General features: G+C 46.9%; 1 protein-coding gene and 1 long non-coding RNA gene across 8 annotated transcripts; both read right to left on the reverse strand.

The window, feature by feature from the left end:
• Positions 1 to 29,030: 29,030 nt before the first annotated feature.
• asl (argininosuccinate lyase) lies at positions 29,031 to 79,086 on the reverse strand. Of its 5 annotated transcripts, none has more exons than XM_085964491.1 (17): positions 78,989 to 79,086; positions 63,889 to 63,995; positions 59,884 to 60,078; positions 58,315 to 58,398; positions 50,794 to 50,850; positions 48,884 to 48,981; positions 47,699 to 47,776; positions 46,206 to 46,283; positions 44,185 to 44,237; positions 42,203 to 42,265; positions 38,400 to 38,514; positions 35,968 to 36,052; positions 34,892 to 34,951; positions 33,438 to 33,521; positions 31,973 to 32,053; positions 30,338 to 30,444; positions 29,031 to 29,498 (listed from the first exon to the last, which is right to left on the reverse strand). In XM_085964491.1, the coding sequence occupies exons 1-17, from the start codon at positions 79,071 to 79,073 to the stop codon at positions 29,351 to 29,353; spliced, it is 1,578 nt and encodes a 525-aa protein (XP_085820617.1). In that variant the 5' UTR covers positions 79,074 to 79,086; the 3' UTR covers positions 29,031 to 29,350. The 5 variants fall into 5 exon arrangements, with proteins under 5 accessions (XP_085820617.1, XP_085820618.1, XP_085820621.1 ...); XM_085964492.1 differs by lacking the exon at positions 78,989 to 79,086 and adding an exon at positions 64,114 to 64,221; XM_085964495.1 differs by lacking the exon at positions 78,989 to 79,086 and adding an exon at positions 64,114 to 64,198 and having other exon boundaries at positions 63,889 to 63,991.
• Positions 79,087 to 104,630: 25,544 nt separating this feature from the next.
• LOC147102200 (uncharacterized) lies at positions 104,631 to 134,452 on the reverse strand. Of its 3 annotated transcripts, XR_015073233.1 has the most exons (5): positions 132,873 to 134,452; positions 129,159 to 129,217; positions 125,864 to 126,038; positions 124,148 to 124,475; positions 104,632 to 106,185 (listed from the first exon to the last, which is right to left on the reverse strand). It is a non-coding gene; the product is annotated as an uncharacterized LOC147102200 (long non-coding RNA). The 3 variants fall into 3 exon arrangements; XR_015073231.1 differs by having other exon boundaries at positions 104,631 to 106,185; positions 124,148 to 126,038; XR_015073232.1 differs by lacking the exon at positions 132,873 to 134,452 and adding an exon at positions 130,882 to 132,862 and having other exon boundaries at positions 104,631 to 106,185; positions 124,148 to 126,038.
• Positions 134,453 to 144,179: the final 9,727 nt, after the last annotated feature.

Genomic DNA, 144,179 nt, shown 5'->3' on the forward strand with positions numbered 1-144,179 from the left:
CAGGCCAGTCAGTTTAACTTCGGTAGTGGGGAAACTTTTAGAAACGATAATCAGGGACAAAATTAACAGTCACTTGGACAAGTGTAGATTAATTAAGGAAAGCCAGCATGGATTTATTAAAGACAAATCGTGTTTAACTAACTTGATCGAGTTTTTTGATGACGTAACAGAGAGGGCTGATGAGGGCAATGCCATTGACGTCGTGTACATGGATTTCCAAAAGGCATTTGATAAAGTACCACATAATAGGCTTGCCAACAAAGTTGAAGAGCATGGAATAAAAGGGACAGTGGCAGCATGGATACGAAATTGGCTAAGTGACAGGAAACAGAGAGTAGTGATGAACAGTTGTTTTTTGGACTGGAGGAAGGTATACAGTGGTGTTCCTCAGGGGTCGCTACTGGGACCACTGCTTTTCTTAATATATATTAATGACTTGGACGTGGGTGTACAGGGCACAATTTCAAAATTTGCAGATGACACAAAACTTGGAAGTATAGTGAACAGTGAGAAGGATAGTGATAGGCTGGTGAAATGGGCGGAAATGTGGCAGATGAAATTTAACGCAGAACGCAGAAAAGTGCGAAGTAATAGATTTTGGTAGGAAGAACAAGGAGAGGCAATATAAACTAAAGGGTACAATCCCAAAGGGGGTGCATAAACAGAGCGACCTGGGGGTATATGTGCACAAATCGTTGAAGGTGGCAGGGCAGGTTGAGAAAGTGGTTAAAAAAGCATACGGGATCCTGGGCTTCATAAATAGAGGCAAAGGGCTGGATTTTGTTAATGGGGACGTGATGGAGGCAGGACTCCCACTTTTTGGGTTGTAGTCCCGCCTCCATCGATTTGTGGCCAACCCACGCTATTTTCCCTTGATTGACCTTGTTGAGCCTGTTAACAGGCAGTTAATTGGCACTAATCCCCTTCCCGCCTCGGGGAGGTGGCTCCCAGCACAGGCCGGGTACCCGCCTCCTGGAAAATGGGCATGGAGGCGGGTTGGGGGCGGGAAGGGTTCGTACCCACTGATTCTGCAATTTTCACCCCACTCCCGCCTCCACGGGGCTTGGAAATTCAAGCCCATAGAGTACAAAAGCAAGGAAGTTATGATGAACCTTTATAAAACACTGGTTCGGCCTCAACTGGAATATTGTGTCCAATTCTGGGCACCGCACTTTAGGAAGGATGTGAAGGCCTTAGAGAGGGTGTAGAAAAGACTTACGAGAATAGTTCCAGTAATGAGGGACTTCAGTTACGTGGCTAAGACTAGAGAAGCTGGGGTTGTTCTCTTTAGAGCAGAGAAAGTTGAGAGGAGATTTGATAGATATTCAAAATCATGAAGGGTCTAGAAAGAGTAGCGAGAAACTGTTCCCATTGGCAGAAGGGTTGAGAACCAAAGGACACAGATTAAGGTGATTAGTAAAAGAACCAATGGTGACATGAGGAAAAACTTTTTTACGCAGCGAGTGGTTAGGATCTGGAATGCACTGCCTGAGAGGGTGGTGGAGGCAGATTCAATCGTGGTTTTCAAAAAGGAGTTGGATAAGTACCTGAAGGAAAAAAAAGTTGCTGGGCTACGGGGAAAGGGCGAGGGAGTGGGACTAGCAGAAGTGCTCTTGCAGAGAGCTGGCACAGGCTCGATGGGCTGAATGGCCTCCTTCTGGCTTGTAAACATATATAATCCAGCCCATATTTTCCTTCTTTAAGAATAAAAATTAAAGTTTCAACTCATTTAACCACCATTCACGGGCATTAGGAACACAGGGCTAGATTTTCAGTATAGGCAGTTTTGGGGCGCTAACCTTAGCGCCCGCCCGAAGTTAGCGCCCGCCCCAAAGTAGCGCCCCGTTGCCGGAAATTCAGTGGCTTCGCCCTAAGAGGTTGGTGGAGCGCTAAAAGAGGCGTTCCACTACTATCTTTAGGCGCTAAGCCGGCGGTCCAGAGGGATAGCGCCCAGGCGGGGCGCAGCGCGGGTGCGGTCATTTTTTGATTGACAGCAGACCCCGTGGCGCCGACCAGCTCTTAAAGGGGGAAGGGACGAATTGGTCTGCTGCCACGCCCTGCACACTGCAGCCTTGCAAAGAGGCCTCAACACTGCTGCTCAGCCCCAGGGAGTCATGGCAACGCCAGAGAAGGCCCGTCAGCGTGCCCTGCGCTTCTCAGAGGGTGATCTGGACATAATGGTCACAGCTCTGGAGGTGAGGCGCAAGATCTTGTTCCCAGAGAGTGGGAGGAATCCAACCCACCACGACTACACCAAAGCCTGGAAGCAGATCGCCCAGAGGGTGACGTTCACCGGCGATGCCCCCAGGACCCACAAACAATGTCGTAAAAAATACAACGACCTGACCAGGATTGTCAGGGTGAGTACCCTTTCCAGTCTCCTCCTCATTCTTGCATGTACACCTGACATGATGGGCAAAGGGAGCTGAAAGTCCTATTGGCCAGCCCTCAGCCAGCAGCATTGGGACAGTCATGAGCATCAATTGGCCATTCGGCACTCTACACTCTGGCCAAGCTATTCCACCATGGGAGGCAGTGCACACTACATCAGGGCTTCACTCTGTCCAAGCTATTCCACCATGGGAGGCAGTGCACACTACATCAGGGCTTCACTCTGGCCAAGCTATTCCACCATGGGAGGCAGTGCACACTACATCAGGGCTTCACTCTGGCCAAGCTATTCCACCATGGGAGGCAGTGCACACTACATCAGGGCTTCACTCTGGCCAAGCTATTCCACCATGGGAGGCAGTGCACACTACATCAGGGCTTCACTCTGGCCAAGCTATTCCACCATGGGAGGCAGTGCACACTACATCAGGGCTACACTGCGCACTTACAGCCCGTCCTTTCTCTTGCAGGCTAAAGTAGCCTTTAATCGCCAGGCCCGTGCCAGGGGTGGCCGCGCCAAGCTGCAGAAGCTCACTCGGCTGGAGGAGCGCGTGTGTGTGCTCATGGGAGCCCGTGTGATCGTCCCCACAGCGTGCGGAGTAGCCGACCCTCCACTGCCCGGCAATGGTAAGGACCTCGCCTTTTGGCCCTCTCGCGTCGCACTGGCCCATCCGAGCTACCTCCTTTGCCACTGTCCCACCAATGCGCTGAATGCCACCAGTCCTAACTCCCTCGCTGACGCCGTCTCCTCACTCTGAAGCTACTCTTGTGCATTCCTGCTTTCAGCTGGTGACGACCAGGACCCTGAAGCTGCCAGCGACAGCACCTCCGAGCAGGAGGAGGAGGAGGAGCAAGCCGGTCCATCGGGGGAACAGTCACGTCCCGCAGGAGAGGAGGAAATGCTTGACACCTCCTCACTGGACGAGTGCCTGGAGGAACTGTCGCAGGGCAATGCAGCTTCTGGGACCAGTGGCGTCCAGCCACCCAGGAGCTGTGCGCGTGGCCCATGGCCTTCCCCCCAAAGGGGGGAAGGATCAGAGGGGAGTGCTGCTGATCGGCACACTCGCCACCACCAACGTGGCAAGGGTCCCCTAGTTCGGCCCCCTCCTCCCCAGCGGGAGAGTCGCGACTCCAGTCCGGACACCTTCACCTCGGAGGAGGTGCGGAAGCTGGATAAGATGGCCGAGGATTCGGACCGGCGCCACACGGAGCTCATGAGCATGGTGGGGCGCATGCCTGAGGCCATCGAGTCGCTGGCGACCAGTGTGCGCGAGTTCAGGGCAGCAACTGCCGCGAGTGGCCGCATGCTGACTGATGCCGTCAAGAGCCTGGCGGATGTGATGCGGGCGCACACCAGGACAACAGGGGCACTCACTGCTGCCACACGCGCTGTCTCAGGCAGGCATCGCCAGGGCAGCCGCCGCGCTGGACCATCCCAGCAAGCCGCCCCTCGGCTGATTGTTGCGGATCCTGCAGTGCGGGCCCGGCCGAGTGCCACCGCGCCACAGCACCAGCCAGCGCATCCCAGACGCCAGCTGGCCCACATTGCGCCATCCGTCGCCGCCATTCCCCCACTGGGGCGTCAAGGGCAAGCGGCTGCAGCTGATGGTGGCCAGGCTCAGGTGCGCCACTCAGCAGACGGCCCCTCGAGGCCCAAACGCCGTGTAGGCCGCCCCCCAGCGGCATCTGGCGGAAGGGCATCTGAGCCTCAGGCGCCTTCCCCCAGCCTCGCAGCAGCCACTGGGCAGAGCTTGCGAAGGAGCAGCAGGCCGGGCAGGGGAGGCAAAAGGCTGGGCAAGGTCTCGCCCTCGCGGGCCACTCAGTAGAGGGTGTGGCCAGCTTTCCTTTTATATGGCGGTGGCCATCTTTATTTTGCCCATGGTTGTGTTGTTGGAGGGCTTATGTTTTGCGTTAGGCCGACGTTGAGGCCCGGTTTGAAGAAATGTGGAGTGACTCCTCCCCAGTTTGTGGGAGTGAGTCGTTTGTTGGGCTTTTTGTGGGGCCCGTTTATTGTTTTTGGGGATTCATGTGGGAAGGGCTTTTCATTTTTGTGTAATAAATAATTATCTTTATTCATGCAGTCTCCATGGTTGTTCTTCTTAGTGTTTGTTGGCTTCGCCGGCTGAGGGCTTGCGGAGCGGCTGCATTCATCTTCCCTCATGGCCCCTGGCCATTCCCTGACAGGGGGCTTAGAAGTACCGTGTAATAATGTGGCGTCGTGCGGCCCTTGGCCCTGGTCGCTCCCTCCTGGGAACGTACTCCTGCTCCTCCTCCTCCTCCTCCTCATGCTCCTCCTGCTCCTCCTCCTGAGGTGCTGGTCCAACGTCAGGTGGCAGTGCCTGAGTCCTGCGGATAGCCAGGTTGTGTAGCATGCAGCAAACCACCACAAATTGGGAGACCCGGTCCGGCGAATACTGGAGAGCTCCTCCGGAGCGATCAAGGCAGCGGAACCGCTGCTTGAGGACCCTAATAGTTAGCTCGATGATGTTGCGGGTGGTTTGAGGGCTCTCGTTGTAGGCCTCTTCAGCAGCGGTCCTGGGCGCGCGGAGCGGGGTCATGAGCCAGGTGCACAAAGGATAGCCTTTGTCCCCGAGTAACCATCCTCTTGGGGGAGGCTGTGCCTGGAACATGTCATGCACGGTACTCTGCCGCAGGATAAAGGCATCGTGGCTGCTGCCTGGGAAGCTGGCATTGACTGCCATGATGCGCTGCTTGTGGTCACACACCAGCTGCACATTCAGAGAATGGTAGCCCTTCCTGTTGCGATACTGCTCGCCATGCTCCAGAGGGGCCCGCAAAGCCACATGCGTACAGTCAATGGCGCCCTGCACCAAGGGGAATTCCCCGAGTCTGGAAAATCCCAATGCGCGCTGATGTTGGCTCTCCAGGGCCATGGGGAAGGAGATGAATTGGCTTCTCCTTCTGAACAGTGCTTCGGTCACCTGGCGGATGCAGCGATGCGCGCCGTCCTGGGAGATGTTTGCTATGTCCCCAGCAGCGTATTGGAAGGAGCCGGTGGCATAGAAGTTCAATGCCACCGTCACCTTCACTTCCACCGACAGAGACGTCCTGCACCTGAGCTTTGGCCGCAGATCTCGGCGAAGCAGGTGGCAGATCTCTGCAATCACCTCCTTTCGGAATCGGAGCCTTTTAACACATCGCGCGGCACTCATGTTTAGGTAGGAGCGCTGCTGGCGGTATAGCCTGACTGGGTAAGGCCTACGTGGCCGACGCCTGTAGCCCCCTCTGCCTCTAGCCAGGGCTGCCCCTCTCACAATGCGTCTGCGAGCCCTACGGACATGGAGCTGCAGCTCCGCGTTGGCACCCCATGCAACCCCCATCAAATCCTGGCAAACACTCAAATTTCCAAAAGGCCACTTGCAGCGCTCTGGCCTGAGTCCAAAAATACCTGAGCTCTTGCTGCTTGAAACCAGTTAGCTATCCTCCTTGTTGTGTCTCCAGAAATGCGTTGCACAAGAGTGTTTTCTGAAAAAAGGCTGGCCTTTATACTGGAGTGCACGTCCCCTTTAATTTGCGCCCCCCGGGGCCCGCGCTGGTTGTGTTGCGTTCCTTTTTCCAAACGCTCCGGTCGCCAGCCGCACAATGGGGCGGTCCGACTGAAGTTTGGAATCAGTGCGGCCAAAGGGCGTTGCACGAGGATGTGACGTCATTTTCTGCGCGCGCATCCGGGCGGGCGCTAAACTTTGCGCCGGCGCTAACGGGCAACTTAATTTGGGGCGGGGTGCAAACTGCGCTGCGCACGGGCGCTACATGCATAGCGCCCGAAAATCACTTCTCTTAAGGCGCTAACTGCTGGCGCTAGCAACTGAAAATCTAGCCCAATATGTTTAAGAAGCTGTAATCAGGGAACATTTAAAATTTTTTATGTGACTTACTCCATAAAAATGCATTCAAAGAAACAGAAAATACAGTGCAGGTCTCAATCAGGATAACTTTTTTAAAAACGCTCAAAAGATTGCATTGAACACCAGCAGGTATGGAGGCGGGACTGCCGGGAAAGTTGCAGAATTTGGGGGCAGGTAGCAAACCCGCCCCCATCCCACCTCATTGCCCTCTTGCCAGGAGGCGGGAAGCCGTCCTGCCCTGGGTCCCGTCTCCTTGGAGGCGGGAAGGGATTAAAGCCTATTAACTGCCTGTTAACAGGCAGAAAATAGGATTATCGTCATTTTTCGTCCTGAAGTGCGGGCTTCCCAACCTGGGGGAACCCCGCCAGGGTGTAGGAGGCGAATAGGAGATCTGCGGGGGTCGGAGGGGTCAGAAAGTGCGATGTAGAGGTGAGTGATGGGTGCAAGTGTGGAGTGGTAAGTATGTGAGGTGAGTTTAAAGTGTTAGAAAATGTTAACTTACCTTTGTTTCTACCTACAGCCTTCAGCCGCTGTGGAGCCGGAGTCCCCGACATCTCCATTGTAGAGATCACAGACTGGCTGTTGCATCCTCTGATCCAGCAGCCAGGTGATTTCTGCAAAGTAGAAAGGTTTGATGAGTCCTGAACACAAGGGCTCATCAAACTACATAGAATGTCAGTGTTTGACAGCTTCACAGAGCTGTCAAACGATGACATTTCTTCTTTCAAAAGTTCTTGACAGATGACACGTCATACGTTGACATGCTCTGTCACTGACTTCCCCCTAATTGGCCTGCTGAGCCCGCTGGGCGGGCTTAACAAGGTCAATCAGGGTAAACTCCCGCTGGTTGGCCAGAAGCTGATGGAGGCAGGACTGAAACCTGGCAAGCAGCAGTCCCGCCTCCAAAAGCTTCCCATTCAGAAAATCTAGCTCATGGTGTGAATTTAGCTCTTTCCTTGGGCCTCGATTGTTTACTGTGATTTACGCCCAGTTTACATTCGGGCATATTCTAATGAAATTTTCAGGAAATTTGAGTGTAACTTGACATCGGCAGAATGTAAGAATTTTCGAGTCTAACGTCCGGGTTGCGCCCACGGAGGAAACTCCAGGCCATGGACTCCCATTAGATTCTCTGCAGCTTATCTGGACTCTGCACATCCTAGATGTAAAGTTGAGAGTGACGGTGACAATGGTTATTTTTTGGGCAAGCTATGAGGTACATGTTCAAATGACTGTTGTGCACTGGATATTTCAAGAACTTATGTGATTATGGCCCGTATTTTCCGATGCCTACGCGCTGTGTACACACCCGTAGGGACATCGGAAATATCGGTTTCAGGCATGCGGAGCGCATGCGCTGAAAACCAGCATTTCTGATCTGTCAAGAATGCTCTTGACAGATTGGACACCTGCCCGGGAGAAGGGCCTCTGCGGGTGGAGAGTTCCGCTTTCTGCAGAACCTCCGCCCGCTGAAAACACTTAGAAATCTTATGCCTGGTAAAAGCATAAGGCCTGCTTTTACCAGCATAAGTGTTGAAAAAAACTAAAAAAAAAAAAATGTTTTACTTTTAAAGAAGTTACGTTTATTTTTAGCCCCGTAAAAAACTTCAATTATTTTTTCAAAAAATTACATTTTTGTCTAAAATATTTAATTTAATGCCATTTTAACTCATTTTAAAAACGTGATTTTTTAAAATGTATTTAATGTTTTGATGTGTTTTTGGGGTGATCTCTATTCATACTTTTGACTGGTCTATCTGTCAAAAGTATGAAGGGAGATTCCCTTTTCCTATTGGCTGGCCTGGCCCATTTGATCCTAGGGACACTTGTGAACCGCATGCGCCTCTGGGATACGTGGGCCCTGCACATTTCGACTGTGGAGAGGCCCAGGATCGGAAGTGTCCGGACCTTGGGAGTCCTCAGGTAAGGGCGTAGATTTTTTTCCAATAGGAGGCCGCCGCACGCAGGAAGCCTCCTATCGGAAATTACGGGCCTATGTCATCTAGTCGGGCCTGCTTTAGGACTCTAACTGAATGATTGGCTGGTTGTGCAAATATGTCTATTGGCTTGGTCCTGATCATCTTCTGCCACTGGTTGCTGCTGTCCGTCTGATATACCTATCAATTCGTCCAATAAAAAGTGACGAGTTAGGAACGTAACTAAAGGTTTTTATTGACTAAATAACAGAGCCCACCCTCGTGGGTGATCGGGTCCAACAAGGAGGAATACCAGCCAGTCGACTACCTTTATACCTGGGCAGGTAGGTGGAGCCATGGGCGGAGTCGGAGGTGGTCAGCCCAGGTATAACAGCGCGACAAGAGGCGACCTCGTATAGTGATACAACAGTGAGAACAGTGATAACAGTAAAACAGTGATAACTATAGTGTAACGATAGTGAACGATAAAAGTGGTTTACCACACCGTCTTCTCCTGTCTGTCCCACAGCAAGGCCTCTCTTTGCAGGATGAAGCTGTGTTGCTACGTGCTTTCCATGGGGAAATAGATGATTTAAGTGGCCTGAGCCAGCAAAGCATTTGCGACCTGCATAACTGTACACTGCAGGTGAGGAGACTTTTAGCAGACAATTCCTGTTGGTGATTGGGAGAACTTAGTGGCATCAAAATTCAAGGAAGTGTATAACTTTACAGCCATCTCCAGAACAGTCCTTGTGATAGAAGTGGTTTCCAGGTCTCAGTTTCAGTTACAAGTTTCTTGGGGAATCATAGGGCTAGATTTTCCCAGCCCTGAGGAGGCGAGACTGCTGGGAAAATCCAAAAAAATGGGAGCGGGTCCCAAACCCGCTGCCAACCCGCCTCCAAGCAATTTTCCCTGGAGTCGGGTCCCCGATTTGCGCAGGGACCCGACTCCTAGCAGCAGGAAGAGAATTATAGCCACTTAACTGCCTGTTAACAGGTAAGTGAGGCGTGCTGTGGGTCTGTTGTCATGTTGGTGTATAGGTGACAGCTGCAGAAGTGGTGTGAAGGATGCAGTGAGACACTGGTTAGTATCAGAGGTAAGGAAATGTTGGGAAAGTCATTTTTAATGTGTTTAGATTTATCTATAGGTGACAAGCTTTGAAGTGTTTCTGTGGCCTCACCTCAATGGGAGAAGTGATAGATCGCTTCTGTACCCTCACCTGCAGCTGCCATCTGTTTAATCCTAAGGAGAGAGTCGCTGGAGAGCCTGGGTGCAAGGGCTCACCTTTGTACAGTGATTGTCAGTGTTTGACAGCATCTCAATGCTGTCAAACTGTCAAATCATCTGTCAAAAAGTTATGGTTCATGTGCCTTTAAGAAAACTGGCAGATGAAGCATCATCCACTGACGTCATCTGACACCAGCTTTCCCTTCATTGGCCAGCAAGCCCGCAGGGCGGGCTTAACAAGACAAATCAGGGGGAAATAGCATATCTGCGTCGGACATCGCTGGGGGCAGGACTAGAACCCAGAAGCCAGCAGTCCCGCCCCCAATGCGTCTCGGTAAGTAAAATCCAGCCCATAATTTCCACATTCAGATTTCTGGGTACATAGCCCATGGAATAAAAGGGACAGTGGCAGCATGGATACAAAATTGGTACAGAAAAGATTTACGAGAATGGTTCCAGGGATGAGGGATTCAAGTTACGTGGATAGACTTACGTTGCTGATCATCTTCCAACATTCGATGGAATCTGGAACAGTACCCATGGATTGGAGGGTAGCTAATGTTACCCCACTATTCAAAAAAGGTGGTAGGGAGAAAACGGGGAATTACAGACCGGTAAGCCTGACATCAGCAGTGGGGAAAATGCTACAGTCCATTATAAAGGATGTAATAGCTGAGCACTTGGAAAACAGTGACAGGGTTGGACAAAGTCAACATGGATTTACAAAAGGTAAATAGTGCTTGACTAATCTACTGGAATTTTTTGAGGATGTAACTGGTAAAATAGATAAGGGGGAACCAGTGGATGTGGTATATTTGGACTTTCAGAAGGCTTTCGATAAGGTCCCGCATAAGAGGTTAGCGTGTAAAGTTAAGGCACATGGGATTGGGGGCAAGGTATTGACTTGGATAGAGAACTGGTTGGCAGACAGAAAGCAAAGAGTTGTAATAAATGGCTCTTTTTCCGAGTGGCAGGCAGGGATCGGTCCTTGGACCCCAGCTATTCACAATATATATTAATGATCTAGACAAGGGAACTAGATGTAATTTCTCCAAATTTGCAGATGACACAAAGCTAGGTGGGCGTGTGTGCTGTGCTGTGAGGAGGATGCCGAGAAACTCCAGGATGATTTGGACAGGTTGGGTGATTGGGCAGAAGCATGACAGATGCAATATAACATGGATAAATGTGAGGTTATCCACTTTGGTGGCAAAAACAGGAAGGCAGATTGTTATCTGAATGGCAATAGATTGGGAGAAGGGGAAGTGCAACGAGACCTGGGTGTCCTTGTGCACCAGTCGCTGAAGGTAAGCATGCAGGTGCAGCAGGCGGTTAAGAAGGCAAATGGTATGTTGGCCTTCGTAGTGAGAGGCTTTGAGTACAGGAACAAGGATGTCTTGCTGCAGTTGTACAGGGCCTTGGTGAGACCACATCTTGAGTATTGTGTGCAGTTTTGGTCGCCTTATCTGAGGAAGGATGTTCTTGCCATGGAAGGAGTTCAGCAAAGATTCACTAGGCTGATACCTGGGATGGCAGGAATGACGTATGAGGAGAGATTGGATCGATTGGGCTTATACTCGCTGGAGTTTAGAAGAATGAGAGGGGATCTCATTGAAACTTATAAAATTCTGACAGGACTGGACAGACTAGATGCAGGAAGAATGTTCCCGATGGTCGGGGAGTCCAGAACCAGGGGTCACAGTCTAAGGATAAAGGGTAAGCCATTTAGGACAGAAATGAGGAGGAATTTCTTCACCCAGAGAGTGGTGAACCTGTGGAATTCTCTACCACAGAAGGCAGTAGAGACCAATTCATTAAATATATTCAAGAAGGAGTTGGATATATTTCTTAAGGCTAAAGGGATCAAGGGGTATGGGGAGAAAGCCGGGACCGGGTACTGAATTTGGACGATCAGCCATGATCTCACTGAATGGCGGAGCAGGCTCGAGGGGCCGAATGGCCTACTCCTGCTCCTATCTTCTATGTTTCTATGTTCTCCTTAGAGCAGAGAAGGTTGAAAGGAGATTTGATAGAGGTTTTCAAAATCATGAGGTATCTAGACAGAGTAGAGAGAAACTGTTCCCATTAGCAAAAGGGTCGAGAACCAGACGACACAGATTTAAGGTGATTAGCAAAAGAGCCAAAGGCAACAGGAGGAAAAACTATTTTACGCAGCGAGTGGTTAGGATCTGGAATGCACTGCCTGAAAGTATGGTGGAAGCAGACTCAATCGTGGCTTTCAAAAAGGAATTGGATAAGTACCTGAAGGAAAACATTTTGCAGGGCTACGGGGGAAGGGCAGGGGAGACGGACTAGCTGAAGTGCTCTTGCAGAGAGCTGGCATGGGCTCGAAGGGTTGAATGGCCTCCTTCTGTGCTGTAACCATTCTATGATTCTATTCTATGATTCTCTATCTAGGTATAATTGTTGCACAATCATAGGTGACAGCATAGGGTGGGGTCTAGTGATCTCCCAAGTTGCTGACGTACCTGTCTGGCATAACTCCTCTGATCTTTCTGTTCCTGCAGAACCTGTAGCTGCAAAAGGATAACATTCTCATTTATTTACTATATAGAAGCATACAATGAACTATTCCCGGTAAAACTGGCACAGACAGTAGATGAGGTCTTGCACTTATGCAGCTGTTGGTAGGTTCCTTTCCTGCCGAACAGCAAAGCACATAACCTGTACAGGCAAAAAACTAAACAGCAAAGAAGCACTGAAATCCGTGGAACCAAGCCAAAGTCAGGCCCGCGGGGTGGGGCGGGGGTTGGGCACTGAGCAGCTGGCAGTGGGCCTGAAGATTTTTGTTGGGCCAGGAGAATTCTTACTAAATAACAACAGAAAATGCTGGAAAAAATGCTGGAAAAACTCAGCAGGCCAGGCATCATCCGTGGAGAGAGAAATAGAGTCAACGTTTCGGGTCGAAACCCTTCTATAGAACTGAGAAAAAAAGGCAGGAAATGAAAAGATTAAAAGGCAGTTTGGGGGCTGGTAAATGGGGGACAGGATGAAAGAAGAGACATTAAGAGATATTCAAGGTGAGACGAGATAGTAATAGGACAGGTAAAGAAACAGACAATGGCTCTAGATGAAGTGTGAAATGCGCTGGCAGAGTGAGAGACAGCTGTCATGTGGGAGAGAGAAAAAAAAAGGGAAAAGGCACAAACCAAAAGTGTGGATAAAAAATATAAAAATATAATAGGGGCCGAGGTTATGATCTGAAATTGTTGAACTCGATATTGAGTCCGGAAGGCTGTAAAGAGCCTAATCGGAAGATGAGGTGCTGTTCCTTGAGTTTACGCTGAGCTTCCGTGGAACAATGCAAGAGGCCGCAGGCGGTGAGGTCTGAGTGGGAATGGAGCAGTGAATTGAAATGACAGGCGACCGGAAGCTCGGGGTCACCCTTACGGACTGAACGGAGGTGTTCCGCAAAGCGGTCACCCAATCTGCGTTTGGTCTCCCCAATGTAGAGGAGACCACATTGTGAGCAGCGAATACTATATACTAGATTGCAAGAAGTAAAAGTAAATCGCTGTTTCACCTGGAAGGGGTGTTTGGGGCCCTGGACAGTGGGAAGTGGGGAGGTATATGGGCAGGTGTTGTATCTCCTGCGCTTGCACAGGAAGGTGCCGGGCGAAGGGGAAGGGGTGCTGGGGGTGATAGAGGGATGGACTAGGGTGTCTCGGAGGGAGTGGTCCCTATGGAATGCTGAAAGGGGAGGGGAAGATGCATTTGGTGGTGGGATCACGTTGGAGGTGGCAGAAATGGCGGAGGATGATCCGTTGAATGTGGAGGCTGGTGGAATTCTTACTCCTGGCCCTGCATAAATCTTATTTTAAAACCCCACAACCAACTGGTTGGGAAGCATGCAGTTCACACCTATGCTGCAACGTCTTTCTATGCTCTTGCAAACTTGAGGCTTTTAAAACCTGTGCTTGGCTTCTCCTAACATCTGATGTACTTTGGCTTTTTTCAAATTTGGTGAGATTACTTCCGTTGTCCCTTCTTCTAGGTTATTCAATAAAAAGGCACTTGGTCTTTCATTTTGGAATTGAGAGAGATGTGCAAAGGACTAATATGAATTTGTCTTAAATTGGAAAATAGCAAATACGCTAACAATATCAGATAAGGGTTTGATGGTCCTGTTGTGGCTTGTTGATCAATTTGCTAATTACAAAGATTTCAAAAGTAAGTACAACTTATAAAGGCAATTGAATACTTTAAACCATAACAACTTAGAATGATGACAGCCCATAGAATACTTTTAACATCCAGGGGTAGCGTTTCCGCTTGCTTGCGCCAGTACTATCAGCACAATCCGAGCGGAATGGGCCGAACCAGCGCAAAAAGATCAGGGAATTTTAAAGGTGAGTTACACCCAACACCACTTATGTTCGTGTTTTCTGCGATCTTTTACATTGGTTTAAGATTCAATTCGCCGGATCAGGCCTCGCCCACAAAAGTGGCCACGCCCCCAGGTTAATATTGTGATATTCCACCAATTGCGCTGGTTCGGGAAGGCTCTCCAAAGTGCGCTCATTTTCTTGGCCGCACAGGCACTTTCTCCACATCAAAATATATTTAATTTACTAAGAAACTGACTAGTGTACACAAATGAAACTAGTAAACGGTTTACTAAAGTTTTTTAAAGTAATTTTCACTTATTAAAAATGCTTATTTTTTTGTGATAAATCCATTTTCAGTGGTATTAACAAAAGTGGACCAGGTTACCACTCTTAAATAAATCAATGAATACTTTTTAATGGAAAGAGAAAAAAAACAAAAACGATTACGCTGCCCGATTGTGCTGGTTCACGGAAGTTTTACGCTTGTGATTATGCAAATGATTTTAATCGGAAACTTGAACTGTAACCTACCCAGCACAATTTTGAGTGCATTTTGGGCGCAATTTCAAAGCAGAAACTCTACCCCACAAAGTTGAAATGAAAGAGCTACAGTTCAAAACTGAGTTCTTATAATCTTCATTTTTCTGGTGCTATAAAAACATACACTAAAACACTTTGACCAAGAAATTTCCCTTTTATACTTTGGTTTCTGTTGTAATATTAGGTGGGTACTTGCAATGTGTAGCTCAACCCTGATAAGTTAGGAAAAGGGCTTGTGATTTGTAACTTGCCAAACATTTTGCAGTGTGAGATAACCCAAATTAGTAACCATGTAGAGGTCACCAAAAGCCTTGCATTACTTTATATTGCACAGCTGCTTTCCATAGAGTTAAATATTTATTTAAATTTAAATTTGATAGTGTTTTGTAATATTTAAGTACTTGCGCAAACTAGGAAGATTAGAATTGAAAGAATAAACAGACAGTCCTTGACATGATTAGTCTTAACGTCCAACTTTTATTATGGGTCAACATTGTTTCTGGGTCAGTACGTTTGCAGTGTAGTTGCCAAAAGTGTTCAACTACGCCATTGGCATTCAAGAAACATGCTCAACAGGAAGACACAGTTTAATAAATGCAGTTCCCATTTTTAACTGAGGAACATCTCCATCTTGGATATTCCAGTTTACCGTGAGCCCAATACCTATCTTTTGTGTAGGTTGCCAGCCTGTGCAAAGTTATTTTGCAGCCGATGCATTTCAATGCTAATTTAAATTAAAGCAGGCAGTTAAACTGTATAATATCTCAACAATGTGAAAAGCATTATGCTTATCGTCATAGCATCTCTGACACACAGCAAACCCCTGTAGGTCCAAGTAGACATTTACAAATCCAAGTGTTAATGTTGCACGCTGATGTTCTGAAATAACGAGTATTTTGCAACGTCAAATATGATACAGTAAGTGCTTATTTTGAACTTAATCAGAAATAAATTGCTATACCACGGGGTATGGCAGCATAGTGGTAATGTCACTGGGCTAGTAATCCAGAGGCCTGGACTAATGACCCAGAGACGCGAGTTCAAATCCCACCATGGCAGCTGGGGAATTTATAATTCAATTAAATAAATCTGGAATGAAAAGCTAGTATTAGTAATGGTGACCATGAAACTACCGGATTGTTGTAAAAACCCATCTGGTTCACTAATGTCCTGTTAATTAATAGGGAAGGAAATCTGTCATCCTTACCCGGTCTGGCCTATATGTGACTCCAGACCCACAGCAATGTGGTTGACTCTTAACTGCTCTCTGAAATGGCCTAACAAGCCATTCAGTTGCTACAAAGACTGCAGCGGTTCACCACCACCTTCTCAAGGGCAGTTAGGGATGGGCAATAAATGCTGGCCATGCCAGCGACACCCACGTCCTGTGAACGAATAAAAAAATAACCTTTCTCCGTGCACTCTTATAATGGTCAGTCCTTTGAAATGTCACCAAGAAGCTTCTGCTTTGTACCAGAGAAGGTGCCTATCCTTGAATGAACACAATTAAACCATACTGCAGATTAATTACGTGATTCACAAAGCTGGAAGAAAAAGGCTCAACTAACATCAACCATGGCTTGTTTACCTCAATCAATTTATACAGTGATTGCATTCATTAATGGAAACACCCTCAGCAAAGTGTGTTTATCTGTAATAGATTAACAAACTAATAGTGATGCCTTGGGACAAAAATGTTTTGAAACCCTATCAATTAAACTGAGCAATAGAACAAGATTTGATTGATTAAAAAATCAAAAAATACATATATACTTTGTAATATCACTGTACAGTTGTCACACAGTGCTTACAGAAAAAATACATTGGCCCAGAAATTCGAGTCGGGGGCTTCCCGCGGGTGCAAGCCTCCGACCAACATTTACCTTGCGCGCCGGCCGTTGAGCTGTGGGCCCGCGTGGGGTTCCGATCCTGGGCCTGCTCCAGCTGCCGGTGCGCAGTGCATGCGTATCCCAGGGGCACAGTTAGTTCGATGCATCCCCTGGGATCACGTGGGCCATGGAGAGCCAATGGGAGCAGGGAAATGCCTATTCATAAAATTGACAGGAAGAGCTGTCAAAATTATAAATACTATAAGCCCCAAAAATCACGAAAACTTCAAATAATGTTTTTTTTAAATCACATTTTTAAAATAACTATAAATTATATAAAATAACTATTTTAAACAATAATTTAAATTTTTGAAAAAATTAATTACATTTTCTAACAGGTCTAAAAATAAACTTATCTTTCTTTAAAGTATTTAAAAATAATAAACCTGTGGGAAAAATGTTTTAATTTTAATTAATTCACCACTTACCTTGTTAAAAGCAGGCCTTGTGCCTGCTTTTTATATGTGTAACTGATGGAGGCTTACCCTCCCGGAAAAACCTGGAAAAAAAACGTAAGTTCGATGCGCACGCGCTGCCTCTCTGGTGCACACGTTCCACCTGTCAACCCCTTCTTTCAAGGGAACGGAAGTTCCAGTTTCCCGCACATGCGCAGTGCATGCACGAAACTGGCACTTCCATTGGGCCTACCCGAATTTCTGGGCCATTAGCACTGCGAACAGTATGCTAATTGGGAGTCAATATACCCTGGTAATAGTCCTTAGGGTTTGTCTGGTTCACTGAAATGTTGAGACTAGCTTGTCGGCTACGAGTTCATGCATTTCAGTGTGAGTATTTTACTTACTTCATTCATAACTTTTAAAACTAACATAATTTTCCATAAATGTCTATTTTTCCTAAATTGAGTGACTGGCTTGACGGCTGTAAGCTCATTCATTTGAGTGTGTGAATTGTCAGTGGGAGATGGGTCACATCCAGTTTGCCAGCAGGATTAGGGCTGGGTTGGACTAGCAACCAGAATTAAATTGGGTTGAAGCTACCAACAGGAGTTGGATCAGGCCAGTCAACAAGTGGGGGAGAAACTGCATGTGGCGGGTGCAGAACAGGGCCAAAAGGCACCGATTTCATGATGGAGTCTCCTGCACTGCAAATTGGGTCAGACGATCTTTCAAGCACCGCAGGCGGCCGTCTAAAACGGGCATTAGGACCTTTACGCATGTAAATTGGACGGCGCGGAGAGGCGCAGTCATCGGGCCTGCTCCACTGAGGATGTCAGTATTCGCTGTGGCTAAGCACCTTTGCCGACAGGAAGAGATGTATTCCAGGGTTTTATTGGCAAGGCCATGGCAAAAATGATTGGAACATGGAGAAGGATAGACAGACAGAGAGGTTGATGGGAAATTAAGGCTCGCTTAGCATTGGCTTATGAGGCAAATAGCTTGGTGTTTAAATTAGTATTTCCTTACAGCTAGAATAGTCATTAGTTTCAAGGTTTCCATTAACTGTTGAATAAATAAAGTTTGTAGGAAGCTAAAAACAAAGATAAGCAAAGTCTCTGTCTAATTGATAGAGCTAGGCACAATAGTGCACCATCATAATAATCCATAGATAATGTGTGTGTAATCTTGCTAGCAAGTTAATTGAACAAAAGACATTGGCCTAGAAATTGGGTATAGCCCCGCTTGGGGCATTAGAATTGGCGGAGCGCAAATTTTATAGCCAGACGCAACTTATCGACACCTCGTGCGATATTGGGTTGCAGCGCCACAAAGGTGATTGAGGCGCGAGTTCAGGTGTTACACGGGGCACCTAAGGCGCTAACATGCCAGTGCAACCCAATATCGGGGCGTCCAGCCGCAGCGCAGGTGCTCTCAATTACCCATGACCACGAGACTTCCAGGCGCCGGCCAGCTCTTAAAGGGGTGGGTCAGGCAGCTCCAGCATCCACAGTCTGCACCTTGTAGGCCTGCAAATCGGCGCAAGCCCTTCTCTGGCGCAAAAAACTTGGAGCATATGGAGAGGGTGAGGCAGAGAGCAGAGTGCTTCAGGCAGAGAGCAGCGTGCTTCACCAATGAGTCTCTGGAGGAATTGGTGGCCACAGCGGAGCGCCGGCGAGATGTCCTCTACCCCGACAATGGCAGGAGGCCTAATCATAAGGACTACCGACGAGCTTGGAGGGATGTTTCTCAGAGGGTCAACTCCAGCAGCATGGCGACCAGGAGCCCTGTGCAGTGCAGGAAGAAATTCAACGACCTCACTCGGGTCGTGAGGGTGAGTGGAGTTAATGTAAACTTATGCATCCCTCCATTAGCACCTGACTTTATGGCTACAGGGTGCACTATGCCCCACTGGTCATCTGTCAGCAAGCACCCATGGCCCTTTCTGGTCACACACATGCAAATTTGACTCAGGGCATCATGTAAGGGCTGGTCCACCATGGGGGGCATGAGATGATAACCCAGGGCATCATGTAAGGGCTGTTCCACCATGGGGGGCATGAGATGATAACCCAGGGCATCATGTAAGGGCTGTTCCACCATGGGGGGCATGAGATGATAACCCAGGGCATCATGTAAGGGCTGTTCCACCATGGGGGGCATGAGATCATAATTCAGGGCATCATGTAACATCACTTCCCGTCCTTTGCCCTGCAGGCCAAGCTGGCGAGAAACCGCAAGGAGCAGCTTCGCACCGGAGGAGGCCGTCCTCAATTGGAGCCTCTGACGGATCTCGAGGAGAGAGTCCACCAGATTGTGGGAGGACGCCTGAGTGGTCCTGTCACCACTGCAGCTGCCGACCCCATTGTCCACAGCGATGGTAAGGTTCTCACCATTTACAGCTGTCACCTTCCAGTTGTTTCCCCCGCCAGCATGCCTTCTCAATGTGGAGCCATGTCATAGCATTGCCACACTGTTGCATCCCTTGCTGCCAAACTGTCCTTTTGCTAAAGCCACTCTTCAACCTCCCTGCTTTCAGATGCTGCATCACCAGCTCAGGAGCCGGCCCCTCAAGCTGCCAGTGCCAGTGCCTCCGGAGGCGACGACCAGGAGGAAGCCGGACCATCCGTGCCAGCCTCAGGGGAGCCACCGCATCTGGAGACTGGGGATAGTAGTTCCCTTGAGGGGAGGGGGGGGTGCTCTGATGAGGAGCCAGTTGCAGGAACCAGCGGCCTGCAGCAACGCGCGGGGGGTAGGGACGCTCGGGGGCCGTCTCCCCGGAGGGCGAGGCAGGCCACCATGACTGCTGCACAGAGTGCAGAGGAGGTGCGTAGCCTTGCTGAGATGAGCACCCAGGCCCGGCTCAGGCACACTGAGCTGATGGCTGCAGTGCGGAGGATGCCTGAGTCGATCGACACACTGGCAAAGAGTGTGCTGGACTTTGGGGCAGCAATGGAAAGGACTGTCCAGGGCTTCGGCCCAGCAATGGAAAGGACTGTCCAGGGCTTCGGCCCAGCAATGGAAAGGTCTGTCCAGGGCTTCGAACCAGCAATGGAAAGGTCTGTCCAGGGCTTGTCCGAGGCAGTGGAAAAGTCTGTCCAGGCCTTGTCCGAGGCAGTGGAAAGGTCTGTCCATGGCTTTTCCCAAGCACTGGCACCTGCCACGCAGGTCCTCACTGCTGCCACGCAGTCACTTGCTGGCCTCGTCCACATGCAAATTGAGGCCACGCGAACACGCTCTGCTGCCACCCTAGCTGCATCAGGCAGGATCACCCCAGGCCCTTGCAGCACCACAGCAGGCCATGAATCTGTGGAGCAATCGATTGTGGCGTATGATCCTGTGCGGCCCCATCAGAGTGCTAGTGTTTCGGCCGACCACGGTGCAGGTGTCCTCTCTCTGCATGTGAGCAGTCCTGATGCCACCGCTGGCACGTCAGCAGAGCAGCTGCCACCACCTGCGCGGCAGACTGCTAGCAGACATGCCCAGTTGGAGCAGCCTGCTTGCGGGACCTCCAAGCCCAGAGGTCGTCCAGGCCGTCCCTCAGGGGCTTCAGCGCTTCCAAACACTCAGCAGGCATCCCCCAGCCTTGACGCAGCCACTGGGGTCCAATTACGGAGCAGCTGCAGGGAGGGAAGGGGCCGACCTCGTAAGAGGAGTCGGTCTCCATCAAGGGGTCACCAGTAGAGGGAGGTGCTAAGACGTCTCTTTTTCCGGATTTAAGGCCGTCCACACCTGCTGTGTTTGTTTGTTATGGTTTGGTTAGTTTCGCCGGGTTGCCAGACAGTTATCTGTTAGTTTGTTAGTTATGATTTCTGTTACCATTACGTTGTCATGCTGGAAGGAAGCACTTGTTTGAAAATAAAGAAAACTTTTTATTTACAATTGAGCTGTACACTATTTACAATCATCGAGGCCTTCATAGGCTTACAGCGAACCGGAGGGCGCTGTTCGAATCACAGCCACCATTCCGTCCGAGGGGCCTAGACCCGAGTCCTTATGAGCCTCTGACGAACGGCCCTTCCAGTTTCTGGAGCCCTCCCATCTTCCTTCTCCTCCTCCTCCTCCTGATCCTCCTTGCCCGCATGCTCCTCCTCCTCCTCGTCTGCCTGCTCTGCTGGACCTTGAGTGTCGGCTGGCATTGGCTGGGTACGTCGAATGGCCAGGTTGTGGAGCATGCAGCAGACAACAACGATGCGCGCCACATGCTCCGGCGAGTACTGTAGGGCGACACCCGAATGGTCTAGACAACGGAAACGCTGCTTCAGCACACCAATTGTGTGCTCCACAGTGTTCCTGGTGGCCTGATGGCTGTTGTTGTAATGCTCTTCTGCCGGGGTGCTGGGAAAACGGAGCGGGGTCATGAGCCATGGGCAGAGAGGATAGCCCTTGTCGCCCAGAAGCCAGCCTCGTGGGTGAGCCGGGGCCTCAAAAAGGTCAGCCACTGAGGTCTGCCGCATGGCTGCTGCCAGGGAATTGTGCGTTCACCGCCATGATCATCTGCCGGTGATCACAGACCAGCTGCACATTAAGGGAGTGGAACCCCTTTCAGTTACGGAACTCCTCCGGATTCTGTAATGGCACCCGCAAAGCCACGTGTGTGCAATCAATGGCCCCCTGCACCATGGGGAAGTCCGCAATAGCCGCAATAGCCGCGAAGCCCTGGGCGCGCTCCCCCTGCTTCTCCAGGGACACAGGGAAGGTGATTAATTCGCACCTCCTTTTGTAGAGGGCAGCTGTCACTTGCCAGATGCAGCAATGCACCGCAAATTGAGAGATATTTGATATGTCCCCAGCTGCTGCCTGAAACGATCCGCTGACGTAAAAGTTGAGCGCAACAGTGACTTTCACGGCCACCGACAGAGAGGTCCTGCACCGTATCCACGGCTGCAGATCCCCAGCAAGCAGGTGGCACAGCTCAGTGACAACATCCTTACCAAATCTGAACCTTCGCAGACATTGCTCCTCCGACATGGTAAGGTAGAAGACCTGCTGCCTGAAAACCCTGGCAGCGTATGGTCGGATTTGGCGACGTCCATTGGCCCTCCTCCTTCTGGCCAATCCCGGCCCTCTCTCCCTCCATCTCTGTGCCCTTGCCAGTTGTTCAGCCAGGATGACGTTCCCCTCCAAAGCAGCTCCCATTATTCTGGCCGACGAGTAAGACGCAGTCAGCTTTCTGGATCCAACTGTTCTGGACAGGGCTGAAGGTCCCAAGGCTCCTCTGGCTCAATAAGAACAAGTCTGTGTAACTGAAGGTCTGCAACTCTCTCCAGCAGCGAGCAGTATGGCCAGGCCAAATGGCTGCCGGTTTTATACTAGTGCTGTCCCCTTTAAAGAGTGCCCCCCGAGTCCGAGAAGGATCTGGTAACGTTCCATCCAACTGTCACTAATAGCGCCAGGCGGAACGGAGGGGGGCGCCACCGAATTTCTGGTACGGGGCGCCAAAAAGGCGTTGCACAATGAAATGACGTCATTATCTGGCTGCGCCCGCAAGCGGGCGCAAAGACTTAGCACCAGCGCTAACAGGCTACTCAATATGGCAGGATGCGCTAGGATCACTGCGCACGTCCGAAAATTGGGTAACGCCCCAAATCTCGGGCTCTTTAGGCGCTAATCACTGGCACAAACAACCGAATTTCTAGGCCATTTGGCCTAGAAATTGGGTATAGCCCCGCTTGAGGCGTTAGAAATGGCGCTGCGCAAAGTTTATAGCCAGACTAAACTTATCGCCGCCTGCCGCGATATTGGGTTGCATCGCCCCCCAAAGGGGATTGAGGCGCGAATTCAGACATTGCACGGGCCTCCTAAGGTGCAAAACTTCCGGCGCTATCCAATATCGGCGCGGACGGGCGCAGCGCAGGTGATCTCAATTACCGACAACCACGAGACCTCCAGGCGCCGGCCGGCTCTTAAAGGGGTGGGTCAGTCAGCCTCAGCTTCCACACCCATCGGCCTGTAGGCCTCAGAATCAGTGCAGGCCCTTCTCTGGCGCAAAAAACTTGGTCAAGATGGAGAAGGTGAGACAGAGAGCAGAGCGCTTCAGCACTGAGGCTCTGGAGCAGTTGGTGTCCGCAGTGGAGCGCCGTCGAGATGTTCTCTATCCTGACAATGGCAGGAGGCCGAATCAAAAGGAGTACCACCGAGCTTGGAGGGATGTTTGTCAGAGGGTCAACTCCAGCAGCATGGCGACCAGGAGCCCTGTTCAGTGCAGGAAGAAATTCAATGACCTCACTCGGGTCGTTAGGGTGAGTGTTGTTTATGCAAACTTCTGATTCCCTCCATCTGCACCTGATTCGCGCACCCTATAGCCATGATGCCCCAATGGCCATCTGTCAGCAAGCACCCATGGCCCTTTCTGGGCACACACATGCACATTTGACTCAAGGCATCATGTAAGGGCTCTTGCACCATGGGGGGCATGAGATGATCACTCAGGGCATCATGTAACAGAACTTCCCCTCCTTTCCCCTGCAGTCCAAGCTGGCGATGATCCGCAAGGGCCAGCTTCGAACCGGTGGCGGACCTCCACAAGTGGTCACTCTCACAGATCTCGAGGAGAGAGTGCACCAGATTCTTGGAGGACGTCTGAGTGGTCCTGTTACCACTGCAGCTGCCGACCCCATTGTCGACAGTGAGGGTAAGGCTCTCACCTTTTTCAGCTGTCTCCTTCCACTTGATCCCCCCGCCAGCATGCTTTCTCAGTGTGCAGCCATGTCAGAGCCTTGCCGCAATCTGGCATGCCTTGCCGCCAACCTGTCCTTTTGCTAAAGCCACTCTTCGACCTCCCTGCTTTCAGATGCTGCATCACCAACTTGGGATCTGCGCCCTGAAGCTGCCAGTGCCAGTGCCTCCGGAGGCGAGGATCAGGAGGAAGCCGGAGCATCCGTTCCAGCCTCAGGGGAGCCTACACATCTGCAGACTGGGGATAGTAGTTCCCTGGAGGGGAGCAGGGCGGGGCTCTGATGATGAGCCAGTTGCCGGAACAAGCGGCCTGCAGCAACGCGAGGGGGGTAGGCAAGTTCGGCCTCCGGCTCCCCGGAGGGCAAGGCAGGGAACGATGACTGCTGCACAGAGTGCAAAGGAGGTGCGTAGCCTGGCTGAAATGAGCACCCAGGCCCGGCTCAGGCACACTGAGCTGATGGCTGCAGTGGGGAGGATGCCTCAGTCGATAGAAACACTGGCAAAGAGTGTGCTGGACTTTGGAGCAGCAATGGAGAGGACTGTCCAGGGCTTCGGGGCAGCAATGGAGAGGACTGTCCAGGGCTTCGGGGCAGCAATGGAGAGGACTGTCCAGGGCTTCGAGGCTGCTATGGAAAGGACTGTTCAGAGCTTCGGACAATCCCTGGAAAGGTCTGTCCAGGGCTTGTCCGAGGCAGTGGAACGGACTGCTCCGGCCTTGTCCGAAGCAATGGAAAGAACTGTCCAGGGCTTCTCCGAAGCACTGGCACCTGCCACACAGGTCCTCACTGCTGCCACGCAGTTACTTGCTGGCCTCGTCCACACCCAGATTGAGGCAACGCGAACTCTCACTGCAGCCACCCTATCTGCATCAGCTAGGATCACCCCGGGCCCTTCCAGTACCATACGAGGCCAGGAATCAGTGGAGCAGTCGATTGTGGCGGATGAGCCGAACCGGTCCCCTCAGAGAGCCAGTGTGTCGTCCGACCATGGTGCAGGTGTCCTCTCTCGGCAGGTGACCATTGCTCATGTCACCGCTGGAACGTCTGCAGTGCAGCTGCCACCACCTGCAGGGCACACTGCTTCCAGCCATGCTCAGATCAAGCAGCCAGCCTCCGCACCCTCCAAGACCAGAGGTCGTCCAGGCCGTCCCTCAGGGGCTTCTGCGCTTCCACACAGTCAGCAGGCGTCCCCCAGCCTTGACCCCGCCACTGGGATTCAATTATGTAGGAGCAGCAGGGAGGGAAGGGGCCGACCGCGAAAGAGAAGTCGTTCTCCATCAAGGGGCCAGCAGTAGAGGGAGGTGCTGAGACGTTTCTTTGGCCAAATTCAAGGACTCCCTCACCTGTTGTGATTGTTGGAAATGGTTTGTTTAGTTTTGCGGCTTTGCCGAAGAGTTAACTGTTATTTTGTTAGTTATGGTTTCTGTTGACATGACGTTGTTACGCTGGAAGGAAGGACTTTTTTGACAATAAAGAAGTTTTAATTTGCAATGGTACACGTTACTATTTACAGTCATGCTGGCCTTCAGGGGCTTTGAAAGATCCGAAGTGCGCAGGACGAATGACACCCATCATTCCGTCAGAGGGGCCTCGAACCGAGTCCTGATGAGCCTCTGACGGACGGCCCTTCCACTTTCAGGAGCCCTCCCATCTTCCTCCTCCTCCTCCTCGTCCGCCTGCTCGTCCTCCTCCTCCTCCTCCTCGTCCGCCTGCTCTGCTGGACCTTGAGGGACAGCTGGCATTGGCTGGGTGTGTCGAATGGCCAAGTTGTGGAGCATGCAGCAGACGACAACGATGTGACCCACTTGCTCCGGCAAGTACTGCAGGGCTCCCCCCCGAATGGTCTAGACAGCGGAAACGCTGTTTGAGCACACCAATAGTGTGCTCCACAATGTTCCTGGTCGCCTGATGGCTGCTGTTGTACAGCTCTTCTGCTGGGGTGGTGGCCAAACGGAGTGGTGTCATGAGCCATGGGCAGAGAGGATAGCCCTTGTCCCCAAGAAACCAGCCTCGTGGGTGAGCCGGCCCCTCAAAAAGGTCACAAACTGAGGTCTGCCGCAGGATGAACGCATCATGGCTGCTCCCTGGGAATTGGGCGTTGACTGCCATGATCATTTGGCGGTGGTCACAGACCAGCTGCACATTGAGGGAGTGGAACCCCTTGCGGTTGCGGAAGTCCTCAGGATTCAGTAATGGCGCCCGCAAAGCCACGTGTGTGCAATCAATCGCCCCCTGCACCATGGGGAAGTTCGCAATAGCAGCGAAGCCCTGCGCGCGCTCCGCCTGCTTCTCCAGGGTCAGAGGGAAGGTGATGAATTGACGCCTTCTTCTATAAAGGGCAGCTGTCACTTGCCGGATGCAACAATGCACTGCAAACTGAGAGATATTCACAATGTCCCCAGTGGCTGACTGAAAGGATCCGCTGGCATAGAAATTGAGGGCAACAGTCACTTTGACGGCCACCGACAGAGAGGTCCTGCACCGTAGACGCGGCTGCAGATCCTCAGCAAGCAGGTGGCACAGCTCAGTTACAACCTCCTTACCGAATCGGAGCCTTCGAACACACTGCTCCTCTGACATGGCAAGGTATGACACCTGCTGCCTGAATACCCTCGCAGCGTACCCTCGGATTGGCCGACCTCCATTGCCCCTCCTCCTTCTGGCCAATCCCGGCCCTCTCTCCCGCCATCTCTGTGCCCCTTCAAAGTGTCCGGCCATGAGGACGTGGCCCTCTAAAGCAGCTCCCATTCCGATGCCAGTCGGGCAAAACGCTGTTAGGTGCAGCGCTCCAACTGCTCCGGACAAGTCTGAAGGTCCCAAGTATTCTAAGGCTAAATCCAAAAAAATCTGCTCAACAGTAGCTCACCAACTCTCTCCAACAACGATCACAATGAACAGGCCAAGTGGCTGCAGCTTTTATACTAGAGCTGTCCCCTTTAAATAGCGCCTCCCAACTCCGAGAAGGGCCTGGTAACGTTCCATCGAACTGTCACTAATAGCGCTAGGCGGAAAGGTTCCGGGCGCCACCGAATATCCGGTCAGGGGCGCCTAAAAGATGTTGCACACTGAAATGACATCATGATCTGCCTGCGCACACGGGCGCGCGCTAACAGTTAGCGCAGGCGTTAAATGTATAGTCAATATGGGAGTTGTCGCTATCTTCATTGCGCCCGCCCGAACATTGGGTAACGCCCCACATTTCGGACTCATTAGGCGCTAATCGCCGGCGCTAACAACCGAATTTCTAGGCCTTTGTGTTTTAAAGTTTAGTACAATGTTTGGCTGCATGCTTACATCTATTGTACTCTGTCAATGTACTCTGCTTGTAAATTGCTTTACATGCTGAAGGAAGAAATAAAAGTATTGAACCTGAAGCAACGACTATTTGCATTACTTCTCATGTACAGAAACAACGTGGGTCTCTTTACCAACATCATTTTGCTTCATTTTTTCTAATGATGTGATGTATTATTAGTATGGATATGTGAATGTTGATATTGCTACGTTTGTTCTTAGATGAGGGAACATCTCAGTTGCAAAGTGTTTCAAACATCTTAATCTGTTCCCAGGAAGAGAATCTTTGGGAGATTTGAGCTCAAGACTGCCATAGCAACATAGTGAGCTATTAGAAGAGAGGTATACATACTATGGAAAGGACCCCTGGACACTGAAGCTCCAATGCAAGTGCCCTGCTGGACTGCACTTCCAATGACGTGGCTCGGCATGGCGGCAGGCAGTGGGCTCCTCTCCAGTCATCACCAAGCCTTGCAAGGTGTTTTGCAAACTCTTCAATGACTGCATATATGTGCCTTCTTTTTAAATGCAGGCATCCTGTGGTTCAAAGCTGTGGCCTGTGCACCTGAGGAAGGACATGAACTAACCCACCAGCGAGCAAGTTGCTGCTCCTCCATTGCCAAACACCACATGTTCCTGCTTGCTCATGTTCTGTGATTCACCTCGTGCTTTCTACTCAAAACTATTTAAATCCCCTGACGTGGATGCATCTGTGAATAGTGGAGTCAGCGATGTATGGTGTTGTCAAGCTGTACACACTCCTTCTATCTTCTTTGTCTTGGTGAGTGGCCCCTTGAAAGACGCTCAAGAAATTGAAATTTCTCCCCCATTCTATGCTGCTTCTATCTGCAAGCACAGAAGCTGCTTTGAGGAGTACATACAGTGATGGCCAGGTGCCCATCCTACATCAAAGCAGGTGTATAAATGAACATGCTTTCTTGGAAGATTCCTTTCTGGGACATCTTCATGGATGCAAGTGCAACCAGAGCTCCAGTTTAAAGCTGTAGGTAAAAAGTGTACTCAGCTGCAGTAGGAATATACATTAGCATCTATGAAAGAGCTGGAAAGTGGTTTGCTTTGCCTGCATCCACAGTCAAGTTGTAACAAGTTGATCCCAACCTTTTTTGAAGATGGAAGGTTGTGCTACGAGCTTTGCGTCCACACCTGCCATACACCATGACCCTGTCGGACCTCTTGAAGTTGACCCCGATTTAAAATTGATGATGAACCCCTGGTTTGGATTGGCCTTCCTATTGGAAGTTCACTCAATGGAGGTTGCGTAATTGTTCCCGCCCCTTTACTTGGACCACAATCTTCTCTCGGGTGGGCAGACAACCTGCTTTTAGGATTCTGTCGATGCTGCTCTGAAATTGGCCACAAGGAGGTGCATGAGAGATAGCGGGTGAGGTGACGGTGACTCCAATTTCCCTTCCCTCACTGGTGGAAAGTGCCTGTTGGCACCACTATTCCCAGCCAGAATGGAGATGATGGGGTAATTCCCCCTTCAATCATGTCTGGAGACCACACTGCTGTAACTGACTAGGGTTGATTTTACACACAATTTGTATCCAGTCACTGCATTTTACTGGAGAAATCACCCTGCTTTTATTGGGAGATGTTACTGTAGTTTTGGCAGTATTTTCTCCTAGAGACACCTTTTGTTGTGTAAATAGACTTCCTTTGGTTTGCTGAGTAAAATAGATTGATCATAAGTCCCACCCCACCTCCAGCTCATTGGCCGATACAGTGGTGTCAATCGACACTGGCTGTCTCCCTATAGAATCTAGGTCGCGATCCGAGATTAGGCATCATGCCTGTTGTGGGCACAAATTCGCATCATACCACTCTGTGAAGTCTATATAGTTGACCTTTTTGAACAGATCAAATGGGAATGGACCTACCTTTGTCCTTTAAATGTATTCACTGCAGAACTGAACTATGTTAAAAAATACAAAAGCTTTTTTTTTTGTTTGCTGCAGGCATTTTCCATTGCTTTGTGTTACATCCTGGTCATCCTGTCACTAGTATTCTAGCATTTTAACAACAGAGAGAGGTATGCCTTCAGCACATGTGAGGAAAGGGTGTTCAGCTCAGCAGTGATGTGTCGAGGTGGGTGGTCATAGGAAAAGTAAAACTTTGAAATAAGGAAAAAACTGTTCTGAAATTTCTGTGTCAAGTAAACACAGGTGGATTCCTGGAGGACATGACTTCAGTTGTGTAGAACAGAACAGCCTGTGTGGAGGTGCCCAGGAATGCTTCAGTTTGCCAGCAGCTATTATATCTCTGACCCATCCTGGCTGTTGCAAAAATTATCCTTCAACCGGAACAGGGTGGTTTTAACAGCAGCTCCCGTGAGAGTCAGGAAGCAGTTCTCTAATATAAATAAATAGGCTACTAAATGCCCCAGTTTGAGATTTTTTCCCCCACTCCTGAAGAGATTAAAATAAGAGTGAATGTACGTACAGCAGTGAAATCAGCCTCAGACTGCATTCCATCAAGATTTATTTTGCTTAAATTTTCTCTTGTAGACCAGTTGTGAATTACAGCTAGATACAGTACCATAGGAACATCTTTACAAAGGGCAACCTTTTACAATTTAAATATAGATTCAAGTTCCATTTACTGCCGATCATTGCTCAACTTAACACCATCACTGTGGCAACTTGCTAGCCAGATTTTGTCTTAATCCAAAAACCGTTGATATTTAGTAGAATCCCCCCCGATAGAAAATTCTTCCTATGGTTAACGAGTCAACAAATCTTGCGTACTTCCAATGCAAGTCACTTGGGTTTTCGATCTATCTGCTTAAGTGCTCTGTCTTTTTTTTAGCCATGCTCTCAGTTGCTCGATTTGTGAAGTCACGCTGCTGCGTGCAGTCCCTCCAGCTGCCGCATACTGCTCCACGCTGTTGGTATAATCCCACACCTTTGACACATCGCTCTCAAATAGAGGGCTTTTTGTAAAAAGAGAAGACATTTTATTAGATGCTACTCAACAATTAGATCCTTGTATCCCAGGAGATTTACTACAACAGGGATTGTTTGTGCACTATGTTGAAACAAACACTTGCGCGGTAAAGCCCCTACACATGCCCTTTATTGGAATTACTATAATTGATCACATTCTGTTTAACTTGTTTTTAAATTAACACCCCCACAGAAAGAAATAAGTACTAGGAAAAATAATCAGTTCCACCTTCTGATAAACCAGATAGTAACAAAAAGATTCAGCTCCCCTTTAGGTATCAATAGATTTCCCAGCTTCAATGTCACGTGAAACACAGAAAAGAGGCAAGTCCTATCTTATCTCAACAGTAGACCTTCTGTCTCTTTCAGCCCCCCACCTTCCCAAGTACATTTTCACCAGCACTCCCTCAGCCCTAACGAGTACTTCCTACTGCTTCGATAGAAAAATACTGCGGATGCTGGAAATCCAAAATAACAACAGAAAATGCTGGAAAAACTCAGCAGGCCAGGCAACATCTGTGGCGAGAGAAATAGAGTCAACGTTTCAGGTCGAAACCCTTCGTCAGGACTTCCTACTGCTTGTTTGCTGCCTCTCCACCCCCATCTCATTGAAGGAGCCTTCGCTCTTAACTCCCACATGCTCTTCACATTACCCTCTTGCCTGTTCCCATGCCTCGACTCTTTGGCCCCGAGTAATGCCGCTGAAGATGTACTAATGTGAACAGTGAATCACCAGCCCATCGTGACTCATTGCTGATTTGTGTATTGACATCTACTCCTACCAAACTGCATCAATAAATAAGCGCAACAGGTCTATAATACATGCCTAATGGTCTTCAAGTCATCCAGCGAGAGTTGATTTACTTCAATACCCTTATTTTCTGCCAAATGAACAGCTCTTCCAGAAGTACTGTGGGCTTCTCTAAATGGCATCTGCAATGAGACAGATCTGGTCAAGAATTGAGGCATAATCACAAAATATAAACAGACTGAAAAATACACACAAACAATAATTTTATCCATGTGGTAATGGAATTTCTAACTATATAGTTCTATACAGTGATCATTATACAGTGCGACGTTTGTAGTCTTTAACAGAACTAGGCAGCACAGGCCTATTTAGAGAGAGGCTTCTTTAGAAACCAGAGTAGTAGAGCTTAACCAGGCTGAGTTGAAAAGGCTGCGCCATTGAAACCATGGTTACATTTCTGTAATGATAGAAAGCTTTAACAAAACAAGGCACAAAAGGTACAAAAACAAGATCTCAGTTCAGTCATTTAGACTTTCCATTCTTTATCTCTGCTTAATGCATGAAAGGCTGTAACAACATCCCGTCTAAATCTGTATTTCTAAGGATTATTTCACATAAAAACAAAGAGATAAAAGATTTTATTTTTATTATCACTGCTAAAGTATCATAAAATTTCATGTAACAATGCAATCTGTGTATTCAGAAAACCAGAAAGGAATACAGAATCAAGATGCACGTCCCAATTTCACCACTGGGATTGATATTCTAATACTGTACAATTTCTTAATTAGCGTCATCATAGTACAACAACGGTCTACATCAAGAGACTGTGGGAACTACAATAACGTCACCCTCAATGAAAGAGTTAGAGGTTTATCGAGTGGAGATAGCAGCAGAATATGATATGCAAATTTCAAGTTAATTTAATTTGTTGAAACTGAACCAACATATAACTGCTCTACTCGTAGGTATAAAAGCACTATTTAGATGTTTTTCCACAGAAAGAAATAAGTACTAGGAAAAATAATCAGTTCCACCTTCTGGTAAACCAGATAGTAACAAAAAGATTCAGCTCCCCTTTAGGTATCAATAGATTTCCCAGCTTCAATGTCACATGAAACACAGAAAAGAGGCAAGTCCTACCTTATCTCAACAGTAGACCTTCTGTCTCTTTCAGCCCCCCACCTTCCCAAGTACATTTTCACCAGCACTACCTCAGCCCTAACGAGTACTTCCTACTGCTTGTTCGCTGCCTCCCCACCCCCATCACATCGAAGGAGCCTTAGCTCTTAACTCCCACATGCTCTCACAGAATATGGCCGAGTTGGCAGAGCAAAGCAACAGATCTTATCTGTCCTACTAGAAGTTGCTGGACGGGCACCTGCATCACTGTACTCTATGCCCAGTGCCTCTCGATACCACAGCAGGATAGTTCAAGCTTAGAGCTCCAGGCTGTAGTGCATTAGCTGATCTTAAATAGATCTATTTGGAATTGGACAATGGAAACAGCCTGATGGCAGATGGATCTGACTTTTTCCACTGTTGTTACTGACTGGGGGTTTCAAGGAAGAAGTTTCTTGCTAATCCACAATGGCTGCCTCTCTGGAAGATCTCCAGTTACTGTACCCAAGCGGCTGCCACATTCACTGGGTGATGTTATGGGTATTAAAAAAAAAAAATTCAGCTTCAATGCGTAGTACAAATGCTCACCTTCTTTCGAACCAAGTAATAAGCCAGATCTGTAGCCAGCATGTCTGGGCTCAAAGCTTTCTTCATGGCATTTTCATGAACCTTCAGGAAAAGGTAACATCACACACAATTAACTAAACAGTACCTTCTTAAAAAGGGGCAGGAAAGTCATGGGGAAATGCTTCTTGTTCAAAGCAAATCTCCCCCCCCCAACCCCACACCTTATAGAACAAAATATTAGCCTCAAGAGAATTTGGAGTGATGCTTTAAAAAAATCAGCTACGAGACAGTTAAGTAGTAGACTAATGTCTCAGCAAAATACTCAGCTTAGACTTTCCTTCCTGATTCCCACAAGTATTTAACAAGAATTTAAGTATTTGTCCCAGTGTTGTGCAAGTGCCAGTAATAATCTTAATAAATGTTTAATTGTTTAAAATTAAAAGCTAGTTACAGAAGTTTCCTGTTCTAGTTAGAGTAAAACATCTAAATTGTACCTTTACATTTTAGCAGTTAAATGTCAATCACGTAATTAGTAAGACGTTTTAATTTTTAATTAATTTTTGCTCGGATGTCAAATCCTAGGGAATGGAACAGTTTTACCAATGGTCATTGTATGTCTACATCAAGTGCTTTCCCAGCTCAGCTACAGATTAAAATTCCCTTCACTCAATCCTAATGATGTTCTTTAGTCTTGTCCCAGAAAAGCTACTGCAGTAGCATGAATCTTTCCACTTCCTATAGTTCTAGAAACATAGAAGATAGGAGCAGGAGTAGGCCATTCGGCCCCTCGAGCCTGCTCCGCCATTCAATGCGATCATGGCTGATCATCCAAACTCAGTACCCTGTCCCTGCTTTCTCCCCATATCCCATGATCCCTTTAGCCTGAAGAAATATATCCAACTCCTTCTTGAATATATTTAATGAATTGGCCTCCCTGCCTTCTGTGGTAGAGAATTCCACAGGTTCACCACTCTCTGGGTGAAGAAATTCCTCCTCATTTCTGTCCTAGATGGCTTACCCCTTATCCTTAGACTGTGTCCCCTGGTTCTAGACTCCCCGACCATCGGGAACATCCTTCCTGCATCTAGTCATGTCAGAATTTTATAAGTTTCAATGAGATCCCCTCTCATTCTTCTAAACTCCAGCGAGTATAAGCCCAATTGACCCAATCTCTCCTCATATGTCATTCCTGCCATCCCAGGTATCAGTCTGGTGAATCTTCACTGCACTCCCTCCCTGGCAAGAACATCCTTCCTCAGATAAGGAGTGCAACTACGCAAACTAATGCCAAATTGGAGGCAGTTTGTCCCGGTCGGCATGTGCTCTCCAGGTTTGGCACTGTCCTTACAGCCAGCAGACAGAGGAATCTCCGATTCCACCATCCTGGGTTGGATTCCAATCAAGGCCCCAGACGCGAAATGCAAACGTTTAGCCCACTGTGCCACTCAGCATTCATTTTATTCTGAAGGTTAAAAGAGGCTATTACCTGTAATGTAGAGATAACGCCCGATGCCACTTGGAGTACTGCAGTGATGGTGTCAATGCTTTCAAACATTGCCTCTTTGTCTTCCTGTATAAGTGAAACAGATTCTCAACATCAGTAACAGACAACACCATTTCCTTCCTTCTTTCCCCATCCCCATTTCCCCCCCCCACCAAAAGGTCAATTTCTTGCTGATGAATAGGGAAAGGGCTTTGGGGAAGAGAGCAGGACAGTGGAATTCGTTTTGGATTGTTCTAACACAGGAAAAATGGGCTGAATGGCCTCCTTGTGTGCTCTAAACCTCTATGGTTCTATGATGCTATGAGTGCTGGTTGCTCTCTTGTAACTCATCAAAGTGGCCATTCTTCTTGTGTGGGGCTTGACAGTGAGTATGGAGAGTCTATTTAATTGTGAGGTGCAGGCATAACAACCAACCCTGATTCTCTCCTTAGCTAACTGGATAGTGATAGGAACAGGAACCCAGGATGATAGTCCCCTCCCCAATCCAGACACTAAACCAATTGTAGCACCTCTACTGCGGCTACAGATAAGATCGGCTAACTCAGCATGCCAACTGTCATGGTGTGGTGGGAATAGTTCTAGGTTATTAAAAAAAAGTGACACAGACATTAGTAAACATTTTTATAAATTTTTTTTAAAGACATTGGCCCGTGATTTCCGATAGGAGGCTTCCTGCGTGAGGGCACTTCCGCTCCTGGGCCTCTCCAAAATCGAAACGCGCAGGGCCCAGGTATCCTATCCCAGGGGCGCATGCAGTTCGCAAGCACCCTGGGATCACATGGGCCAGGCCAACCAATAGGAGAAGGGAATCTCCCTTCATACTTTTGACAGATAGACCGGTCAATTATATGAATGGAGATCGCCCCAAAAAGATACTAAAACATTAAATAAATTAAAAAACCATCACGTTTTTAAAATGAGTTAAAATTACATTAACTTAAATATTTTTAAACAAAAATTTTCTTTTGAAAAAAAAAATTAACTTTTTTACGGGGCTAAAAATAAAGTTACCTTTTTTTAAAAAAAAGTATTTACTTTTTTCAACTCTTATGCTGGTAAAATCAGGCCTTCCTCGGTGTAAGATTTCTAAGGGTTTTCAGCGGGCGGAGGTTCTGCAGAAAGCGGAACTCTCCCCCCGCAGAGGCCCTTCTCCAGGGCAGGCGTCCGATCTGTCAGGAGCATTCTTGACAGATCGGAAATGCCGGTTTTCAGTGCATGCGCTTCACATTTCCGATGTCCCTACGGGTGTGTACACAGCCCGTACACACCCGTAGGCATCGGAAAATACAGGCCATTGTTTTTAAAACCTGAAGATTAGCTTTAAATATAAAAGCACTGCCACATTTTATCTTTTTGGGAAAGGAAACAAAAAGAATGACTGCAACTTTACTGCTGAAGTATAATGTGACACAGATCCTGAAACAGGTCCTGTATACCTGCAAATCCTTATTGTATGTGCTTGGCAGTCCCTTAAGATTCATTAAAAATCCAGAGCACTGTAAAAAATAAAAAAAAACATACAGTTAATAGAAAAGTAGCGATGGGGAATAATGGCTTTCAAACATTGTAAAATCTGGTGAATTGGTTGCACACACATACACTCAGCTGCTGGCAAAGTATCAAATTATACCAGTGCACAAGTCATATCATCCAGATCATTAAAAAGTTGCACTGAAATTTCAAATTATGCAGTGGATTTTACAGCAAATATCACATTTCTGCAACTCAATCAATGAAGTGCTTCATTAAAAAAAATTCTCAGATGCATCAGTCAACTATTTATGGAACTCTCTTGGCATTTGGGGGAATCTACAACTGGCTGCTGTGACCCTGGACAGGGGCATGTGCGAACAGGGGAGGAGGGGTGATAAACACCGGTGGTGCCATTCCAATAACACCTGTTGGAAAGTTCACACAAGGACCAGAGTCAGCGGTGATGCCCTTGCTGGATGAATAGCCAGCTGACACTCAAGGTTCACGTGAAAAATGGTCACTTGGCCAGGTGCTAGGAGACAAGGCCCCTGTGAAACTCTACTTCAACAAAAGGAGGGGAAAATACTGGGGGGAGAAGTACTGGGGGGGGTATAGTCTACATGAACAGTGCGGAATTGCAAATTAGGAATTACAGGGAAGCCTAATTTTTGCACTGGGACTTGTTTCTGAATTCTTGTTTTAATGAGAGTGAGTGAGCGAGTGCACATGCACACGTACAAAAGCTGAGAGGACGACAGTGCTTAGTCATGCATATTTTGCACTTTGTCGTGCACCTGTGAAAACATCAAACACTCCCAGGTCAGATGTTGCATAAACCTCCACACAATTCTGGCAATGTGCCTTAACTTCTCAATATCTTGGCAACTTGTCAGGTTTGTTCCAAAAAAAAGGATGCGCTTTTGAAAGTGGGACATTTTCTTTCATTGGGAAATACACAAGTACTAATCAATAGTTTAGACATGAGGGAACAGCTGAACTGATGGGACTCTCCAATTACACTGTCAAACAATATCCTTACCCTCCCAAACACACGGCCCGCCTTGCCTCGAATCAGTTCCAAACTGTCTGCATTCTTCTTCTGGGGCATCAGGCTACTCCCCGTGCTGAAAGAACACAGAAACTCTTAGCACAATCAAACATCTAAATGGTCTATTGTATGTGCAAAGCAGTTGTTCTCTTACCCCATCCACACACATACATACACATAAATGATCCTCCTCTAAATGGAAGTGGAACAAAGTAGCCTGCTGGCACTGTGAGCCTTTCAGGCTTTTCCACTCCCTTTCAGATTTTTTGAGGATGTAACTGGTAGAATAGATAAGGGAGAACCAGTGGATGTGGTGTATTTGGACTTTCAGAAGGCTTTCGATAAGGTCCCGCATAAGAGATTAGCGTGTAAAGTTAAAGCACATGGGATTGGGGGTAAGGTACTGACTTGGATAGAGAACTGGCTGGCAGACAGGAAGCAAAGAGTTGGAATAAATGGGTCTTTTTCCGAGTGGCAGGCAGTGACTAGTGGGGTACCGCAGGGATCGGTCCTTGGACCCCAGCTATTCACAATATATATTAATGATCTAGACGAGGGAACTAGATGTAATATCTCCAAGTTTGCAGACGACACAAAGCTGGGTGGGCGTGTGTGCTGTGAGGAGGATGCAGAGAAACTCCAGTATGATTTGGACAGGTTGGGTGATTTGGCAGATGCATGGCAGATGCAGTATAATGTGGATAAATGCGAGGTTATCCACTTTGGTGGCAAAAACAGGAAGGCAGATTATCTGAATGGCAATAGATTGGGAAAAGGGGAAGTGCAACGAGACCTGGGTGTCCTTGTGCACCAGTCACTGAAGGTAAGCATGCAGGTGCAGCAGGCGGTTAAGAAGACAAATGGTATGTTGGCCTTCGTAGCGAGAGGATTCGAGTACAGGAACAAGGATGTCTTGCTGCAGTTGTACAGGGCCTTGGTGAGACCACACCTTGAGTATTGTGTGCAGTTTTGGTCACCTTATCTGAGGAAGGATGTTCTTGCCATGGAGGGAGTGCAGCAAAGATTCACCAGACTGATACTTGGGATGGCAGGAATGACGTATGAGGAGAGATTGGGTCGATTGGGCTTATACTCGCTGGAGTTTAGAAGAATGAGAGGGGATCTCATTGAAACTTATAACATTCTAACAGGACCAGACAGACTAGATGCAGGAAGGATGTTCCCGATGGCAGGGAAGTCCAGAACCAGGGGTCACAGTCTAAAGATAAGGGGTAAGCCATTTAGGACAGAGATGAGGAGGAATTTCTTCACCCAGAGAGTGGTGAACCTGTGGAATTCTCTATCACAGAAGGCTGTTGAGGCCAATTCATTAAATATATTCAAGAAGGAGTTAGATATATTTCTTAAGGCTAAAGTGATCAAGGGATATGGGGAGAAGGCAGGGACAGGGTACTGAGTTTGGATGATCAGCCATGATCTCATTGAATGGTGGAGTAAGCTCGAGGGGCCGAATGGCCTACTCCTGCTCCTATCTTCTATGTTTCTATGTTTCACAATTAACCGTATCAAGCAAGTAGAACTTCCTCTTATAGCAACTACTTGAGGAATTAGTTCTCCAATATCATTACCACAGCTGTAGAAACTTTCCACAAATATAAACACGACAGTTTCTACAGCTGTCAGACTTTAAGAATGCAACGGTTTTGGCCGCTCGGCAGCCATGTTTTTTGACCACTTGAGGCACAGCTGAAGTGATCTATTTTGGTGGCATATGTCACCCAACTGCAGGAGTGTCACAACATTCACATTAGGTATTTGCTGTCGGCAGCATCAGTGATAAACTCAAAGTATATGGAAAATAAATGAGATTCAAGTGCAAATGTCAGTTGAAAGTAAGATTTAAACTCGGGTCTCCTCGTCAGCCTTCCCAACAGTAGCTTAGCAATGGACCCGCTGGACTGATCTGGGTGACTTTTTTAAAAATAAAAGTTAAGTTAATCACCTCTACTTTTTCCACTATCGTCTTCTATCTAAAGTTACAATTTCTCACATGCATATAACAAAAAAATTACCTCACAGGAAGATAAACCTCTGCGCTCAAACCAAAAGCCTCAACAGATGTCCCAGCAGAATACCCCTTTGTTGTTACAAAACATTTACCCATAAAGGAATTATATCAGAAAATAAAGGCAACAAACAGCTCTAGCTTGAATGATCCATCAAAATAGCTTCATGGCCAAGACTTGCTTGTTGGTATTTTTGGATATATTTCTGGTTGCACATTGCCTAGGCCTCTTCATATAAACCGTGGTGATAATTTTTCAACTGCCAAATGCAACCCCTGGAAAATTTACACATTTAATTTGAGATAAAACGTATACCTAACCCAAACAAATAATATGTCGCTGTTTGGCCACCAGCTCCAATAGAAAGTATGACTAAATTAATGCTTATGGAATTACCTGTAGGCATCAGACAGGGTTATAAATCCAAATTCCTTGGTGCTGTAAATTATTAGATCCTCAGCTATCTTACTCAGGTGAATCTGGCACAGGGTGCACCAGAACAGAATCTCAGCTTTAATAAACCAGAGAAAAAGTGTTAAGCACATAACCTATGGAAACAATTGTGATGTTTCTTAGCACAAATAAAAGACACCAATGGACATTTATCTTATAACTGCAGTTCACTTAGTTTCCGAGACCTTACAGAGTTCCTTCAGATCCTCCTTTACCAAAAAGAAGGAAATGTACAAAACATGTTGACTTACAGCAGAACAAGCTAACTGGCTGGAAGACAGAAAGCAGAGAGGAGGGGTAAAGGGTAGTTATTCAGAGTGGCAGAAGGTTGAAAGTGGGATCCCACAAGGATCAGTGCTGGGACCACTGCTGTTCAAATTTATGTTAATGATTTAAGACTTTGGAATCAAAAACACAATTTCTAAATTTGCAGATGACACCAAATTGGGGGGAAATAGTCAATACTGAGGAGGACAGCAACACAGAAGATAGGAGCAGGAGTAGGCCATTTGGCCCCTCGAGCCTGTTCCGCCATTTAATGAGATCATGGCTGATCATCCAAATTCAGTAACCTGTCCCTGCTTTCTCCCCATATCCCTTGATCCCTTTAGCCTTAAGAAATATATCTAACTCCTTCTTGAATATATTTAATAAGTTGGCCTCAACTACCTTCTGTGGTAGAGAATTCCACAGGTTCACCACTCTCTGGGTGAAGAAATTCCTCCTCATCTCAGTCCTAAATGGCTTAGACTGTGACCCCTGGTTCTGGACTCCCCCGCCATCGGGAACATCCTTCCTGCATCTAGTCTGTCTAGTCCTGTTAGAATTTTAAAAGTTTCAATGAGATCCCCTCTCATTCTTCTAAACTCTAGCGAATATAAGCCTAATCGACCCAATCTCTCTTCATAAGTCATTCCTGCCATCCCAGGTATCAGTCTGGTGAATCTTCGCTGCACTCCCTCCATGGCAAGAACTTCCTTCCTCAGATAAGGCGACCAAAACTGCACACAATACTCAAGGTGTGGTCTCACCAAGTACGGCGTAAAATTCTGGTCCCATATTATAAAAAGGATATAGAGGCACTGGAGATGGTGCACAAAAGATTTACAAGGATAACAAATTACAAGAAGACATTAATAAACTTGTAGAATGAGCATAAATTTGGCAAATGAATTTCAACACAAGTGTGGGGTATTGCATTTTGGTAAGAAAAATAAGGTCACATATTACTTGGAAAATAAGAATCTAAATGGGGTAGAGGAGCAAAAGGATCTGGGAGTACAAATACACAAATCACTAAAAAGTAGCGAGAGATTAATAAGGCCATAAAAAAGCAAAACAAGCACTAGGGTTTCTCTCTAGATGGATAGATATGAAAAGTAGGCTAAACTTGTATCGAACCTTGGTGAGACCACACTTGTGGAGTACTGCGTAAAATTCTGGTCACCGTATTATAAAAAGGATAAAGAGGCACTGGAGATGGTGCACAAAAGATTTACAAGGATAATACCAGAAATGCGAGGTTATACCCATCAGGAAAGGATGAACCCTTGAAAAGAGAACACTGAGGGGTGACCTAATAGAGGTCTTTAAAATTATGAAAGATTTTGATAGAGTAGATTGAGAGAGAGTGTTTCCACTTGTGGGGAAGAGCAAAACTAGAAGTCATCAATATAAGATAGTCACCAAGAAATCAAATAGGGAATTCAGAAGAAACTTATTTACCCAGAGAGTGGTGATAATGTGGCGAATTGTATAGATGCATCTAAAGAGAGGCTAGTTAAACATATGAGGGAGAAGGGAATAGAGGGTTATGCTGATAGAGTTAGATGAGGAAAGATGGGAGCAGACTCGAGTGGAGCATAAACGCCGGCATGGACTTGTTGGGCTGAATGGCCTGTTTCTATGCTGAATATCCTATGTAATTCATTGTAACCGTAAAATACTGCAGATGCTGAAAATCTGAAATGAAAACAGAAAACGCTGGAAACACTCAGAAGGTCAGGCAGTATCTGTGAAGAGAACAGAGATGCAGCCTGACCTATTCAGCATTTTCTGTTTTTGACTTACAACCAAATGTGCAGATAAGCAAGGTTTCATTACAGGTTACAAGATAAGATACAAATGAAGGTCATTTGGCCATCTTAGGTCATGCTTGCAGAAACGACCCTACAGTCCCACCATCCAACTGCTTCTCAAATAATTCTAGGATTTCTGCCTCCACTGTCCTACCCATTGATGATTTTGTGTAAAGAACATCCTAAACTAAACTTGCCTTTTGCTAGTTTGAACTGATGTTTCCTGGTCCTATGGTTTAGTTTGGAGTACTACTTTTGATCTATATCTTTTCTACATGGTTCACCAACTTATCGTCTCTCAGCTGTACAACTCTCCCCACCTCTTCCTCCTACAACAACCTTCCAAGAATCTTCACTTCCCCCAATACACGAATATCCATGACTTGTTTCTTCCTCTCATCTTTCAACAATTTAATAATGTTGGTTGGTTTCAGTGCATCAATATCCTTATGTTTTACACAGACGGTATATTTCCCTTCCTGTCAAAAAACTCAAACAATCCTCTCGTTTCTTGAATTATCAGCATTTATACAAATAATCCCGTGGAGAAAAACTTGCCATGTAATTCTTCCCATTTAATATCTCTAACAGTCCATTCTCTTAATGTTTCTTTTGTAACAGAATCTTTGAAATGCACCATTAATCTCAGCTTCTCGTTCTGAATGCTTCCCTTAATGCTTTCTTTGTTATTGCAATCCTGCTAATCCCATAGAAGTGGTTATACAATACGGTCTGGTCCCCCTTGTGTCTAACCCACAATGTTTGAACTGTTGGGCAGATTTGACAAACCGTGATAATTGTCCGTACGCAACAGCTCAAAAGCTATGAACGCCACTCTAAAGCAACTGTGCGTGTGCAGTCCCCACCCCATCCTTGTTCCCACCACGGCTGGGTGTCTGGCTATTTTCTAGGTAGAACCCCCATTCCTGACACTACACTCAGGCAGGACCCTCTCCTATCGACCTTGGTCTCAGGCAAAACCCTTTTGATCTAATCCCATTCTTGGGTAGAAATGTCAAGTAACGGAGCAAGTCAACTGCAAGATCATTTATTCCAGTAGCAGCTGATTAAAATTTTTATTCATAAGCAACACCACACCACAAAAAGGTACATGTTGAATAGAGACTGCCTCAATACAATAACTTGCATTTATATAGCGCCTTAACGTAGCAAAACATCCCAAGGCACTTCACAGGAGCATTATCAAACAAAATTTGACACCGAGTCATAAAAAGATATTAGGATGTGACCAAAAGCTTGGTCAAAAAAGTAGGTTTTAAGGAGCATCTTAAAAGGAGGAAAGAGAGGTTTAGGGAGGGAATTCCAGAGCTTAGGGCCTAGGCAGCTGAAGGCATGGCCACCAATAGTGGAGCGATGAAAATCAGGGATGCGCAAGAGGCCAGTATGGGAGGAGCACAAAAATCTCAGGAGGGTTGTAGGACTGGAGGAGGTTAGAGAGATAGGGAGGGGAGAGGCCATGGAAGGAATTGAAAACAAGGGTGAGAATTTTAAAATTGAGGCGTTACCGGATTGCAGAATCAGAGAGAATTCCTTTAGGCTGGTGGGTCAGGTGATCCAATGTTACTCCACTTATATTTGAAAAATCTGTGTTTACTCTCTATATAATCATCTACCGATTGTTTACTTCGTGAATGGAATTGTACTTACCAACAAAGTCTCGTCCACTGGTTGCATCCATGCTGTTCAAACTAATGGCATCAAACTGCAGCTCTGAAAGTCAAACAAGCAGTGCGGCAGTCAGTGTAATGCAGGTTAATTCTCGAGGGACAAAAAAAAAATGTCGGAGCTCCCATTTGAGGCAATTTAAACTCCGGGGAAGTTAGATGAAGACATTTGTCCTAAAGAAAATACAACAGACTGGGTTTCTTTTTAAAAAAATTGTCAGTAAGATTTCCTCCATTTTTGTCCCCATTCCCTAATCATTTTAGGCAACCTACATCTGACAGCACTCAAATCATCTTCCAGCCCAGAGTTATTGGTGAAGTTGTACCTCTGATACAGAACATTCAAGAACCATTATAGTCAATTTAGGAATGCCAACAACTTTCATGGATGCAAAAATATGATAAGGAAAAAAAAATTAAGTAATTAATCTTCTAACTTTACTCAATCCCGAATGAGCCCTGCTGTGGTGCCATTTTTAGGGGGCATGATTAAGAAGTAGGGGGTATTAAGAAGTTTGCAGATGATACAAAAATTGGTCGTGTGGTTAATATTGAGGAAGAAAGCTGTAGACTGCAGGAAGATATCAATGGACTGGTCAGCTGGGCAGAAAAGTGGCAAATGGAATTCAATCCAGAGAAATGTGAGGTAATGCATTTGGGGAGGGCTAACAAGGCAAGGGAATACACAGTAAATGGTAGGATACTGACAAGTGTAGAGGAACAGGGGGACCTTGGAGTGCATGTCCACAGATCCCTGAAGGTAGCAGGACAGGTAGATAAGGTTGTTCTGCCTTATAATTGCAGGAGTTTCGTTTTGTTGCCGCCAGTAGGTGGCAGTAAATGGAAATGGCCAGTAGGGTCACTCAACAGGAAGTAGTATAGTGATAGCAAACAAAGAGGTCACAGCAGCATGGAGCGTGCTGCAAGTTAATCCGCTGTAATCTTACATTATTACGCCTTCGAAAGCATTGCCTGTGAGTTGAATGGCTTCATTACATATTCATGTTTAGATGTTAGTTATATCTCATGTATGTAACAAGGTGTATTTCCTTCTTTTTTCTTTCTCAGTTTTACTCCAACCCAATGCAACTGATTTGTATTGTTTCATTGACCTCATACAAGTGTGGCATTATTAAACACCGGAGCTTGGACGCTACATCCTGACTCCCATGTCGTTATTGAAAGGAGTTTGGCTGGCTGTCTAACTGCGTACAGACACATACACGTAGGGAGGACAGTACAAAGGTGGTTAAGAAGGCATATGGGATACTTTCCGTTATTAGCCAAGGTATTGAATATAAGAGCAGGGAGGTTATGCTAGAGCTGCATAAAACACTAGTTAGACCACAGCTAGAGTACTGTGTACAATTCTGGTCACCACATTACAGGAATGATGCGATTGCACTAGAAAAGATACAGAGCAGATTTATGAGAATGTTGCCAGGATTGGAGAATTTTAGCTATGAGGAAAGATTGGATAGGCTGGGGTTGTTTTCTTTGGAATAGAGGAGGCTGAGGGGAGACCTAATTGAGGTGTATAAAAGTATGAGGGGCCTAGATAGAGTGGATAGGAAGGGCCCATTTCCCTTAGCAGAGAAGTCAATAACCAGGGGGCATAGTTTTAAACTAATTGGTAGAAGTATTAGAGGGGAGTTGAGGAGAACCCTTTTCACCCAGAGGGTGGCGGGGGTCTGGAACTCACTGCCTGAAAGGGACGTAGCGGCAGAAACCCTCATTGCATTTAAAAAGTACTTGGATATGCACTTGAAGTGCCATAACCTACAAGGCTACGGACCAAGAGCTGGAAAGTGGGATTAGGCTGGATAGCTCTTTTTTTGGCCAGCACAGACACGATGGGCCGAATGGCCTCCCTCAGTGCTGTGAATTTCTATGATTCTAATTATCACAGTCTTAACCAAATATAAAAACTTTTGAGCAATTTTTTTTAATTAAAAAAAAACTTACCATTACAAAGGAATTCTCTGTCAATCTGAAAAGGATTTCCAGCAATAGCACCACTAGGAAATTAAAATAGTAATTCTAAATGAATAGACTGTGGTACATTTCTACTTGATGCAGTTAGTATTGAAGTATAACATGTTCTGGTTTGCTTGCGAGGAGAACCAGTACATTAAATTACCACACAAAGAACCAAGATGATTTACTACAAAAAGTATTAATCCAAAGAAACAAGAGATAACTTTTCTCCTCATAAAACTGCACATTTTCCTTGGTATCCCATTGGTAGAATAGTTGAGGCATTCAATGCATAGTAAGTCTGTCATGTGTTTTCAGCCTGTGTGTGGTCCTCGGTCAGTTCAGTGAAATAAAACATTTACTGGTGCCTTATGTTTAAAGAAAATTACATAGGTTTTAAAAACCACATAACTCAGAATACTGCAGTAGAGTCTAACAAAGGTCTCAATGGGCTGCAAGATGAAACCAAAAGCTAATTAAAAATGCTGGAGGACTATGATGGTTTTAACCTTAGCATCTCCAATATGGAGGGCAGGGGGAAGAAGGGGTTATGGTTAAGAAGATGTTGGGCTGCCACAACTGGCCTCAACATCAACAATCCTCAGCTAGCAAAAGGGAAAAATCAACTATGGTTTCCATTCCTGGTGACAGCTGCTGGAAAGTGGAGGCCTCTAGATGTTGGATGTGAACTGGATCAGGCTTGACTGCAATAGCTCACACTCAATAGAGCCCAACACTTACTGTTCAGGCTCACAGGTGAAGAATGGACATTTGGCCGAGACACTGAAGGGCTGCTAGTGTTTGCGGAACCAAAGCCCAACAAGAGTTAGTGCTTTCAGGAAGATTCGGAGAAAGACATAGATAAATAAATAGCTAGGCCTCTATTAGCAAGGAGTGTTGAATCAAATGCTGCCGTCTATGATCTGATGTGGGCCATTTCTATTTACAAAGATGCAAAACCACCATTATCATTGTTTCGTGTTCAATGGCATGTCTTTATATAAAAATGCCCATCACAAGAAATGCAGACCACATTTACAGTGATGCAAACATTCCTGTGCTTTCAACAGGAGATTCGAGTGTCCGAGCTCCATGCCGGCCAAGGTCAGAGCAACAAAGGTCGTTTTAGAAAAAATGGTTTGGTGCAATAGGGTAGGATATCAACCCATGGTGGCATCACGAGGGTTAATTCCCAATCTTAGTTTGGGTGGTTGAGAGTGGGGAACTAAGCTCCCAGTTTTTGTTGCCTTGAGATCTATTGCTATACGTCAAGTTCACAGTAACTGAGGGCAGGCAGAAAAAAACAAAAAGAAAAATGCATTTTGTATTCAGTGGCAAGTATGCACCAAACCCATGATCATGATTGTCAAAAGGAAACTTATTGCTGGATATCTGGCCCTGGTCTTTAGCTAATCCCTAGCATGTTCAGGTACTGTAAATTCGATGGCTAGATATGACAAACCAATGGAGCAACTAATCATACATAGAATCATAGAGATTTATGGCACAGGAGGAGGCCATCGTGTCTGTGCCGGCCAAAAGAGCTATCCAACCTAATCCCACTTTCCAGCTCTTGGTCCATAGCCTTGTACATCAAGTGCATATCCAAGTACTTTTTAAATGCGCTGAGGGTTTCTGCCTCTACCACCCTTGCAGGCAGGGAGTTCTCCTCAACTCCCCTCTAATCCTTCTACCAATTACTGTAAACCTATGCCCCCTGGTTATTGACCTCGCTGCGAGGGGAAATAGGTCCTTCCTATCCACTCTATCTAGGCCCCGCATAATTGTATACACCTCGGTCAAGTCTTCCCTCAGCCTCCTCTGTTCCAAAGAAAACAACCCCAGCCTATCCAATCTTTCCTCATAGCTAAAATACAGTCTATTTAGTCCAAGAGAAATAGCTATTTTACAACCTAATGTGACAAAATAAATCAGATTTAACTCAAACCAGTACTTCTATTCATTATTGCCCTCTAAAAGGCACTGGATATATATATTTAAAAAAGCACCTTCCCAATGGCAGCACATTGGTTCTTCTCTTAATTTCATCCAGTCGCTCAGCATCACGAGACAAGGCAACAGCATGGCTAGAATACAGAACAAACATGGAGGTTCTTTGAACAAAATGCAGCAACAAATTAACCTCTTACAGTACTGCCATAGTTCATTCACATTAGTGATTTTCCAAACGATAACCTTTTAGCACTTTTAGAAGAGGAGCAACATTTTGGTGTCTAATTAAAAGTTACATTGATAGAACATCTTTAACATCTTCAGCACTTTGCAACCAATGGTTACTTTTGAAGTGTGATCACAGTCATGTTATGTAGCAGTCCACTAACGGCAAATGATCAGATAATCCATTATTAATAGTGTTGCTTGAGAAATTAATATTGGCCAGCACACTGAAGAACTCCCTGCTCTTCTTTGAATAGCGAGATATTTTATATCCACCTGGACAGACGGAGTTCAGCGATTCAATCAAAAGGTTACTTTCTGCGGCACTTGTACTAAATGCAAGATTGCAACTGTTTCGCTCTGCATAATCTCCAGTCATTTTTATGACTTGCATTTCTATAGCGCCTTTCACGACCACCAGACGTCTCAAAGCGCTTTACAGCCAATGAAGTACTTTTTGAAGTGGAGCCACTGTTGTAACATGGGAAATGCGGCATCCAATTGCGCACAGCAAGCTCCCACAAACAGCAATGTGATAATGACCAGATAATCTGTTTTTGTTATGTTGGTTGAGGGATAAATATTGGCCAGGACACCAGGGATAACTCCCCTGCTCTTCTTTGAAATAGTGCCATGGGATCTTTTACCAGACAGGGCCTCGGTTTAACGTCTCATCCGAAAGACGGCACCTCTGACAGTGCAGCACTCCCTCAGCATGGATTCTTCAATTTTACTTTACAATAAAAACTAAAACTATCTAGACCTTAAGCGAGAGTCTGATGGCGTCTTGTAAACTATAAATAATTCTGAGCTTGTCATTTAGCTTGACTATACATTTTTTAGCCCGTTGCTTGTTTTCGAATTTAGCATGCTAAAAAGTGTTTTTCTTCCTGCTTTTCCTTTGAATTAATCCAGGTTTTTTTTTTTTTTTTTTGGAGGACCAATTTCCCCCAACCTGATTTTCTCCCTTTAACACAGAAAATAAACCCCCCCAAAATCCCAGTTTTCAAATTGGAAATAAAAACTGACTTTAATTATCCCTAAATATCTTCCTCCGACGTCTTACGGTTGAAATCACTGTGAATTTCATCCGTCAATTAAAAACCTTTAGTGTAACTCCAGCTATTTCTTTGCAAACCTTCTGAACTGAACCCTTGTCATTACAGTTGTCATTTGAAAATTAGATTTAGCAGCACGAATGCATCACAGTGTGTGGTGGTAAAAGGATATCTATTTTTATCCGTGTTAGCAAATATAACTAGGGACCTGATAAATGTTACATTTTTCAGATAGTTAATCTAACGCCAACAAAAGTAGTGATCACCTCAGAATCCAGTGACTCCATCGAATCGGCTGGGCTCTCTGCATATGAGTATATCCAGGAAAAAGGATATCAATCTCCCTAAAAGAACAAAGGACTTAGTTATCACCTTGCAGAACAGAAAGTATTCCAACAATGTAGGAACAGAATCACACGCTTGTGGAACAGAGTACCAGAAATATTAGTTAATTCTGGTTTAATTGATACCTTTTAAAAAGGAACTGAATTGGGCAGAGAGAGTCCATGAGTGAGGTAGTTATGCACAGACTGCAGAAGGGACAGGCATGGTGGACCCAATGGTCTTTACTTTAGCTAAGCTTAATTAAATTCCTTAATAGCAATATAATGGTTCGTTCGACGGTTCAGCTTGTTAAGGCGGTGAGTATTAAGAAAGGGGGTTGGAGGGGGAAAAAAATCAGTGATCCCACTGCATACCATTATCCAACCACCTCTGGTGCAAGTCACGCATGTAGTTACTGAGTGAAAGCAAGATTGGACTTGGCTTTGATGCCACCCCAACCCTCCGGAAATATAGCCTGCTGACACTCACTGACTATTGAGCTGATGCGGGCGGCAATAGGGTGCTGGAACAGACTTTATTTTCCCTGAACTTTAGGCAGAACAGAAGGAAAAGGGGGGGGGGAGAAAAAAAGTCACGACCCTTGCTTCTGCTCACCAAAGAAAGCCCTGCAGGAAAGTACATTATTGTGGACATGTGGCAAGGACTGGAATGGGCACGGCTGTGATGTTTTCTTAATGGTGGTCAAACAGCCTCCAGACAGCCACTGTCTGGAAGAATGCTCACTTGAGAGAGGTGCCAGAGGGCTGTCTGCATCTGTGCAGCCATACTCCAGCAGGATGTCAGCACCTACAGCACAGGAGGTGAGGAGGCAAGTTAAAAAGACAAATGCAAGAAGCAAATGGTGACAATGATTAAACTGGCTACACCAGTGCCGTACATCGCGAGGGATTTATGATACTGGAGCTTCAACATGCAGACAGCATCACAAAAGGCAAAGCCCAAATTTTTACTTGTAGATTCCTGATATATTCCTCACTGAGATTCTGCTCAACTCATGTTACGCAGTTTCAGTCACATCATGTAAAATAAATGTCTTATCTATGTATTGATTAGAAGAGTCTTCAGACTCTCTGTAAAAACAATGAAGTACAGAACAAAGAACTTACACGGCAGCCCTCTCAATCATCGTTTTAATCAGCTGCTGCAAGTGGCCCATCAGAATGGAGATTTCATCTCGCAGCCATATTCTCTCATCAGTTACCACCTATAAAAAGGGTCATTGTATTGATAGTTATGTACAACTTACAGTGCAATGGCAGTGTCCAAAAACTGTGCAGCACCCCTATACACTGGCACACAGACAACCATCTATTGCAGAGAACAAATGCTGGCCTTTAGGGCATCTTGGGATCAGCTGTAGAAGCCACTGCTGCCCATTCTGTGTCTCATACCAACTTGGGATTGACATTTGACAGCTCACTGGCAAACGTATAAAACATGTGAGCAAGCATGTGCATGCTGACTGGTAAAATTGCACTGCACTTTAAAAAGTATTAACTAAAGCTTGTATTCATCAATTCATCTGAAGGTGTCCAAATCAGAAATAATTCTTGGGCCTCTCTCTGTGACTGAAGTCATTAAGACTCAGTAGCTGAGCCATACAAACCTAGAAGGCCTCTAGGTGTAATCCATGGTCTGTGCTGTGTCAATGGATTAAAGCGCCATAGTTTACCTCAGCACTCTTGAAGGAAGTTATGCTAAACCTTTATAAAAATCACTGGCTAGAACTCAGCTAGAGCACGGTGACCAATTCTAGGCACCACACTTTTAGGAAGGAGTTCAAGGCCTTGTAGAGGGCGCAAAGGAAATTTCCCAGAATGATACCAGGGTTTAGGGACTTCAGTTATGTGCAGAGACTGGAGAAGCTGGGATTGTTCTCCTTAGAGCAGAGGTTAAGGTGAGATTTGATAGAGGTGTTCAAAACCATGAAGGGTTTAGATAGAGCAAATAAGGAAAAAATGTTTCCACTGGTGTGTGGATCAGTAACCAGAGGACACAGATTTAAAGATAATTAGCAAAAAAGAGAGGCGGGGGTGGAAATGACGAGACTACGGGCTGGATTTTGTCAATGGGGGAGCGTTGGGGGCGGGACAGCTGGTTGTCGGGTTTCAGTCCTGCCCCCAATGACGTCTGGCCAACCCACGCTATTTTCCCTTGATTGACCTTGTAAAGCCCGCCCTGTGGGCTTAGCCAGCCAAATAAGGGAAAGCCGGTGACAGAGGACGTCAGCGTAGGACGTTTCATCTGTTGAAAATTTTTGAGAAGCTGTCAAACACTGACAATCTCTGATCTAAGGTGAGCCCTTGCACTGAAGGCTCACCAATACCTCTTTCCTCAGCAGAAATCAGGTGGCTGTTGCATCTGAGAATGCAGCAGCCATTCTGTCATCTCTACCATTGAGATGAGGCACCTCCAGATCTCCAAGGGTTGAAGCCTGCAGAAAGAAACAAAGGTAAGGAAACTTTTTCCCACACTTTACACTCACCTCTCATACTTACCTCTCCACACTTACACCCATCACTCACCTCTACAGCGGACTTTTTGATCCCCCTCACCCCCACAGACCCACTGCTCGCCTCACTGACCCTGGCGAGGTTCGCAGCCGTCAGGAAGCCCGCACTTGCAGGGGTAAAATGGGGATAAGCCTCAAAACTGCCCGTTAACTACCTGGTAAAAGGCAGCTAATTGGCTCTAATCCCCTTCCTGCCTCGTGGAGATGGGTCCCTGCGCGAGTTGGGGACCCGCCTCCTGGGAAGATGGCATGGAGGCGGGTTAGGAGCAGGTTCGGTACCCACTCCCAGTTTCTGCCATTTTTCGGCAGTCCTGCCTCCCCAGGGTTGGGAAAACTCCCCCCATATATCTCAAATCACTATAATCTGGAATGGTTGAGAAAAGAACGGGGGAGTGGAACTAATTGGACAGCTCTTTCAAAGAGCCCACACAGACAGGCACAATGGGCCGAATGGCCTCCTTGCGCGCTGTAAGATTTTATGATTCGAACGTGAATCCAATTTACCTGATCATTCCTGCTTCGACCAGTATGTAATTTCCCTCCAGCTTCTCCGATCAGCTCCTGAAATAAAAAGTAAATTGCACAGAATGTTTTATTAGAATACCCACAGCTGTAGTTAATCATTTCTGCTAACTTTAGTTCTATACACATATAGATAGTAGCACTGGAGATCTGCCAGTGTGTCCGATACCAACCACATCTTTACATAGACACTAGAAGATCTCCCCTGGTGTTGCTCATTGTGAGTGAGAGGAAATGTGATCTTATAAGGGTGTTATCAACAAAATCTGATGGGACATTAGATTAAGTTCATGCTACACACAAGACTTTCTTTACTATATCTATTTCAAATACTTTCAATTACGCCCAAATTCACTGAAATCAATAGGTAACGCTGTAATGTTAATGTCTGCTTTTTTTTACTTCCTCCAGAGGTGGTAATGAGGCTTCTTAAAAAGGATCGGTTTTCTTCTGCCTTTTGCCTGGGGAAATTGACATTCTGCAGGTGTAGGGAGAAGGAAAAAGGGGCAGAGACTCGGTAAAGAAGGTCTCCGCCCCTTTTACGCTGCCCAGGGATTTGCTGGAGCTTCCCCAGATGTGAAACTAGGTCTTCCCCTACTGTCTGCACAGACCCAGCATAGCAATTTTACTGACGAGAGGGATTCCCAGCTGCCCTGCCTTATTTACCTTGGAATCTGCTCACTGGGTGGTCCAGTGCTGGGGTGCTCATGAGAACCTTGGAGGCACCTAATGATTTTTTAATTCTCCAACGTCCATTTTAGCACCAAGGGATTTCTGGCTGTTGATCTCAGTTAGTCGCCAGAAGGCCCAATTATTGGCAATCCAGCCCCGAAGCCATGTTCAGATTTCCTTCCAAATTTTTAGGTTTACAGCTGAGCCAGGAAGCAGACTTGTGCCTGGAATCTGGCTGGGCCTTGCAAGTAACCGAAAGGAGGAAAAAAGTAGGCAGCTGCTTCCTTACAGGTGCAGCACACCGCAGATGCACTACCGGGAGCCCATAGAGGAAAATCTATCCTATTACAAGAAAGCCTGTTTTTCTTGTTCCATATGTGGTCTTGTAACCTCTTACAACAAGCATAGTTAAAAAAAATACAATTTTCTCCAACTAATCACGTGCACTAGTAAGTGTGTACATATGTTCTACTTGGCACAGACTTAACTAAAATCTTCCCCCTCCGCCTTTTCCAGTTTTCGAATCAAGATGGGAAGCAGAGAAAAGGGGGCTGGAATCAAACAGACTTGCTGTGCCTGGTGGATTTCCAGTGACCTCTGCTCTTCTGAGTACCCCTCATTCCTCTGCTGCACCATCAATGACAGAGTGTTCAGTCATCACACTCCTGCTTTCTGGAATCCCCAACCCCCTCAGCTTTGCTACAGGTCGTTCCATCTTTAAAAATCTTCCTCAAAAATCTAATTCTTTGGTCCCCTCCCCTAACTCTTCCTCCAACAGCTGTTCAATGTCTGCCCCACCCTCCCTTTGGGAGGTTTCCCTATACTAAAGGCACCTTATTAAACACAAGGGCCTAGAAATTGGGTATAGCCCCGCTTGGGGCGTTAGAATTAGCGGAGCGCAAATTTTATAGCCAGACGCAACTTATCGACACCTCGTGCGATATTGGGTTGCAGCGCCCCAAAGGTGATTGAGGCGCGAGTTCAGGCATTACACGGGGCACCTAAGGCGCTAACATGCCGGCGCAACCCAATATCGGGGCGTCCAGCCGCAGCGCAGGTGCTCTCAATTACCCATGACCACGAGACCTCCAGGCGCCAGCCAGCTCTTAAAGGGGTGGGTCAGGCAGCTCCAGCATCCACACTCTGCGCCTTGTAGGCCTGCAAATTGCCGCAGGCCCTTCTACATAAGAAATAGGAGCAGGAGTAGGCCAATCGGCCCCTCGAGCCTGCTCCGCCATTCAATAAGATCATGGCTGATCTGATCCTAACCGCCAATCCACTATCACAGGACTATCTCCTGAATCTAACAGAATTAGACACATGAAACAGGAGCAGGATCAGGCTACACGGCCCCTGGGCCCACTCCGCTACCCACAGGGCCATGACCGATCCGAACCTAGACTCATGTCCAAATTCCTGCCCGCTTCTCTGGCGCAAAAAACTTGGAGCAGATGGAGAGGGTGAGGCAGAGAGCAGAGCGCTTCACCAATGAGTCTCTGGAGGAATTGGTGGCTGCAGTGGAGCGCCGGTGAGATGTCCTCTACCCCGACAATGGCAGGAGGCCTAATCATAAGGACTACCAACGAGCTTGGAGGGATGTTTCTCAGAGGGTCAACTCCAGCAGCATGGCGACCAGGAGCCCTGTGCAGTGCAGGAAGAAATTCAACGACCTCACTCGGGTCGTGAGGGTGAGTGGAGTTAATGTAAACTTATGCATCCCTCCATTAGCACCTGACTTTATGGCTACAGGGTGTGCTATGCCCCACTGGCCATCTGTCAGCAAGCACCCATGGCCCTTTCTGGTCACACACATGCATATTTGACTCAGGGCATCATGTAAGGGCTGGTCCACCATGGGGGGCATGAGATGATAACCCAGGGCATCATGTAACATCACTTCCCATCCTTTGCCCTGCAGGCCAAGCTGGCGAGAAACCGCAAGGAGCAGCTTCGCACCGGAGGAGGCCGTCCTCAACTGGAGCCTCTGACGGATCTCGAGGAGAGAGTCCACCAGATTGTGGGAGGACGCCCGAGTGGTCCTGTCACCACTGCAGCTGCTGACCCCATTGTCCACAGCGATGGTGAGGTTCTCTACTATTACAGCTGTCACCTTCCAGTTGTTTCCCCCGCCAGCATGCCTTCTCAATGTGGACCCATGTCATAGCATTGCCGCACTGTTGCATCCCTTGCTGCCAAACTGTCCTTTTGCTAAAGCCACTCTTCAACCTCCCTGCTTTCAGATGCTGCATCACCAGCTCGGGAGCCGGCCCCTCAAGCTGCCAGTGCCAGTGCCTCCGGAGGCGACGACCAGGAGGAAGCCGGACCATCCGTGCCAGCCTCAGGGGAGCCACCACATCTGGAGACTGGGGATAGTAGTTCCCTTGAGGGGAGGTGGGGGGGGGGGGGGGGGGCGGGGGGGGGCTCTGATGAGGAGCCAGTTGCAGGAACCTGCGGCCTGCAGCAACGCGCGGGGGGTAGGGACGCTCGGGGGCCATCTCCCCGGAGGGCGAGGCAGGCCACCATGACTGCTGCACAGAGTGCAGAGGAGGTGCGTAACCTTGCCGAGATGAGCGCCCAGGCCCGGCTCAGGCACACTGAGCTGATGGCTGCAGTGGGGAGGATGCCTGAGTCGATCAACACACTGGCAAAGAGTGTGCTGGACTTTGGGGCAGCAATGGAAAGGACTGTCCAGGGCTTCGGCCCAGCAATGGAAAGGTCTGTCCAGGACTTCGGCCCAGCAATGGAAAGGTCTGTCCAGGGCTTGTCCGATGCAGTGGAAACGTCTGTCCATGCCTTGTCCGAGGCAGTGGAAAGGAGTGTTCCGGCCTTGTCCGAAGCAGCAGTGGAAAGGACTGTCCATGGCTTATCCGAAGCAGTGGCACCTGCCACGCAGGTCCTCACTGCTGCCACGCAGTCACTTGCTGGCCTCGTCCACACGCAAATTGAGGCCATGCGAACACTCTCTGCTGCCACCCTAGCTGCATCAGGCAGGATCACCCCAGGCCCTTGCAGCACCACAGCATGCCATGAATCTGTGGAGCAGTTGATTGTGGCGTATGATCCTGTGCGGGCCCGTCAGAGTGCTAGTGTTTCGGCCGACCGCGGTACAGGTGTCCTCTCTCTGCATGTGAGCAGTCCTGATGCCACCGCTGGAACGTCAGCAGAGCAGCTGCCACCACCTGCGCGGCAGACTGCTAGCAGACATGCCCAGTTGGAGCAGCCTGCTTGCGGGACCTCCAAGCCCAGAGGTCGTCCAGGCCGTCCCACAGGGGCTTCAGCGCTTCCAGACACTCAGCAGGCGTCCCCCAGCCTTGATGCAGCCACTGGGGTCCAATTACGGAGGAGCTGCAGGGAGGGAAGGGGCCGACCTCGTAAGAGGAGTCAGTTTCCATCAAGGGGTCACCAGTAGAGGGAGGTGCTAAGACGTCTCTTTTTCCGGATTTAAGGCCGTCCACACCTGCTGTGTTTGTTTGTTATGGTTTGGTTAGTTTCGCCGGGTTGCCAGACAGTTATCTGTTAGTTTGTTAGTTATGATTTCTGGTACCATTACGTTGTCATGCTGGAAGGAAGCACTTGTTTGAAAATAAAGAAAACTTTTTATTTACAATCGAGCTGTACACTATTTACAATCATCGAGGCCTTCATAGGCTTACAGCGATCCGGAGGGCGTTGTTCGATTCACAGCCACCATTCCATCCGAGGGGCTTAGAGCCGAGTCCTTATGAGCCTCTGACGAACGGCCCTTCCAGTTTCTGGAGCCCTCCCATCTTCCTCCTGATCCTCCTCGCCCGCATGCTCCTCCTCCTCGTCCGCCTGCTCTGCTGGACCTTGTGGGTCGGCTGGCATTGGCTGGGTGCGTCGAATGGTCAGGTTGTGGAGCATGCAGCAGATAACAACGATGCGCGCCACATGCTCCGGCGAGTACTGTAGGGCGCCCCCCGAATGGTCTAGACAACGGAAACGCTGCTTCAGCACACCAATTGTGTGCTCCACAATGTTCCTGGTGGCCTGATGGCTGTTGTTGTAATGCTCTTCTGCCGGGGTGCTGGGCAAACGGAGCGGGGTCATGAGCCATGGGCAGAGAGGATAGCCCTTGTCGCCCAGAAGCCAGCCTCGTGGGTGAGCTGGGGCCTCAAAAAGGTTAGCCACTGAGGTCTGCCGCAGGATGAATGCGTCATGGCTGCTGCCAGGGAATTGTGCATTCACTGCCATGATCATCTGCCGGTGATCATAGACCAGCTGCACATTAAGGGAGTGGAACCCCTTTCGGTTACGGAACTCCTCCGGATTCTGTAATGGCGCCCGCAAAGCCACGTGTGTGCAATCAATGGCCCCCTGCACCATGGGGAAGTCCGCAATAGCCGTGAAGCCCTGTGCGCGCTCCCCCTGCTTCTCCAGGGTCACAGGGGAGGTGATTAAATCGCGCCTCCTTTTGTAGAGGGCAGCTGTCACTTGCCAGATGCAGCAATGCACCGCAAATTGAGAGATATTTGATATGTCCCCAGCTGCTGCCTGAAACGATCCGCTGGCGTAAAAGTTGAGCGCAACAGTGACTTTCACGGCCACCGACAGAGGTCCTGCACCGTATCCGCGGCTGCAGATCCTCAGCAAGCAGGTGGCACAGTTCAGTGACAACATCCATACCAAATCTGAGCCTTCGCAGACACTGCTCCTCCGACATGGTAAGGTAGGAGACCTGCTGCCTGAAAACCCTGGCAGCGTATGGTTGGATTTGGCGACGTCCATTGGCCCTCCTCCTTCTGGCCAATCCCGGCCCTCTCTCCCTCCGTCTCTGTGCCCTTGCCAGTTGTTCAGCCAGGATGACGTTCCCCTCCAAAGCAGCTCCCATTATTCTGGCCAACGAGTAAGATGCAGTCAGCTTTCTGGATCCAGCTGTTCTGGACAGGGCTGAAGGTCCCAAGGCTCCTCTGGCTCAATGAGAACAAGTCTGTGTAACTGAAGGTCTGCAACTCTCTCCAGCAGCGAGCAGTATGGCCAGGCCAAATGGCTGCCGCTTTTATACTAGTGCTGTCCCCTTTCAAGAGTGCCCCCCGAGTCCGAGAAGGACCTGGTAACGTTCCATCCAACTGTCACTAATAGCGCCAGGCGGAATGGAGGGGGGCGCCACTGAATTTACGGTACGGGGCGGCAAAAAGGCGTTGCACAATGAAATGACGTCATTATCTGGCTGCGCCCGCGAGCGGGCGCAAAGACTTAGCACCAGCGCTAACAGGCTACTCAATATGGCAGGATGCGCTAGGATCACTGCGCACGTCCGAAAATTGGGTAACGCCCCAAATCTCGGGCTCTTTAGGCGCTAATCGCTGGCGCAACCAACCGAATTTCTAGGCCAAGGTGTTGTTGAATAACAGTAAAGGTAACTAAATGGAGGTAGTTACTCGGCTAAAAAATTAATGATGGAATATGAGCCAATTCCACAATGAGCTTGATTAATAACTGTAAGCTTCCATTAAATCATAGAACTCATTTAATTCTTAAGGTTAGTTAACAGTAACATTATACACAAGCTCATTTATAAAGCATAGGAACCAAACCCATTCACAGCACAACAAACTAAATGAAATAACTTAGAGCACATTCCCACTTTGCTAATCAACATAGTTTAAAATAAATTCAGCGTTTAGAAATAATTCTTGACAAGAGGTTTCCTTGGGGACTTTAGCATTAAAAAAAAAGAGAATGAGCAAGTATAGCTCGTCAGGATTTATCCCTGGCCTAAAACCCAGGGTTAACAGAAGCAATGTTAACCACCACCAGCTACTCTTAGAAATAATTAATGATTATTATACTTGGTGACAGATTTGTTGACCTATGTAGCAACTAATATGCCAATCAATAACTTGTCATTGAGACTGGCCCAGATGTTTCAACTCTAATTTTTCCTGCTCGTATTCCTTGCTGTGCACATGAGCTTTGAAAAATAAGATGAATTAGTATCAAACCACATGTACAAAAAAGGCGGTCACTAACACAATAATGTCAATTGCTATGGACCTTGGACCAGATAGAATCTTGACAGTGGTGGAAGTAATCTGGGTAGTACTATTGACCAGAAACTTAACTGGACCAGCCACATAAATACTGTGGCAACAAGAGCAGGTCAGAGGCTAGGTATTCTGCGGCGAGTGTCTCACCTCCTGACTCCCCAAAGCCTTTCCACCATCTACAAGGCACAAGTAAGGAGTGTGATGGAATACTCTCCACTTGCCTGGATGAGTGCAGCTCCAACAACACTCAAGAAGCTCGACACCATCCAGGACAAAGCAGCCCATTTGATTGGCACCCCATCCACCATCTTAAACATTCACTCCCTCCACCACTGGCGTACCGTGGCTGCAGTGTGTACCATATACAAGATGCACTGCAGCAATTCACCAAAGCTTCTTCGACAGCACCTCCCAAACCCGCGACCTCTTCCACCTAGAAGGACAAGGGCAGCAGGCGCATGGGAACACCACCACCTCCAAGTCACACACCATCCAGACTTGGAAGTATATCGCTGTTCCTTCATCGTCGCTGGGTCAAAATCCTGGAACTCCCTCCCTAACAGCACTGTGGGAGTACCTTCACCACACGGACTGCAGCGGTTCAAGAACGCGGCTCAGCACCACCTTCTCAAGGGCAACTAGGGATGGGCAATAAATGCTGGCCTTGCCAGCGACGCCCAGATCCCATAAGCGAATAAAAAAAAAAATTCAAATTGCATTTCCATACCTATATCCGGATATTCCCGATCATTTCCAGTTACTGTATTATTCTTCAAAAGGATCCTTGAGTTTTGGGGAAGATATATTTAGTGGCCACCCCTACCTTTAGTCTCCGCTCATGGGCTGTATGAATGTCCTCGTCTCCTTCTTTAATCTGGAAAGTTCCATTTGCCCATTCTTCATAAATCTAACAGTTTGAAAACAAAACCTTTTAGCACTGAATCTCACAGCTCATGAAGTATCATTTGTACAAAAACAATCCCATTTCCCCCAGTAAAATTATGGAGACCAGCTTTCAGAAACATTAGTTTTTAAAAGGAAAACAAGTACTGCACTTCTAGTTCTGCAACATGTATACTTAACTGATTCACACAACACAAGCTGGGATTGTTCTCCTTAGAACAGAGAAGGTTAAGGGGAGATTTGATAGTGGTGTTCAAAACTATGAAGGGTTTTGATAGATTAAATGAGAAGCTGTTTCCACTAGCAGGTGGGTTAGTAACCAGAGGACACCGATTTAAGATAATTGGCAAAAAAAACCAGAGGGAAGATGAGCAGACTTTTTTTTTTAAAATGCAGGGAGGTATGATGATCTGGAATGCACTGACTGTAAGGGTGGTGGAAGCAGATTCAATAATAACTTTCAAAAAGGAATTGGATATATGCTTGAAAAAGGTAAAAATAAAACAATCAAGGCTAAGGGGAAAGAGCGGGGGAGTGGGACTAATTGGATAGCTCTTTCAAAGAGCCGGCACAGGCACCATGGCTGAATGGCCTCTTTCTGTGCTGTATGATTCTAGGATTTTATACCTACTCACCTCAATGACTGGACTAGCACTTAACTAGTCTGCCAAAATTCACAGCACCGGGTAACCTCAACATGCCAGTACACCAAGATTAGCAAAGAAAATATTCAAAACCACAAAGGACTCAGAACAAAAGAATATTCACCAACTGTGAGTAGGATAAGAATCAAAAGCAACAGAGTAACCATGTGTAAACCAGGAACTCTCAAGGATGAAAAATAGCAAACATTGACAATAATGCACAAAAGAATGATCAGAACTTCCTTTTGGACTAGTGACTCAAACTTAATGAAACCAAATATCAAGATTTTTCATCAGACCTAGTAAGAGAATGTGTCTACTGAATCAGGCTGTATGACTGAAACAGGAAAAGTGGAGGAAAAGCTTGAACTGCGAGACCTGCTTACTGCATCCAATATTTTTAAGTGAATTGATTTCCCATGGCATTGCTCAAGAACAAAGCCCTCTGAATGGGACCTGGTCTGGTGAGATTATGCTCAAGACCATAACATGTTGAATGGGTATCAGGGGGCGAGACAACTGTTGTAACTTGAGGCTCATTTGAAATTGAATTGAAAAAGTTGAGCTTGGAGATGGGATTGTCCACTTGTGTGCTCACCAGCCCAGGATTTTGCTCTCCACTGAAATAAATGGAGGGGAAAAAAACTACAGGCTGTCCAGAGCACAAGCAGAAACCGCCAGCCTACAAATTCCATCTGAACTCAAAAGGTGGAATTATATTCAACTCAATCCTTGAGCAGTTTTATTTTACACAAAACTCCAGTAACTTACTGGTGTACAGACTACAGTTGAATTAAAGACCGAAGACCTCATTAGTTAAGCCAGTTCATTGCAAAGGTTCTTACCTTGTCCATTCCATTTAGAATTTGATCCAATTCAGCTTTTGTTACCAGTCCTGCTTTCTCTAAAGCCTTGGCATAGGCCTTGCTTCCTTTAATATCTGCATCCCACATTCGTTTATCATAAGATATGGAGGCATTAAACTTCTCCATAATTGGATCTATGTTTCCTACAAATCTTCCACCCCATAGTTTAGCACCCTAGAGGATATGAAATCATTAGCATTTATTAGAAAGTTTGACTTGCAAAACATTCAATACTTACCTGGTCTATACAGCCCAGTACCACACCAAGAAATGCATCTACCCAGTCAGTCATTGTTGAAGCATGAACAGTAAGTTAGTTAATGTGACATATTAAAGTTTGGCTTAAGTTTTGTCCCAAAATCCCAATTATAAAGATGAATCTCTAAATCTTCTAGTTACTCTCAGTAACCTTGTTTTATGCTTTAGAACCATCATGTGGAGTCAGCCTGAAAGCAGAGATTGTGTGTAAAACTCCCATTCATGTTACAGCATAAATGCAGGCAATGGGTTGGGAAAAGAATTCCTCAATGTTGTGAGGTAAATTTTAAACAAAGAGTCTACTAGGCTGCCTCTAACCAAGAGTTCCAAGGAAACAAGGGGAACAGACATCTTCCTTTGTAAAATTTAGCATTGTGCAACAATACAACAGATAACACTTCCCCTTAAATATATGCATTATATACAATGGAAAACTAGAGAGAGTTGAGATGCAATTAAGTCCAACAGAACTGTACTTGTCTAACATGCACAGGGTATATCAGGGCAAGGACTGCTACCAGCACATGATCAATAAATACTTGAAGTTAGACTGCTGATGCTTTTATTTTCTTATACTATCCCATGGCCCCAAACAACCTTGTTAGATTGGCAGGTTCAGCCAGCTCAGCAACACATGTAACCGGCCTCTTCCTTGCGGAGGCTGAACGCTAACTCTCCGACGCCTCCTCCTACCTTCCCCTGGACCATGACCCCACAACCGAACATCAAGCCATCGTTTCCAAGACTGTCACTGACCTCATCTCCTCTGGAGATCTTCCCCCCAAGACTGCCAAACTCATAGTTCCCCAACCCCGCACAGCCCACTTCTACCTCCTTCCCAAGATCCACAAACAGGACTGCCCTGGTAGACCCATCGTTTCAGCCTGTTCTTGCCCCATAGAACTGATTTCTTCCTATTGCGACTCTTCTTGTCCAGTCTCTTTCCCCCGACATCCGCGACTCTTCAGATGCCCTCCGCCACTTTAGCAGTTTCCAGTTTCCTGGCCCCAACCATCTCCTTTTCACTATGGACGTCCAATCCCTCTACACCTCCATCCCCCACCAGGACGGCCTGAGGGTGTTCCACTTCTTCCTTGAACAGAGGCCCAAGCAGTCCCCATCCACCACCACCCTCCTCCGCCTGGCTGAACTTGTTCTCACATTGAACAACTTTTTTGACACCACTCACTTCCTCCAAATTAAAGGTGTTGCTATGGGAATCCGCATGGGTCCTAGCTATTCATTAAATATATTCAAGAAGGAGTTGGATATATTTCTAAGGTGAAAGGGATCAAGGGATATGGGGAGAAGGCAGGGACAGGGTACTGAATTTGGATATCAGCCATGATCTCATTGAATGGCGGAGCAGGCTCGAGGGGCCGAATGGCCTACTCCTGCTCCTATCTTCTATGTTTCTATGTTTAGCTATGCCTGCCTTTTCATGGGATATGTGGAACATTCTTTGTTCCAGTCCTACTCAGGTCCCCTCCCTCACCTCTTTTTCTGGTATATTGATGACTGTATCGGTGCCGTTTCCTGCTTTCGCCCTGAACTAGAAAATTTCATTCACTTTGCTTCCACCCTTCCCTCACCTCCACATGGTCCATCTCCAACTCTTCCCTTCCCTTCCCTGACTTCCATTTCTGGGGATAGGCTATCAATAAACATCCACTTTAAGCCCACTGATTTCCACAGCTACCTGGACTACACTTCCTCCACCCCGCTTCCTGTAAGGACTCTATTGCATTCTCCCACTTTCTCCGTCTCCGTCGCATCTGCTCCAACGATGCCACCTTCCATACTAGTGCTTCTGATATGTCTTCCTTTTTCCTCAACCGAGGATTACCCTCTACCGTGGTTGACATGGCCCTTGTTCGTGTCCATTCTATTTCCCGCACTCCTGCTCTCACCCCTTCCCCTCCCTCCCAGAACCACAATAGGATTCCCCTTGTCCTCACCTTTCACCCCACCAGCCACATTCAACTTTCACCCCACCAGCCACATTCAACGTATCATCCTCCGCCATCTCCAGCGTGATCCCACCACAAAACACATCTTCCCCTCCCCTCCCCTTTCAGCATTCCGAAGGGACCTCTCCCTCCGCGACACCCTGGTCCACTCCTCAATCATCCCCAACACCTCTTCCCGTGCAAGTGCAGGAGATGCAACACCTGCCCTTTGACCTCCTCCCTTCCCACTCTTCAGGGCCCCGAACACCTCTTCCAGGTGAAACAGCGATTTACTTGTACTTCTTGCAATTTAGTATACTGTATTCGCTGCTCCCGATGTGGTCTCCTCTACATTGGGGAGATCAAACACAGATTGGGTGACCGCTTTGCGGAACACCTCCGTTCAGTCCACAAGCGTGACCCTGAGCTTCCGGTCGCCTGTCACTTTAATTCTCCGCTCCACTCCCACTGTGACCTCTCTGTCCTCAACCTCTTGCACTGTTCCAACGAAGCTCTACGTAAGCTCGAGGAACAGCAACTCATCTTTCGATTAGGTATTTTACAGCCTTCTGGACTCAACATGGAGTTCAACAATTTCAGATCACAACCTCGGCCCCTATTTTTGTTTTACATGGCAGCTGTTGTTGATTCTGCCATTCCCATTTACACCTCATCATGGCTCATTTTTTGTTTCTTGTCCCATTACAAACTCCTTTTGCCTTGCACCATCATCCCTTTTGTATTTTAATCTCTCCTGCCTTCCATCCTATCACAGACCTTCCCTTTTGTTCTTTCCTCCCCTCCCCCTTTTCCCTGCCCTTGCTTAAAAATCTGTTTCATCTCTAACTTTTTCCAATTCTGACGAAGGGTCATTGACCCAAAACGTTAACTCTGTTTCTCTCTCCACAGATGCAGCCTGACCTGCTGAGCATTTCTAGATTTTATTTCAGATTTCCAGCATCCGCAGTATTTTGCTTTTGTAACACATGTAACTTCTTGGTCAACCTATGAAAAATAACGTGCATTGCAACACAGTGGAATATCCTCCATTACCCAACACAGCCTCCTTTAATTGCTAAATTTATGACAAATTCACATCCTTGAATAGAGGGGAAGAGGGCAGGATATAGGCACTGAACACAGAAGAATTGAGCACAATAACAGCATCCACATTCATTTAGAATTTTTTTTAACCCCAAGTCAGAAACATTCGGGCAAATCAGGATGTTTAAGGGTAAATATGCCACTAGCTTAAGCAAAAGATGTCAACACTCATGGGAGAGCGGAGAGGAAGAGCTGAGAATAAGGAAGTAGATGCCAAGAGTAAAACCAAGAAAACAGAAACTAGAGCATCTCTCTTCTCTTGTGAAATATCCATTAACTTCTAGTTCTGTAGCATTCTAGTACAGGAAAGTTTTCACCGAGTTACGCGTGTCTGCTGCAACAATGGGCAATAATGCAATACTACACAGAATGCAAAATGAGGGTAAGATCTTGCTGAATTGTGATGCTTTTCAAGGTGAAACAGCCTTCCAACATTCAATGCCCGCGCTTCTGCATGAAGAATGAATGGCTGGCGGGGGAACTGCTGCTACTGTCCACGTACCCGCACCTCCCGAGTCAGCCCCTCAGAGGAGGAGGAGGAGGAGGAGATTGGCAGGGCAGGAAAAAAAGGGCAAAGGGGAAATCACAATAGGAGGAAACACTGGACAATCCCCCCAAAAAATAAAACTGAAGGCTTTCCTCTTGAATTAAAAAGTTGAGGAAAACATCTTACCTCTGAACTGGCCATTTCTAGCGCTAGACTTCGGCTCCAGGCAGATGGAAAGAGTTCTGACGCACACAGGTAGGTGGAATCTGTGAAGAGCGTTGTCCTCGACCTGTCTGTGGAATAAACAAGCGTCAGTATTTACACAAGCCCCCCAAAAAGTTCCGTATCTGCTCAGGTTGCCGATCTTTGGACGGGTTACCACTCTCTGTAAACACACACCATCGACAGTACCTAGGATAACAGAGAATCCTGATCAATTTCAGTCTCGAAACTCCCAGTGCCAGGAACCGGAAAAGCAAACTGCCAACAAAGGTTGCTGGGATTTGTAGTCCACATCCAAACCTGTTCCATTTACTCCAAACTAATCAGGCACCGCTTACATCTGCTACTCCCTCATGCAAAAGGTCTCTCTGCAGATGGACTCCATGAGTGCTACTGTACTCTGTCCTTACTGAGATGTGCATTAGAAGCTTTGTTCACTTTATTTTATTCACATATATACAGATTACAGTCAACTAAGTGTAACAGTAACATAATAGCTTTTGCAGAGTCTTGCACGTCACTGGAACTCCCTCCTGGATTGTTCAGGAATTAAAGATTAATTTCCTGTTGCAGCAACCCTGGGGAAAAATCATAAAGACCTTAAAATAAATTGTGCGTTTCTTTTCATTTTCTTTTAACCCTTTTGTTTGTTAGTTATGTAGATACTGGACATGGGGGGAAGGTTGTTCGACTGGGCAGGGTGGTTGGAGGGCATGTGACAAAAGCTCCAGGAATACATCGAACCACAGTTGGCAACCCTATTGTTCAAAGTAAAGGGTACTTCAATTTCTTTCCAATTTTTCTGTTCATTCTACCAAGAAACAGATTATAATCATAATAGGAATAGCAATAGAGAACACTTACAGTATCAATTTGCTCCCAATAGATGTATTGAACAACAACTTGCATTTATATTACAATAGGATATAGGGCACAGAAACAGGCCATTCGGCCCAACCAGTCCATGCCGCCATTTATGCTACACTCGAGCCTCCTCCCGTCTTTCCTCATCTAACTCTATCAGCATAACCCTCTATTCCCTTCTCCCTCATAAGCTTGTCCAGCCTCCCCTTAAATGCATCTATACTATTCACTTCAACCACTCCCTGTGGTAGCGAGTTTCACATTCTCACCATTCTTTGGTAAAGAAGTTTCTTCTGAATTCCCTATTGGATTTCTTGGTGACTATCTTATATTGATGGCCTCTAGTTATGCTCTTTCTCACAAGTGGAAACATTCTCTCTGTATCCACTCTATCAAAACCTTTCATAATTTTAAAGACCTCTATTAGGTCACCCCTCAGTCTTTTTTCAAGAGAAAAGAGACCCAGCCTGTTCATCCTTTCCTGATATGTATACCCTCGCATTTCTGGTATCATCCTTGTAAATCTTCTCTGCACCCTCTCCAGTGCCTCTATATCCTTTATATAATATGGCGACCAGAACTGTACTCTAAGTGTGGTCTAACCAAGGTTCAATACAGGTGTAAGGCTCGCAAAATTACACAGATTCCCCCAAAGTAAGAAAAGAAGAGATATTGGACTGTTTGAAATAATATTGGGCCAAAGGGGACCTAAAATCAAAACCCCAGGAAGATTGGGTAGTTTAAAAGGCATGTTCAGGTCTGTGGGAAAAAAGCTGCAACAAAAGGAGGTGGGATGGGCCCCCGAAATACAGGCAGTTTGAGTATTGGAAAGGCCAGATCGTCTGGGAATGTTCTGAGCCATCCCAGTCATTCTACACAAAGACAATAAGCCCACAAAAAGACTGTTCCTGCTGAAAACCCACAGGGCCATTAAGAACATGAATAATACAATACATGCCAATAGTCAACTAAAGAGAACCTGGCCCCAGCAGGAAAAGGACAATCAAACAACAGTTTAAAACCACTCAGAAAGATTTCCAAAACACTTTACACAGTTTAAACTGATTTCAAGGCAATCCCGAAACCAGTTAAAAGCCAATTAAAATAGATGGGACCATCCCTGAAACTCGATGAGAATTTAAATGTATTAAAGTTAACGAGCCCGCCCAAAATCTAACAAGATTAGCAGGCTTCGTTTAGTATAAACTAAAGACCTGTCTCCACAAGAAATCAGTTCGATGAGTTCGATGGGTTCGATCAGTGAAACAGCAGTCAGTGAATTGAAGTCAGCAGTACAGTTCGGACAGACACAGAAAGAGGCACAGCTCATTCGAAAGACATCAGCCTCAGGACAACAGAAGGAGAACGGAAGGAATCGCAGCAACCAAGGGCCCCACGAAACAAACAACCAACAATATTACCAACAACTAGGTAATATTGGGCCACCGTGACCAACAAGAAACCAACTCGGGAGAAACCAAAGATCTGCAAGTTTTTCCCACTCCACAAACTATTCCTGCGTTTGGTGAGCATTTCCTGGTCCTCTGGAATTCAACCTAGTTAGGATAGTGGGGTTGGGAGGGTAAGGTATTTTGTCTATTGTAATTCTCCCTCGCATATTCCGAAGTGTTCCCCCCTTTTAGTGTATAAGATTTTATTGTATTGTATATTTTTCTTGTCTCAAATAAAATCCAAGTTCTTTTCACCAACTCAGTTCATTACAACCCACAAATAAGTCCAGGTCTAGAACCAAGGGAATGGGAGTGATTCGAACCGCTCAGGGAGTCAGAGGCAAAGCTGACCACACACACCACCCCTTACACAGGTTTAGCATAACTTCCCTACCTTTCAATTCTATCCCTCTAGAAATAGCACTTTTTAATGTAGGAAAACAACACATGGCACTTCACAGAAGTATAATCAGAGAAAAACTGAGATCAAACCAAAGAGGGAGCTATTAGGAGTGGTGACTAACAGCTTGGTCAAAGAGAGAGAGAAAGAAAAAACAAACTTGCATTTATATAGCACCTTTCATGACCTCAGAATGTGCTAAAGTGCTTCACAGCCAATGTAATAATATAGGATCTGAAATAAAACCAGAAAATGCTGGAAATACTCAGCCGGTCAGGCTTCACCTTTTGAGAGACAAACAGAGTTAATGCTTCAGGTCAATGGCCTTTCGTCAGAACTGGAAAAGGTTCGAGATGTAATAGGTTTTAAGCAAGTACCGAGGCAGGGAAAGGGGGGAATGAGGAAAGAACAAAAGGGAAGGTCTGTGATAGGTGGAAGGCAGGAGAGATTAAATGACAAAAGGGATGATGGTGCAAGGCAAAAGGAGATGGTAATGGGACAAGTAAAGTAACAAAAGATGATTCTGGAGGAGGTGTAAATGGGAATATCAGAATCATCAGCAGCAGTTGTCGTCCGAACAAAATGGGGGCAGAGGTTATGATCTGAAATTGCTGAACTCAATGTTGAGTCTGGAAGGCTGTAAAGTGCCCAATAGAAAGATGAGGAGATTCCTCGAGCTTTTGCTTTTGTAGTAATGTAGGATATGTGGCAGCCAATTTGCACACAGCAAGGTCCCACAAACAGCATTGAAATAAATGACCAGATTATCTGTTTTAGGTGTTAGTTGAGGGATGAATGTTAGCCAGGGCAGTGGAAGAACTCTCCTGCTCTTCTTTGAATAGTGCTGCAATACTTTCAGCTGAGAAGGCAGACCTTGGTTTGACGTTATATCCGAAAGACAGCACTTCCGACTGCAGCACTTCCTCAGTACTGCACTAGAGTGCCAGCCTAGATTATGTGCTGACTCTGGAGTGAGCCTTGTCCCCACGGCCTTCTGACTCAGAAGCAAGAGTGCTATCACTGAGCAAAGACAAGTTTCAGTCTTTCCAATGTTATAGACTGGAAAAATCAGATGGGCAAAGGTAGCCTAGATGAGGAGTTCATAGAATGTTTTCGGGATAGTTTCTTAGAACAGCACGTTCTGGAGCCAACCAGTGAGCAGGCTATACTAGACCTGGTATTGTGCAACGAGATAGGATTAATTAATGACCTCATAGTGAAGGCGCCCCTAGGTAGCAGCGATCATAATATGATTGAATTTTACATTCAGTTTGAGGGAGAGGAGTGGGTCCAAGACTAGTATTTTAAACTTAACTAAGGGCAATTATGAGGGCATGAAAGTAGAGCTAGCTAAAGTGAGCTGGCAAATCAGGTTACGGGATAGGTCAATAGAGTTGCAGTGACTGACATTTAAGGGGATATTTCAAAATACACAGAATATATACATTCCAACGAGAAAGAAAAATTCCAAGGAGAGGACCCACCATCCGTGGTTAACTAAAAAAGTTAAAGAGAGTATCAAACTTTAAGAAAAAGCATATAATTGCGCAAAGATGGGTGGCAGGTCAGAAGATTGGACAGAATATAAAAAACAGCAAAGAATAACTAAAAGATTAATGAGAGAAAAATTAGAGTACGAGAGAAAGCTAGCTAGAAATATAAAAACAGATAGTAAGAGTTTCTATAGATATTTAAAAAAGAAAAGAGTTGACAAAGTGAGTGTTGGTCCTATAAAAAGTGAGTCTGGAGAATTAATAATCGAAAATAAGGAGAAGGCAGTTGAATTGAACAGGTATTTTGCATCAGTCTTCACTATAGAGGATACAAGTAACATCCCAGAAATAGCTGTAAATCAGGAAATGGAAGGGAGGGAGGGGAAAAAGAACGGAGGAAGGGCGGTGAACTCGACCACGGTCGGGGGGGAAAGGAGCCGGACAGAAGTCGGGCCCAGAGGCGCTGAGACTGGGGCAGCATGGGGCACGGAAGCCGCGGTGCAAGCGGGAACGCAGCCGGGGTGAGCGACCGGGCTACCAGCGGGAACGCAGCCGGTGTGAGAGACCGGGTTACAAGCGGGCTGGGAGACACAACAGCGTCGTGAGACAGCTCGACCGCGACCGGCGAAAGGCCGGGCAGCTACCGAGGCCGCGAGGCGCTGCGACCGGGATCGTAAGGCGCGGGAAGAAATAAAAATAAGAAACCGCGGAGAACTCAGCCGCAGCCGGGGGAGGAAAGGACCGGACTGCGAGAGGGCTGGGAGGCGCGATTGGAAGCAGCTGAGGGAGAGACAGAGCCCGAGCGAGCGGGAGAGACAGAGCCGAGCGAGGGAGACTGAGGAGATTCAGCCAGCGGCTGGAACTGTTCGCCGTCAACGGGTTGTCCCCAGCGCCGGTTGCCCTGCCGAGAAAAGGGAACAAAGAACGCACTGAAGCCGGCGCGCAGGCTGCGAACTCCGAAAGCCAGCGGTCGTCGCCCGAAGGAAGGCTTACCCCTCCCGCCAGGGGAAGAAACGTGGGAAGCCGCCAGTAGGAGGGGAAGAAGACAGAAGCGGGAAACCGCCATTTTGAAAGTGGGCGGGGAAGAAGACAAGCGCGGGAAACCGCCATTTTTGGAAAAAAAAAGTAACGAACAAATTCGTTGTGGTTTCTCAAAAAGATAGTGAAGATGCCTAAGCATGGTAACATCAACAACTTCGATTCCGAGGTGGAAGATTGGGCCACGTACATAGAATGCATCGAGATATATTGTGAGGACAATAAAATAGCAGATGATGATAAAGCTCTCACCTTATTAAACGCAATGGGGGCGAAGACATATGGGCTATTGAAGCATCTTCTATCACCAGCTAAACCGGCGGATCAGACTTTCGCTGATATTGTTGCTGTCCTGAAGGATCATTTGAACCCCACACCGCTGATGTTGGCGGAACGATTCAAATTTTATGCGAGAACGCAACGGAAAGAGGAAAGCAACGCGGAATACTTGGTCGAACTGCGTAGACTAGCAAAATACTGCCAGTTTGGGGGAAATCTGACAGAGGCATTGAGAGACAAGTTCGTGTGCGGGTTGTCGAAGGAAGGAACACAAAAGCGACTGCTCGAAGAGAGCGATCTTACACTTGACAAGGCTGTCCTTATTGCAGCATCACACGAAGCAGCCGCGAGAGGCACTGCGGAAATGCAGCTGAAGGCAGCGGTACTCAGCGTGGATCAAATGACTTCGGGTACAACAAAATGTTATCGTTGTGGGAAGACAACACACAACCAGAACCAATGCTGGTTTAAAAACCAGGAATGTAGAAAATGTGGCAAGCTTGGTCACATAGCTAAAGTATGCCGGTCAGGAAAGAAGACCAATAACAGGAAAAAGTCACCGCAGGAAAAGTACAGCAAGGTACACAAGGTGGCTGAGAAGAGTTCAGATGAACAGAATTCGGATTCAGACCTGAACGGCCAGGAACTGGGTAGTCTGAGAATTCACAATGTGAGTAAGGAAGCTGACCTACAAACTATCTGGGTCACACTAAAAGTAGCCGGAGTCCAAGTGAAAATGGAATTGGACACAGGATCAGCCCTATCAGTCATAAATCGAAGGGATTACAATCGGCTATTCTCACATATACCCTTGAGAGATACCAAGATCGTATTGCAGACATACACGGGGCATAAAGTATACCCCATGGGAAAGATACAAGTCAAGGTGAGAGACAGGGGCAAAGAACACCAAGGAATGGACTTATATGTACTACCTGAGGGAGGTCCACCACTTCTGGGACGGGAGTGGATCAGGGAAATAAACATGGAATGGCACTACCTAAAAGCAATAACGAGTGAGAACTCGGTGAAGACAATCAGCTCAGACTCTGAAACGGATGACGACAAGACCAGCCCAGGTGCGAAAGACAAGTCTAAAATGGACTTGCTGACTAAGGTTGGAAAAACGAAGGAGTGCATAAATACTGATGCTTCAAAGGAGAACAAAGTTTCAGAACAGAATTCCACTGAACAACAACAACATAGTTTGGCAGAGAATTCTGAGTCTGTCCAGTTTACAGACATGCACAAGTCTGAGGAACACCGGGCTCGAACTCAACTCCATTTCAAATTACAACAGCAATTAGAACAATTGAGTTGCCGTCTCGAGCAAGAGATAAAAGCAATGAAAACGTTCTTTGACACAGAGTGGGAGAATCTGGAAAGACAACAGAAACAGCTGAGGGAGAAAAGGGAGCAGGAGCACACAAACCGTCTGCGCAAGGAGGCCAAGCGAATCAAAGCTGATTCGGTTTCTGAAGGTGCGTGCTCTAATCTGGTGGAGCAAGATGTTCAGCAACTGAAGGCGCTTGTTAGCAGATTGCAGGCAGAAAAGGCTGAGTTGGTCGCCATGAATTCCGAGCTCCTACTGAAGTTGGGTGCAGCATCACCGGACGATTCATTTGTGGAAATTCGAATGGTGGAGGCTGCGGATGATGGCGAAGTAGAAACAGCAAAGGAGCCCCAGGGCAAGGTTATAAACAGCCCTGCAGCTACTGGGAAATGGATGAGGTCAGAAGAGTCAACGGTCAGCCAACTCCTTCATATGCTGAGGGACAAGACTCTGAAATGGGAACAATTTGGACATGAGTCTAAATCTTCAAAGGAGAGGGGTTTGGAGCTCCCAAAAGTTATTGGAATAGCTGAGGTTGCAACACAGACTGAGAAGATGGCAGCAGAGCAAACCTTGGATGCCAAAAGTACGCTGATTCACGTCAATGTTGAACAACAGAATGCTGAAACAGCTGCTCCAGTAGAGGGATTGAATAATACAATCAATCAATCTCCCAATGAAGTTGAAGTATTGAAATCACGAATGAGGTCATTAGTAAAAGACTTGCAGGAAGCCCAGAAAAAGCTGGATGAAACTGAACGCATGAAGAAGTCTCTTCAGGAAAGATGTCTGGATTTGGAACAAAAGCTGGCTAACGTCCAGCTGGGTATGGAGGAAATAGAAGACCCTCTCGCTGGCCTAGCTCAGGACGACACCGAATATTACCATGACCTGTTGGACGACACCGAATATTACGATGACCTGCTCTGCCCAGCTTGTGATGAAAACTCCCAAGGTGCAGAAACCATGAAGAATCACCTAAAGTCTAAGGAACATCGGGAGATGGTGGCGCTACTACGGAAAAAGGAGGACGAGAAGGAGGAACGGTGCATGCAGCTGGCAGCTGACAGTGGAGCCCAGAGAGTCTCCAAGAAGCAGAAAAGGAAAAGACGAAGCAGAAGATGATGACCATCTGAACCATTATCCCGTCTACCAGGTCACGCACGTGGTCCCTCCGTACGGAGCCAAATCAGTTTGGAAGTAGAAAAACTTCCCAAGGTACTCAAGCTTTTAAAAGTCAACAATGCTGGTTCAGAAGTGACGGAAGTTCACGCTGTTAAGTCCAGTGAAGGACTATTGGACGAGTCACTCCAGCAACGTGAACTGTTTCCCGCAGAGACTGAATCTGTGAACTGTTTCCGCAGAGACTACATCTGTGAACTGTTTTTACATGAAGTTGGATATATGTTATGTTTAATGGGGAATAAGTATGTTGTAAGCTAAAAAGGGAGGATTGTAGTGTATGTAACCGTTCTACCTTTAAGAGAACTATTGTATGTAACCGTCCACCTTTAAGAGAACTATTTTAGGTGTTGCACTACTTTACCTTGGCTGCTGTATACTGTAATACCGGGAGTGACCACACCGGTATATAAGTGCTGTGTAAGGATTTATTGGGCAGATTCGCCCTGACCTTCGAATAGTAAAGTCCTGTTAAAGTTACTCTTGTAGTCTGTGTATTAATTCACCATATAACCCACAGACTTTACAGTAGAGAATTCCAAAGATTCACGACCCTCTGAGAGAAGAAATTCCTCCTCATCTCCATCTTAAATGGGCGACCACTTATTCTGAGACTATGCCCCCTAGATCTAGATTCCCCCACGAGGGGAAACATCCTCTCAGCATCTATCTTGTCAACCCCCCTCAGAATCTTATATGTTTCAATAAGATCCCCTCTCATTCTTCTAAACTCCAATGAGTATAGGCTCAAGCTGCTCAACCTTTCTTCATAAGACAACCCCTTCATCTCAGGAATCAACCTAATGAACCTTCTCTGAACTGCCTCCAATGCAAGTATATCCCTCCTTAAATAAGGAGACCAAAACCAGTACCAGTACACTAATGCCCTGTACAGTTGTAGCAAGACTTTCCTACTTTTATACTCTGTCCCCCTTGCAATAAAGGCCAACATTCCATTTGCCTTCCTAATTACTTGCTGTACCTGCATACTAACTTTTTGTGTTTCATGTATGAGGACACCCAGATCCCTCCGTACCCCAGCATTCTGTAGTCTCTCTCCATTTTGCTTTTCTATTCTTCCTACCGAAGTGGATAACCTCACATTTTCCCACATTATACTCCATCTGCCAAATTTTTGCCCACTCACTTAACCTATCTATATCCCTTTGCAGAACCTTTGTGTCCTCCTCACAACTTGCTTTCCCATCGTAGATATCATGATGGCACCATGCAGCATGCAAGTAGATTTTATATGAGAAACCTTGGAATATTGTAGTGTTGCAAGGCATTCTGTTGAAATTTCTGCTCTGTGGGAATCCATAGCCACAAGAAAAGATCTATAATGTCGTGTGCAGTCTTGGCATGGGCCAGCAGTACATGTGCAACAGGTTGCCTGGCAACACTTTGTGGTGTGCATACATGAACTGGTAAATGGAATTTATGGGTATGCTTTCGAGGCAGTTTCCTTAAGGCATGTCACTTTTCTTCTGTGCCTGTTTCAAGGTTTTGCATGTGGAAGAGAGTGTGGCCACCCACTCCTGCCAGACATGCTGTCTTGGTGTCCTCAGGGAAGGATGCATCTCCCTCTCCCCCTTCCTTTGGACCCACCTCATGCAGCAATGCTGTCACTTGACCAACTATCAGATGGATAAGTACTGCAATGCTCCACTAGTAGCCCACAAACTTCTTTAGTTGCTTCAACGTTTTATTGTAACAGCCATTGGGTATTGCCAGCCGCTTTCTTGTCCCAAAAAGCTTTCAGAAAGAATTCTAGGCTTTTCAAAAGCTAACACAATTTTTACTCTCATATGCAGCAACTTACAGTACTTTTAAATGGTTCTGTCTCTTTAAAGTTTTCCATCATTTCTTTAAAGGCTGCAATTTCTCATTCCCTCTGGCCCAGGAGCTCACCGGTTATATCAAAATCAGATTGACCCCAGCGCTCCAGCCAGACCAACATTCATCCGGTTGGATGGTTGCTATTCTTGTTGTTCTTACCTCCTGCTGGGTCTGTGCAGGGACCAGACATTGACCCTGCTGTTTCTCACTACTTCTGTACTATTCCACTTGTAAATAAACCCAACTTTTAGTATTAACCTGTACACATTGTCCTGACTTCATGGTATTTCCATCTTTCAAAGAAATCAGGACAATTTATTGGGATCCCACATGATCTCTAGTGGTGAAAATCATGATTCGGGGTAATTATTTATCCTATGGCACTTTATCCAACTCGCAACACATATAAGGGCATAGCGCTTCAATGGTTTCATAAAATTGTCACCAAGGGAATGAGGAGTGAGATTAGGAGAAATTTCTTTACACAGAGTTATTACAACATGGAATGCCTTGTCACAGGACATGGTTGAAGCAGAGACCATGACATCTTTTAATGGAAAAGTGGATAAATATTTGAAGTAGAGGGCAATGGAGCGTTATGAGTTGAATGATCTTCTCTGTGCTGTATACTATGGTTCTATGGTCCTAGGTTTCAGTTCTTAGGAGGTTCAGTCTGCATATGGAGACTGCCCTTTTGCCATGATTGCAAATGAACAATGATGGGAGAAAGCCCATATTATAACAAAGACACATTGCGCTATCTCTAATCTGTGTGTGATGGCTGTGTTACACAACAGCAAGATAAGAAGGCCACGCTCATAAACAACAACTTGCATTTATATAGCACCTTTAATGTAGTAGAACGTCCCATGGCGCTTATAAATAAATGAGACCTTACTGAAAGGATTGAAGCGTTCACTGTTGAAGTTTATAATAGGACTTTGAGAGGAACCAGCTTGCGATATTCAGTCTATATCTTCCAGGATTGTGCGTTTCTATTCTAAATTTGTAACTAGTTGGCTTCCAAAATTCTTTTTAAATCTTGGCTTCAATTTTTGCTGTTGAGGTTTTGAAAATTTTTCCCAGAAATGGTCTGTAACGCTTTCTGCATTATTTTGTTTTTCACCGTGTTTTATTCTTGCTGATTCCCAAGCAATTACTGAGAAGCCTGTTTAAGGTCAGGACCCTGAACAAGTATTGTTAGAGAAAGGTCAGAGTACAGAATGATTATAGTTGTTGCTGGACATTATGAATTATAGCACAAAATGGTAAGCTGTTTTCAAATCTCTGCTCCCGTTTACATCTCTCAGTATCTCTCTATTGCATACTGCATGCTGCAAATAATCTATGGCTACCATGCATTTGTGACATGGCAAACATAGCGGGAAGATTTTGTATACTTGCTATTCCTAGAGGGGATCTCATTGAAACATACAAAATTCTGACAGGGCTAGACAGACTGGATGCAGGGAGGATGTTTCCCCTGGCTGGGGGGTCTAGAATGAGGGGTCACAGTCTCAGGATACGGGGTAGGACATTTCGGACTGAGATGAGGAGAAATTTCTTCACTCACTGGTGAACCTGTGGAATTCTCTACCACAGAATGCTGTGGAGGCCAAGTCACTGAATATATTTAAGAAGGAGATAGATAGATTTCTAGACACAAAAGGCATCAAGGGGTATGGGGAGAGAGCGGGAATATGGTTTTGAGATAGAGGATCAGCCATGATCATATTGAATGGCGGAGCAGGCTCGAAGGGCCGAATGGCCTACTCCTGCTCCTATGTTTCTATGTTTCCTACTGATACTGTAAATGTGATCTAAAAGAAAATGTTCACACTTTCACTAGAAGTAGCAATCAGAGAAGACCTTCCCACTATGTTTACAATGTCACTAACAAGTGGTAACTAAATTCAAATGAAAGCCATGGAGAAATTAGCAGATAGCTGAAAGATTTTATTGAATGCAATGCCCCACAGCTCTCTTTTTATTTAAAGTCCAGTCGCTGTGTTTAGTTGTGCTCATGTTCCTGGTTTTGTGATTTGCTAAGTATTTTGTGTTTTTCTATCAATAATAATGAATTGAGTTTTATTTTACATTACAATTCTTACCACGCAACTTTTAAGCAGTTATTGATATATATTCCAATTCCAGGGAGTAATTTGGAGATCACCACCGCATCGTAGAGGACATCTGTAGTTGCTTTCAGATGTGACAGAGGTTCTTCCGTTTGCTATGTGTCATGTTATGAGGTCCTTTGCGCTTCCATTGTGCAGATTTTGTGCTGTGGTAAAACTGATTTGAAGCCTCCCTGGAAAGAGGGAGGGAAAAGCAGAAACGGAGTCCGCTTATGCTGCTTTCACCACCTCCTAGCATAAGAGAGCCAGGAGCAGGCTGAGGATGCAAGGAATGCAAAAATCAGCATATATACTTGAATAAAAACTGTTACCCATGTAATGAGCAATGCAGAATGAGGTGGGGCAGTCCCAGTGAAGTAGTTGTGTTGCAGTGTACAGAGTCCCACCTGTTTCCAGAGTTGATCAGGGCAGATTTACCAAAAATGGTGCCTAGCAATAAAACTTACAAAAGGATGACGAAAGCTGTGTCGTGGCTCCTTCCAGTGGCTAGTGGGTAAAGGCACATCTATTTACACTAGACTGAATGAGTTCCTAACTGCTCCAGTGACTTGTTATTATCTGGTTCACACCCGCTTGTACTTAATTACCCCAAAAAACAGGTGGGTTGGGGTTGATTGGGAAGTGAAAGTGTTAAAAATCTGAATCCCGACCAGAACCCGCCTCCAACCTGCCCACCTCTGGTTTTAACGGAGGTGGGACGTGGGGGGCAGGCCCAGGAGGTGGGTCGCCCGTTTAAACATTATAATGAGGATGGCGTGCCTCAGATTTAAACTGCATTTTAAATTTAACTGTGGCTGGTCGGGTTTTACAAGTCTCAGTGAACCCGCCAGCTAATGGAAGGCGAGGACTGCTGGATCCAGGAGGTAAGTACCTTTACAGTTACCTCCTGGATCCAGTGTCCACGCCTAATCCACCCACCGCAATCAGTGACCGCCCCCCCCGCCCCCCCCACCACAAGGCCTCTGATCGTCTTCCCGGCCTCTCCGCTATCCACCCCCACCCCCCCCCGATCGTTCTCCAGGCCAGCCCCGTTCACTCCCTCCCCCTCGACCCCCGATGCCGGTCCCCGATGTTCTCTCCCTCCACCACCACCACCCCCCCTCCCGCCCCCACCACCGATGCCTCGATGCTGACCCTCTTTGTTCTCTCCCTCCCCCCAATGCTCGAGTCCAGCCCCCGACCACCCCCTCGGCCCCCACTCGATCCCTCCCTCCCCCCCTCTCAGCAGCCGAGTGCCGCAGGCCTACCCGCCCAGCAGCCAGTCAGCCTCTCAATCTGGTTGGCTGCGGGTAGGAAACAGAGGTTTCAAATGCAAATCAGGCCCTGCCGTTAAATTCAGCAGAGCCAGCGGGAAACCCGTTCACCCGGGTTTCCTGAGCGCTTCCGAGCCCCCCACTCAGCGCTCCCAACCCGCCTCCCAATTAAAATTCCAGCCCGTGTGTCAGCCAGGGTTCCTACTGATGTTTGCTGTCCACCAACACTGACTGGAATGTCCATGTGAGTGGGATGCTGGGTGAGGACACGTTTGGGTTTGATGGTGCTGCCTTCCATAGTCGGATAGCTTGTCAAAATTCACTGCCAAAGCTCACAAAGTATAGCTACTTGAATAAGGTAGCAGAGTACAACTGGCAGCCCCAGTGAGAGTAACACCTTTAAAAGAGGAAGGGAGAAAATGGACAATAAAAAATAAATACATTGAATACAGTATCACATGTATGCTTTGTTAAACATTTTAAAAAGGATTGAATCAAGTAATTCACTTGATGCTGTTTATTGCTTCCCAATATAAACATTACAAATATAATCTATGGATCACATGACTGGAGAAAGGGTATTACAGGGCCTTCAAGTGAGTGGGAATTACTCAGTTTTATCGAATCCGTGTTATGATCATTTTGTAAATGTCCAGGTGACAAATTGAGTAAATGATCTAAGTTATAAGGAACGTATTTTTGAGGTAAGTCACAGTTTTATGGACCGAAAAATAGAGACATGCTGTTGTCGTGGACTTATTTATCTGTCAGCAATATTATATTCCACCAAATGGGGACAGCATTGTGCTTCCTGTAAACTGGAAATAACTCCTTGGCTGATGCTGAAACTCGTGACCTACCATTTTGCCATTTATTTATGTTTAGGAGCTAAAGGGGAAAACATCTATAGTTACATCAAGGAGAATAAAACATCCGTAGTTAGGTCAAGGAGAGCATGTCTATGGCAATACTGTATAAAGAACATTTCTTTGGGTATGTGCTGATTATTTTTATTTTCAAGCATTTGTTTTTCCATTAAAACTATGTACATAATTGTGAAAGTGATTAACTGTACAGTGCTTTGATATATAATAAAACTGTCAAAAGATATTCTTCATGAGGCTATGGCCCTACATGCTGTTCTTCTTTGCTGCAGTCTCACTGGGTTGAAATGAAGCCAGTGTCCTCTTCTCAAACTCATTCTTTCATGGGACTTCAAAATTGTGGTGCCTTCGCCCCGTTCTCCAACAAATTATAGTCCATTAAGACCCAAGCTTTGTGTCACCTGGTTACTACTTCTCATTTACCTCGCCTTCTTTCCTACTTTAAGTGCTGTCCTGTAATATGGATCTTGGACTTACATCCAGGTTTCTCAGTTGGGAAAAGGGACTCTATGGGCGCGATCTTGCCAGCCCTGGGGAGGCAGGTATGGAGGCGGGACTGCCAGGAAAATGGCAGAATCTGGGGGCGGGTGCCCAACCCGCCTTCATGCCATCTTGCTAGGAGGCGGGTAGCCGACCCGCGCCGGGTCGCCGACCCGCGCCGGGTCCCGTCTCCTTGGAGGCGGGAAGGGGATTAGATAGTTAACAGGCAGATAAGAGGATTATCCCCATTTTACCCACACAAGTGCGGGCTTTCCGAAGGCTGCGAACCCCGCCAGGGTCACCAAGGCGAGTAGTGGGTCTGCAGGGGTCGGAGGGGTGCAAAAGTGCGCTGTGAAGGTAAGTGATGGTTGCAAGTGTGGAGAGGTAAGTATGTGAGGTGAGTGGAAAGTGATAGAAAAAGTTTACTTACCTTTGTTTCTTCCTGCAGGCTTCAATCGGTGGGTATGTGGAGAGTCTCGCATCTCACCGGCAGAGATGACGGATGGCCGTGTCATTCTCCAATGCAACGGCCATCTAATTTCTGCAAAAGAAAGAGGTTTGATGAGTCTTAAATTCAAGAAGTCATCAAACTACAGAGAATGTCAATGTTTGACAACTTCACAGAGCTGTCAAATGATGACAATTCATCTATCAAAATTTTTTGACAGATGACGTTCTCTGTAACCGGCTTTCCCTTAATTGGCCTGCTAAGCCCGCTGGGCGGGCTTAACAAGGTCAATCAAGGGAAAATGGTGTGAGTTGGCCAGAAGTTGTTGGAGGTGGGACTGAAACCTGACAAGTGGGAGTCCCACCTCCAAAAGCTTCCCATGGCAAAATCCAGCCCATAGTGTTGCCCATTACTCAAAACTTGCACGAAATCAAGCTGCTGCTAGCCTTGCCAGTCACAGACGCTGAACCCAGGAGTGAGAAACCAGAGACCAGCAGCATCATTGAGTTTCTGCATTCAATATATTGCTTCTTTAATTGTCCACTTTCTCCCTTTCTCTCTCTGGGGCTGCCAGTTGTACTCTGGTATCTTATTCAAGTAGCTATTCTTTGTCAGCTTTGTTCCTTGTGATGACCTTTGCTATGAAAACGTAACTATCTACGTAACATGTTACTAGGATAAATATTTGGTAACTTTCTTGCTTCTTTAGTTTGCTCGTGTAAGCAGAAAGAAATATGGGTCAGCACAGCTTTAATGAGGTTTTGTGATTCATAGAATGGTTACAGTGTGGCGGAGCCACTAAGGGACTCCGATCAGTTGTATATAATTCTCTTTAATAATATGTTAGCTACAGCCTAAGTCTGTATCTTTGTTTTCACTGTTTACATGTACAGAGCGCGATCACTTTAATAGCACGGGTAAACGCGATGACGTCACGCCGTTCATCACGTGATCCCCCACCGGTGGGAAAAACGTGATGACATCATGACGTCAGCCACGGGACCGCCCAAGCAGTCCTCGTGGAGCCTCCGAACTGACTAGACCTATATTCGATGTTCTCCTGTAGTTATCCATTAAACTCTGTTTGTTTTCATTAAACCTCGTTTATTTGACCACCTGAGTGGACCTCAGTCTTTTGGATAGGAACTAGACATTCCTACATTGGTGACCCCGACTTTTGCGAACGGTTTTCGCAGAAGTTACTGAACATGGAATCGAACGCTGTCGCTTTGAAGCTACCACAGTTCTGGGTGCAACAGCCAGCCACGTGGTTCATCCAGGCTGAAGCCCAGTTCACCATCAGGAACATCGCTGCGGATCAGACCCGTTACTATTACGTAGTCTCCGCCCTCGACAGTGCCACAGCCTCGCGGATCGTCAGCCTGCTTGGTAATCCACCAGAAGATCGCAAGTATGAAACGATAAAGGCACGGTTGTTACAAGTCTTCGGGCTCACGAAGTTGGAGCGCGCCCGCCGGCTGCTCAAATGCCTGGCCTTGGGGGCTCCAAGCCGTCCGAGCTCATGAGCCAAATGCTCACGCTCCTGGGCTCCAAACCGGAATGCTTCCTCTTCAGGGAGCTATTTCTCAGCCAGCTACCGGAGCAAGTCCAGGCTGCCATAGCCAGGTCGGAAGTCACAGACTGCGCAGAGCTGGCTGCCGATGCGGATAAGATCTTCACGGTGACACAGCAGTACTGCGCTGCCATGAGGCGCCCATCCCCCACAGACGCTGCTCCAGCCCCTCAACCTGCGGGGTTGTGCTTCTACCACGCCCGTTTTGGCGCGAAAGCAAGATGCTGCCGCCCTCCCTGCAGCTTTTCGCTCAAAAAAAAACAGCAGCCACCCTGCCGAAAGAGGACCGGTTATAACGAGCGCCCCGTTGCTGCGATGGCAATCGGTAATTCGGGAAAACTCCTCTTCATCAACGACTCCCTATCTGGTCGACGTTTCCTCTGGGGCGCAGCGTAGCATCCTACCCGCGTCAAATCCTGATCTACAAGCCGGGGGGCATGGCCCCTCCCTCCAGGCAGCTAATGGCGGGGCCATTCGGACCTTCGGAAGCCGACGGGTCCAGGTGTGCTTCGGTGGCCAGCGGTTTTACTGGGATTTCATCACGGCCAAAGTCTCTCAAGCCATCCTCGGGGCGGATTTTTTGTGCACCAACGGCCTCCTGGTGGATGAACGGCACCGCCGGTTGATCAATGCAGCCACTTTTCACTCCATCCCGTGCCACCGTGGTAACACCATGGCGCGCAATGTCTCCTGCGCGTCCCCACCTCCGGATGACTTCACTCGCCTCCTCGGAGATTTCCCAGGCCTGACCAGACCCACTTTCTCTTCCACGGCCACGAAACATGGTATCGAACATCACATCACCACTACTGGCTCCCCGGTCTACGCACGGGCCCGGCGCCTCGAACCTGGCAAGCTCGCGGCTGCGAAAGCGGAGTTTGACATGATGGAGCGGCTAGGGATTATTCGCCGGTCGAATAGTCCCTGGTCTTCGCCTCTCCACATTGTTCCGAAACCTGGCGGCGGATGACGGCCTTGTGGCGACTACCGACGCCTGAACGATGCCACTACTCCTGATTGGTACCCGATCCCTCATATTCAGGATTTCTCTGCCCATTTGGCGGGAAATACCATTTTTTCAAAAGTCGACCTTGTCCGTGGCTACCACCAGGTCCCCGTACACCCACAAGACGTCCCGAAAACTGCAGTCATCACCCCATTCGGCCTGTTTGAATTTCTGCGGATGCCATTTGGATTGAAGAACGCTGCACAGGCTTTCCAGCGCTTGATGGACTCCGTGCTTCAGGACCTCAAGTTTCTATTCGTCTACCTCGACGACATCCTCATCGCCAGCCCTAATAAAGAGGAGCACATCTGCCATTTGCGCACCCTCTTTAGACGCCTCAGTCAACACGGCTTGATCATCAACCCGGCCAACTGCCAGTTCGGCCTGCAGCAGATTGATTTCTTAGGCCATCGCATCACATCGGACGGCGCCATTCCCCTGCAAACGAAGGTGGAGGCAGTTACTTCATTCCCGTGCCCGCAGACCGTCAGGGCCCTGCAGGAGTTCCTCGGGATGGTAAATTTTTATCACCGGTTTGTCCCTAATGCAGCTCTGCTCATGCAGCCCCTGTATGAGGCCCTCAAGGGCAAGTCCGGCAAGGATCCGATTAGCTGGATGGTCGACATGGACCGGGCGTTCGTCGACACAAAAGGCGCCTTAGCCAACGCAACCATGCTGGCGCACCCACTGCCAGGTGCCACCATCGCCCTTACCACCGACGCGTCGGACTACACCATCGGTGCAGTGCAGGAACAGTGGGTGCATGGGACGTAGCAACCGCTGGCGTTTTTCAGCCGTCAACTACGGCGAAACGAACGGATGTACAGCACGTTCGACCGGGAGTTGCTGGCTCTTTTTCTGGCCATCCGCCATTTCCAGTTCTTGCTAGAGGGACATCTGTTCACGGCTTTTGTGGACCATAAGCCACTAACGTTCGCTATGGCCAAGACCGCCGAACCGTGGTCAGCTCGGCAGCAACATCAGTTGCCGTTTATCTCAGAATTCACCACTGACATTCAGCATGTGTCCGGTAAGGACAACCTGGTGGCGGATTGCCTCTCCCGCGCGACCGTTCATGAAGTCCAGCTCAGCATCGACTATGCCCTCATGGCTGCGGATCAAGCCTCGGATCCGGAAGTCCAATCTTACAGAACCAACCCCTCTAGCCTCCAAGCGGCCGACGTCAAATTATATGCCGCGGGCACTATGCTACTCTGCAACATCTCCATAGGAGATCCTCGCCCTATCGTGCCGGTCACCTGGCACCGAAAAGTTTATGACTCCATACACGGGTTGTCGCACCCTGGCATGAAGGCCTCGCAATGGCTGATGTCGTCCAAATTCGTGTGGCGGGGCATGCACATGGATGTTCGCGACTGGGCCAACACCTGCGTGGTCTGTCAAAAGGCCAAGGTGCAGCGTCACGTCAAGGCTCCATTGGCCACTTTCGCTGTTCCGGAACGTAGGTTTGATCATGTGCATGTGGACCTGATGGGGCCACTTCCGCCTTCGCACGGGTTTACTCATCTTCTTACAATGGTGGACCGCACCACTCGATGGCCAGAGGCGGTTCCTTTATCATCCACCACTTCCGCAGACGTTGCCAGGGCATTCATCTCCTCTTGGGTCGCCCGTTTCGGGGTGCCGGGGGACATCTCTTCTGATCATGGGCCGCAGTTTTCTTCTGAGCTCTGGAACGCTGTGGCTCAGGGGCTCGGCGTCAAGCTACATCGCACCACTGCCTACCATCCACAGGCGAACGGCCTGTGCGAACGATTCCACAGGTCGCTCAAAGCCGCACTGCGAGCCAGCCTTCAAGGCGCGGGCTGGGTAGACAGGCTTCCATGGGTCCTTTTGGGTCTTCGTACGGCACCTAAAGAAGATCTTCAGTCGTCCTCGGCGGAGCTCGTATATGGCCAGCCGCTACGTGTACCAGGAGATTTCCTTCCAACTCCAACAGAGCCATGGTCCGCATTCCAGCAGCTCAACAGCCATCAGGAGGCGGCCAGAAGTTTCGCTCCAGTGCCTACATCATGTCACGGCTTGCAGAGCTCCCACGTCCCAGCTGAGCTGAAGAACGCTGACTATGTGTTTATCCGCCACGATGCTCATTGGGATCCGCTCAAGCCCCCTTACACTGGTCCTTTCCGCGTGATAGAGCCGGGAGACAAAACTTTTTCGGTCGATATCGGTGGCAAACCGGACCACATTTCGGTTGACCGGTTGAAGCCGGCACATTTGGACCTTGACCGCCCAGTCGAGATCGCACAACCGCCGAAACGTGGCCGACCGCCTACAGTCGCCGTGCCAGATCAAATGCAACCGCCCGCCAGCTCACCTGCCGTCATTCAGCTTCCGCCTCAAGGCTACAGAAGTCGATCTGACAGGCTTGTCAGGCCTCCTCGCCGTTTTACTTTTGCTATTAAAGGCAATTCTGGGGGAGCACATGTGGCGGAGCCACTAAGGGACTCCGATCAATTGTATATAATTCCCTTTAATAATATGTTAGCTACAGCCTGAGTCTGTATCTTTGTTTTCACTGTTTACACGTACAGACGAGATCACTTTAATAGCGCGGGTAAACGCGATGACGTCACGCCGTTCATCACGTGATCCCCCACCAGCGGGAAAAACGCGATGATGTCATGATGTCAGCCACGGGACTGCCCAAGCAGTCCTCGTGGAGCCTCCGAACTGACTAGACCTATATTCGATGTTCTCCTGTAGTTATCCGTTAAACTCTGTTTGTTTTCATTAAACCTCATTTATTTGACCGCCTGAGTGGACCTCAGTCTTTTGGATAGGAACTAGACATTCCTACAACAGCACATTCGGCCTGTCAAGCCCGTGCCCGCTCTCTGCAAGAGCACTTCAGCTAGTCCCACTCCCCCGCCCATTCCCCGTAGCCCTGCAAATTTTTTCCTTCAGGTGCTTATCCAATTCCCCTTTGAAAACCACGATTGAATCTGCCTCCACCACCCTCTCAGGCAGTGCATTCCAGATCCTAACCACTCGCTGCGTGAAAAGGTTTTTCCTCATGTCGCCTTTGGTTCTTCTGCCAATCACCTTAAATCTGTGTCCTCTGGTTCTCGACCCTTCCGCCAATGGGAACAGTTTCTCTCTATCTACTCTGTCTAGACCCCTCGTGATTTTGAACACCTCTATCAAATCTCCTCTCAATCTTCTCTGCTCTAAGGAGAACAACTCCAGCATCTCCAGTCTATCCATGTCCCTCATCCCTGAAACCATTCTTGTAAATCTTTTCTGCACTCTTAAGGCCTTCACATCCTTTCTAAAGTGTGGTGCTCAGAATTAAACATAATAATCCAGTTGAGGCCGGACCATTATTTTATAAAGGTTCATCATAACTTCCTTGATTTTGTGCTCTATGGGCTGGATTTTCTCAGCCCCAAGGAGGTGGGTATGGAGACGGGACTGCTGGGAAAGTTGCAGAATTTGGGGGTGGGTAGCCGTCCTGCCCTGGGTCCCATCACCTTGGAGGCGGGAAGGGATTAAAGCCTATTAACTGCCTGTTAACAGGTAGTTAACAGGCAGAAAATGGGATTATCCCCATTTTTCGTCCTGAAGTGTGGGCTTCCCGACCTGGGGAACCCTGCTGGGGTGTAGGAGGCGAGTAGGAGGTCTGCGGGGGTCGGAGGGATCTGAAAGTACAATGTAGAGGTGAGTGATGGGTGCAAGTGTGGAGTGGTAAGTATGTGAGGTGAGTGTAAAGTGTTAGAAAATGTTAACTTACCTTTGTTTCTACCTACAGCCTTCAGCCGCTGTGGAGCTGGAGTCCCCGACATCTCCATTGTAGAGATCACAGACTAGCTGTTGCATCCTCCGGTACAACAGCCAGCTGATTTCTGCAAAGTAGAAAGGTTTGATGAGTCCTGAACATAAGGGCTCATCAAACTACACAGAATGTCAGTGTTTGACAGCTTCACAGAGCTGTCAAACGATGACATTTCTTCTTTCAAAACTTCTTGACTCACTGACTTCCCCTTAATTGGCCTGCTGAGCCCGCCAGGTCAATCAGGGGAAAATCCCGCTGATTGGCCAGAAGCTGATGGAGGCGGGACTGAAACCTGACAAATGGGAGTCCTGCCTCCAAAAGCTTCCCATTCAGAAAACCCAGCCCTGTGCCTCTATTTATGAAGCCCAGGATCCCATATGCTTTTTTAACCACTTTCTCAACCTGCCCTGCCCTGCCACCTTCAACGATTTGTGTACGTATACCCCCAGGTCTCTCTGTTCATGCACCTCATTTTGAACTGTACCCTTTCGTTTATATTGCCTCTCCTCGTTCTTCCTACCAAAATGTATCATTTCGCACTTTTGGGTATTCTGCAGCGAGTGACTCACCCCTTGATTCCCCAAAGGCATTCCACCACCTACAAGGCACAAGTCAGGAATCTGATGGAAATATCTCGACTTGCCTGATTAAGTGCAGCTCCAACAACATTCGATAAGCTCAACACCATCCAGGACAAAGTAGCCTGCCTTATCCACCACCAGCGCATCATGTCTGCAGTGTGTACCATCTACAAAATGCACTGCAGCAATTCGCCAAGGCTTCTTCAACACAGCTCCCAACCTCGCGACCTCTACCACCTAGAAGGACAAGGGTGCAGGCGCACGGGAACACCACCACCTCCAAGTTCCTCTTCAAGTCACACACCATCCTGACTTAGAAGTATATCACTGATCCTTCATCATCGCTGGGTCAAAATCCTGAAACTCTCTATGTAACAGCACTGTGGGAGTACCATCACCACACGGGCTGCAGCAGTTCAAGGCAGCGGCTCACCACCACCTTCTCAAGGGAAATTAATAAATTAAAAAAAGATGTTTTGTATATTAGCGCTTGTTTAGTTTGCATTGTGAGAACACACTGAGTTTACAATTCTGCCACCAGGATGAAAGAGCCGACTTTGTTAGATCCGTGATTCTGAGAGTATGATGTTTTTCAATAACCACACGGATGCTGTAACTTAACAATCAACCGGTATTTACTGGAGTAGGGTAGTCTCAAGACTGGGGTACAGAGGCATGCTCAAGGCTTATATACAGGTGTGGTCACTGCCGGTACTTACAGTATACAGGAGCTGTAAAAGTAGTTCTCTCTTAAAGGTACACACACTACAATTCCTCCCGTTTTAGATTAGTAGTACCCATAATATTCCAATAACAATTAACACTTTAACATGTACATTAAACAACAATAGTCCATTTATAGATTCAGTCTTTGGGGCGGCTTCCTGATCCTTTCGGGATAGTGCCTTTCCTGAGGTTCTTGTTCTTGGTGCGGAGGCGATTCTGGCCCCTTTTCATCGGTTAGTTCATCGGGTTCCACTGCTACTGGTTCGGAGGTAGATGCTACCGGTATGTCGGGTTCATCCCCAGGTACGCAAGACATGGGGTTGACTCGTTCCTGTGACGCTAAGATCTGATCAACGGGTGTTCTCCACCATCGACCTCAAGTCAGCATACCACCAGCTCCCTATCAGACCAGAGGACCGCCCGTACACCGCCTTCGAGGCGAACGGACGCCTCTACCAATTCCTCAGAGTCCCCTTTGGGGTGACGAATGGGGTCTCGGTCTTCCAGAGGGAGATGGACCGCATGGTCGATGACCACCATTTGCAGGCAACCTTCCCCTACCTCGACAACGTCACCATCTGCGGTCACAACCAGCAGGATCACGACTCGAACCTCGAGAGGTTCCTGAAAACCGCACAAAAACTCAACCTCACTTACAACGAGGACAAGTGCATTTTCAACACCACGCGCCTCTGCATACTAGGCAGCGTGGTGGAGAATGGGGAAATCGGACCAGACCCCGACCGATTGCGCCCCCTATGGGAGCTGCCCCTGCCCAACACTCCCAAAGCCCTGAAAAGGTGCCTGGGGTTATTTTCTTATTATTCCCAATGGGTCCCCAACTACTCCGACAAAGCCCGCCCCCTCTTGAAAGCATCCTCTTTTCCGCTCTCTGCTGAGGCCCACGCCGCCTTCAAAAGCATTAAGCGGGACATTGAGCGGGCCACGCTACAGGCAGTGGACGAGAACACTCCCTTTCAAGTGGAAAGTGATGCGTCTGACTTTGCCTTGGCGGCCACCCTCCACCAGGCGGGGCGGCCCGTAGCTTTCTTCTCGAGGACCCTCCAAGGGCCCGAGATCAGACACTCCTCCGTGGAAAAGGAGGCCCAAGCCATCATGGAGGCAGTGCGCCACTGGCGCCACTACCTAGCCGGCAAACGCTTCACCCTACTTACCAACCAGCGGTCGGTAGCATTTATGTTTAATAATAAACAGAAGGGGAAGATCAAAAATGATAAGATTCTCAGGTGGCGGATCGAGCTCTCCACCTTCGAGTATGACATCATTTACCGGCCAGGGGCCCTTAACGAATCCCCCGACTTTTCCTTAGTAGTTCTTGTAGTGTTGCTTTTCTTTCCCGACCTGCAGACTCTTGCTATGTGTCCCATTTTCCCACATTGCCTGCATACTTTGTCCTTAAACCAGCAGTCCTTCTGATCATGGGTTGTTCTGCCGCAGCGATAGCACTTTTCTGCTTCATACACCATTTCGTTAGCGTGGTATTCTTGTGGTTTCTGTTGCATTTCCGCAGCTCCCCGTGCTGCTGCTTCATAGGATACTGCCACGCTGAAAGCCTGTTCTAGCGTCAGGTCCTTTTCCGAAAGTAGTCGTTTCTGGGTTCCTTCACTCTGGAGCCCGCAGACAAACTTATCCCGTAAGGTGTCTGCCAGTCCTGCTCTGAACTGGCAGTGCTTTGATACTTGCGTAGTTCCGTAAGATAGTCAGCATTGCTCTCATCTTTGTGCTGGTTTCTTTTATGGAACTTGAATCTTTCTGCTATCAGCAGCGGTGTAGGGATCAATGTGCACCCATTGCCATGGAGAGGAGGGCCACTCCCATGGGTGTAGAGGGGCATGTGGTGGTGCATTTTGGACCTTCTGGCATCATGAGCAGCTCTTGGTTAGGTCTTCGATTTGTTGATCGATTCCCGGCCACCACACATAAGCCCTAGCAAGGCTTTTCATTTTCACTCCCCCCAGATGACCTTCATGTAGCTCATTTAGCACTCTCTCCCTTAACTTGGGTGGAATCACCACTCTGGATCCACACATCACTGTCCCCTGGCATACTGACAGCTGTTCTCTTCTGGATGAGAATGCTGGCAACAGTGAGTCGCCATGTGTTGGCCATCCCTTCACCGTCAATTCATATACCCGTGACAGCGTCGGATCATTGCGGGTCTCCTTCTCTATGTCTGCGTTTGTTACTGGCAATCGTTCAATTATCGACGAATAAAATATCTCGATAGGGTCCACTGCTGGTGCTTCATCCACAGTAGGCAGTGGCAGGCGCGATAGCCCATCAGCGTTTCCATGCTGTCTTGTGCCTTTATATTCTATTTCATATTGATTCGCCCCTAGAAACAGGGACCATCTTTGTAACCGTTGTGCCGTCATCACTGGAACGCCCTTCTTAGGATTAAAGATGGAGACAAGTGGTTGGTGGTCAGTCAGCAAGGTGAACTTCTGCCCATGCAGATAGTGGTTGAATTTTTTTACTCCCCATACTAGGCTGAGGGCCTCCCTGTCAATCTGGGCGTAGTTGCGCTCGGCTGAGGTTAGTGACCGAGACGCAAAGGCTACTGGCCTCTCCAACCTGTCTGGGAATTTGTGCGACAGCACCGCTCCAATATCATAGGGTGATGCATCACATGCCAAACGAATTGGTAGTGCTGGGTTGAAATGGGCCAACACCTCTTTTGATGTGATCAATTCTTTACACTTCTGGAAAGCTCGTCTACGTTCGTCATTCCACTTCCATGGTACCCCTGTTTGCAGTAGGGTGTTCAGTGGGTGTAATACCGTGGTCAAATTTGGTAAGAACTTATGGTATTAGTTTACCAGCCCGAGGAACGACCTCAGTTGTGTCACATTTTCCAGTGCTGGAGCCTTGACTACTGCCTCAATCTTTGCAGGGGACTTATGTAACCCCTCTTCATCGATGACGTGGCCACAATACGAGATCTGCTTCTGGAAAAACTCGAATTTGTGGCGATTAGCTTGTAGCCCATATTCCTTTAATCTGGTGAGCACCTTCTCCAAATTGATGAGGTGATCACTGTCATTTTCGCCCGTGACCAGGATGTCGTCCAAATAACACTGGGTCCCTGGAATCCCTTGCAGGACTTGATCCATCGCCCTTTGCCAAAGAGCCGGAGCCGATGCTACCCCGAACACCAGCCGGTTGTATTGATAAAGACCTTTATGAGTGTTAATCGTAAGGTATTGTTTCGAGGCTTCTTCTACCTCCATTTGCAAGTACGCCTGGGCTAGATCAATTTTGGTGAAGCGTTTACGTCCAGATAGCGAGGCAAAAATATCCTCAATTCGTGGAAGCGGATATTGTACCGTGTGAAGGACTGGGTTCACTGTCACCTTAAAATCCCCACAGATGCGGACCTTCTTTGGTTCCCCAGGCTTATTACTCAATGACCTCTTCATTACAGGAACGATGGGTGTAGCCCACTCGCTCCAGTCTACTTTGGACAGTACTCCTGAATGTTCCAACCCTTCCAGCTATGCTTCGATAGCTGGTCTGATCGCATAAGGCACTGGTCTGGCCTTAAGAAACTTTGGGCTTGCATTTTCCTCTATTTTAATCGTTGCTGTTATGCTTTTAGTGTTCCGAGTCCCTCCTGGAACACTTCTTTTGCGTCAGTTAGCATTTTTGACAGTCGTCCAGGTGTGACGTCGTCATCCTTTTTGGCCTCAACCTTCAGTGCCTGTATGGAATGCCAATCTAATTGTCTCTTCCGGATCCATTCACGTCCTAGCAGTGGTGGTCCTCCATCTGGCAATACATACATATCCATTTTAGGTATTTCCTGGCCTTTATATATCACTTTCACCCTTATTTTTCCTTTGGGGTAGACTTTTTGCCCCGTGTACGTCTTCAAGACAATCTCTGTAGCTTTCAAGGGTATATGTGAAAATAGCCGCTTGTAGTCCCTTTGGTTTAGAACTGTTAGGGCTGATCCTGTGTCCAATTCCATTTTCACTTGGACTCCGTCTATCTTGAGTGTAACCCAGATAGTCTGGTGATCCTCCATTTTGGTTACCTTATGTAGTTTCAGACAACCCAGCTCCTTGCTTCCGGAGTCTGTGTCACTTTTCTGTTCGTCTGAACCACTGTCCATCACCTGGTGTACCTTTTTGTACTTCTCCTGTGGAGATTTCTTACTGTTGGTTTTCTTCTCAGACCTGCAGACTCTTGCTATGTGTCCTGCTTTTCCACACTGTCTGCACACTTGGTCCTTGAACCAACAATCCTTCTGGTCATGTGTTGTTCTGCCGCAGCGATAGCACTTCCCTGTTCCATAGGACATTTCATTGGTGCCATAATTCTTGCGGTCTCCGTTGTATCTCTGCAGCGCCCCTTGCGGCTGCTTCGTGTGATACTGCCATACTGAAAGCCTTGTCTAGCGTAAGATCCTTTTCTGATAGAAGCTGTTTCTGGGTTCCTTCACTTTGCAGCCCACACACAAACTTGTCCCTTAACGTATCTGCTAGTCCCGCTCCAAACTGGCAGTGTTTCGATAGCTTGCGCAGTTCCGTTAGGTACTCAGCATTGCTTTCGTCTTTGTGTTGGTTCCTTTTATGGAACTTAAATTGTTCTGCTATCAGCAGCGGTGTGGGGTTTAAGTGGTCCTGTAGGATTTCTACTATGCTTTCGAAATTCTTGTTCACAGGCTTCTCTGGGGTTATTAGGTTTCACAGTAACCCATAAGTTTTCGCACCCATGGAATTTAACAAAACCAGTGCTTTCCTAGCATCTGGCACTTCATTCGCCCTGCAGTACACCTCAATACGTTCCACATATGTCGCCCAATCTTCGACTTCATTGTCAAACATAGAGATACTGCCACTCTTCGGCATCCCTGGGTATGATTTAACTGTCAAAAATGGCGTCTCCCGCGCTTCCCCTTCTTCTCTGCTGGCACAAAATGGCGTCTCCCGCGCTTTCCTCGGCTTCTAAAAATGGCATCTCCCACGCTCTTCCTTCTTCTCCGCGGCTTAATGGCGTCTCCCGTGCTCTCCCTTCTTCTCCCCGTGGACACTGTTCAGCCCTTGAGCCCTGGCTGTGCTCTGCGCATTCTTTTTTTTTGTGCGCCTTTCCCGTTTCCGCCGCTCGGCCCTGAACCCGGCTGTTGCTTTACCCTCTCTCTCTCCGTTTTGTTTTTCCTCAACGCCGCTTGGTTTTCAACCCCCGGCTGCGCCCTTTGCGCTTCACCCTCTGCCTTACCCCGTCGACGCTGCTCGGCTTTCTCTCCGCCGTCGGTCGGCTCCAGCCGCCGCTATCCGGGAAGGGTCTGCGCTGTACTTGTCGTCAGTCTATTGCTGATCGTCGTGGCTGGGGAACCAAGCCCGGCTCTCCACAGCCTCCCCTGCGATGTTCACTCTCTGCCGGACGACTGGGCGGTTGCTCGTGGTCGACGCCCGTGTTTCTGGCCTCGACTTTCTTCCACCGCCCTCCCGGAGCGAATCCTCGAAGGGAAATGCAGAGTTGCAGGTAGATTCAAATCGACACTCGTCGCCACTGTTAGATCCGTGATTCTGAGAGTATGATGTTTTTCAATAACCACACGGATGCTGTAACTTAACAATCAACAGGTATTTACTGGAGTAGGGTAGTCTCAAGACTGGGGTACAGAGGCATGCTCAAGGCTTATATACAGGTGTGGTCACTGCCGGTACTACAGTATACAGGAGCTGTAAAAGTAGTTCTCTCTTAAAGGTACATACACTACAGACTTTAGCAATGCACATGGGTGCCACTCATGATCCAGAATCAACAAGTGGCAATGTGATCGCACCTATAGAGTAGGACACTGTGCAATGATTCTCAAACAGAGAGAAGCTGAAGCAAGCATGTAGGACAGCATCTCAGCAACTTAGAAGGAACAGCAAAAATCTCAGGAGCACTGATCATAATAGTGTTGATAAAGTAAAGACAAGAATGAAACTGGAGGTCAGGCAACGAACACTCTCTTGGGTACTATCCAGAGCGCAAGAGAATTGCTAGCAGTTTCTCCCCAGATATGGAACCAGTTTTCAAGTTTTGGACAAATTGATCTTTATAAAACAGATGAAGATTTTGAACAGAAAAACAGTGTTCATCACAAAATAAAAACTTGAGCTTCCAGGCAGCTTTTGCAAGGAAAGGAATTTGGAAGTTTCATTTGTCAGAGCAATGTGTGAGGCAAAAAGTGTGAATAGATGGAGGAGTAAACATAAAGCCATCAAAAGATATCAGTTTAATGTGTCAGGACCAATTAAACTATAAACCATGAATCCACAACAAGACATCAATCCCGATATATAGTTTACTAACTCATATGTAATTCACTCAGGATTGCAAGGAACTGCAAACTATTTTGAGATAGCTTACATTTACCATTGCATTAAAAAAAAATCCATACCAATTTTTCACCAATAATTTTAACGGCCAATATTTATACCATTGAGTATTCTATTATGAATGCAGGGCTGCTTTATACAAATTTCACCTAGTTATTCAAATCCAATCTACACAAGTATGTTGACGATATGAATGTGCAAATATCCACCAATCTATCACCTGCTCAAGTAAAATGGCTTGCACAGCCCTACTGGGACTTAGCCAAGAAAGGGTCTCAGTTCCAGACAGAATTTTTGATCCGCTGTGAGGAGTTAGTGCCCTGGCCAGACTGATTGTCATGCTGTTACCATTGGCATTAAAGCCCCAAGGCTAGGGGGGAAAAAAACAAACAGCCAAGGTTCTTGCTCCTTACTGCTATCTCATGACTCCTGCTATAAAGTGTATGTGTGGCGATCAGGTGAAAGCTGGATCAGGCGTAACTGTGATGCCCCTTGTTAGATCCGTGGTCCAGTGGATAAATAATTACACGGATGCTGTACATAAACAAATAACAGGTCTTTACTGGAGGAGGGCAATCTCTAGACTGGAGTACAGAGGCATGCGCACAGCTTTATAGACCGGTGTGGTTACTGCCGGTACTACAGTATACAGGAGCTGTAAAAAGTAGTTCTGACTTAAAGCACATACACTACAATTCCTCCCTTTTTAGATTAATAGTACCCCCTTAATATTCAAATAACAATTACATTTTTACATGTACATTCAATAACAAAAGTCCATTTATAGATTCAGTCTTTGGGGCGGCTTCCTGACCCTTTTGGGATAGCGCCTTTCCGGAGGTTCTTGTTCTTGGTGCAGAGGCGATTCTGACCCCCTTTCATCGGGTAGTTCATCGGGTTCCACTGCTACTGGGTCAGAAGTAGATACTACCGGTATGTCGGGTTCATCCCCAGGTAATCGAGACATGGGGTTGACGCATTCCTGTGATGCTAAGATCTGATCAACGTGGCGTCTCACAATGTTCTCCCCGACATCCACTGTGTACATTAATGGCCCCTGCCTTGTACATATTGTTCCGGGTTGCCACTTCTCTGTTCGATAGTCCCGGGCCAAGACTGGTTGCCCTACATTGAAGCTCCTTGTCGGCTTCTTGTTGATGTGCTGGAATTGTTTGTCCTCAACATTTCTTCGCACATTTGGTCTGAGCAAGTCCAGACGAGATCTCAACCTTCGGTTAAAAAACATCATGGCCGGGGTCTGGTTGGTAACTGCATGTGTCGCGTTTCGGAAGGCTAATAAGAAATTGTCCATCTTATGCTGTAGTGGAATTTCCTCGTCGCACATGGCCTTTATTGCCTTCTTAAAGGTTTGTACGAACCTCTCAGCCAATCCATTGGTGGCTGGATGATACGGGGCGGATGTGTAATGCCTTACCCCATTCCTTTTCATGAATTTTTGGAACTCATCGGACACAAACTGTGGTCCATTATCAGAGCAGATCTGCTCTGGCAACCCGTTTCTGGCAAATATGGTCCATAGGACTGCAATCGTTTTCTCTGTAGTGGTTGAAGACATCTTTATCACCTCAGGCCACTTTGAATGAGCATCCACTGCTATTAAAAACATTGAGTCCATGAATGGACCAGCGAAATCAAAGTGCACCCGTTGCCATGGAGAGGAGGGCCACTCCCATGGGTGTAGAGGGGCATGTGGTGGTGCATTTTGGACCTTCTGGCATCCTAAGCAGCTCTTAGTTAGGTCTTCGATTTGTTGATCGATTCCCGGCCACCTCACATAAGCCCTAGCAAGGCTTTTCATTTTCACTCCCCCAGATGACCTTCATGTAGCTCATTTAGCACTCTCTCCCTTAACTTGGGTGGAATCACCACTCTGGATCCACACATCACTGTCCCCTGGCATACTGACAGCTGTTCTCTTCTGGATGAGAATGCTGGCTGATGCGCTATCAATTACTCATAAAAGACCGAGAGTTAGAAGAGTAACTAAAGGCTTTTATTAACAACAGAATGGAGGTCTGCCTCGAGTGGTCGACAGGCCCAGGATACAAAGGGCTGGGGAGCAGTCACCTTTATACTAGGACCTGTGGGAGGAGTCAGCCGAGGCATGTCCAGGCATGTACACAGTGGAATACAAACAGGACAAACAGGAATACAAACAGTGGTTTACCACACTGGCAACAGTGAGTCGCCATGTGTTGGCCATCCCTTCACCGTCAATTCATATACCCGTGACAGCGTCGGATCATTGCGGGTCTCCTTCTCTATATCCGCGTTTGTTACTGGCAATCGTTCAATTATCGACGAATAAAATATCTCGATAGGGTCCATTGCTGGTGCTTCCTCCACAGTAGGCAGTGGCAGGCGCGATAGCCCATCAGCGTTTCCATGCTGTCTTGTGCCTTTATATTCTATTTCATATTGATTCGCCCCTAGAAACAGGGACCATCTTTGTAACCGTTGTGCAGTCGTTACTGGCACGCCCTTCTTAGGATTAAAGATGGAGACAAGTGGTTGGTGGTCAGTCAGCAAGGTGAACTTCTGTCCATGCAGATAGTGGTTGAATTTTTTTACTCCCCACACTAGGCTGAGGGCCTCCCTGTCAATCTGGGCGTAGTTGTGCTCGGCTGAGGTTAGTGACCGAGACGCAAAGGCTACTGGCCTCTCCAAACCGTCCGGGAATTTGTGTGACAGCACCGCTCCAATGCCGTAGGGTGATGCATCACATGCCAAACGAATTGGTAGTGCTAAATGGGCCAACACCTCTTTTGATGTGATCAATTCTTTACACTTCTGGAAAGCTCGTCTACGTTCGTCATCCCACTTCCATGGTACCCCTGTTTGCAGTAGGGTGTTCAGCGGGTGTAATACCGTAGACAAATTTGGTAAGAACTTGTGGTAATAGTTTACCAGCCCGAGGAACGACCTCAGTTGTGACACATTTTCCGGTGCTGGAGCCTTGACTACTGCCTCTATCTTGTCAGGGGACTTATGTAACCCCTCTTCATCGATGACGTGGCCGCAATACGAGATCTGTTTCTGGAAAAACTCGCACTTGTGGCGATTAGCTCGTAGCCCATATTCCTTTAATCTGGTGAGCACCTTCTCCAAGTTAGCGAGGTGATCACCGGCATTTTCGCCCATGACCAAGATGTCGTCCAAATAACACTGGGTCCCTGGAATCCCTTGCAGGACCTGATCCATTGCCCTTTGCCAGATAGCCGGAGGCGAGGCTACTCCAAACACCAGCCGGTTGTATTGATAGAGACCTTTATGAGTGTTGATCGTGAGGTACTGTTTCGAGGCTTCTTCTACCTCCATTTGGAGGTACGCCTGGGCCAGATCAATCTTAGTGAAGTGTTTCCCTCCAGATAGTGAGGCGAAAATATCCTCAATTCGTGGAAGCGGATATTGCACCGTGTGAAGGACTGGGTTCACTGTCACCTTAAAATCCCCACAGATGCGGACCTTCTTTGGTTCCCCAGGTGTATTACTCAACGACCTCTTCATTACAGGAATGATGGGTGTAGCCCACTCGCTCCAGTCCACTTTGGACAGTACTCCTGAATGTTCCAACCCTTCCAGCTCTGCTTCAACTGCTGGTCTGATCGCATAAGGCACTGGTCTGGCCTTCAGAAACTTTGGGCTTGCATTATCCTCTATTTTAGTTGTTGCTGTTATTCCTTTTAGTGTTCCTAGTCCCTCCTGGAACACTTCTTTTGCGTCAGTTAGCATTTTTGACAGTCGTCCAGGTGTGACATCGTCATCCTTTTTGGCCTCCACCTTCAGTGCCTGTATGGAATGCCAATCTAAATGTATCTTCCGGATCCATTCACGTCCTAGCAGTGGCGGTCCTCCATTTGGCAATACATATATATCCATTTTAGGTATTTCCTGACGTTTATATGTCACTTTCACCCTTATTTTTCCTTTGGGGTAGACTTTTTGCCCCGTATACGTCTTCAAGACAATCTCTGTAGCTTTCAAGGGTATGTGTGAAAATAGCCGCTTGTAGTCTCTTTGATGTATGACTGTTAGAGCTGACCCTGTGTCCAATTCCATTTCCACTTGGACTCCGTCTATCTTGAGTGTAACCCAGATAGTCTGGTGATCCTCCATTTTGGTTACATTATGTAGTTTCAGACAACCCAGCTCCTTGCTTCCGGAGTCTGTGTCACTTTTCTGTTCGTCTGAACCACTGTCCATCACCTGGTGTACCTTTTTGTACTTCTCCTGTGGAGATTTCTTACTGTTGGTTTTCTTCCCAGACCTGCAGACTCTTGCTATGTGTCCTGCTTTCCCACACTGTCTGCACACTTGGTCCTTGAACCAACAATCTTTCTGGTCACGTGTTGTTCTGCCGCAGCGATAGCACTTCCCTGTTCCATAGGTCATTTCGTTGGTGCCATATTCTTGCGGTCTCCGTTGTATCTCTGCAGCGCCCCTTGCGGCTGCTTCATGTGATACTGCCATACTGAAATCTTTGTCCAGAGTAAGGTCCTTTTCTGATAGAAGCCGTTTCTGGGTTCCTTCACTTTGTAGCCCACACACAAACTTGTCCTTTAACGTGTCTGCTAGTCCCGCTCCAAACTGGCAGTATTTCGATAGCTTGCGCAGTTCCGTTAGATACTCAGCATTGCTTTCGTCTTTGTGTTGGTTCCTTTTATGGAACTTAAATCGTTCTGCTATCAGCAGCGGTGTGGGGTTTAAGTGGTCCTGTAGGATTTCTACTATGCTTTCAAAATTCTTGTTTACCGGCTTCTCTGGGGTTATTAGATTTCGCAGTAACCCATAAGTTTTTGCACCCATGGAATTTAACAGAACCAGTGCTTTATTAGCATCTGGCACTTCATTCGCCCTGCAGTACACCTCAATACGTTCCACATATGTCGCCCAATCTTCGACTTCATTGTCGAACGTAGAGATACTGCCACCCTTCGGCATCCTTGGTTGTGCGTTAACTATCACCAATGGCGCCTCCCGCGCTTCCCCTTCTTCTCCGCTGGCACAAAATGGCATCTCGCGCGCTTTCCTTCCTTCCCGCGCTCGCCCGTCTTCTCCGCTGCGGCTTCGCAAAATGGCATCTCCCGCGCTCTTCCTTCTTCTCCGCGGCTCAATGGCGCCTCCCGCGCTCTCCCTGCTTCTCCGCGGCTCAATAGCATCTCCCGCGCTCTCCCTGCTTCTCCACGGCTCAATGGCATCTCCCCTTGCTTCGCTCCACGGACCCTGATCAGCCCGTGATCCCTGGCTGTGCTCTACGCGTTCTTCTGTTGATATTTGTCGATGCCGCTCAGTCTAGAACCCGGCTGTTTCTTACCCTCTCTCTCTCCGGTTTTGCAGTATTCTTCCTCGACGCCGCTCGGTGATCAACCCCCGGCTGCGCCCTGCTCTCTTCACCCTATTTCTTACCCCGTCGATGCTGCCCGGCTCTCTCTCTCTGCCGTCGGTCGGCTCCAGCCGCCGCTGCTCGGAAAGGGTCTGCTCTGGACCTGTCGTCGGTCTCTTACTGCTCGTTGTGGCTGGGGAACCAAGCCCAGCTCTCCACAGCCTCCCCAGTGAAGTTGGATCTCTGCCTGACTTGGGCGGTTGCTTGCGGTTGACGCCCGTGTTCCTGGACTCGACTATTTTTTTTTGTTTAATGTTGCAGGTAGATTCGCATCAACACTCGTCGCCACTGTTAGATCCGTGGTCCAGTGGATAAATAATTACACGGATGCTGTACATAAACAAATAACAGGTCTTTACTGGAGGAGGGCAATCTCTAGACTGGAGTACAGAGGCATGCGCACAGCTTTATATACCGGTGTGGTTACTGCCGGTACTACAGTATACAGGAGCTGTAAAAAGTAGTTCTGACTTAAAGCACATACAGTACACCCCTCAAATTGGAATGGCCTGCAACCCTCACCATCTTGGCTCACATGGCCAACTGAATAAGATACCAGCAAGAGGAAGAGAAAATTGGAAAAAAACCATGGGAACTGATGTGTCCCAATATTAATGCCCAGAAGTAAAACTGACAGACGGGAACTTGAACCACATTGGCCTGTTTTCTGAACCGTGAGCTAATGCCAGGATAGTTGCATAAGAAATTAAACCATTATTTAACCACAGGAGGTTATGAGTGCCTGTGTTGAATGATAGTAACCGCTACTGAAACAGAAGAAAGGCACTTTAATACGAAGCATATTTCTGTTACTGAATAATCCATTCTCAGATAGTTGAAACAGATTATAAATAGTTTATGCCATGGTATCAGTTGTCATTTTTATTAATTTCTGTAAAGCTTAGCACAAAAGGCCCTTGTTCGAGTTGAATCTGCCTTTGGCATAGGGCTGAGACCATGGGTCTGGTGTGTAGTCTGATGGGAATTATTTGATCTATAGGCTACATTTTACTATAATTTGTCTTTTACAATGAGCAGTGTGATTCCAGCAGTATGAGTCTTTTTTAGCTTCTCCAGATGAATCGCTGTGTGGTGCGCCCTCTGCTGGCCCAGCTGACTACTGATCAAAGTCTCCCAGCCAAAAGCAGGTGGATTTGAGTGTCAGGCAGCGTTGAACTCAAGACTTTGCAGCCTTCCGTTTTAAACCAAGAGCGTCAATGATTTCAACTTTCGGCTACTTGGATCAGGATTTTAATTCTAGGCTGGTGGTTATTTGTAGATACTTTACGGAGATCTAGAATGGAAATCAGCCACTTCCCGTGGAGAAGCCTACTGTATTTAGTAAATTAATTTTGAGGCTGAAGAGCCTAGGTTTTGTGGCATTAATAAGGCAGGTGGGAAGTGGGACGGAGATGTGTGATGCTGGATCTTTGCCAGTTTAGCATGCCACCTTCTGCTGTCATGTCTGGCGGTGAATGAAAGTGCCTGTCCATTTTTAGGCCAGTACATGCAAATTAGGTGATGTCAAACAGCCCATTTTCTTTCATTTCTGTCCCATTTGTGCTGATTCATTGTCACACGGGCTTGATCTGGGTGTCAGGGGTTGCTAGGCCCCATGGAAACGGCAAAATAGAATTGAAAGGGCCTAGATTCAATCTTAATAGGTGCAGTTAATACCTTATTTCGCAGTTGTTTTTCTTATTTTTTGATGTTGACAGCTATTTTGTCAGCTGCCTTTGTGCATTTGCCATTTTGGCGCCTCACCTCCATTTCACAGAGGGCATGGAGGCTTTTTCCCCATATAAAATCCCCATTTATGCTTGTTTCTTGGCAGAAAAGACAGAGGAGCAACAGAGGGAGGCCAGACTGGCGAGGCTACACCAGAGACACCAGTGGCACTTAACAACAACAAATGCAACAACTTGCATTTATATCGAGCACCTTTAACATAGAAAAATGGCCCAAGGTGCTTCACAGGAGCATTATCAAACAAAATTTGACACCGAACAACATAAAGAGGTATCAGGACAGAAAGAGATAGGTTTTAAGGTGCGATTTAAAAAAGAAAAAGAAAGACTTGCATTTATATAGTGCCTTTCATGACCACCGGAGGTCTCAAAGTGCTTTACAGCCAATGAAGTACTTTTGGAGTGTAGTCACTGTTGTAATGTGGGAAACACAGCAACCAATTTGCACACAGCAAGCTCCCACAAACAGCAATGTGATAATGTCCAGCTAATCTGTTTTTTGTTATGTTGGTTGAGGGATAAATATTGGCCAGGACACTGGGGATAACTCCCCTGCTCTTCTTCGAAATAGTGCCGTGGGATCTTTTACGTCCACCTGAGAGAGCAGACGGGGCCTCGGTTTAACATCTCATCCGAAAGATGGCACCTCCGACAGTGCAGCACTCCCTCAGCACTGCACTGGAGTGTCAGCCTAGCTTTATGTGCTCAAGTCCCTGGAGTGGGACTTGACCCTGGAGTGGGACTTGACCCTGGAGTGGGACTTGACCCCACAACCTTCTGACTCAGAGGCAACTGAGCCACAGCTGACACTATAAAGGAGGAAAGAGAGGCAGAGATTTAGGGAGCGAATTCCAGAGCTTAGGGCCTAGGCAGCTGAAGGCACGGCCGCCAATGGTGGAGCGAAGGAAATCGGGGTTGTGCAAGAGGCCAGAACTAGAGGAGTGGAGATATCTCGGAGAGTTGTAGGGTTGAAGGAGTTACAGAAATAGGGAGGGGTGAGGCCATGGAGGGATTTGAACTCATCCACCAGTGTATGCAGGCAGGGGCACTCCTACCTGGATTTGACTGAGCAGCAATGCTCGCAGAAGGTTTACTTTCCAAAGTTATGTTTAAGAACCATTAAATCAGTGTTAATTTTCTGTTAAAAAAACCCAGGTTCTTTTTTATCAGGTGTTTTCAATTTTTATTTTTAATGCGAAAATCAGGGGGGAAATTAGAGTTGCACAAGCTAGGGTAAATTCGAAGAAAATCTGTGTTTATTTGGAACATCATTGAAATGTAATATTAAGGGGGTGTATATGTGTGCTTTTCCACGATCACGAAATACTGTTAAGCGATATTAACAGCAAAATGCATTTATACTATTTGTGAATGGATTGTGCTTTGAAAAATGTTGAATGCCAAAGTGTTTTATTTAAAGTAGAAAATCTCCACCACAGTATTGTGAGGCATGAATATTGTTAAAATGTGTCTGAAAGATGAAATAGTTTGAGGCTAACTTTTAATTTTCCAGTGCTGTGTGTCAGTTTCACGTGCTATGAATGGTATGTTACAATCATTGAATGCAGTGTATCCATTTTGTTAAGATCTTAACTGTAGTCCTTATCAAGACTCTTCAAATATACTTCAGCTTGTATATTTTGTTTCAAAGTTGATCTCTGTTCCACAGTATAAAAGCTCTTCATGGGCATACATCTTGCATACAATGAACATACACGTGTGCATCTTGGGATCCACTGAGACCAGGGAGAATTTGTCCTGTGGAAGGTCAAAATTGGATAGAAATTGTGTTTTTTATTGATCCGCCATCCTGGCCAAAACTGGGAATTTATAGGTGAAAATTGGTTAAAAAAAAAGCGATTTTGGAGCGGTCTATTTATGCCATATGCTGCAAGTAGACCTATAGCCCACCTGCACCACAGCCGCTATATGGTCAGTCGCTCATAATTTCCATGCAACAGAGTATTTCCAGGCTGTCATTGGGGATATCTGTAACATTAGCCAAACTGCTGTGGACTGATGCATTAAGCAAGTCGAGGATGCATTCTCCCTAGAGTTAGCAATATTATCTCCTTTCCCGTGGACAAACAGCGGCAACATGATCAGGCACTGTAATTTTACAGAGTGACAAATTCTCCAAGATCAAAGAGTCGTAGACTGCACCAACGTGGCCATACATGCTCCCTTGCTCAACTCTGTACCTTTGTCAAGGAATGAATGAAAGAAGTCCACACTGCCAATGTGCAGCCTATTTGCAACCAGCAGCACACCATAATGCTTATTTTCCTGGGAGCTGCCACAATGCCTTCATTTTATCGTAATCAGTCATACCAGCACCCTTTGACCCAGAACAGCAAGTCTCTCGTTGGCTTCTTGGAGAACAAGGCTATCCTCTACAGATGGCTGATGACAGCTGTGCACTTTCCCAGTGCATCAGATGGGCACCACGATAACGACCTCCATTCATCCACCAGAGCGATCACTGAGCACACCACTGGCAGGTTGAAGGGGTGCTCCAGGAGCTTGGATTGATCTGGGTGAGCTGCAGTTCAGTCCTGCAGGATGCAGCATGCATGTAAGACAACTTAACCTTAGAAAGAGGCCTCCTAATGGAGGAAGGCACTGAAGTAACTAACATTTGTGTTTAAGGTTTCGTTCATGTGTATTACATTAACAGGAAGTAGCAAATTGATCAAAATGTCGGACGCCCGCTCCGTAGTTGCAATTAAGAGGACTTGCTTGTAGAAAAGGTTGTATATATATATATATATATATATGTTTAACCACTGTCAAAAAGTTGAGAAACAAGACGTGAAAGACAAGGTTAAAGGAAGTTTGTAATGTACAAAACTAAAATGGCTGTCTAGACAGGGTTGATTGGAACTAATCACAATCTACCTGCTTGTACAAAAGAAGTAATTTGAGCTTGTTACGAAAACAGGAACTGTTATCTTAAGAAAACATGTTACTGAACAAATCATCTGGCCAGAGACAAAGGGCGGTTGTTGCAGCATTAAGACTAAGCCAAGGCCGCAGTCACAGAAGGTCCCGGAACCAACTGATAACAGAAATGTGATTAATGTCATGCTTTATATTTGCCATTCAGATGTTGATAGCTTTGCACCCGCCCCTAGGGCAGGGTTTGATTTTTGTGTATAATTGTGAACGTCGTGAGGGTATCAGTGGAGTCGAATCTGAGAAGGGTCTCAGAAGGTTCTCCCCAGGCCCTCCCCAGGCCTGTGAAAATTAAAGGAACATTTTGAACCATCACTCGAAGTCTGTCATCTGTACCCAACTAAGCGTCGACCTTGTATATCACTTGGTCTGCTTTTGGCTTACATCAGGCACCAATGGGCAACAAGGGGAATCAGGAAGAGGAGCACCAGCAGCCCGAAGAAGATGTGGACAATAACTTGGTGCTGGCTGCAAGACACATTTAATACGGAGATCTTCTCTTGACTACCATATCTGGGCATTGCATTAACAGTCCTGTCTACATCCTCCTTCCCGCCACTAATATGCCATCATCTACAGACCTTTCTCTATGGAAATCAACACACACATTGTCCATTCATGCTACCTGATGAGAGCAATTTCCAAACCTTGCCATGAACAATATCTGCATGCACAACTTTTGTGTAGCCATCATTGTAATGAAAACCTCAACTGTGTGCGCCTAGTGTTGCTTAACAACATTCTTCCCCCTTGGTGCCAGTGCGCGAGGTGTGAACTCTTAACTCTATACCTTGTGCTTCTCTAGGTCTTCCCGAGTAGCTGGAGTGTGTGAGCTGGTTAGCTGCTGCATTCCAATAAGGGCTTTTTGGGACTGAGGTCATCCTCATCTCACAGCAGCTAAGAAAGAAAGACTTGCATTTATATGGTGCCTTGCACAACCTCAGGACGTCACAAAGCGCTTTGACAGCCAATGAAGTGCTTTTGAAGTCTAGTCACTGTTGTAATGTAGGAAACATCTGAGCTGGGGCCTGAAACATGCCCACTGTATGTAGGCTGCAGTTCTTGTGCTGCTGCAATGGGCAGACTGGTGATTCATCCTTTTAGCCGCATGTGCATGATTTGGATGGAGTTGGCTGGAGGGTCTCCATGTTGCCATCCTGAGTAACTGCACCATCCTGTGCGCCCATTCCTGCCATGCCAATAGTACTGAGCACTGCCTCCACATGGCACTAATCTGTGGGAAACTAGACGTAATGGTAGACCAATGAAGCCTCATGTAGTGTTTGTCTGCAACCCAGCTCCGATTCTTTCAATGCCAGTAGAGACAGTCTGCTCCAATTTGGTACCCCAGACCTCTTGGGCAACAGTCTAAACATCCATGGAAGAAGCACAGACTTCCCATAGGGTCTCTGTCATGGGCTCCTCCACTGCACATGTTCCTGAAGCTGCCACATACTCGCAAGTGGACTGAAGTGCTTCACATATGAATCATTGACTCTGCCACTGAATCTACCAGCTGCAGCACACTGACCTGGCCCCCAGGTCCTATGCATACATTGATGTTTGAAAAGCAGGATCTGTGAAATCTGAATCCTCAGCCTCTTCAGCCAAGGGGTCACACACCAGTCAGCAATGTCTTCCTCCTCATGTTCCACCACCATCTGCTTCTACTTATGCTGTGTATGGCACCAAACAACTCGAGCACACTCTCCCTGGGGTGGTTGTCTCTGGCTGACCCTTACAAGGAACTGAGTGAAGTAATGAGCTCTGAAGTGCTGTCAGGGCTGAATCCAGCTAGTTCTGCTTTCTCTAGCATATTTCAAGGAAGAAAACTTCTTTACCCAGAGAGTGGTGAGAATGTGGAACTCGCTACCACAGGGAGTGGTTGAGGTGAATAGTATAGATGCATCCTGATGTAAGAAAACTACTAGGCACTTGGTCTAAGCGTTAAAGAAAGCTTTAATCAACTGTTTAACAACATGGAGGTCTAGTTGTGTCCATCACTAGTTCCTGTTAAGAATGTCCTGCGCAAGCTGGGCCTGTGCCCGAGTATTTATACTCTCCCTGGACAGCACCACCCGTAGGCCGCTCAGTATTATTTCATAAGTCTTTCTTTCATGAATGACTGATTCATGTCACATCCCTTTCCTGCATTACAACAGTGACTACACTTCAAAAAGTACTTCATTGGCTGTAAAGCACTTTGGGATGTCCGGTGGTCATGAAAGGCGCTATATAAATGCAAATCTTTTAAAGGAAAGCTAGATAAGCATATGAGGAAGAAGGGAATGGAGGGTTATGCTGATAGATTGAGATAAGGAAGGATCGAGTGGAGCGTAAACGGCGGCATGGACTGGTTGGGCCGAATGGCCTGTTTCTGTGCCGTATATCTGATGTAACAACAACTTGCATTTATATGATGCCTTTAACGTAGTCAAACGTCCCAAGGTGCGTCACAAGAATGTAATCAGACAAAAATCGACATCATTGGTGAATGTATGTATGCTGCAGATCAAATCAAATCAAATCAAATCAACTTTTATTGTCATTGTTAGTGCACAAGTGCAGTACAACGAAATGTAGGCTTGCGGCTCCCGAGAGTGTACAATTTGGATTAGGACACTTAAACATTTCAACATACATTTGTACATATATATTAGCATAAATATGACCATAATAAAGTGCATCGGCAGATGTGCAGGCTTTAGTGTTTATTTGTGGAGTTCAGTAGGATGACAGCCCTGGGAAAGAAGCTGTTCCTAAATCTGGTCGTACGGGTGCGAATGCATCTGTAGCGCCTTCCAGATGGTAGGAGGGCGAACAGACTGTGGCTGGGGTGGGTAGGGTCTTTGATGATGGACCGTGCCCTCCGTAGGCAGCGTTTCTGATATATATGTTCTATGGTCGGTAGCCGGGTGCCGGTAATGCGTTGGGCAGTTTTGACTACCCGCTGCAGGAGATGAAGGAGAACTTTGAGCAGGGTGCCGTACTGCACTTTGAACAAAGTTCTATGTTGAGTTGGGACTGTTTGATGCTGATGATACACAAATATCATGAACATTAAGGATTTCAGTTGTGTGTTAAGGCAGTTCCTTCACATTCTTGGCCTCACTGTGACACTGTATCAGTGTCCAGGGATGATATCATCAACACACATTGTTTAATTTTCTTTTTTAAATAAAAACAAATATGAAAAATAACAAAAGAACATTGTAGTTAATTAGAATTGTTTGTAATTGTTTGATCTTAAAAGGTGCATTTATGGTGCAGCTTCCTCTTTAACACAACATAAACAGAACATTTTTTTAAATACAGCAGAACAGGATGCCAAGTTACTGACAACAACTGGTAATTATCGTTATACCCAACATCCAGAGGGCTCAATTATACTGGAATTACAGCCCAGTTTTGATAGACAAAATAAACTTATCTTCACATTAATCTTTCAACATAACAGAGAAAAAAGTTGTGTAGAAGTGAACATTTTAAAATGGATGTAAGAGAATTAAATATTAAACTAAACTTAGCCCTCTATTTTATCCTTACATGCAATAGCCATTCTTTATGTCTGGGTTAAGACAGCGAATGCCAGCAGCCTAATCAGCTGTGGGGAGCAGGACAGCTGAATCTGATCTATTGTGCAACTAATGTTGACAGACTTTCCAACAGGGATTACCGAATAGCGTCTGTGAGGGGGAAATCCTGGCCCAGTTTTCCTTGTTAGGTCAGAGATACCGAGGCCACTTGCTGAGCCTGCAGTGCTGCTGCCCAGTGGCTGAGATTGGTTACCTCAGTTTGAACCAAGCAATTAATCTGTGACCTTCCTGGTCTGAATGGTTCCATTTATTTGGCAAATGAGTCACTGTGAATCCCCATAATGAGTGGTTTGTATGTCTGTAGATCTTTAAAGGTGAGTATGATTGCCTCAGTGGTACGATTTTGCATGTCAAGGCCCACCAGGAACATACAGCACACAGCCTTTTCATACTGAGGTGGACTTGTCTGTTGGATGGATGTGTTTATAGTTTCTTCTTTTAACATTACATGGGCTAACAACAGAGAACAGCTGGAAACAACTATAACAAGGATACATGTTTCAAGAATTTGACCTTGGTGATTGCTGATTTGTGTTCCTGCTGTAAACATGGCGTAATGATACATCAGTTTAAGTATGAAGATGTAGAGATGTTCCCTTCAGTATAATTTAACAAGTCCACTGCGTGGCTTTGGGATTACTGAATCCACAGACTTTAGACTGATTCGTCTATTGCTTGCCAAACAGGGCCACGATATCTTATTGCTGGCCAGATTACAGGATTTGTGAAATATGGAACTTGTTGAAGCAGTTTTCCTTGAGGATTCCACTCTTTTACCAGCTTTCTCAGTTATCTTTGTTTGCCTCTGCATAGATCAAATGTGCTTAAACAAATCAAGGTAGCTGAACATGAGCAATTGAGAAAAATTCCCTCCTCCTTCAGACTAGAAATTCCTCAGTTGCTTCTGAAGCAGAAGAAAATTATTCCTGCAGGTGCACTGTGATTGGCTGCAACCTTTCTGTTGCTGCTAATGAAATATGAAATTGCATTCTCATAAATCACACGTTTCAAATCTTTGCATTCCACAACTTTGTTAGCAGTTCATTGACATCAATGAGAAACCTGCTTTACTCCCTGTGTTTTAATGAAGACAGGACTATTGGCTTTCTGCTGTTCAAATGCAGTGTCAGTTTGGCTCAGTGCATCGCACTTTTGCCTCTGAATCAGTAGGTTGTAGGTTCAAGACCCACTCCTGGACTAGAGCACATAATCTAGGCTGATATATCAGTGCCGTACTGAGTGAGTGCACCCCCCCCAGGAAACTCAAACAGGGCAACAGCCCTTTCTTGCATGTCTGGCAGAAGCACCTCCAACACAGAACCTGTAGTAGCCAGTATTCTGCGACACTCCCCAGCCATCTCAGTCTTCTTTGCTGCAGCAAAATTTCCTGGCCAATTAATTTCCCCGCAGGCCAACACGTACACGTACTTTTTAAAGAGCAGTCGGAATCCTTTAAGAGCTGGAGCGGTGCGCAATTTCCAGAACCATGTTGTCAGCGAGCTCTTGCCAGCAGGCCCGATCTGAGATGGGAACTCCCTATGAATATTTAAATAGGCCGGCCTTGGGAAATCACATGTGGTCGGCTGTGCAAGATTTTAGTAAGCAAAAAGCTTCAGTGCTAGGACCAAAAAAAAATACCGTTATTTGTTCACACATTGCACCATTGCAAGAAGTGGTGGGGCAGTGTGGGAGGTTGCGCTTTATAACATGGGATTCTATGTAACTGCTATACCAACAGTAATTCTTCTTCTTAGGCAGTCCCTCGGAACCGAGGATGACTTGCTTCCACATTAAAAGTGAGTTCTCAGGTGACTGATGAGTCCAATGCGGGACCTACAGTCTCTGTCACAGGAGGGGCAGACGGTGGTTGAAGGGCGGGTGGGTGGGGTGTACGGTGTTCCAGTCTGTCACTGTTGGGGTTGTCCATGGGGGTCCTGACATTCCAGGTCCCGAACTTCATTTTAAAGGGTGGAAGATGCCTGTGTGTGAATTCTTTTAACGTGGGGTGGCCGTTGCACACCAGCTACCACACGGGCTTGACAGAGCAAGGTCTTGGTCCAATGGCAAGGGGATCCAAGACGATTGGAGACCAGGCTCTGCTACATCGGCCTAGCACACACACAAACATACTCCTACTGTCCTCCTCCCTCCTTCCCGCAGGTCCCCTCTGCCTGGGTTCCATAGGATGCATTGTGGTAGTCTTGACGGCAAAGAGGTCTGGGAATTTGGGAGCTAAGTTTAAGTGAAGAGCCAGCGCTCACTGATGAAAACAAAAAGGGGTGTCAGTCTAGACTTCCGCGCTCCAATCCATGGAGTGGGACTATGAACCCACAACCCTCCGACCAAGAGGCGAGAGCGCCACCCACCGAGCCACGGGCCGACAGTACAGCCAATGAAGTACGGTTGAAGTGCAGCCATTGTTGTAACGTAGGAAACACGGCAGCCAAGTCAGATGCAGAGACACCCACTGTGCACTTCCAGCATTTTATGTGTGTCTTTAATGTTATCTCTGCAGAGCGATATTGTGCTTGTGTGTGTGTGTGTGTCAGTGTGTGTGTGTCAGTGTGTGTGTGTGTCAGTGTGTGTGTGTCAGTGTGTGTGTGGGTCAGTGTGTGTGTGTGTGTCAGTGTGTGTGTGGGTGTGTGTCAGCGTGTGTGTGTCAGTGTGTGTGTGTGTCAGTGTGTGTGTGTCAGCGTGTGTGTGTCAGTGTGTGTGTGTGTCAGTGTGTGTGTGTCAGTGTGTGTGTGTCAGTGTGTGTGTGTGTCAGTGTGTGTGTGTCTGTGTGTGTGTGTCTGTGTGTGTGTCAGTGTGTGTGTGTCAGTGTGTGTCAGTGTGTGTGTGTGTCAGTGTGTGTGTCAGTGTGTGTCAGTGTGTGTGTGTCAGTGTGTGTGTGTCAGTGTGTGTGTGTGTCAGTGTGTGTGTGTGTCCGTGTGTGTGTGTCAGTGTGTGTGTGTGTCAGTGTGTGTGTGTCAGTGTGTGTGTGTGTCAGTGTGTGTGTGTCAGTGTGTGTGTGTGTCAGTGTGTGTGTGTCAGTGTGTGTGTGTGTCAGTGTGTGTGTGTGTCAGTGTGTGTGTGTCAGTGTGTGTGTGTGTCTGTGTGTGTGTGTCTGTGTGTGTGTGTCAGTGTGTGTGTGTCAGTGTGTGTGTGTGTCAGCGTGTGTGTGTCAGTGTGTGTGTGTGTCAGTGTGTGTGTGTCAGTGTGTGTGTGTGTCAGTGTGTGTGTGGGTCAGTGTGTGTGTGTGTGTGTCAGTGTGTGTGTGGGTCAGTGTGTGTGTGTGTGTCAGTGTGTGTGTGTGTCAGTGTGTGTGTGTGTCAGTGTCTGTGTGTGTGTGTCAGTGTGTGTGTGTGTGTCAGTGTGTGTGTGTCAGTGTGTGTGTGTGTCAGTGTGTGTGTGTCAGTGTGTGTGTGTGTCAGTGTGTGTGTGTCAGTGTGTGTGTGTCAGTGTGTGTGTGTCAGTGTGTGTGTGTCTGTGTGTGTGTCAGTGTGTGTGTGTGTCAGTGTGTGTCAGTGTGTGTGTGTCAGTGTGTGAGTGTGTCAGTGTGTGTGTGTCTGTGTGTGTGTGTCTGTGTGTGTGTGTCAGTGTGTGTGTGTCAGTGTGTGTGTGTGTCAGTGTGTGTGTGTCAGTGTGTGTGTGTGTCTGTGTGTGTGTGTCAGTGTGTGTGTGTCAGTGTGTGTCAGTGTGTGTGTGTGTCAGTGTGTGTGTGTGTCAGTGTGTGTGTGTCAGTGTGTGTGTGTGTCAGTGTGTGTGTGTCAGTGTGTGTGTGGGTCTGTGTGTGTGTGTGTGTGTCAGTGTGTGTGTGGGTCAGTGTGTGTGTGTGTGTCAGTGTGTGTGTGTCAGTGTGTGTGTGTGTCAGTGTGTGTGTCAGTGTGTGTGTGTGTGTCAGTGTGTGTGTGTCAGTGTGTGTGTGTGTGTCAGTGTGTGTGTGTCAGTGTGTGTGTGTGTCAGTGTGTGTGTGTCAGTGTGTGTGTGTGTCAGTGTGTGTGTGTGTCTGTGTGTCTGTGTGTGTGTGTCTGTGTGTGTGTGTCAGTGTGTGTGTGTCAGTGTGTGTGTGTCTGTGTGTGTGTGTGTCAGTGTGTGTGTGTCAGTGTGTGTGTGTGTCAGTGTGTGTGTGTCAGTGTGTGTGTGTGTCAGTGTGTGTGTGTGTCTGTGTGTGTGTCAGTGTGTGTGTGTGTCAGTGTGTGTGTGTCAGTGTGTGTGTGTGTCAGTGTGTGTGTGTCAGTGTGTGAGTGTCTGTGTGTGTGTGTCAGTGTGTGTGTGTGTGTCAGTGTGTGTGTGTCAGTGTGTGTGTGTGTCAGTGTGTGTGTGTGTCAGTGTGTGTCAGTCAGTGTGTGTGTGTCAGTGTGTGTGTGTGTGTCAGTGTGTGTGTGTCAGCGTGTGTGTGTCTGTGTGTGTGTGTCAGTGTGTGTGTGTCAGTGTGTGTGTGTGTCAGTGTGTGTGTGTCTGTGTGTGTGTGTCTGTGTGTGTGTGTCAGTGTGTGTGTGTCAGTGTGTGTCAGTGTGTGTGTGTGTCAGTGTGTGTGTGTCAGTGTGTGTGTGTCTGTGTGTGTGTGTGTCAGTGTGTGTGTGTCAGTGTGTGTGTGTGTCAGTGTGTGTGTGTCAGTGTGTGTGTGTCAGTGTGTGTGTGTGTCAGTGTGTCAGTGTGTGTGTGTCAGTATGTGTGTGTCAGTGTGTGTGTGTCAGTGTGTGTGTGTATCAGTGTGTGTGTGTCAGTGTGTGTGTGTCAGTGTGTGTGTGTGTCAGTGTGTGTGTGTGTCAGTGTGTGTGTGTGTCAGTGTGTGTGTGTCAGTGTGTGTGTGTGTCAGTGTGTGTGTGTCAGTGTGTGTGTGTGTCAGTGTGTGTGTGTCAGTGTGTGTGTGTCAGTGTGTGTGTGTGTCAGTGTGTGTGTGTGTCTGTGTGTGTGTGTCAGTGTGTGTGTGTCAGCGTGTGTGTGTCAGTGTGTGTGTGTGTCAGTGTGTGTGTGTCAGTGTGTGTGTGTGTCAGTGTGTGTGTGTCAGTGTGTGTGTGTGTGTCAGTGTGTGTGTGGGTCAGTGTGTGTGTGTGTGTCAGTGTGTGTGTGTCAGTGTGTGTGTGTGTCAGTGTGTGTGTGTGTCAGTGTGTGTGTGTGCCAGTGTGTGTGTGTCAGTGTGTGTGTGTGTCAGTGTGTCTGTGTGTCAGTGTGTGTGTGTCAGTGTGTGTGTGTCAGTGTGTGTGTGTGTCAGTGTGTGTGTGTGTCAGTGTGTGTGTGTGTCAGTGTGTGTGTGTGTCAGTGTGTGTGTGTGTCAGTGTGTGTCTGTCAGTGTGTGTGTGTCAGTGTGTGTGTGTGTCAGTGTGTGTGTGTGTGTCAGTGTGTGTGTGTCAGTGTGTGTGTGTGTGTCTGTGTGTGTGTGTCTGTGTGTGTGTGTCAGTGTGTGTGTGTCTGTGTGTGTGTGTGTCTGTGTGTGTGTGTGTCTGTGTGTGTGTGTCAGTGTGTGTGTGTCAGTGTGTGTGTGTGTCAGTGTGTGTGTGTCAGTGTGTGTGTGTCAGTGTGTGTGTGTGTCTGTGTGTGTGTGTCAGTGTTTGTGTGTGTCTGTGTGTGTGTGTCAGTGTGTGTGTGTGTCAGTGTGTGTGTATGGTCAGTGTGTGTGTGTGTCAGTGTGTGTGTGTCAGTGTGTGTGTGTGTCAGTGTGTGTGTCAGTGTGTGTGTGTGTCAGTGTGTGTGTGTCAGTGTGTGTGTGTCAGTGTGTGTGTGTCTGTGTGTGTGTGTCAGTGTGTGTGTGTGTCAGTGTGTGTGTGTCAGTGTGTGTCAGTGTGTGTGTGTCAGTGTGTGTGTGTGTCAGTGTGTGTGTGTCAGTGTGTGTGTGTCTGTGTGTGTGTCAGTGTGTGTGTGTGTCAGTGTGTGTCTGTGTGTGTGTGTCAGTGTGTGTGTGTCAGTGTGTGTGTGTCTGTGTGTGTGTGTGTCTGTGTGTGTGTGTGTGTTTGTGTGTGTGTCAGTGTGTGTGTGTCAGTGTGTGTGTGTCAGTGTGTGTGTGTGTCAGTGTGTGTGTGTGTCAGTGTGTGTGTGTGTCAGTGTGTGTGTGTCTGTGTGTGTGTGTCAGTGTGTGTGTGTCAGTGTGTGTGTGTCAGTGTGTGTGTGTCAGTGTGTGTGTGTGTCAGTGTGTGTGTCAGTGTGTGTGTGTCAGTGTGTGTGTGTCAGTGTGTGTGTGTGTCAGTGTGTGTGTGTCAGTGTGTGTGTGTGTCAGTGTGTGTGTGTCAGTGTGTGTGTGTCAGTGTGTGTGTGTGTCAGTGTGTGTGTGAGTGTGTGTGTGAGTGTGTGTGTGTGTCAGTGTGTGTGTGTCAGTGTGTGTCAGTGTGTGTGTGTCAGTGTGTGTGTGTGTCAGTGTGTGTCAGTGTGTGTGTGTGTGTTTGCTCGGTCGCCTTGTTCAAGCTGACTTTGTCTGCCAGGTTCATGACTAACGAGACAGGGAGAGCCGTGAACTCCTTGGGCCTGAAAAATGAAGGCACTGGAAACATCCACCATATGAAGAGCGGTGTAACTGAAAACAAGTGGTACATTTACATTCATTGAGCAGTCAATGTCCCTCAGGGGGGTATTTAGCCTTTGTCCAGCCACCCGAGGGAGGGCAGCCTGCAAAGTATTCAGTGCGGACCAGTAAGGAGTCCCTTTCTAAGAGTTCAACCTTGGAATGATCGGATGTAATTTGTCCTCGTTTGCATTGAATTTAGCACTGGTTGGTACCAAGGCTGCCTCAGTGCTCGCTATTCCAGGCACTCAGTGCCGTGAGCTCTCAGCACCAAGAACTGTTCTGAGGGCCCTTGCCTAGTCCCAGGGCTGTCTGGGTGCATTTTGTGCACAAGAAAGTTTGGCAAGTTGCTGTAATCATATTTAAACAACAATTTTGTACGCTGGTTGTGAATGGACTACTGGATTTTGCAAGCTATTCAATACCTTCAACAGATACTGGTGTTATCATGTTGACCCCATTATGGAGACACTTGGTTTTGTTAAACACAAAGTATTGCATAGGTCATTGCCAAAAGGTACATCGCTCTCTGTGCTGAGTTGAAGTTTCAATTTGTGCCTTCTGAAATCAAGAAGGACTTTTTCCACACAGAGGGTCATGGAAATTTGGAACACTTCCTCAAAACATAAGAACGTAAGAATTACTCATCCAGTGAACTGTAAACTTTGCCAAAAACAAAAAGTGATTAATAGTGGTGTAATGCACAGTGGATTTAAAATTGTGAAGGACCAATCTATCCACATCCCTATAAAGATTTACTGAAACTAATTGACTCACAGAAAAGGGAATTTTGATCAAATCCACCCTCCGACATTTCAAAACCGATTGCAAAGGTAGAGGAGCTACATTTAAATCAGCGAGAAATATTTTCCAACCAGTGTCGTTACTCTGAGATATCACTGTCAGTAAAGACGTTTTTCTTAATATTTGTCTTATGTCTGGAAAAAATCTATCAGATGGGATACTGGAGGCAAAAACATTAGGGATGTTCAAAATAGAGCTGGATCTATAATGGGGAAGTTAGCATACGGGAGGAGTAAACTTCAATTGGTGTAATGGCCTTTTCTTGTCCTTGACAATTTTTATGAGTCTTGAGAGTGTTACCCTCTGTACTGACTGAAATTCGTTGGGCTAATGTTTAAGTGTGTTCCGCTGTTGATAAACTGTTTTGTTGCCAAGGTTTATGCCACAAATGCAATTTAGAGGCATGCAAATGATGTCGATTATTGTGTCCTCTCTCCCATAAACAGCAGCATAAACATTTTGCAATACACTGTTCTGAACAATGCAGGCACAGTATTTAGACACCTTTGTAGGTCCTTCTACTGGAACTGTACTAAATTTCGAGCAGTCCACCTGTCTCGGGCTCTTGCCGTCTTACTGGCATCTCAATGATGCTTCACAGCCATTCATTTCTTTTAAATGTTTTTATTTTATTTTATCACCAATTTCCTCTGTTTCTGAACTGAAAGTGGTGACTCCTTGCTGAGATGTGGTTCCATGGACACCAGTGACTCTTTGCTGCCTTGCACAAGTGGTCACAATTTATTTCTGAGCCTTGTTGGTGAGTGTTGGCAGAGGATGGGGGCCATCACAGCTGAGCCAGATCCTAACCTCACCTAATATGTACGTGCGCACTTTCAGCAAGGGTCCGCTCGACAGAAATCAGGAGAGGGACCCCTGGCTGATTCTTGGCTCTCTAATCAAGGGACATTGAGGCCAGTTGTAGCACCTATCCTCCTACTCTGACTGAGATCAGCTAATTCAGCATGATGCTAGATCAATTGTTAATTTTAAATCGGAGATTGATAGCTTTTTGTTAACCAAAGGTACTAAGGGATATGGGGCAAAGGCGGGTATATGGAGTTAGGTCGCAGATCAGCCATGATCTCATTGAATAGTGGAAGGCTCGAGGGGCTAAATGGCCTACTCCTGTTCCTATATTCCTAGCACGGACTGTAGATCAAACCTGGGGCCTTTCTGGTCTGTATGGCTCAGTTACTTGCTAGATAAGCTATTTGAGCTCACAGGGGAGCTTTTCACAGTTACGAATTTACAGCACAGCAACAGGTCCATGCCGGTATTTATGCTCCACATGAGCCTCCTCCAACCTTACTTCATCTCACCCTATCAACATATGCTTTCATTCCTTTCTCCCTCATACTTATCTAGCTTTGCCAGAAATGTATCTATGCTATATCCCTCAACCGCTCCATGTGGTAGCAAGTTCCACATACTCACCACTCTCTGGGTAAAGAAGTTTCTCCTCAATTCCTTATTGGATTTATTAGTGACTATCTTATATTTATGGCCCCTAATTTTAGATTTCCCCACAAGTGAAACATCTTTTCTACGTTTACTCTATCAAACCCTTTCATAATTTTAAAGGCCTCTATTAAGTCACCTCTCAGGGCTGGGTTTTCTCAGCCCCGAGGAGGCGGGTATGGAGGCGGGACTGCCGGTAAAGTTGCAGAATTTGGGGGCGAGTGGCAAATGCGCCCTCTTGCCAGGAGGCGGGAAGCCATCCTGCCCTGGGTCCCGTCTCCTCGAGGCGGGAAAGGGATTAAAGCCTATTAACTGCCTGTTAACAGGCAGAAAATAGGATTATCCCCATTTTACCTTCCCAAGTGCAGGCTTCCCGACCTCCGGGAACCCTGCCAGGGTGGAGGAGAGGAGGAGGTGGTCTGCGGGGGTCGGAGGAGTCTGAAAGTGCAATGTAGAGGTGAGTGATGGGTGAAAGTGTGGAGTGGTAAGTATGTAAGGTAAGTGTAAAGTGTTAGAAAATGTTCACTTACCTTTGTTTCTGCCTACAGCCTTCAGCCGCTGAGAAGCCAGAGTCCCGACATCTCCATTGTAGATTTCACAGACTGGCTGTTGGATCCTCCGAACCAGCAGCCAAGTGATTTCTGCAAAGTTGAAAGGTTTGATGAGTCCTGAACACAAGGTCTCATCAAACTACACAGAATGTCAGTGTTTGAGGCTAGAGAAAAGAGGCTTTGGTTGTTTTTTGAGCGTAGAAAGTTCTAATCCTCTCGAAATGAACCCCAGTGCTTTGTTTGCACTTTTTATGGCTTTGTCAACCTGCGTTGCTACTTTTAATGAATTGTGGATCTGTACCCCTGGATCTTTTTGTGCCTCTACCCCATGTAGACTCTTATTTTCCAATGAGTAGGTGGCCTCCTTATTCCTCCTACAAAATTGCACCACCTCACACTTTCCTATATTGAAATTCACGTCTATTCTGCAAGCTTGTTAACGTCTTCTTGTATTTTGTTGCAATCTTCCTCAGTATTAACTATACCCCCCAATTTGGCGTGATGCACAAGTTTTGTATCCTCTTTGCTACACCTAGGTGGGAAACGTTAGTGTTGCATGAGGCCATATTCTACCCAGAACTCCACTGTAATTCTAAGAGTGCGTGAATCCACTGCTAGCCGTGATACTGAATCATGTTCTGACGAAAGGTCATCGACCTGAAACCTTGACTCTGTTTCTCTCTCCGCAGATGTTTTTCCAGCGTTTTCTGTTGTTATACTGAATCATAGGCCCCGATTATAAAGGCCGGGGGCGGTTTGCGGGTGGGTACGGTGCACACCAACCACAAAGCGGGTGCTCACCCAGGGACGTGGAGGCCCGGCCAATCTTAACAGCCGGAACTCATTACCATAAATTTCACTGGAGTCCGCCCGAATCCGGACAGATGTACGGCCTGGCTGGTGGTTGGGAGGCGGATGGTGTTCGGGGAGGGGGCGAAGGTGACTGTGGAAGAAGGGTAAAGCCCGGGGCAACGGAAGAACAAAGCTTCCTTGTGAGGCTTGGAGGAGCGCTCTTGCTCATCCCAGCCCACAAGGAAACCTAAAGTCAAAATTTAAAAAACCTACCTGCCTGGGTCTCTTCTGGCCCATGACCCCCCTCCCGATAGACTTGACCTGACGGGGAAGGCGTCACTGCTCCCCCCGCTCAGGGTCCTGATGATGTCACCCGCTCGGCATATTTACACAGGACCCCGCTGCCTTCCTGCTCAAAAGATCAGGTTAATATTCGGATCCATTGGGTAGGCAGAGGGGGAAGGTCATTCCCCCTCGTTACAACCGTGCCCCCGCCCAGTTTCCGTCATGCGTGGGGGTGGGGGATAAAACCAGGGCCATGGAGTTGCTGGTTCAATTCCTGGTCTGTGCTGAATTAGCCAATCTCTGTTGAAAGCTTCAGCTGACCTCGGGGTTCCTGGCAAAGAAGACTAATTTAAACCTTTCACTGGAAATGTTCATGTGTTGACGTCAATTACTGTCAGGTTCAAGTCAGCAGCTGTGCCTCTAGAGTTGAATGAATTGCTGTAAATATGCATCGTCATCCTTACTTGGAAATACAATCTCATTCCTTATCTGAAGTGCTACTTGCATTACAACAGAAAAATAAAGTACTTCTTTCTTACGGTGGAAACAGTGCCTGGCATCCATGAGTCGCTGGCATTCATGCTGCACTAAATACAGCTGAGAATGTGCTAAATATTTCCTTTTGTTGTGGACAATATGGTAGATAGAATAACCGCTAGCAAATCTGTCCTTGGTGTGGAGAATTCTTTGCATATTGTCACACACAACTGGGACACGCAGCGAATGGTAGCTTTCTCTGTTAAGAAAGTTGAGGGGTCAAACTGTTGGGTGGGCCAACAGCCAGAGACTTCGGGGTCAAAAATAAATGTTTCCGCAAAACAAAATTGCCCAGCTACATTCTGCCCTTGCTGCCGGTTTGCTTATTTTAATGCCTGTTCTTTGGATACCCTTGAAAATGGGTGCCACACAAACAAGAGAGGAGGAAGTCGAAGCACAGAGTACTGGGAATTCCCCTTCTGCCTCATTTACCTGACATTGTTGGGTCTGTGCTCAGTGCAGGCACGAGCCCAGACATACCGCCAGGAATCCTGGGGCAATGTCAAAGTGACAGAGGCCACTATGACTTTTGTATCCAGGGAATGGGTATTCAGCATGGCAAAGGGTCAATAAAATCAATGCCATAATGTCTTGCAAAGTTGTAAAGGTGTAGGTAAAATACTAGTACGTGTATCATTCACAAATTTAGTGCAAGCTGCAGACATTCCTTAGAAGCACTGGTTACAATTTTCTGAGTTCCCTCCATCAAGTTGTAGGCGGAACTTGAGCAGACTGGGGGTAGGGAATGGCGGGTCATTTATGGGCAGATGCATTGCAAGCATATGTAAATGAAGGAAATACTTCCACTATTGCTATGACAGTGGAGAGGGGTGGATTTAATTTTTCTTTAAATCTAGAAAGTCTATGCAGTTTAATACACCAATTTTTAAATTTTAAAAACAACCTTCAAAGTTCGGAGGCTGCAGTTATTTTCTAGTCCGATTCCAGGTGGACTCCTCGTGGAGTCCAGGGTGTTCCCCATAATTACACAACTCGCCCTGAGACTGGAAAATCAGCTGGTAGTCCCGCTACACCACAGATACACCAGTTATCTGCTAAAGCAGAAAGCCCAGGCTGCTATGTTTGGCATTTAAATTTGCAAGGGATTAAAAGATACTATTACCTTAGAGAGGATGCAAAGAGAGAAAATTCTAGCTTTTTCCTGTTGCGAGACAAAGCTACTCTTCCCAGCCAGTTTCCTCAAATGAGCCAATAGCAACAAAAATATTCCGGGAAAAAAAGCACAAAATAAATGGGCCTCAAAACGTTACAGGTACAGGGGCGATTTTAACCCTACTCGCTTAGCAAAAACCTGGTGGGTGGGCAGTTAAAATCGCCCTGGCTCTCATCTGTTCAAAAGCTGTCATGATTGCAACATCTGCAATTTTAACCGGCTCTCCTGAGCAGGCAGCAAGGACACACGCCCGGAGCCAACAGGGTCCTTCACATGCATATGCATGTTGTGGCCCGATGACATCATTGAGACCCGACTGTGATTTTAACTCAGGCCTGAGCGGGGAATCCACATGGAGTTAAAATCGGGGCCATGTGGAAATGCAAATTTCAAATTAAGTACTTCTCTCTCTCCCTAATGTTTATATTCTAAAGAAATATGGTAGTACGTACTGATAATTTTACTGGTATTTTTCCTTAGTGGTTAAAGTAGACTTTGTTAGAAGTCCTACCGTAGCCTTTTGTAACCTTTGACCCAAGATGTGTGACTTGAATGTGCACTTAGTCAGCCAGCAAAATCTAAGAGAGTTACTCAATGAAGAGGAAAACAGGAACATTACGGCCTAGAAATTTAGTTTGGGGTGGCCAGCTCGCTCGCGCCCAGAAAGTACCGCTGCGCGCGGAGCCACTTGCGCCCACCGGAAATTCAGTTTCAGCGCCCCAACTCGAAGGCGGCCGCTATTCAAGGGTTTCGGCGCCCCCGCTTGGGGCGCTGAAACTGAATATCGGTGCGCTAGGTGCCGCAGCACCACCCGCTGCGGAGCGGCAGGCTGCGGTACTGCAGGCCTTCCTCCCTCTCTTAAGGGGGAGGTGCCTGCAACAGCGAGATCGCCGCTCGCTAGTGCCAGCAAATGAGCCCGGCACCACGGAGAAGTGCCGGGCTCCCGGAAAACAGCCGGCAATGCCGCGGGGGGGTGGTGGAGGAGGCCGGGGAAGGAGGTGCGGGCAGGCGGCCGCCGAAAAAGCGGCCGACCGCACCTCCGCCTTAACTCGCCCCACTAACGCTACAGGATGGCCCCGTTTTCTGATCGCTGTTTGCGGCCGCTGCGGAAGAGGCGGCCGCAACTAAATATGGCAGTCGGGCCGGTAGCGGGGCGGTAGCGGGGCACTGCGCACACCGATGACATCATCGGTGGTGGCGCAGCGCTACTGGCTAACGCCGCCATTACCGCAGCGCTGAATATCGGCGAAAGCTCAGCAAGTGGCGCAAAAGCCCTCTTTGGGCGAAAACTGGGCGCAAAGCCTACTGAATTTCTAGCCCTACGTTTCTTATTCCCCCCTTATAAGGAGAGGCCATTTTGCAATACCCTAGGCTCTTGTTGGTATGAAAGGGTGATACATTTTTTTTGGAATAATTAGCTAGGTAAAGATTCAAGAGAAACATAAAAGGGAGGGAAGGGAGAAACAAAAGTGGAAACGAAATGAAAGTGAGGGAGAGATCAAGAAACAAAAAACGGAGGAGAAAGGAACAAGGAAGTCAAGGAGGATTGAGAGCAAAGTTGTAAAGGAGAGACAGAGAGAAACAGAATTGAAAGGAGGAGAGACATTTTTTTTGAGGTTGCCAATACAAGTATTAACAGTTGGAGGGGTGTGAGAGGCTAGAAGTGGAAAATGGGTTTGTGAGGCATTCTGCTGAAATGCTGCCCCAACAATACCTGTAAAGTCTTTCCTCCAGAAGGTTACATGTTTAACACTGCCAGGTGGCTGCCGATGGGGGAAGCCGGGGCTAAAGAATCTTCATAGGATTGTTCTAACTTTGCTTTAGATACTTGCTGGAAGTCATTTTTGTTTTGTTTATTTTATCTATACCTTGTCAGTTGAGCACTGTCCCTGGTGTTTTACAGCTTAACCTGGAACCTTTAGGCGACAATGACATATCCATGAAAGATTCCCTGTACTTGCACCATTTAGAGGAAGAAAAGGAGGAAGAGGAAGAGTAAGAGTGCAGGGTGACGTGGCTAATCAGGCGCTGTGCGAGACATCTAGCACCCACCCACAGGTGCCCACGCACATGCAGCTACAGAGTAAGGCGTTCCTATCTGACCAATGATCAGTCCTTCAGGAGGGGAGTTAAGGGTTACCTCTGTTGTTGATCATTCTGGAATTATGGAGCTTTCACATGCCCTGACATATTGAATAATAGTGCCACAGGTGCAGTTAATGGACTCCGCTAGTTCTATGCCACTTTAACCTTTAAAAAAAAAGGATGCAGTACGAAGCTCCTTTGCTTGCCATGAGGATTCTTCAAAAGGGGTGATAATAGGTGAAGGACATGAGAAGCTACATATTATAACATAAGTAGTAAGAGCAGGAGTAGGCCATACGGCCCCTCGCTGCTCCGCCATTAAATAAGATCATGGCTGATCACCTCAACTCCACTTTCCCACCCGATCTCCATATCCCTTGATTCCCCTAGAGTCCAAAAATCCATAGAAACATAGAAACATAGAAGATAGGAGCAGGAGTAGGCCATTCGGCCCTTCGAGCCTGCTCCGCCATTCAATGAGATCATGGCTGATCATCCAAATTCAGTACCCTGTCTCTGCCTTCTCCCCATATCCCTTGATCCCTTTAGCCTTAAGAAATATATCCAACTCTTTCTTGAATATATTTAATGAACTGGCCTCCACCGCCCTCTGTGGCAGAGAATTCCACAGGTTCACCACTCTCTGGGTGAAGAAATTTCTCCTCATTTCAGTCCTAAATGGCTTACCCCTTATCCTTAGACTATGACCCCTGGTTCTGGACTCCCCAGCCATCAGAAACATCCTTCCTGCATCTAGTCTGTCCAGGCCTGACAGAATTTTATAGGTTTCGATGAGATCCCCTCTCAATCTTCTAAACTCTAGTGAGTATAAGCCCAACCGACACAATCTCTCCTCATACGTCATTCCTGCCATCCCAGGTATCAGCCTGGTGAATCTTCGCTGCACTCCTTCCATGGCAAGAACGTCCTTCCTCAGGTAAGGCGACCAAAACTGCACACAGTACTCAAGGTGTGGTCTCACCAAGGCCCTGTACAACTGTAGCAAGAGATCCTTGTTCCTGTACTCGAACTCTTAACCGCCCGCTGCACCTGCATGCTTACCTTCAGCGACTGGTGCACAAGAATACCCAGGTCTCTTTGCACTTCCCCTTCTCCCAATCTATTGGCATTCAAATAATAATCTGCCTTCCTGTTTTTGCCACCAAAGTGGATAACCTCACATTTATCCACATTATAGTGCATTTGCCATTTTTCTGCCCAATCACCCAACCTGTCCAAATCGTACTGGAGTTTCATGACATCCTCCTCACAGCTTACCCTCCCACCCAGCTTTGTGTCGTCTGCAAATTTGGAGATATTACATCCAATTCCCTCGTCCAGATCATTAATATATATTGTGAACAGCTGGGGTCCGAGGACCGATCCTTGCAGTACCCCACTAGTCACTGCCTGCCACTCAGAAAACGACCCGTTTATTCCAACTCTTTGCTTTCTGTCCGCCAACCAGTTCTCTATCCAAGTCAATACCTTGCCCCCAATCCCATGTGCCTTAATTTTGCATGCTAATCTCTTATGTGGGACCTTATCGAAAGCCTTCTGAAAGTCCAAATACACCATATCCACTGGTTCTCCCTTATCTATTTTACCAGTTACATCCTCAAAAAATTCCAGTAGATTAGTCAAGCATGATTTACCTTTTGTAAATCCATGTTGACTTTGTCTGATCCTGTCACTGCTTTCCAAGTGCTCTGCTATTACATCTTTTATAATAGACTCTAGCATTTTCCCCACTACCGATGTCAGGCTTACCGGTCTATAATTCCCCGCTTTTTCTCTGCCACCTTTTTTGAATAGTGGGGTAACATTAGCTACCCTCCAATCCATGGGTACTGTTCCAGAGTCTATTGAGTTCTGGAAGATGACCAGCAATGCATCTACTATTTCTAGGGCCACTTCCTTAAGTACCCTGGGATGTAGATTATCAGGCCCTGGGGATTTATCGGCCTTCAGTCCCATCAATTTTCCTAACACCATTTCCCTACAAATACTGATTTCTTTCAGTTCCACCCTTTCATCAGACCCTATGTTCCCCGGCATCTCTGGGAGGTTATTTGTGTCCTCCTTTGTGAAGACAGAACCAAAGTATGAATTTAGTTGGTCTGCCATTTCTTTGTTCCCCATTATAAATTCCCCTGATTCTGACTGCAAGGGACCTACGCTTGACTTCACCAATCTTTTTCTCTTCACATATCTATAAAAGCTTTTACAGTCAGTTTTTATGTTCCCTGCAAGCTTACTCTCATATTCTATTTCCCCTTTCTTAATTAATCCCTTTGTCCTCCTTTGTTGAATCCTAAACTGCTCCCAATCCTCAGGATTATTGCTTTTTCTGGCCAATTTATATGTCGTCTCATTGGATCTTATGCTATCCCTAATTTCCCTTGTTAGCCACGGTTGAGTCACCTTTTTTGTTTTATTTTTATGCCAAACTGGGATGAACAAATTCTGTAGCTCATCCATTCGGTCTTTGAATGTTTGCCATTGCCTATCCACCGTCAACCCTTTGAGTGCCATTCCCCAATCAATCCTACCCAACTCGCTCCTCAGACCATCGTAGTTTCCTTTATTTAAATTGAGGACCCTAGTCTCTGAGTCAACTACTTCATCCTCCATCTTAATGAAGAATTCGATCATATTATGATCGCTCCGACCCAAGGGGCCTCGTACAACAAGATTGCTAATTAATCCTTTCTCCATCTATCTCAGCCTTGAATATTCTCAAAGACTCAGCATTCACAGCCCTCTGGGGCAGAGAATTCCAAAGATTGACAACCCTCTGAGTGAAGAAATTCTTCCTCATCTCAGTCTTAAATGGCCAACCCCTTATCCTGAGACTATGCCCCCTAGTTCTAGACTCTCCAGCCAGGGGAAACAACCTCTCAGCATCTACCCTGTCAATCCCCTTCAGAATCTTGTATGTTTCAATGAGATCACCTCTCATTCTTCTAAACTCCAGAGAGTATAGGCCCATTCTACAAAATCTCTCATCATAGGACAGCCCTCATATTATTTCAGGCTTTCACTGCTTTCCTTCATGTTAGTTTATGAGTGAAGGAATAGTTACCAGAGAATAAAAGGGTGTGAAGAGTCTTGAGGTCACTCATGGTCAATCCTGTTAAGTAAAAGGTATTCAACAGGGAGGCTAAAGTGATGAAAATGTGAAACATCCTTATTACTTTACATTGGCACAAAGTATGAACTGACCCTCTTACCTTCGCTAACCTGTTGAGGTCATTGCATTTCTTCTGGCACTGAATTGCCATGCAGGAGTTGGTGGAGGTAGCGCTGACTGTCAAGGCCAGCTCCTTGCACCGTGCCCGTGCTATTCCTTTCATGGACCTCCTCCCCTCTGTCCTAAAGAGTTGTTGCCTCATTTTTCTTACTTGAGTCAATAAAACTTCTATGGGGGAGTCTAGGGAGCTCTGGACCCTGTGGCAGTACCTTCAGACATACTTCTTCATAGTCATTCTGCTTACCTCCTGATGTTCCTATTGGAGAGTGCAAACAGTACGGCAAGCAACCCCAAATATGATAATTAAGCTGAGGAAGGAAAAGATAATAGCATCATATCTATGGGTAGAAGTCCCACTCCAATGCATTTCCTGCAGGGTCACTGCCGCAGAGGAAAATCTAGACCGTTATGTCAACAGACAAATAATTGGGGCATCATTAATGTCAACAAATCCATTTCAGGACACAGCTGCAGTGTAAAAATAAAGAGCTATTATTTGGCTGAAATGTTCCTGCTACTCAACTTCTTGAACCCCAGCCAAGAAGTATTATGAAAGCAGCTCGGTGTTTGGTGCAAACAAGTACTGACTGCGTGCTCATACTTCCCAACACCAACTGCACCAAATATGGGTGGAACAGTCAGTGAGAATCAAGTCTCATCAGATTTTATTCCAATTATTTTCAAAATTCTGCAAGTACAGAACAAAAAAAAAGCACAGATACAAAGCTTGAAATGGTACAAGCAAAGGCTATGGGCTCCGACAACATCCCGGCTATCGTGCTGAAGACTTGTGCTGCAGAACTAGCCGCGCCTCTAGCCAAGCTGTTCCAGTACAGCTACAACACTGGCATCTATCCGATTGCCCAAGTATGTCCTGTCCACAAAAGCAGGACAAATCCAATCCGGCCAATTACCGCTCCATCAGTCTACTCTCAATCATCAGCAAAGTGATGGAAGGTGTCATCAACAGTGCTATCAAGCGGCACTTACTCACCAATAATCTGCTCACTGATGCCCAGTTTGGGTTCCGCCAAGACCACTCGGCTCCCGACCTCATTACAGACTTGGTCCAAACATGGACAAAGGAGCTGAATTCCAGAGGTGAGGTGAGAGTGACTGCCCTTGACATCAAGGCAGCATTTGACCGAGTGTGGCATCAAGGAGCCCTAGTAAAATTGAAGTCATTGGGAATCGGGGGGAAAACTTTCCACTGGCTGGAGTCATATCTAGCACAAAGGAAGATGGTTGTGGTGGTTGAAGGTCAATCATCACAGCCCTAGAACATCACTGCAGGAGTTCCTCAGGGCAGTGTCCTAGGCCCAGCCATCTTCCCTCCAACATAAGGTCAGAAATGGGGATGTTCGCTGATGACTGCACAGTGTTCCGCACCATTCACAACTCCTCAGATAATGAAGCAGTCCATGCCCGCATGCAACAAGACCTGGAATATGTTCAGTCTTGGGCTGATAAGTGGCAGGTAACATCCGTGCCACAGAAGTGCCAGGCAATGACTATCTCTAACAAGCGAGAGTCTAACCACCTCCCCTTGACATTCAACGGCATTACCATCGCCAAATCCCCCACCATCAACATCCTGGGAGTCATCCGTGACCAGAAACTTAACTGGACCAGCCACATAAATACTGTGGCAACAAGAGCAGGTCAGAGGCTGGGTATTCTGCGGCGAGTGTCTCACCTCCTGACTCCCCAAAGCCTTTCCACCATCTTCGGCAGCACCTCCCAAACACGCAACCTCTTCCACCTAGAAGGACAAGGGCAGCAGGCGCATGGGAACACCACCACCTCCAGGTTCCCCTCCATCCTGACTTGGAAATATATCGCTGATCCTTCATTGTCGCTGGGTTAAAATCCTGGAACATAAGAGAACATAAGATGTAGGAGCAGGAGTAGGTAATTTGGCCCCTCGAGCCTGCTCCGCCATTCAATAAGATCATGGCTGATCTGATCTTGGCCTCAACTCCACTTCCCTGCCTGTTCCCCATAACCCTTGACTCCCTTACCATTCAAAAATCTGTCTATCTCCACCTTAAATATATTCAATGACCCAGCCTCCACAGCTCCTGGGGAAGAGAATTCCAAAGATTCATGACCCTCTGAGAGAAGAAATTCCTCCTCATTTCCATTTTAAATGGGTGCCCCCTTATTCTGAAATTATGCCCCCTCGTTCTAGATTCCCCCACGAGGGGAAACATTGGGCTGGATTTTCCTCCAGAAGTCGGGAAGGAGGCGGGACTACAACTTTCAGGTTTTAGTCCCGCCTCCATCGAGATGCGGCCAATCCACGTGATTTTCCCTTGATTGACCTTGTTGAGCCCGCACAGCGGGCTCAGCAGGCCAATTAAGGGCCACCCGGCAACAGGTGATGTCACAGACTGAAATTTCATCTGTCAAGACGTGTTGACAGATGAAATATCAGTGTTTCACAGCTGTTTGAAGCTGTCAAACACTGACAGTCTTACTTCTAACCCGAGTCCTTCTACGCAGACTCAGTTAGAACTCTAGCCGGCACTGAAAGCTGAAGGCTGTCACTTTTGACAGCTCGCGGCCATTCTGCTTTCTGTGCCGGCTGAATGATGGACTCCCGCAGCCTAGAGGAAGGAAGGCTTAAAAGGTATGTACAGGTAATTTAAACTTCTTTACACACTTTAGATACACCAAACACACTTACCTTTGCACTCATGCACCCATCACTCACCTGAACACCGACATCTCGACTCCTCCAAGTCCTTCAACCTGACGGCCCGCCTGCTCTAACCTGGCGTGGTTTGGAGCCGCCGGGAATCCCACACGACACCCCTCAAAATAGGGATTAGGCTAAAAACTGCCTGTTAACTACCTGTTAACGGGCAGTTAATTGGCACTAATCCCTTCCCGCCTCGGGTCGGCGGGTCCCAGTGCGGGGCGGGTACCCGCCTCCTTTGAAACTTACATGGAGGCGGGTTTTGGGCGGGATGGTGTCGGGACCCCCGAATTCGGGATTTTTGCCCCCCGCACGCCTAAAAGCCCGCCTCACGGCACACTGAAAATCAACCCCATCCTCTCTGCATCTACTCTGTCAAGCCCCTTCAGAATCTTATATGTTTCAACAAGATCCCCTCTCATTCTCCTATAGGCCCAACCTGCTCAACCTTTCTTCATAAGACAACCCCTTCATCTCCGGAATCAACCTCGTGAACCTTCTCTGAACTGCCTCCAATGCAAGTATATCCTTCCTTAAATAAGGAGACCAAAACTGTACGCAGTACTCCAGGTGTGGTGTCACCAACGCCCTGTACAGCTGTAACAGGACTTCCCTACTTTTATACTCCATTCCCTTTACTATAAATACTCCATTCCCTTTGCAATAACTCCCTAACAGCACTGTGGGAGTACCTTCACCACACGGACTGTAGCGGTTCAAGAAGGTGGCTCACCGCCACCTTCTCAAGGGCAATAAGGGGTGGGCAATAAATGCTGGCCTTGCCAGCGACGCCCACATCCCATAAACGAATTTAAAAAAAAGGAAGCCCTATATCAAACCAGAATACATCTTTAGTTCACAGACTTTGAATATTTACAAATTTTGAAACTTTAGCTTTGACTGAAGTGCTGAGCAAAAAATTCTCTCAGCTCTGCAACTAAGAGAGGATTCCGCAAACTGCCTTTCAGCAGTTTCAGGCAGGGAATTCCTTTTGCTTCTCACCATTCTGTCATGGAGCCCTTAATGTGGGCCACAGTATGGGAGTCCTCATATATGTCCTTACGTTGGAGGTAGAATAGGAGCAGGAGGAAGATGAAATGACAGAGGTATGCAGATTAAGGCTGCACTAAAGGAGAAAAAACTCCAATTAGGAGGTACCAGAGTCTACGAGACGTCACTAGTCCCTCGATGATGTCTCAGAAGATGTCTGCTTCAGGAGCCAATGTTTTAATAAGGAGGCATTGAACGAGCTCTGTATTCTGTTGTAAACTGTTCTCCAATCATCCTCTCAAACACAAGAACCAAACAGAGAACAGAAATGTCTCAGAACTCTGCACATCATATCACAAAGTAGTTTTACCATGCACGTATATATCTAGGTGCTACTTATAACCACAGTGCTTACCCTGGTGCCATACTTAAAGCTGTCCTGGTGCTGTGCTGAGGTGCTATCTGATGTCCAGGGATGCCAGTGGTGCTTGATTGCACTGTGGTATCATGAACCTTTTGGCACTGAGGTGGCCCTCATAACATGGCTTCTGAGTCCATGAGGACCCTTCAGCAGGCTGTATGACCACTGCAGGTGGCACTGCCATGGTCACACAGCAACCTCTCTCCAGAAAGAGCATCCTGTCTGCTTGGTGGGTTCTGGCCACTGCCCCCAAACAGCCTGCCCCTCCTGCTCTGTATCTCCATTAGGGGAACATTCAGGTTAGACTCCCTGAAGTTGGCTGCTCTTCTTTTGGCCCATGCTGCCACCCTTGCTGCCCAAGTTGATTGCTTCCTTTAGTGCTACCAGTTCCCCTTTAAGTAGCAGCAGGTTTTATATCCTGCAGTTGCACTGTCTCAGCCTCTCTTCCAACTAGTTTCCACCCCTTCCCCCACCCCCTTCCCATTCAGGACACATTTGGGGCCTAACTCCCAAGCTTTCTTGTTTTTTCTGCCCTTCTGACATATCTGAGGTGTTGTAGACTGGATTTACACAGCCTGCATTTCTCTCAGAATGGTAATCATCTGACTCTGCAGTTTATGGCGGGGTCAGCACCGTGACAACATGACGCCTCACTTCCTGCGATGCAACAGCACTCTCAGAATTTCAGAGGTTTACTTTCTGATCGGTGAAGTTCAGATATGAATGCCTAGTGTGCCCGTACTACATTCTCCTGTGTGCTATTTTTCTATTTTTAAACGGGCATCAAACTATTTAAAATAAAGCACTTTCAAATTTGTGTACAATTGCCCAAAAACAGCAGAGAGAGGAATGTTGTATCAGCGTGTTAAATGTTCATACCAGAACCTCGCCAGTTGGCAATTATATCCCTGGACATCCTCCGGGTCGACATCTACCACCTTCAAATGACATTCAAAGGAACAAAAATTCAGAAAGGAATATCAAATGAAGCACACATGCCTTATTTCCTGATTAATAAATAATGCAAACATCTTTTCTAAAATTATCCATCAATATAATATGAGCCTGGAAATGACTGAGAGTGGTATCACCATATGAATGTTTAACAGGCTCATATTAAATTTCTCGTTCTGCTATTTTAAATGAGGTGCCAACCTGTTTATTCTAAAAAGGTTGGCACTTCCATTAAATAGAGGAGAGATAAATTTAATACAGGTGCAGTAGACATTTGTACAATAACATCCCTCGCAGCCATTTCCAGGCTATGATATTCACAAGGATCTTGAAGGACACTTTATGGAGAAGCGTTTCTATGCTATTTTTCATCATTGTCACTGATAATGAAAAATAGCTAATTTGGAAAGACCATTTTACAGAATTACATCAAGTTGGCATAATTTCCCATCCTGCTTTGCTTCTCAGCCATTCACCATTTTATACAGGCTTTTTAGGTTTTTAACATACAATTTCACATATTACACTTATTTAACAATGGGTACAAAATCTTAACAATGTTTATTAAATCATACAGGTATACTCTATCCTACAAGCGCATTCTCATTTATGGATAAAATTGTTCTAGGAAAAAAAAATCTGTTCACAGATGCCAAAACCTGATGGACCTTAGTGCTCATATGAGCAAAGTTTTCATTTCAGATCATTCTGTCACGAGGAGGGAATAACCTCTTTAAGTTTTCCTCTGTCGCACGAGGCCATGCCACATGCCATTTGGTTAAACTACTGTGAAAGCCGACAGAAACACGTTAAAATTAGGTTCTCATAGTCAATCAGTTTCGCAGGGGCTACAGAGAGGGAAAGGGTCTAAGACCCATTAAGTCGGGTCTCCGCCCACTGTATGTTGCCCTTGAATTTCTAAGGCTTCCCCACAGTGGTGGACTGGCCCTGCAACAGGCGCAGGACAAGGGCAGCTATTGAAATGAGGTGCGAGAGGGCTTTCCTGGCACTGCCACCTTAGTTTCCTCTTTGAGGGGCGCCCAAAGAAGCTGGAGCCAGGCCTTGTACCTGAGCCCCTCAGATTGAAGGGTCTAAGAGGGGCCAGGCAGGTGGGCCCGAGAAGGTAAATCCTACCTTCTTTTCATGCCTTCCCTTGGCGCTTCAGGCCTGGAGACCTTCTGGTTACTGTTCTCCAACAGTAGCCTGAGACCAGTGGTCAATCTCACAGGGCCAAGCTCCCACCCACACTTGTTTTACACACAAGGCCCTGCCAGGGGTGGGCTTGCTCTGGGGGTGTGACTGGACTATGCAAATTACCGGGATCACCAAATTTGGGTGCTCGGAGGCCGCAATAGGTGCAGTGCACTTAGGGCACATCGCGCCTGTCCAGGCAAAAATGTGGGGGAATTTTTTGTGTCGCCCAATACAGTCTTTCACCCATGCCACCGTGCTATCGGAAACTGCTCGAGGTATCAGCACTGCGACCAATTACACAGAATTATACAGCACAGACACAGGCCATTCAGCCCAACACGCCTATGCCTCCTCACGAGCCACAAGGTAAATCTTAAGTTCAGCCTGGTATCACTAATTCAAATTAAATCCAAAGATCATGCAGCAGTTAAAGAAATTATGCCTATGTACTCACAATAACTCTTGGGAGTTTTACAACCAAAATTTGATGAAACTCTTGGATTGAGCCACTGGGAAATTCTTTTGGATGTTTGATTTAGAAATGTTATTAAGTAGCAGTGCAGTGCTCCAAACATGGTGTCTGACTGGGCCGGGCTACATGTTGGTAGGAGGCAGATTTATGTTCAGATTCACTACACAGTGAACTCCAGACCTTGCCTATGCCAACAGCTGAGAGTGTCACATGAAGGTAAGCAAGAGGGATGGAAAATTAACAGCTGAAATACTCAGGGACTCGGTGCTCAATAGCAGAGTGACATTCCATGAAACTTGAGAGCTTTTCCTCTGCACCAGGATGCTGTTCATGAGTACAGGCCATAAAACATGAAGGCCTAGAAATTCGACAAGGCCCGAAAACGGGCAGTAGCACCCCGGGGCTAGATTTGCTTGCACTCATTTAAAAATTGCAGGCAGCACACTATTTTGGTGCTGCCTGCTGATTGGAATGATTTCAGCGCACAGCCCAATGACAAACGTGCTGCTTCAAGCTGTCTGCTCAGCAGGAGGCCCAATGTCATGTCCCTGGAATGAAGCTGCATTTTCTTAAAGCAAGGCTGTCCTTTTAGAAAGCAGTCTCGAGCCCTTAAAGGTGAACTGCCTTCTGAAAAAAAAATTAAGAATCATTCAAAAATAGGTAGGCGGAGAGTTCAGTGGGTGGGATTGTGGCGGGTCGAATGGGAAAGTGTTTTTTTTTGACAGCGGGTCGGGACCCCGCTGTCAACCCGCCGCAACGTGCCTTTCCCAAAGTCGGGTCTGTCAGCACTGAGCAGACCCAACAGGCAGCGGCAGGTGACCCAACTGCACCACTCACACACTGCTCAATGCACGACCACCCCCATCACTCACCTACCAACAACTCTACCAAACACAAGGCGCACCTCACATTCCTAGCTTCACCTCACCCCATTGGATGGGGACGGTGCTAGCCATTCTTGGCAGGGGCATGGCTGAGCCCTTGGCCAGCGGCGGGGCTGAAAGAATATAAGATGCTGGTATCCTCATACGTTATCTTCCTTCTCACATCCCACTTCTCCCTCAACCCACAATCTCTTCTGATGTACAAGCTGTGCATGGTGTAAGCATGCACCTCTTGCTTTCCCACTCTCCCCTCACCACATCCCTAACCTTGTGCCTTCCTCATTTCAAACACCCAAGAAATCCAGGCTGCCCAGCCAGTGGTGACCAAGAAGAGGGAGAGGATAGTGAAGAAGAAGAAGAAGAAACACCATCACTCGATTTCACACTCCCAGCCACCAGCTCCTTGAGGTTGTCCTGCAAGGCCATCTGCAGTCTCCGCCACTGAAAGTCAGCGGCCTTCCGCCAGCCATGCTGCAGCCACTGGGGTAGCACTGCGTAACATCAATAGGATAGGCAAAGGCAAGACGGTCACTAAGGGAATGCACAAGGGCGGTTAGTTGATTTTTTGATGTAATATTGAATGCATATATGGGTAAGAAAGTTTGCTTTGTGGTGGCTTTTATATCAGCATTGTGGCCAAGAGGACGCTGTGATGGTCAGTAACAGAGGGAAGGTAAGGTGTGGGACAAATGTTGAAAGGGGAATTGGGGTTGTGGTCACTGGTACCACAGGCGGATGATTCAATCTGAATATCTCGGCCAGAAATAGGCTGTCTGGGTTGCATCCTTCCTACCACTTCCTCCTCTCATGCTTCCTCCTCCTCTTCTTCTTTTTCCCTCTGTGAGTAGCTTTTCCCTTTTGCTGCCTCTGCTTCATCTCCATTTGATATTGCAGCCCAAGAGGGACTGTAACTAGAGCTCCCAGGACTGTGAGCAAGTGGTCTTCTCAGAGGCCTTCCTTTAACATCCAAGCCGTGCAAGCATCCAGCTGCACTCTGCACACGTTAACAACTTTTTAAATGTATTGCACCAAGCCACAATTTCAATAAAATATTAAAAAAACACTCCAAAAGCTGAAATCGAAACTTACCCGATAGATGTGTGTGTCCCTTTAAGAAGCGCTGACAGCATCTCTGTACAACTGCTGCACGCACATTCTTCCATGTGTGGTTAGGAGAAGGCATTATGGCATGTGGCTACGTCCAAAATCGCAGTTGTACGTCAAATCAGGCGTTGCACGGCGATTGACGTCACGATCTGCGCATTTACATTGGAGAGGCAACAGCAGCCATTTTTTCAAGAAAACCGGCCTTAACGACTGGCGCTACTATGAGGAATTTCACAGTCGAAGAATTTGTTTTGTAAAAAAGAGGTCAAACTTTCAACGCACGGCAGCTCCCGTTGAAGTCTGTCTTGCAATTCTTTCCTATTGAATTCAATCATTCCTTGCCTGGTTGAGCAGCAGCATATGCATTTTCATCGTGCTATTTTACAAATGCACTTATCATTTATTTGAAAGAAAAAAAGAACGTGTTAAGTAAATGATAAAATATTGGGTGGCATGGTGGCGAATGGTGCCCTCCTGATGCCCTCCAATGACAAGCAGCAATGTTATGATCTGTCTTTCTTTCTAAAGTACCACTTTACCGACCGACAGTTTCACAGCAGTTCTTGTGAGTGGACCTTGTCCCCCTATGAACGCGAGAGCTACATGTTTCACATTGTCTGCCCTTGGTGGATATTGCAGGTCTTTTGGTCTAACAATTAGCACAAATGCAGTACTGAAATATACACTCTCAATCCACTCTGTAATAGCAGATCAAACACCAGAGTCATACAAGCTAAAATGAACTAGAGTATGAACTAAACAACAAAATGAAACATAAGAGATAAAATGAGCTTTAGACAGATACTACCAAACACAGTGACCAATTGTCCTTTTACCGAGTCCACATGGATTAATTCTCCCTCTCCGAGGACTCTGCTGACACAGAACTTGGGACACAGCCTTTTTGTAGGTTCAAAGAATGAACAGTCTGACAAACAGTCCTCCTGCAGTATCTTTCAGGTACTTGAAATTGTCTCTCTTGTGGTGTAATGAACACCAGCTTAAGTCACGGAGCTTCTCCATCCGACTGTCCAGAATGAACTGAGAATCTGAAGTCCACTCTCCAGTTTTAAACTGAATTTCTCTTTGATGTGGATTTCCACCCAAATCTTACTGCTTTGTCAGCAAGCAGCACAATGGTCCCATTAAAAGCTAATGCGTCAGATTGTTTACCAGTCAAAGCTCACATGGCGCAGGTCAGCGCATTACATAAAATAGAACCATTCGGACGCATGAGCTGATGAGACACTTTTTAAAATGCTATAATGTGAAAACCCAGAAGTGAATAAATGTGTTACTGTGGCAGAGACCACATAGGGACAGTAACACAATTCACTATGTTTAGCCAATGTTGTTATCGCTCCACGTTATGTACGGAACTTGGTTGGGTTATCGGGGCAGGGTCCCTTTAAGAGTCATCGATTGTGTGATGATGTCATAGCCCTGCGACAAGGCCGAGTCCCTCAGTCCTTGCGGAGAGTTAATAAAGCTAACACGCGTTTTTCTTTGCTGCTACGAAAGTCTCGCAGTCTGTTGATTTCCAGCGACTCTTACATTACGATACAAAGACAATGTTCCATTTGCAGCAGTAAAATACATAGCAATTTACTCAAAAGGAAATGTTACATCATACTGGCATTCAGCACATAGTCGCTGAAGCCTAGCTACCTCATTAGCATTAGCAATTCGTGCCAAATGACCTTAATTAAGATCAAAGGAAGCCTTCTTGTTTTCCCCAGCTGAGAGCCATCTAGGATTTGATTTTGTGTTCCATCCGATTTAAAGAGCACAAAACCATATTAGGTCATACTTTCAATTTTCCATTTGAAATGATATGATAGCAGTTTGTATCTCCAGTGCCCCATGGGATGTGTTCTTGATCTTAGCCATGCCATTGTGCTAAGACACTAAGAGGAAGCGAGATTTTTCCCAATGGACTGGAAGCATAGAACCATAGATATTTACAGCACAGAGGGAGGCCATTTAGCCCTATTGTTTGTGCAGGCTCTTTGTTAAGCCATTCCTAAACTGATTCCACTGCTCTTCTTCCGCTGCTTCAAACATGTGTCTTCTCTTCCCTTAAAAGATGCAATGGTCTCTGTCTCAACTACTCTCTGTGACAAAGCATTCCATGCTCTCAAACTTCTGCGTGTAAATACATTTTTCCTAACCTCTCGCCTGACTCTCTTAGTAACAATTTAAAATTGATGGCCTAGAAATTGGGTATAGCCCCGCCAGCACGTTTGCGCCGAAAATTTTGCGCCCGCCACGGAGCCAGTTGTGCCCGCCCCATATTCACTTTCAGCGCCCCAAAGCGGAACCGGGCGCTGGTACAGGGTGTGTCCGCCCCGCTTGGGGCGCTGAAAGTGAATTTCAGCGCTCCCGGTCCCGCTGCGCCACCCGATGCGGTGCGGCAGGCTGCTGTACTGCAGGCCTCCCCCTTCTCTTAAGGGGGAGGTGCCTGCAACGGCCGGAGCCCCGATTGCAAGTGCCGGCAAAAGAGCCCGGCACAACGGAGAAGTGCCGGGCTTCACGGAAACCAGCCGGCAATGCCGCGGTGGGGGGGTGGAGGAGGCCGGGGAAGGAGGTGCGGGCAGGCGGCCGCCGAAAAAGCGGCCGCCCCGCACCTCCACCTTAACTTGCGCCGCTAAGGCTGCAGTAAGGACCCGGTCTCCCGATGTTGTTAGCGCCCGCCACGGAAGAGGCGGCCGCTACTGAAGATGGGGATTGGCGTGGTTTCAGGCGGTACCGGGGCACTGCGCACACCGATGACGTCATCGGTGCCGGCGCAGCGCTACCGGCTAACGCCGATGTTAGGGCCCACCTAATTTCAGGCGCGACGCAACTTCCGGCGCAACCCACTCTTTTGCCCCTAATTGGGCGCAAACGCAACTGAATTTCTAGGCCGATGAACCTTATCATTGACTCCCCAACTATAGGAGATAGTCTTTGCCTATTTACACTGTGAAAGCTCTTCATAATTTTAAAAACCTCTATTAAGTCTCCTCAGCCTTCTCCTGACCAGTGGAAATAGATCCAGTATCTCAAATTTCTCCACATAACAATAATTTCTTGTTTCTGATATCTTCCTGCTGAATCCATGCTGTACATTGTCAGGCTGTGGTGTGAAATCGGAGTGAGGGGTAGAGAACAGACCCCGTTTGAAATTACATGAGAGGAAGAGAAGAATGAGATCGATAGGTTTTTGGACTCTAGGGGAATCGAGGGGTAAGGGGATCGGGCGGGAAAGTGGAGTTGAGGTCGAAGATCAACCATGACCTTATTGAATGGCGGGAACAGGCTCGAGGGGCCATATGGCCTACTCCTGCTCCTAATCAACAGATTATCTGGTCATTATCACATTGCTGTTTGTGGGAGCTTGCTGTGCGCAAATTGGCTGCGGCGTTTCCCACATTACAACAGTGACTGCACTTCAAAAGTACTTCATTGTCTGTAAAGTGCTTTGAGACGTCCGGTGATCGTGCAAGGTGCTATAGAAATGCAAGTCTTTCTTTCTTTCTTTTCTTTTAATTTTTATGTTCTTATGAATGTCAGCATGAACTGGAGGTGAAGAGTGCCTCAAAGAACTGCGGGGAGGGGGTAGGAGAAGAGTGCTAGCTTGAATTGAAGGAAAAGAGGGAGTAGAGAGCCAACATGAACTGGGTGGGAGGGGAGAGAGAGAACTTGCATTTATATAGCGCCTTTCACAACCTCAGGATGTCCCAAAGTGCTTTACAGCCAATGAAGTACTTTTGAAGTGTAGCGACTGCTGTAACGTAGAGAAGAGCGCCATGGTGAATTTGGGAGGAAGGGATGAAAACTGCCAGGCTAAACTGGAGGGCAAGAGGAAAAAAGAGTACTTCTGCATTATGGTGATAACCGTATAACAATGGGGCCAATTATATCGTCCTGCTGCAGAGGCACTGGGAGTGCTGCTTCTTGTGCACACGATATGCTGGGAGTGCCCCGAGGTCAAGAGGCAGGTTATCTAGTACCAGCAACTCTTAAGGTTGTCCAGCCCCTGAAAAGGGAAAGAAATGGCTGCAGCAAGGGCCTGCATTAGAACACATGAAGCAGCTATGGAGTTGCTGGTGGAAAAAAAAAGCCTGTAAACAAGGATGGTCCTTTCTGGAGCTCAGCGGGATCACCAGGGATACCAAATCGAATACAGGTCATTGCAATCGTGACCTACACCAGTTTCTTGGCCTCAAAAAAGCTTTTCAAATGCTTCATCTGTCGGATTCCAGTCAGAATGAGGATCAGCGTTTGCACGATTGACCACCACAGGACTCGCTGGTTGGTGCTCTCGCTAGTCACCTGGAAACGCTCCTCATGATACCGCTGGTAGTTCTGCTCTTTCTGGATCTGCTCCACCTGCTCAATCAGTTGCCTCACACAGGGCTAGAGCTCGGAGAGCTTGTCCTTCGCTGCAATCTCAATATAATCATTGGCATGTTCACCAGCCTGGATGAAAGTAGCAGAAAGAATCAATGCTATGTCACCTGTGCACTGAAACTGGGAGCAGGTGAGGAGGAAACTTTCTGGACTCAGCCGCGTTGCCAGCGTAAGTTCTCCATGAGGAAATTGCTGAATTGACTGGGCTGTGATCGGCATGACCATAATTGGCCCCAATTTTAAAACAGGTTTAGTAATAGAGAGTACCAATCCACATCCGAATAGATCTCAATTCGCTACAGAAATGAGGGATGTTTCTGCTATGGGCAGCAAAACATGGAGAATTTTCCTTGCATTTTCATCGTGCTATTTTGCAAACCCATTTATACTTTATTTGAAAGAAAAAAATAGCTTAAGTTTGTGAAAAATTATAAATCATTGGATGGCATGGTAGCAAATGGTGCCCCCCAAAGCCCTTTTAATCTTTCCTGAGTAATATATTGGGGAGCCCTTCAGTTTAAGTTATGACAAGCCTGTGTCCTACTGCACTTTCAGTGTATTTCATGTCATAGACATACATTCAGGACTGTTTTTGAGTAACTCTTTCAATGCTGATGGTCAGATTTTTTAGTTTTCCAGGTTGCCATGTATGTGTCAAACAGTTTAAAAAAGAAACTATCAAATTAATATTCCCATTTTGATTTGCATTGTAAACTGTGAGTTTTAGACAGCAAACATAAACAACTCTGTCATTGCTAGTGCAATTTATTGCATCAAATTAGCTTCTCAATTGGAGTACGTCCATCTGATTCATTTACAGTTAATTATTATCCTCAAATGGATTTGAACCAGTTGTTATACAACAGCAGCACTTTATTAAGTGCTGCCAAATAGGCCTGTTTATTCATTTATAGATGTTTTGAAATAAACCTGTAAATAAACCAAAGAGGTGGAAGAAAATTAATTCTGTCAGGATACACTTAGTGGCTCTGGTATAGAGGTTTCTTAATTTAAGGGAACTGGATTAAGATTAGCAGCCTGTAGCTGTTAGTTGTTATCGAGAGAGGCAACTGTTACTGGTGGAGCCCACATTACAGAAGGACGCCAAACTTCGCAGTACTATAATCCTATGCTTGTTGATGAAGGTTGTGGAGGAGATTCTGTCTATATTAAGACTTGGCAGCACGTCCAGGCCGAGATTCTACAGAAATTCCTGACTTCAACTCAGAAGTGAATCGGAGGTGTTCAACCCAAAGCAAGCCAAACAGACACAGCCTCAGACGCCACGCTGAGTTTAACAAGCCTAGTCAATGACCCAAAAGCATAGCCAACAAACCTGGACTCGGCATAGATGAAACTGATTGTTCAGTTTCTATCTAGCCTTGTTCCTGAATGCAGTTGTTTATGTGGTACATCTGTGTTTGTACTTGTGACTGAATTCTGAAACATCTACACTGGGTTGACAACCCTCCAAGAGTTAAAGATGACTCCCCTGGACACTGCTTCAAGCAACCCAGGAGAAAAATCATAGGGACATAAGAAAAATTGTGTGTGTTCAGGATTTTCTTTAAGAACTTTCATTTATTAGTTATAAAAATATTGGCGCTGGAGGGGGAAAAAAGCTGTTGGGTTGGGCACGGGATCTCATGTGATGAAATCTCCAGGAATACTTCCAGCCAGAATTAACAACTTTAATCTCCACCCTGATTATTATCAAGCCTAAGTATAGTCAGTCTTGGCTGTGTGTGCCAAGTTACTGGGCAGTCTTCCCCTCCCTTGAGACTTCACCATAGAGTTCAATAAAATCCCTCTGTTTTCTAAGCCCTACAATGCAGGTAACAAAGATAAAAAGAAAAAAAAGCCTGAATGCTGGATAGCTGAAATAAATACAGAAAATACTGGAAACACACAGCAGACAAGTTAGCATTTGAATGAGAAAGAAGAGCACTGGTTTAAGTGTGACCCTTTATCATGCTACGTATTTCCAGTGTTTTCTATTTCATTTCTAAAAATAAGAAAAAGAACTGTTCTTCCTGTTTAAAAGCTGTTCACATAGTCACCAGATAGCTATAGATAAGATAGGCCATTTTGCCCAACCTAGATCACCCATCCAGAACAAGCCTGCAATGTCTTCATCACGGCATCTAACTTGTTTCTTAAATTATTCCAAGCATTTTATTTACTGTATCCCTTCAAACTATTTGTTGATCCTTCTGTTTGAAGAAAAGCTTCCTGACATCAATTCTAAATTTGCCTTTCACCACTTGGAGCCTGCGCTCCCACCTTACCATCATGGTTGAACTGTGAGTGGCAGTCTCTTGTATACTGTTTCCTGTCTTCTATATCACTGTCAGATCTCTCTAGTCACCTCCTTTCAAGGTGAAAACTCATAGGTTTTGTCAATCTTTTCTCTCAATGTAGTCCTTTAATACTAGGAATTGGCCACATGGTTCAGTTCTGTACTTCCTCCAGAAATTGAATGTCCCCCAAGTGTTTCAGTAACTGGGCATTAATACTCTAATCATCCGTGACAAAGAAAGTTGGCACATAATTTGTATCCGATTAGATTTTAAACAGAAAGACCATAATGTATCTTTTTCATTGTTTTTGCCCAAAAGAAAGCTATCCTCACGCCAGTAACAATACAGTGGAACCCAAATCAACATGGAAATTGCAGACACTGGACTTCCTCTTCTGGAAACATGCATTTAACCATACTTTTCATTGGTATCAGCAATTCAAGCAATTCCTCCTGTAAGGAAAAACAAATTAACGTATCAAAGCAAGTGCAACTTCCTCCACAGATCTGTCTCTATGCTTCCAAACTCCAAACCTCACATAAAATAAAACTACTCTGGAAACTGGAAATTTTATTTGCCATTTTTAATCCCAGCCCAGTTTGTAATATCTTAATATAAGATATCTTCTCTGCTTTCTCCCTCTGCCTCTGCACTGAGCGATTTCTCATCCTCGGTGATTTCAACCGCCATCTGAACTCTTCTTGTTCCCTCTCCTCTGAGTTCACTTTCCTCCCTTAATCTCTCCATGTCAACTTCCCCACCCATATAAACGGCCACCCCCTCGATCTTATCATCTCACGTGGCCTCGCTTTCCCCTCTGTAACCATTACCAACAAGGCAATCTCCGGCTATTTCCTTATATTCCCCTTCCCCCTCCTAAACCCACTTCTTTTGTATCCGCCCCTGGAAAAAAACTCTCCCTCAAGTCCCTCACCACTGCATCTCCTAATTCCCAACTACCTAGCCTTTGGCCTACAATTCTCCATGACGCCTCTGCAGCTACTGACTTGCTAAATCACACCCTCTCTACCACCTTTGATGCCCGTGTCGCCACTAAAATCATTACACTCTCTCACCCTAGTCGTTCCTCCTGGTATACCCCTCATCTCCGCTTCCTTAAGTCCAAGGGACACAGACTTGAAAATCTTTGGCGGATAACTGGTCTAATCATCCAACACCAGATTTGGCTCGATCATATAAAGTACTGCCGGGTCCTGCTCTCCATCAGTAAAACTGCCCACTATTCTAAGATCATCCAGGATAGCAAAAATAAAACCAGGCTTCTCTTCTCCACCACTAACCATCTTCTCAAACCCTGCTCCCTCCTCCCTCACCTCCAACAATAAATGTGAGGAGCTTGTGGACTTCTTTGTTAAAAAGATCGGCAACATCCGTTCAACTGCTGCAGCTTTCAATTCCCTCCCGTCCCCTAGCCCACCGGGCCTTACTTCCTCTCAGTTCCCCTCCGCTCTAACCCTAAATTTGCATATTTCTCTAATTTCTCTCCCATATCCCCTCTTGCCCTTTCAAAGCTCATCTTGTCAATGAGACTGACCTGCTCCCTCGACCTTATTCCTGCTAAATTGCTGACAACTCAACTTTCCTCCCTGGCTCCCATGTTAGCAAATATTGTTAACGGTTCTCTCTCCTCCGGTATTGTCCCCCTTTCCTTCAAATCTGCCATCATCACCCCTCTCAAAAAACCAACTCTTGACCCCTCCGCCTTTGCAAACTATCGCCCTATCTCCAACCTCCCCTTCCTCTCCAAAGTTTGTAAACGTGTTGTTGCCTCCCAAATCCGTGCCCATCTGTTTGAATCGCCCTACTCAGGCTTCCTGCCACTGTACTGAAACTGCTCTTACCAAGGTCACAGATTACATCCTAATTGACTGTAAAGGTAATCTATCCCTTCTCGACCTGTCTGTAGCCTTTGACATGGTTGACCATAAAATTCTGCTCCAACGCCTCTCCACCGTCATCCAGCTGGATGGGACGGCACTTACCTGGGTTTTTCTCCTGGGTTGCTTGAAGCAGTGTCCAGGGGAGTCATCTTTAACTCTTGGAGGGTTGTCAACCCAGTGTAGATGTTTCAGAATTCAGTCACAAGTACAAACACAGATGTACCACATAAACAACTGCATTCAGGAACAAGGCTAGATAGAAACTGAACAATCAGTGTGTTTGTTTCATCTATGCCGAGTCCAGGTTTGTTGGCTATGCTTTTGGGTCATTGACTAGGCTTGTTAAACTCAGCGTGGCGTCTGAGGCTGTGTCTGTTTGGCTTGCTTTGGGTTGAACACCTCCGATTCACTTTTGAGTTGAAGTCAGGAATTTCTGTAGAATCTCGGCCTGGACGTGCTGCCAAGTCTTAATATAGACAGAATCTCCTCCACAACCTTCATCAACAAGCATAGGATTATAGTACTGCGAAGTTTGGCGTCCTTCTGTAATGTGGGCTCCACCAATAACAGTTGCCTCTTACCAGGCACTTACCTGGATCCCGCTGTCATCTCGCTCCCACGCACCTTTCCCACAGGCATGTGTCATCACGGATCCAACCTGACCAGCAGCAGTGGGGGACCCAATTGAGATAATTATCAGGTAGCTTACAGGCATTAAGAGCCTTTTTTCACTTACTTTTTTAATTTCCCTGCATGGCCACAGGATTTACGCAGCTCGGGAACCACGTCTGCCAACCTGAGGTGCGAGATCTGTGGCCATTGCTCCAGCTGATTACTTGACAGCATGGAAAACAAACCAAAATAAAAACATAAATAAAAACAGAAAATGCTGGAAATACTCAGCAGGGCAGGCAGCATCTGTGGAGAGAGAAACAGAGTTAATGTTAAAGGTCGATGACCTTTTGTCAGACTGAATAGGAGGGGGCCAAGGATAGATCCTTGGGGGACACCAGAGGTGTTAGTTTTTATTTCAGATTTCCAACATCTGCAGTATTTTGCTTTTGTATATCAAAATAAAAGCATGTTGATTACATCAGCTAACAGACTGATGGAGATTCTGTTCTACTTGAAACGCTACTGGTAAATGTTAATTCAGAAATTCCTGAAGGGATGTGAGTGCTGAAGGCTCCCCTCCTACCCTGGATGGTGAGTGTTAGATCCGTGGTTCAGTGGATAAATAATTACACGGATGCTGTACATAAACAAATAACAGGTCTTTACTGGAGGAGGGTCATCTCTAGACTGGGGTACAGAGGCATGCGCACAGTTTATATACCGGTGTGGTTACTGCCGGTACTACAGTATACAGGAGCTGTAAAAAGTAGTTCTGACTTAAAGCACATACACTACAATTCCTCCCTTTTTAGATTAATAATACCCCCTTAATATTCAAATAACAATTACATTTTTACATGTACATTCAATAACAAAAGTCCATTTATAGATTCAGTCTTTGGGGCGGCTTCCTGGCCCTTTTGGGATAGCGCCTTTCCGGAGGTTCTTGTTCTTGGTGCAGGGGCGATTCTGACCCCTTTTCATCGGGTAGTTCATCGGGTTCCACTGCTACTGGGTCTGAAGTAGATGCTACCGGTATGTCGGGTTCATCCACAGGTACTCGAGACATGGGGTTGACGCCTTCCTGTGACGCTAAGATCTGATCGACGTGGCATCTCACAACGTTCTCCCCGACATCCACTGTGTACATTAATGGCCCCTGCCTTGTACATATCGTTCCGGGTTGCCACTTCTCTGTTCGATAGTCACGGGCCAAGACTGGTTGCCCTACATTGTAGCTCCTTGTCGGCTTCTCGTTGATGTGCTGGAATTGTTTGCCTCAACATTTCTTCGCACATTTGGTCTGAGCAGGTCCAGACGAGATCTCAATCTTCGGTTAAAGAACATCATGGCCAGGGTCTGGTTGGTAACTGCATGTGTCGCATTTCGGTAGGCTAATAAGAAATTGTCCATCTTATACTGTAGTGGAATATCCTCGTCGCACATGGCCTTTATCGCCTTCTTAAAGGTTTGTACGAACCTCTCAGCCAATCCATTGGTGGCTGGATGATACGGGGCGGATGTGTAATGCCTTACCCCATTCCTTTTCATGAATTTTTGGAACTCGTCGGACACAAACTGTGGTCCATTATCAGAGCAGATCTGCTCTGGCAAACCGTTTCTGGCAAATATGGTCCGTAGGACTGCAATTGTTTTCTCTGTAGTGGTTGAAGACATCTTTATCACCTCAGGCCACTTTGAATGAGCATCCACTGCTATTAAGAACATTGAGTCCATGAATGGACCAGTGAAATCAATGTGCACCCGTTGCCATGGAGAGGAGGGCCACTCCCATGGGTGTAGAGGGGCATGTGGTGGTGCATTTTGGACCTTCTGGCATCCTAAGCAGCTCTTAGTTAGGTCTTCGATTTGTTGATCGATTCCCGGCCACCACACATAAGCCCTAGCAAGGCTTTTCATTTTCACTCCCCCCAGATGACCTTCATGTAGCTCCTTTAGCACTCTCTCCCTTAACTTGGGTGGAATCACCACTCTGGATCCACACATCACTGTCCCCTGGCATACTGACAGCTGTTCTCTTCTGGATGAGAATGCTGGCAACAGTGAGTCGCCATGTG

The sequence above is a fragment of the Somniosus microcephalus genome, chromosome 22, assembly GCF_052327205.1.
Source record: "Somniosus microcephalus isolate GS21.2 chromosome 22, FLI_Smic_1.0, whole genome shotgun sequence".
Lineage (NCBI taxonomy): Eukaryota > Metazoa > Chordata > Chondrichthyes > Squaliformes > Somniosidae > Somniosus > Somniosus microcephalus.

Coding starts and splice junctions, on each gene's coding strand:
- asl (XM_085964491.1), bottom strand. CDS start 79,073: ATGACACGGCCATCCGTCATCTCTGCCGGTGAGATGCGAGACTCTCCA. Junction 58,399..59,883: donor TTCTAAATGGAATGGACAAG/GTAAGAACCTTT, acceptor TCAAACTGTTAG/ATTTATGAAGAATGGGCAAA. Junction 36,053..38,399: donor ACCCTGTCTGATGCCTACAG/GTAATTCCATAA, acceptor GTGTTCTTTCAG/CACGGGGAGTAGCCTGATGC.